At 43.7% G+C, this 125,995-nt stretch overlaps 2 protein-coding genes and 1 long non-coding RNA gene across 6 annotated transcripts; 2 read left to right on the plus strand and 1 right to left on the minus strand.

The window, feature by feature from the left end:
* Positions 1 to 232: 232 nt before the first annotated feature.
* RMND5A (required for meiotic nuclear division 5 homolog A) lies at positions 233 to 61,031 on the plus strand. Of its 4 annotated transcripts, XM_015094353.4 has the most exons (10): positions 233 to 868; positions 20,548 to 20,690; positions 34,353 to 34,487; positions 36,287 to 36,387; positions 49,070 to 49,236; positions 50,037 to 50,202; positions 52,930 to 53,032; positions 55,319 to 55,473; positions 56,310 to 56,397; positions 57,463 to 61,031. In XM_015094353.4, exons 1-9 carry the CDS (start codon positions 727 to 729, stop codon positions 56,371 to 56,373), a joined length of 1,176 nt encoding a protein of 391 aa, XP_014949839.1. In that variant the 5' UTR covers positions 233 to 726; the 3' UTR covers positions 56,374 to 56,397; positions 57,463 to 61,031. The 4 variants fall into 4 exon arrangements, with proteins under 4 accessions (XP_014949839.1, XP_042102002.1, XP_060268098.1 ...); XM_042246068.2 differs by having other exon boundaries at positions 56,310 to 61,031; XM_060412115.1 differs by lacking the exon at positions 20,548 to 20,690 and having other exon boundaries at positions 616 to 868.
* Positions 61,032 to 70,815: 9,784 nt separating this feature from the next.
* Positions 70,816 to 78,145, minus strand: CD8A (CD8 subunit alpha). The gene is made up of 6 exons (XM_027966754.3): positions 78,022 to 78,145; positions 77,546 to 77,911; positions 76,844 to 76,960; positions 76,530 to 76,640; positions 74,935 to 74,965; positions 70,816 to 72,161 (listed from the first exon to the last, which is right to left on the minus strand). The coding sequence occupies exons 1-6, from the start codon at positions 78,071 to 78,073 to the stop codon at positions 72,110 to 72,112; spliced, it is 729 nt and encodes a 242-aa protein (XP_027822555.1). The 5' UTR covers positions 78,074 to 78,145; the 3' UTR covers positions 70,816 to 72,109.
* A 53-nt stretch (positions 78,146 to 78,198) lies between these two features.
* LOC121819040 (uncharacterized) lies at positions 78,199 to 90,162 on the plus strand. The gene is made up of 2 exons (XR_006059172.2): positions 78,199 to 78,655; positions 80,960 to 90,162. It is a non-coding gene; the product is annotated as an uncharacterized LOC121819040 (long non-coding RNA).
* The last annotated feature ends 35,833 nt before the right edge of the window (positions 90,163 to 125,995 follow it).

The following is a 125,995-nucleotide window of genomic DNA, read 5'->3' on the forward strand; positions in this document are numbered from 1 at the left end:
ATTGGAGAACGTTGGGTCCTTACGTGTTCCCGGCGCCCATTGGCTCGTTTTCCCCGTTTCTGGGCGGAGTCGCTAGGGCCGGTTTCCACCCACTTGTTTACGGAGCGCGTAGTTGTAGCGCTCTCGGAGCTCTGGGGCTGTCTCTAAAGTTCCCAATTTAGCTCTTTGGACCAATTGGGCGCTGGCTCCCCCCTCTCCCGCTCCCTCGCACGCCTCCCGCGTGGTACGGCCCACACCTTTAGAGCGGCGGCGCGAGCGGCTGTGTTCCTCCGCCCGCGCTCGCCTGGTTGACCCCCCTCGACGGTGCGCTTGGTACGACCCGCGCCGCCTCCTTCTCTAGCTGGGGTGGTTGCCCCCCTCGGGTCGGCGGCGCTTGGTGCCGCCCGGGAGAACCAGGTCATCGGTCGGTTCCCTTGAAAACAAAAACAATCGGCGGCGCCGCGGCGGGCAGCCGAACGCGGCGAGCGGGGAAGCCGGGGCGCGGGGCCGAGTCTGACCAACTAGCGAGAGCAGCGGCTACGCGCCGGGGCCGGGGCGCCATGGGGCAGGCGGGCGCGGGCTTCGCGAGGCTCCCCTGGCGTCGGGGCTAGCGCCTCCGCCGCCTCGGCCTCTCGCGCCGCCCGCCTGGGGGACGAGGAGCAGGACGCGGCCTCGGCCGGGCCCGGGCCGAACGGCTGCGGACACTCGGGAGCCGAGGAGCAAAACACCGCCACCGCCGCCTCCGGGATGGATCAGTGCGTGACGGTGGAGCGCGAGCTGGAGAAGGTGCTGCACAAGTTCTCGGGCTATGGGCAACTGTGCGAGCGCGGCCTGGAGGAGCTCATCGACTACACGGGTGGCCTCAAGCACGAGATCCTGCAGAGCCACGGTAAGGCGGCCCGGATGGTCGCGTGGGACCGGGCCCACCCACCCCGACCCCTCGGGCCCAGGCGGGCCAGGAGGGTGCCTCCGAGAGGCCAAACCCGGCCTTCCCCGGGGCGCTGAGATCCCCAGGCCCCTGTGACTTTTCCTTCTCTTCTCCCCCCGATCTGTCTTGAACCTACCCCGACCTTGTTGTTAATTAAAAGAGAGCGGGAATCCATCCGGAAGCCAATTCTGGAGCCACGGGTTCCATCCAGGGTTAAACCCGGGCGCGGGGCCGGCTCGTCGCACCTGCAGATTTCCTCCCTCGCGGGGTGGGCGTCCCTAGTTAATTGCCTTGGGCCGGAGGATCCGGGCGAAGAGAGGGTCAGTGCAGAGAGCCCCACCCCTCCTCCTCCTCCTCGCCCCAAACATTTAGCCAGGGACTGACTTTGCTCGTCTTTCTTCATTTTTTTTTTAAAATTAGAAACTCGCATGTTATTCTTAGCTGTGGGTTAACAAAACAGCCGCTGCTTCACCTCCATAATTTGACTCTCTGTAGAAGAAGCCTTTCTTTCAACTCCGCAGCGGCACTAATGTGATTCCTAAGAAACTAGCTAAATCAAACTTAAGCTCTCCCAGATGCATTCTGCGATGAGACGGGAGGCAGCCTCCCCAGAAACACCTTGTGGAGCAAGTTGTTAGTTACATGCGTTACCTGGTCAAGTTTTTACTTGTTTTCCTTTCAGAAAGCAGGTTTTCAATGGAAGGTGTTTCTTCTCTATTATTATAGCCCTAGGCCCTGGGGGAAGATACTTGGCTGCAGTTAACTTGTGGAAGCTGGGTGGGATTCTTTGGGTTTGGGTTCTTTAAATAACATGAAAAGTCTGGTATTCTTTAGGTTAAAATGTCTGTAGTGATGATTCTTTCTGAGCAAGAAGTAATGGACTTCATGGAATGGATTTGTTGAGTTTGGGGCCCTGCTCAACTCAGAGGTTGAACAGAAATCTTTGATAAGGAAGGTTTGGTAGCTGGGGTCACATGTGGACACTGGAGCAAGTGTGGTTGAGGACAGTGGCACTGGCTGAACTTCTCTCCACCTCTGTTCCTTCCTGTACACTTTCCTTTCCCAGGCTGTTTTCAGTTGAGAGTTAGTGCTCATCCATGGTGCCTGTGTGCGTGGCTCAGTCCTGTCTGACTGCGTCTCCATGGACTGTAGCCCACCAGACTCCTTTGTCCATGCAGTTTTCCAGGCAAGAGTAATGGAGTTGGTTACCATTTCCTCCTCTAGGGAATCTTTCCGACCTAGGGATCGAACTCACGTCTCCTGCACTGGAAGGTGGATTCTTTACCACTGAACCACCTAGGAAGCCCCATCCATGGTGAAAGAGTCTTATAACAGCATCTCATCCTGGACATGGCAGTCACTTGTGAACTCCGAGAAAGAAGGAAACCCAGTGACCACAGTGGGGTTAGGACTTGAAGTATGAATATGGAAAAATGACCAGACCTAGACGGCTGCCTGCAAGGGGGAAGTAGATGTGGGGTAGGATGGGTCTCCTGGGAATGCTCTGGTGAACTTGGTTTGGGACAAGTGAGAAACTGACGGACTAATGAAGATAGTCAAGGGCATCATGCTTCCTAGTCAAGGGCATCATGTTTCCTATTGGCTGAAGATGCATAGATGGAGTGTGGGAGCAAAGAAAGGTTTAAGATGGTGTCCTGGTGTCCTTCTACAAAGGAGAGTGAAGATCATTACATTACACAGAGGAAAGACAGTAGGGTCTAACCACAGCCTTGAACTCCCCTTGAAGAGTGGAGGTCCTGGAGGTGCCAACAGAAACAGAACGGGCAGGCTTAGAGAGGTTGGTCAGCTGGTGTTTGGCTATTGGGAGTCATAGCCTCTTTGCAAGCAGTTTCATAGAATTGTTAAACTAGATCACTAGGAGTTAAGAAAAATAATAGATTGAGGTGAGAGAGGCTGCTTAAGTAAGGGAGCTGAAGGTGTGCCCCTTCCGCCCCTCATCTGGAGAGGCAATCTTTTTGTATCGTTAAAGACTGAAAAGGGACTTCCCAGGTGGTGCTAGTGGCTTCTGCCTGCCAATGCAGAAGACAGAAGAGCTGCAAGTTAGATCCCCGAGCCAGGAAGATCCCCTGGAGGAGGCTATGGCAACCCACTCCAGTATTCTTGACTGGAGAATCCAAGGAGCTTGGTGGGCTACAGTCCGTAGGGTCCCAAGGGTTGGGCCTGCTTCACATGCAAAGACTGAAAAAGGTAGGAGTAGGTGAAGGGTGTAGACTTGGAGAGGTGGAAGGAAGGATTTCATTTTTAAGGAACAGGTTGAATATTGAGGGCTTGTAGAGTTTGAGAGAGAGAGAAGACAGAAACTATTTAAAAATCCCTTTATTCCATGAGAGAGAAGATAGAAGCTATTTAAAAATCCCTTTCTTCCATGAGAGAGAGAGAGAATATTAATTGAAGGTGAATGATTTGAGTATCGTTTTAGGGGATTTGGGGCCCATCCCAGATGGATAAAATAATTTTGAGAACTTGCTGAAGCAGAAATGTGTTTTAGACCTCTTTCCTTGGGACTTTTCGAGGAACTTACGGTCAGAGGGATATTAGTCACAGAGTTTGCTGTGTTGTTCAAACAGTCTGATGTGAATTGTGGCGTTCTGCCTATTTTTTACCTTCCTATCTAACAAATTGCAGTTTTATATTGATAATCTCTTTGATTTTCTTTAATTCTTTAAGAATAGGATTAAGAGACTAAGGAATTCTCCAGGCAAGAATACTGGAGTGCATTGCCATACCCCTCTCCAGAGGATCTTCTCAACCCAGGGATCGAACCCTGGTCTCCTGCATTGCAGGCAGATTCTTTACTGTCTGAGCCACCAAGAAAGCCCCTAGAGACTAAAGGCAGCAATAAAACATGAAAGAAAATAAATACCACAAGCGCTAGGTCTAGTTTTCAAAATAAAATCTTCTTTCTTCTTATGATGTTCTGTTGTATGAAGACAACAGATATCATGCCTTGGTGTCTGGAAGATGGTATTTTTCAAAGCAGATGATTTCCAAAGTTCTCTGCAGACAATGTGGGTATTACATTGAGTCTTAAGTATACCCTTCTTAAAGCTGTATGCACTGAAATCTGATTTTGGAACTCCATTTTCAAGTCTAAAGGAAGTTTTCAAAGCTCTGAATATGCCTGTCTGGGCAAGTGATCTGGTGGTTTCTCATGACCTGATGGAGGGGCTCCAGTTGGCACCCTCTGTAATTAGGCTTATTATAATGAGCTCATTCTTTGGGTTCATTTGTGATGATATTCTTGTAAGAATGTGATATTAATAAAGTAGAATCATGGGGACTCTATAGATCCCCCAACATTGCATCACAGTGTTGGTGAGTGACTGCCTGATTCAGTAGTGTTCTTTAGTGAGGGCCAGGGGGTCAGGTTAGTTTTTGAGGTTGAATTATATTTTCTTTACATTTAAATTTCTCTTTTCTAAAGTTGTGAGCAGACAGCTATACTACGTGAGGATGGTTAGGATGGCTTGTGGTAGAAACTGATCAACCATCAAAGGAAACCCATTGACAACTGTGGTCCACTCACACCACCCTTGTTGCAGATCGTTACGTGACCTCTGCCCAAAGGGGGCTTGCCTGATCTCCCCTAAGATCCTCTCATCTGCTCTGAATTGCCCCACATGACATTTCCCTAACTCTGAGGGAAGAGGAGAGCACTCTTGTCATTTAGTGTATCCTCCTTTCAGTGAGAGTTTCCCTATGAGCGTGAAGTTTGCTGTAAGGTTTAATACAGTCGATGCTGTTGGTGATTGTTCTCACTCTGCCCTTGATCTCATTTGGATGATGCCCTGGTTCTTCTCAAACTTCACTTACACATGCACGCACACTCATTTTTCAGGTAGATTCACAGTTTCACTTCAGTAGATTTATCCTCATTCTGGGCAATAATTGTGAAGTCATAGATTTGGTATGTTAGGTATAATCAACCTTATATTACCTATGTTAAAATACTTCACATACAGCTAAAGTCACCATTTACATCATTGGTAGGGGAACCACACTTTGGACAGCCCTTGATTAACAGATAAGTGGTATTAGATACATTTTGGTGATTTGCCTTGTGGGTTTTTATTGTTAACTTTTGGGGGAGGGCAAGTGTATGTATATTTTGTTAATCATTAGCACTTCTGTGGTATGGAAAGGAGAACATAAAAGAACCATAAATGGTGTATTGCTAATATTCTAAATTCATGTTTGGTGATAGAATATTAGGCTGGAACAACTGGGTAACTGTTTTATTACGTGTATATAGTATACTTGAGAAAAAATTACAATGTTTATGAGTGTAAAGGATGTACAATATTTAATGAAATTGTTACTTTGGAGCTGTTATTAAAGGGAGTTCGAATATGGTTTCCGAAAGTGATTGTCAAGGAATTTTCTAAATTTAAAATTGTATTTCTTTTGAGTGGATAATACATTTAAATGGTATAAATTCACATGATAAGAAGGATGTCCAGTAAAAAAAAAAAAAAATCTCCCTCCCAGTCATTGTTATTCTTGGACCACCTAGTTGTCTATCTTGCAGCGAAAGATTTGGCTGTTTGCAGAAAAAATTTAAGAAGATTCAGGGAAATGATAATTTATCACTTTATTTTTTTTCTAAGGCATTGGATGTGTAGTTCTCCATACTGTGATTTAGGCTTAGTATTATCACAATTTGCAAGTTGGTAGAGATTGTTTCATTTGTGGGTGCAGCCAATATATATTATCAGCTAAAACTCCGTGTGTTTCTGTGTGGTCTAACACTTAGAGTATGATCTTCTACCTTTATCTCTTTGGTGAATCAAAGAGAATTTAATGACTAATTGCAGAATTTCTTCTTTTTTTGTTTTTTTAACTTGAGAGTGATGAGAAGTAAGCAATTAAACATGAAAGAAAAAGCAAAGTAGATGGTCACGTTTTAAACTAATTTTTGTGATATAGTATTGGGTCAGTAGACAGAAAAACCAGAGGTCCAGGGTTACATGTTAGGTATAACTAACTTTACATTCTAGAATTTGAATTGTATATATTACATATATATATTGGAAAATATGTTTATTTATATATGCAGATTCTCTGCTTTTCACCGTCTACCAGTGTTGAGTGTCTGTGTTGAACTAATTGTAAAAGGATCAGGGTTTGGTGGACTAGTGGTATGTCTTACTTCAGTTCAGTTCAGTCACTCAGTCATGTCCGACTCTTTGCGACCCCATGAATCGCAGCACGCCAGGCCTCCCTGTCCATCACCAACTCCTAGAGTTCACTCAGATTCACATCCATCGAGTCAGTGATGCCGTGCGGCCATCTCATCCTCTGTTGTCCCCTTCTCCTCCTGCCCCCAATCCCTCCCAGCATCAAAGTCTTAGTTATCCTTATTCTTTGGCATACTTTGAGTAGGCTGCATAGCTTGGTCCCTCATTTGTTAACTAAACATTTTGCTAAGTACAAGACACTCTTGAAAGAATTAATGCCGTTCAAGTTTTAAGTAAAATTTGGTATCTCCATTTAGCATTTAATCTGGAAAGTAGCAAGTAGGTCAAAAAAGTTTGTGTGAATTAGCCATTATTCAAAAACTCGAAGAAGAGAGTAGACCAGTCACCAATCTACTTGGGCTGTTTTATAGATGGTGAGAATCATAATAATAATAGGCTAGCGTTGGTGTTTCCAGTTGGGTTTAGAAGCAGATTTAACTTTGTCAGCTATTCCTTTCCAGGCTCATTTAGGAGGTAACTCTTGTCATCTGGCACCTTACTCATTCAGACTGCTGTATCACTCAGGATCCTTTTGGTTGCAGGTGGCAAAATGGTTTTAATTAAAATGGAATTTGTTGACTCATAACTAAAAAGGCTGAGGATAGGCCAGCGGCTCCTGGGGCACAGAGGGTGTCATGAGGACTGGTTTTGTTCTCTTCCTCTCTTGGCTGCGCTTTCCTCCATGGTTGGCTTCATCCTCAGCAGAGCTTTTTCCACATGGAAGCAAAGATGGCCCATGGACTCATGTCATTCTTGTGCTGCTTGTAATCCCAGAGACAGGGACATGCCTGTTTTCTGTATTTCCAACAGAATTACTGGGGAATATTTCATTGTCCTAGTTCAGATCAGTAGCAGGGGCTGCTGGGTGGAGTCCATCAGCCACCTTGGGCTGTGCTTCCCAAGTGCCAGATGATTCATGACCCTGTGGCGGGCTGTTGCTCAAATAAAGGAGAGAGTTCTAGAAGGAAAGCTTGCGCCAGACAGAAATGATAGATGCCCATTGTAGTTGAGCCAGCTGTAAGTTACATTGGTAACAGCATTCTTTGAGATGGTTTCTTGATTAGCCCAATCTTTACTTCTCAGCTTTCGCCTTGACTTCTAACTGTAGTGTTCAGATAGTTCAAGCCCTGAGTTGCTGGTATGACTTCATGTGTAGACTCTGAGACTACAGCTTGATTCATGTTACCTTTGGGAACTTACTTGAAATTACTTTAATGCTTGGTGTAATAAAATCATTTTCCTAAGGTTATCTTATCTCCTGAGTAGTTTCTAATTCTGGATAATAACTTCGGTAAGGGGGAAACTTGCCAACACTTCTGTGATACTGTCTTGCTAGAGTTAATAGAGAAATTTCTGTTGTTTTCATGTTGCGGTCACTTAGTAGCTAGCAGAGTGAAAGTGGTGTTTTAGGCAGACTGCTATTCACTTGGGATATTGAAACTTACTTGTTTTTATTTGGGGCCCTGCTTCTTACTGTAAAATCTTTGAAAATGACCCCAAGAGGCAGTTGTGGGGAGACCTGGGGAGTCCTGGCCAGAAGCTATGTACTTGGAGGCCTGTGGTACTCCTGTGTTACTCCTCAAAGTTGAATACTGGGGAGGTGATAACTCTCAACCAAGCATTTCTTCTGGCCTTCTTAGATTACATGCTAGTCTAACGGCTCAGAGAACAAGAGACTAGAATCTCTGGCAGCACTTGAGGCTTTTAGAAATAAGCTTCCATTCTGCCTTGGTTTAGTGATCGTATGGCTGAGCTCAAAGTGGTTCTTTGGGAATATTGTTTGGGAAATCCATATGTCTTCTTTTGCCGAGTCTTTCTCCACCTAAGAGGCCTGGGTGCAGTATGTGCTGTATCTGTACAATCCATATAGATTTAATGTCTTATTATTGGTCTGCGAAGACGTTTGGGAGGACATAAAGGGAGACTTTTAAAAAGAGAAGCATGGTGTGCATGGCCTCAGTCCTCCAGGAAGGTAGAGGCTAGTTGAGGAGACAAGATGTGGCTGTGTTTGTGGAGAAGAACATAAAGTTTTGCCCTTGAGCTCAAGAGATCTGGATTTGAGTCCTTGTTCTATCACTTCATTGCGTCTCCGTATGTGTGTGTGTGTGCTCACACACGTCTGTGCGCAGTTGCGTCCAACTCTTTGCCACCCCATGGACTGCAGCCCATCAGGCTCCTCTGTCCATGGGATTCTGTAGCCAAGAGTACTGAGTGAGTTGCTGTTTCTTCCTCCAGGGATCTTGCCAACCCAGGGATGGAACCCGCATCTCTTGTGTCTCCTGCGTTGGCCAGTGGATTCTTTACCACCAGCACCACTGGGGAAGCCCTCCCTGCTTCTACAGTCTCACTTAACCTCTTTGCTCCTCAGTAGACTGATAGCTTATGTCATGGGTTGTGGAAATTAGATGGTATGAACTGGCTTTGAACTCTGTAAAACAAGGTTTACTTGTTGTTTTTAAGGTCTGTACCTTTAAGCAGTGTCTTAATTGAGACCCTGGGTTTAGATATCTTTATTACTGGTGTATGTTAACTGCCATTGTGTCCAGTGGTCTGCTTAACACTCTTAGGAATATTCAAAAAGTATAACACAACAGTCTTCAAGGAACTTTATTTGGATAATGAGGCCAGAGTTTTACAATTGAGAGGGGAAAAACCATGGCTGTGGAACAGTACACAGCATAATACTAAGGGCTTCCCTGGTGGCTCAGACAGTAAAGAATCTTCCTGCAGTGCGGGAGACCTGGGTTTGATCCCTGAGTTTGGAAGATCCCCTGGAAGAGGGTATGGCAACCCACTCCAGTATTCTTGCCTGGAGAATCCTCACGGACAGGAGCCTGGGGTTGCAAAGAGTCGGACATGACTGAACGACTAAGCACACAGCACACTTACTGTTATGAGATAATAGTGCTTCTGGTTGGTGTAAATACTATCAGTTTAGAAAAATGGGAAGAGAAGGAGCCCTTAGAACGAACTGCTTAGAGGTGGGCTGTTTCAGTTGCACTGTAGAGCACTTGGTCAGTAGTTACTAATCCCCAGTTCTGTGTGAAACTGGGCTAAATCTCGTGGGAGTTACAGAGGATGAGCAGTCATCCTCATGCTCCAAGCACATTCTGAGTAGTTGGGGAGGTGAGCCCAGTATGTTTTTACAGTGCGAGGCCATGTGTATCTGGTAAATGCTGATTGAAGGATACCAACAGCAGGGTGGGATTTGAGACAGGGACAGGCTCCTCCAACCTGTGGGCAGTTTCAGGAACAGAGACTGAGTGAGGAGAGGAGAGAGATAGGATGAGGTGCTGGGAGAGGAGCTGGCAGGAACAAAGATGCAGAGGAGTGAGAGTACAGGAGGCATCCTGGGAACAGTGAAGCATCAGAGTGGGAAGGCAGGAGATAGAAGAACGAAAAGTAAGCTGGACTCAGGTTCTGTATAGTCAGGGCTGTCAGGGAAGGTGGTAAACTGAGAAGATACTGAGAGACTTGGGTTGGAGGCGGTGAACAGGGAAGGACAGGGACGTGATCTGAGACCAGTTAGCATTTTGGGTGGTTGGAGTGGAAGTGAAGTTTGACTAGAGGCAAGAAGATTAGTTAGGGTTCCTTGTCAACGTGCAACTGATGAAATAGGGGCCTGTTCTGGAGTAGTGGTAGAGATGTAGAGACCCAGGCATGGAGTCTCCTGCGGGAAGAAATTACCAGGACATGGTGCAGAATAGGAGAGAAGGCCCCCAAAAATCAAAGGTTCATCTAGGGTTCTGAGCATGAATGACACACAATTACAGAACCAGGAGGGATATGGGAAGTTCAGGAGAGGGGAAGGTAGAAATTTGGGTTTGATTTTTAAATAAGAAACCCACATTCAAATGCTATAAGAAGCCCTATCTGGTTCATCCATTCATTTCAGAGATAAGTAGATGTCTCGATTAATTCTCTGTATTTCGAATTTGAAGGGAGTGAACAGGCTCTCTCAAAATACCTTGTTGATTAGTCACTAAGTCTTGTCTGACTCTTGCAACCCCATGGACTGTAGTCCACCAGGCTCCTCTGTCCGTGGGATTCTCCAGGCAGGAATACTGCCATTTTCTTCTCCAGGGGATCTTTCCAACCCAGGGATCGAACCCGGGTCTCCTGCATTGGCAGGCAGGTTCTTTACCACTGAGCCACCTGGGAAGCCCCTGAAAATATCTAGCAGACATTTAAAAACTTGTTCCCACGTCTTCCTTCTCCTCTTCTTCTCTGGCCATTTCTTGCCTCACAGACTACTGTAGAGCCCTGCTTTCTTCCCCATGCCCGTCACACTGGTCTGGCTCTCTGCTCCAGGAGGACTGTTAGTCTGTGCCATGTCACTTAGCTCTTAAAGATAAACTGAGGTGATTTGTTTTCTCTTGTGTTTGGACTTGCACCCCCCTCGGCTGTGACTTGGTGCCGTGGATCTGAATACCCATCTGTGACTCTGCCATTGGGGTGGACGAACAAATGCTATACTTTCCTTTACTGTGTACATTTGCCAGCTGTTAATTTACCAAAAGTTTATTTTGTTTTCAGGTTGTACTGCCTCTAGGGGGGAAAAAAAGAGTGTTTTCTATTTGTGCCTTTTCCTGCTTCCTCTGAGTATATCTCAGTTGAGTGGTCACTGTGTCCTAAGTGCCAAGGTAGCTCATGAGAAGCCCAAAACCTCAGTAGGCCATAGTTTGGCTTGCTACTCGGGTTTCCCTGGTGGCTCAGACAGTAAAGAATCTGCCTGCAGTGCAGGAGACTCAGATTCGATCGCTGGGTTGTGAAGATCCCTTGGAGAAGGGAATGGCTACCTACTTCAGTATTCTTGCCTGGAGAATTCCATGGACAGAGGAGCCTGTTGGGCTGCAGTCCTTGAGGCTGCAAAGAGTCAGACACAACTGAGTGACTGACACTATGGTTTGCTACATACAGTGTGAAATAGCCCTTTATTATTATTTTTAATACCAACCTTTTCAGAGTTTCAAGTTTTTCTGTTTTAATATCTTGCAAGCATATCCATGTTCACCTTGTCAATGACTTTTAAAAAAATTTTTAATGGGAGGATAATTGCTTTACAGTGTTGTGTTGGTTTCTGCCATACCTTAACACGAACCAGCCATGAGTATACATATATCCCATCCCTCTTGAACCTACCTTCCAACCCTGCCCTCCATCCTGCTCTAGGTCATGACAGAGCCAGAGTACCAGGCTGAGCTCCCTGTATTATACAGCAGCTTCCAGTTAGCTACCTATTTTACACGTTGTCGATGACTTCTTTAGAGTCAGTCTTATCCTTGAAATTGAGACGGTGTAGTACACAATCTGTTATTTTTCTATTCATTCAGTAAATAGTTATTGAATGCCTAATATGTGCTGGTTTCCATGCTAAACATGGGAAATTAAATACTTATGTTTTCTACCTTCAAGTAATTTCATGGGAGTGATAAATAAAATATTTACAGTGTAGTGTGGAACCCTGGTAGAGAAGCTATGCAAGCAAATATTTTTCTAGTTTACTGTTTCCAGGTAACTAATGGACATAAGTCCTGAAATGGATAGGCAGTGAAGCTAAGAGCAGAGCTTGAAGTCTTAAGTGGTTTCTATAAAAACAGCTTAATGTTGTATGCTTAGTTGCTCAGTCGTGTCTGACTCTTTGTGACCCCATGGACTGTAGCCTGCCAGATTCCTCTGTCCATGGGATTCTCCAGGCAAGAATACTGGAGTGGGTTGTCATTTCCTTCTCCAAGTAATCTTCCTGACCCAGGGATCAAACCCGTGTCTTCTGCATTGCAGGCAGATTCTTTACCACTGTACCACCTGGGAAGCAAGGTAATATGAATTTAGGAGTTAGCTCACATATGTGTAATTTAGTTTGACAGATGTCTGATTTTGGAGGAGACTATGCCTATTCTAATTTCTGAGACTATCATGCTTAAATTTTTGTTTATAAAAGATACTATTCTATTGCACTAAAAGGAAAAGTATCTTTAACTTAGACCAACTGTGTATGTTGATTCTTTGCTTGGATTTAAGATTGATTATTGCCATACTAATTGTTTTGCTTGTTGACTCAAGTCAAATAGTAAAAGTGACCTTAAAAATAGTACTTTTGTGTTACAGCCACTTTGAAAGATGGTTTGGTGTTTTCTTACAAAACTAGACATTATTCTTACAATAAAAGGCAACAGTCAGTGTTCCTTGGTATTTACCCAAAGGAGTTGAAACTTAGCTCCACACAAAAACCTGCGCCTGGATGTTTATGGCAGGTTTATTCATAATTGCCAAAACTTGAAGACAGCCAAGATGTCCTTCAGTAGATGAATGGCTAAAGTGTGGTTATACCCAGACAATGGACTAAATAAAAAGAAAAGAACTTGCAGGCTGTACATGTGTGGAGGCGGGGTATACTGGGAAATCTCACTGCCTCCCTCTCAATTTTGTTGTAAGTATAAAACTGATCTTGAAAAATAATCTTTGGAAAAAAAGTATTTGTGGTGACAGTAAAAGGTGAGTGATTTCTTTTCATACTTGTGTACGGGTCCTGAGTCCAGGGAGGTTATTGCATTGCCAGACACACTCGGCACAGGACTTCATCCTGGGTAAAAAGTGACCACTCTCCTAGTGGCCAGCATGGCTCCCAGCGTTCACCTTCCGCTCTGGTTGTTATGGTAAAGGTGGCTGTCACAGGAACTGCCCAGTTTTACTTCTAGGAACTGAATCCGATGAGTTTTCTTTCATAGAGAAGCAGATTTCTGTTTCTCTTAGAAGCAGGTTTTGTTTTCAGACAAGTAAATGGAAAGAACATTAGGCCTCTCCCTTTAGGACTTAGAAGTTTGGTCTCAGTCCGTTTGGTGATTACAGTGATTTCCAAACCTGTTTTTACCTTTGGCTGCTTTCCACCAAATCCATTTGAAAATGCATTAGTGGAATCCTTTTCTCTGAACAGGGCTTTCCTGGGGTTCTCTTTCAGATTATGCCATTATACTTTTCTTGTGCTTCCAGATAGTTTGTAGAAATTATTCTCCTTGGGGCATACTGAAAACTGTGTTAATTAATTGACCTTATATTCCTCACATCTATGATTTATAAACATAGCAAACTGAGTCACTAAAATTCGAAAATGTCAATGGATTTTGAGGTTGGGGCATAGAGATTCAACTGGCAAATCCCAAATGACCTCTCTCCAGCTTGAGCTTTGCTTTTGTGTTCCTTAACCTTTTGTTTGTTGTCTCCTAATTGTAGAAATAAACATGTCCAGCTGTTAGGGTTTGCATTTTTAGGCTTTTTAAAAAATTAAGTTAAAGTTCACATACCACAAAATCACCCTTTGAAAGTGTCAAATTCACTAGCTTTTAGTACATTCAAAGTTGTGTAGCCATAACCATTATCTAATTTGAGAACATTTTCTTCACTCCAGGAAGAAACCTCCTCTTATTCACAGTCATTCTCCATTCCACACTTCTCCAGCTCTGGCAACTATGAATCTTCTTGCCTGTTCTGGACATTTCATATAAGTAGAGTCAAACAGTCTGTGGCCTTTTGTGTGGCATATTTCAGCTTAATGTTTCCAGGGTTCATCCATGTTGTAGCATAGATTAGTGCTTCCTTCCTTTTTACAGCTGAATAATACTATGTTGCATGGATTTGCCACATTTTGTTTATCCATTCATCATTTGGGTATTTGAATTGTTTCTATTTTGAGGCTATTAAAATGCTGCTATGAACATGTACAAGTTTGTGTATGGATGTATGTTTTCATTTCTCTTGGGCCTGGCGTGCGGCGATTCAGGGGCTCGCAAAGAGTCAGACAGGACTGAGCAACTAAACTGATGTACCTACATGTGGAATTGTTGGCTCATATGGTAACTTTGTTTAACTTTCTGAGGAATGTTTTCAACAGCTTTTGCACCATCCCTCAGCAATATATGTGGGTCTCAATTCTCCACATTCTTGCCAACACTTATTATTGTCGTCCATCTTTTTTCATTATAGCTATCCCAGTGGGTGTGAAGTAGTTTCTGACTGTAGTTTTGGTTTGCATTTCCCTATTGATTAATGATGCTGACTACCTTTTCCTGTGCTTATTGGTTACTTTTGTATCTTTTGTTTTGACCATGCCACACGACTTGTGGAATCTTAGTTCCATGATCAGGAATTGAGCCTGGCCGTGGCAGTGAAAGCACCAAGACCTAACCATTGGACCACCAAGGAATTCCCACTCTATCCTATTTGGAAAAAAGTCTATTCAAATTCTTTGCCTATTTTTAATTGGATTGTTCATCATAGAACAACAGACTGGTTCCAAATAGGAAAAGGAGTACATCAAGGCTGTGTATTGTCACCCTGCTTATTTAACTTATATGCAGAGTACATCATGAGAAACACTGGGCTGGAGGAAGCACAAGCAGGAATCAAGATTGCTGGGAGAAATATCAATAGCCTCAGATGACACCACCCTTATGGCAGAAAGTGAAGAAGAACTAAAGAGCCTCTTGATGAAAGTGAAAGAGGAGACCTGACCTGCCTCTAGAGAAACCTATATGCAGGTCAGGAAGCAATAGTTAGAACTGGACCTGGAACAACAGACTGGTTCCAAATAGGGAAAGGAGTACGTCAAGGCTGTATATTGTCACCCTGCTTGTTTAACTTATATGCAGAGTATATCATGAGAAACACTGGGCTGGAAGAAGCACAAGCTGGAATCAAGATCGTGGGAGAAATATCAATAACCTCAGATATGCAGATGACACCACCCTTATGGCAGAAAGTTAAGAGGAACTAAAAAGCCTCTTGATGAAAGTGAAAGAGGAGAGCGAAAAAGTTGGCTTAAAGTCCAACATTCAGAAAACGAAGATCATGGCATCTGGTCCCATCACTTCCTGGCAAATAGATGGGGAAACAGAAGAAACAGTGTCAGACTTTATTTTGGGGGGGCTCCAAAATCACTGCAGATGGTGATTGCAGCCATGAAATTAAAAGATGCTTACTCCTTGGAAGGAAAGTTATGACCAACCTAGATTGCATATTAAAAAGCAGAGACATTACTTTGCCAACAAAGGTCCATCTAGTCAAGGCTATGGTTTTTCCAGTAGTCATGTATGGATGTGAGAGTTGGACTATGAAGAAAGCTGAGCACTGAAGAACTGATGCTTTTGAACTGTGGTGTTGGAGAAGACTCTTGAGAGTCCCTTGGACTGCAAGGGGATCCAACCAGTCCATTCTGAAGGAGATCAACCCTGGGATTTCTTTGGAAGGAATGATGCTGAAGCTGAAACTCAAGTACCTTGGCCACCTGATGCAAAGAGCTGACTCACTGGAAAAGACTCTGATACTGGGAAAGATTGAGGGCAGGAGGAGAAGGGGACGACAGAGGATGAGATGGTTGGATGGCATCACTGACTCAGTCGACATGGGTTTGGGTGGACTCTGGGAATTGGTGATGGACAGGGAGCCTGGAGTGCTGCGGTTCATGGGATCACAAAGAGTCAGAAATGACTGAGTGACTGAATTGAACATCCTGGTATTGATGCATTCTTTTTGTATACTAGATACTAGATCCTTATCTGATGCATGATTTGCATATTTTTCTCCCATTCTGTGGGTTCTCTTTTCACTTTCTTGGTAGTGGTAGTGTTTGAAGCACAAAAGTTTTAAGTTTTGATGAAGCGAAAATCACTCCGTCGTGTCCAGCTCTTAACGACCCCATGGACTGTATAGTTCATGGAATTCTCCAGGCAAGAATACCAGAGTGGGTAGCCTTTCCCTTCTCCAGGGGATCTTCCCAACCCAGGGATTGAAGCCAGGTCTCCCACATTGCAGGCAGATTCTTTACCAGCTGAGCCACAAGGGAAGCCCTTGTTTTGATCAAGTCCAATTTAATTATGTTTTTGTCTGGTTGCTTTTGGTGTCATATCTAAGAAACCATCACCCAATCCAAGGTCATGAATAAACCCATTTTCTTCCAAGAGTTTGATAGTTTCAGCTTTTAATTTCTGTCTTCATTCCATTTTGAGTTAATTTCTATGATATGATTTTTTTTGCAAATGAGTAGCTAGTTATTCCAGCACCATTTTTTGAGTATGACTTTCTTTTTAACTGTTTTCTCCCCCTTACTTTATTTATCATCAATCTGTATACTTATATTAATAGCACCTGCAAATATGTAGGGTATATAAGACTGTGGAGGATACAGTTTAAGAACTTGTCTTCCCTTTGGTTCTTCCATCTAGTTGAGGCTGATGATGGTGTATATATCTGAAGTTGTTAACTGGTGTTTGATTCTGTGCCAGAGGAGTGGTAGAGAAAACAGAATTCATTAGGAATTGAGAAGACTGAGTAAGTCTGTGGGCATAGAAGTTCAAAGAGAAGATAAAGCCATTGAGGTTAGATAAGGGTTAGATACAGAAAGAGCAGAAATGGCCAGAACAGAGCTTACTGAAGCAATTAGGTTCTTTGGCCCAAAGTATGTATAGGACATGTTTTAGACAGATTTAAATTTTTTTCCTGGATTATCCGGTCTTTCCTTCGCCTAACCTGCATCAGTAGAAATTGGAAGCACCTGATACATACTTTGTGCAGTTGTATTTAGAAATAAGGGCAATTTCTGTTTTGGCCACCCCATATTGAATTGGGTACCTTATGGATACATTCTTCTGCTTACTTCTCAGTGGTTGTCATAAATGCTGGAATGCTTTCCTCTGTAGGGAAGGAAAAGTAATTTTACATCTACCCTTGCAAGTTCTTGGCTGAGAGACTCCTATAATAAAAAACAGACTGACTAGGGAAAAGCAGTTTGTTTACACGTATACCTCATGTGCATGTGGGAGGTGCACTCAGTATTCCAGGGAGTAGTGAGTAACTCAAAGAGGTGGCTTAGAACTCAGGCTTACAGACCAACTTCAGCTAAAGACAAAAGAAAGGTAGGTGTGTGTAGGCCAGTAATGGAGAGGTTAGCAGGAAAAGCACAGTAAACAGGGGTTAGGTTTTTTATGTAAATCTAAGTCTGAGCTTTCATAAAAATTTCTTGTGATTTACGAGAAGGTAATGGCAACCCAGGGGTGATCTTCTTTAGAATGGACTGGTTGGATCTCCTTGCAGTCCAAGGGACTCTCAAGAGTCTTCTCCAACACCACAGTTCAAAAGCATCAATTCTTTGGTGCTCAGCCTTCTTTATAGTCCAACTCTCGCGTCCATACATGACCACTAGAAAAACCATAGCCTTGACTAGACAGACCTTTGTTGGCAAAGTAATGTATCTGCTTTTGAATATGCTATCTAGGTTGGTCATAACTTTGCTTCCAAGGAGTAAGCGTCTTTTAATTTCATGGCTGCAGTCACCATCTACAGTGATTTTGGAGCCCAAAAAAATAAAGTCTGACATTGTTTCCACTGTTTCCCCATCTATTTGCCAGGAAGTGGTGGGACCAGATGCCATGATCTTCAGTTTCTGAATGTTGAGCTTTATGCCAACTTTTTCACTCTCCCCTTTCACTTTCATCAAGATCGGCCCTGGGTGTTCTTTGGAAGGACTGATGCTAAAGCTGAAACTCCTGTACTTTGGCCACCTCATGCGAAGAGTTGACTCATTGGAAAAGACTCTGATGCTGGGAGGGATTGGGGGCAGGAGGAAAAGGGGACGACAGAGGATGAGATGGCTGGATGGCATCATCAACTCGATGGACGTGAGTTTGAGTGAACTCCAGGAGTTGGTGATGGACTGGAAGGCCTGGTGTGCTGCAATTCATGGGGTTGCAAAGAGTCAGACACGACTGAGCGATTGAGCTGAATAGCAACCCACTCCAGTTTTCTTGCCTGGAGAATCCCAGGCTCCTAGAGGAGCCTGGTGGGTTGCCATCTGTGGGGTCGCACAGAGTCGGACGTGACTGAAGCAGCAGTCATTCTTCTCTCCCTCATATAGAGATGCCCTTAAAATGGAGGTTTATTTTATACATTTAAATTTCCTTTATAAAAGGGTCACTTCTACTCTGCTTTCAGAGCTTCTCTTGTGTTTGTTGTTTTTCAGAAATAATCAGCTCAAGATCATCCTTATGCCAAAAGGCTATTTGGGGGTGACATATTCTGCTACCCTTCTCCCCCTTCTTTCAAGTTTTTGCCCAGGTGTCACTTCCTCAGTGAGGCTTACCATGTCCACCTGTTTAAGATTACAGTGGCTCAACCCACAAACACTCTCCATTTGTTTTACTCTGGTCCCCCACCCCTGCCAGGAGCACGTATCCTCTTTTGCAGTATTGTGTAATTGACTGACTTTGTATTTATCTTGCTCACCAGAAGTTATGGTTTGCTGGGACTTTTGCCTGGACACAGCTGTACCTGTCACATAATTGAATGCTCAATAAATAGCTGTTTGATGAATGAAGCTCCTAAGACTGCTTTTACTTTGGGGCTATTCTCTTTCAAATTCTTGGGCCCTATCCCAGACCTCTTGAATCAGAAACTCTGGGGGTGTGGATCTATCTACTTTGTCTTAACTAGACCTCCAGATCACTCTGATGTAAATTTATCTTTTAAGAACCACTCAGTAAGATTTCAGGAGCTCGGTCTGTTGCTTACAGGTGTGGATGTGTAGGTCTATGCTTGAGGTAACTGACAAGTATTACTGAATACAAATTCAGAGATAAAGAATACAAATAAAGAGAGCAATCTCTTTTTTTTGAGGAGATGGCACAAGGAAAGGATATCAGCTGTAGTAACTTTCCGTTAATCTATCGAGGAAAAAGTGTCCCCACAACTACCTTGTTGTTTAGTCCCTAAGTCGTGTCCGACTCTTTGTGACCCCCATGGACTTCTGCACACCCCACTTCTCTGTCCTTCACCATCTCCCAGAGCTTGCTTAAACTCATGTCCATTGAGTCAGTGATGCCATCCAACCATCTCATCCTCTGTTGCCCCCTTCTCCCGGCCTCAGTCTTTCTCAGTATCAGGGTCTTTTCCAATGAGTTGGCTCTTTGCATCAGTTGGCCGAAGTATTGGAGCTTCAGCTTCAGCATCAGTCCTTCCAATGAATATTCAGGGTTGATTTCCTTTAGGATGGACTGGTTGGATCTCCTTGCAGTGCAAGACTACTGTAGATTCCACTAATACAGGAGGAGGCACTGGACTCAACAGGTAGTCACACTCATACTCATGGCTAACATTCGTTACAGCAAAAAGGTGCAAGACAAACAGCAAGGGAAAAAAGCACACAGGGCATTGTCTAGAGGAAACCAAGAGAAAGCTGCAAAGAGTCCTCTCCCAGTGGAGTCACACAGGGCAGCATACTTAATTCCTCTAGCATCAAACACTAACAAGTATGAAGTGTTACGGTATTCCCCTGGAGACTCAGTGGTACAGAATCCAGCTGCTAATACAGAAGACACAAGTTCGATCCCAGGGTCAGGAAGATCCCCTGGAGAAGGAAGTGGCAACCCACTCCAGTATTCTTGCCTGGGACATCCCACAGCCTGGCCAGATACAGCCCATGCAGTTGCAAAGAGTCGGATACAGTGACTAAACAACAACAACGTGAAGTGTTTATCTCCGAGGGAAGCTCATTTGGAGACACAGTCTTCTGGTGTTTACTGGGTACTGTCATGTAGGCAGGCACCCTCTGTCTAGCAGATACCAAAATTCCAGACTCCCAGAAGAAAAGCAGTTCAGCACAAACCACATTTTACAAACAGTTTAGGCACAACAAGCCATTCTTAACCTGTTAGAGTAGTAGGAACCCTCCTGAAATCCAAATTCCCAGATGCCCACCAGAGACCAACCTTGCAAGCCAGTCTGAGATTGCTAATCCTTACAAAGACCTGCTTGCAGGGTGGGCTCTTGGCCGGCACCTGGGAACTAGAAGTTCTAGAGAGTTCCTCCCACCCTAACTGGTAGGGATGGCTCACTTGAGGCTTACAGGTGGGGATATGTAAACTCTTTTCTGCTATATTCACTGTTTCTCCATGTTATCCAAAAAAGTTTGTTTTTTCTTCTTTATGTAGAACATAAAGCAATTAGACTTCTCTCTTCTTAGGAAACTTAGTAATAAAATGTTGCGAGAGTGACTTGGACAGTTTAAGTGGATTGAATAAGTGAGTTTATTCACTTAGACATATTTTCTTAAAAATGCCTTGGCAGTATTATGCAGTATTATTCAATTTAGTAATTACATAAGTGATTTATGTCATAGTAAAATTTTTAAATATTCCAAATGATGCAAAAATTAAAATAGCTTTCTTACTGTTCCTTTGAAAAATATCGCCTATGGCTGTTACCATCTGTTTCAAAGTGGACAGCTGATTTTTCTTCACATCTACCTTTTCATCTTCCGGAGGGCCAATGTGATAACTTGCCATCTTTGGGTTTACTTTTTTGAATAGCCAGTCGTCTTTCTTTCTTTTTTTATAGGTCAAGATGCTGAATTATCAGGGACACTTTCACTTGTCTTGACACAGTGCTGTAAGAGAATAAAGGATACTGTTCAGAAGTTGGCCTCTGACCACAAAGACATCCACAGCAGCGTTTCTCGGGTTGGAAAAGCCATTGATAAGGTATGGTGTTGTCGGGAGTGTTCGGTGTGTTCTAGCATCAGCCACCATTTTCCCATGACCGCTTTCGCCACAGTAGCCTTCTCATTATTTATACTATTTCTTTCATCCTTACTTTCAGTAATATGGTTTTACTATGGTACTCTTAAAGTCCCGTGTTGCTGTTATTTTAAAAAAAAAACAAGAATAAAAGCAAACCAAAAACCTCTTTTTATAGCCCTTTTTTTTTTAACCCATTTTCTTGTATGATGACCACTCCTAATGTCAAGGTGAGTCAGTTTCCAATTTCTAACTTCCTCTGAGGGAGTTTGTTTGTAGAAGGAACTTCTCCTACTTGCTGAGTAATTCCCGGGGTGTGACTCGGCCTCTGTTACAGGATGACTGGGGTAACGAAGCTTGCGTCTGTCTGCCCTGCATCATCCTAGTCTCCTTGTCCTCCTATGAGCTTGCTGGTCACTTTGTTGTTTGCTGTGTGAGCGGGTTGGTTGCTAGCCAGCAGAGCCGGTCACTTGAGTGATTTTCTTGTGACATCTCTTAAATCTTTGACTTGGAGGTTTGCTTATAAGCAGTTACTGTTTTTAGCACTGGGCCAGTTTTGCCCTTGGAGTTCTTGTTCTTAGTAGAGCCCAAGAGAAGTGGCTTAAGGTTACTGTGTGATGCCTCGGAATGTTACCTCTGTTAGGGAGTGTGTGGCTGGTTGTGGACATTATTGTTCACACATTGTAAACTTTTGGGAGAGTAGGAAGAAATTTTGGGGAGAGCTTTTTGTAGCAAAACATGTCTTATGAGCTGCTCCATCTGTGTGCATGAGGACAGTAGCTGTAACATGGAAACTCGTGGAATCCAGAGAACGGCTCTTAACTCATGTGCAAGCCTAACTGTCAGAAATAATCTGACAGAGTGGTAATGTTGGCCGTCTAGACTCAGGGCAGCCCGAGTGAGAACTGTAACACGGGTGCTTTTAAGGAGGTCTTGCCGTCGTGTAGGTACGGTATGACAGGACTGAACGGCTGGGGCCCTGCAGATCGTTTGGGTAGCTGGGCCTTCAGAAGTGTTAGTGACCTTTGGGAGAGCTCTCACCACTCCCAGTGTGCTGAGGGCTTTGACTTGGGGAGAGAGGCCAGAGAAGTGCTGGCTGCAGCGGCCCCACTTTTGGGTCTGTGATGGCAGTTGCCAGCAGAGGCTGGAAGTGTTCTCTGAAATAGCTCTGAGGGTGGGGCGGGGTGGGGGGCCTGTCTGTTAACTCTGAGGATGGAAACAGAGCTTTGGAAGTGGCTTTGGCCTCAGACTTTTTGGAGACTGTGGTGTCGTATGTCTTCAGTTGGTGCCTGAAGTGATTATTGGTGTGTACTGATTCAAGGACCTTCTGGAAGAGTGGGGTTGGGGGTGCTATAGAGATGATCTTAAATCACTGTGAGTGAGGAACCCTCTTTAGGGTTCTTTAGGGTGAAGTAACTACTGGTGATGTTTAGGAAGCTTCAGATATTGGCGGCTGCCAGTGACCAAGGTATTCTAGTGAAGGTTCAGACCCCAAGAGGTTCCTGGCAGTGGCCATTGGGCTACCCGCAGTTATGATGGTGTGGGAACAGGTGGGACCAGAAGATGCCAGGACAGCAAGAGTAGCTGAAGCCTCCGAAGCAGCCAGTCAGAGACAGATCCCAGATTCCAGAATAGGTGGGGGTGGTCTCGCAGTCATACCTCGTGGGTGTTCTCCTGGCTACCAAGATCTGGGATACAGGGCTTTGCATGGTGCCGCTGGTAGGGGGCCATGTGTCCTCATTTCCTAGCTTATGTCTTGTCTGATCCTAATTACCATCGGTGTTAGTCCCTCCATCTTGTCTGACTCTTTGCAACCCCATGGACTGTAGCCCGCCAGGCTCCTCTGTCTGTGGAATTCTCCAGGCAGGAATACTGGTGTGAGTTTCCATCCCCTTCTCCAGGGGATCTTCCTGACCCAGAGATTGAACCCAGGTCTCCTGCATTGCAGGTGGATTCTTTACCGTCTGAGCCACCAGAGAAGCCAGTTATCATCAGAGCCCTCTTTTACTCTTGTCCCCCAGCTACTGGTGACTTGCTAAACATGTCTTCTTCCAGATGTGGCAGGTCTTTATACATATTCGTAAGGGTTGTCATGTTTTGGCTATTTTTTGAGACAAAAGCATTTAAATGTGTTTGGCACTAGAAATGGAAGTATCTTTTTGAAAGTGGACGACAAGGGATCTACATAGTGAGTAACCTACATTCTGACCTTTTTAGTGGGGAGGGATTTGAGGTGAATATTGCTGATTAAATATTTTAATTTATTCATTTCCCTTTGGGTATATTTTTCATGTTCTTGGAAGTTATAAGGACTTTTACAGGTTTTTTGGGGGGAGGGCGTAGTTTTATGTGTTCCTGTGAAAGTAGTTTAGTTTCTAGGTGACCTGGCTTCTAGATTCTTCTGATCTATCATGAAATGACACCATTAAGTTGATGCTGGGGTAATTTGTTGAATTATAGTTCTGAGGCACAGCCGAAAGCTTGGATGTCTTAGCGGAGTTCTATAACATTTTTCAGTGTATTCTCTTCCCTTTTGTGGGGGTTAAGGGGCGGCATCTACTTAGCCTTAGCTGTAAAGGAAGCTGTTACCCCACTGGAACTACCTAGACCTGGTACATGAGCTGCTCGCGCACCTGAGGAATTCTGTGTTGACTGTTGTCCAAGATTCCATTGGTTTGTAAAGTCTTCCTGCCCTTCTAGCTTGCACCTCATAAATTTGTGCAAGCTTCCGGGGCCACCTGCCATAAAGGCTGGGTGGACTCGTGGGTTGGCGAACAAACAGGATGACGCTGAAGCCACTGTGGCTTAAGCCTTTAAGTATCACAGTAAACAGCCTTGAGTAATAAACTGGAATGTCGTCCGGCAGCCTGTGAGCACCATGTTATGGGGACGTGTTCCCACCCTGCTGAGAGGAGGGCAGTAAGGAAGCTGGTGACTCGTATATGAGCAGGCTGGTGGTTGAGTGAGGAACTTGAGTAAATTTTTGACATGCTTAAAAAATTTATTTTTTCCTTTAATGTTTCAGTGCTTCCTTTAAACTTTTTGGTCATCACTTCCCTGCAAACGTATGCAGAAAAGTTTATGATGTTAGGCAGGACACTTTCTGGCTTTTAATTATTGCCAGCATGAAAATTATTGAAGATTTTTGCTTTAATGTGTTGACAGTTTTCAGATGCCTGTAGTATAATCACAGTTTAAAATAAATATCAACCGCTGGGTTCTGTAGCCAAAAAAATGTTTTTTGTTTGTTTTTTTTTAGTAAAAACAAATATGTTTTTTATTTCCTTCTCTATTTTTAAGAAAATCTAGAATTCTCTCCTATTTAGGATATTTTATTTAGTGTTTTACTTAGTCTTTTGACTTTTTTTAAGTTTAATTCCTAGGTAAGAAAAGTCAGTAAAAATAGTTACTGCTTTAGGCTTCTGTGTGTGGGTGGATGAAACAATGCTAAGATTTAAGTATCTAACATTTGCTGTGGGACAATTGAAAGCGAAAAACATAGTACATGTGTTTTAGACAATTGTGGCGTAGTTTATTCGTTTAAAAGGGTGCTTTTTGTACATGTCAAAGAACTGGAAAGATTCTGAGACAACATAAAGTAAGTTTGCTTAGGACAGATTCTGCTTACTAATAAAAAGTAAAGAGATGATCACTGAGTTCTTGATTAAGGTTGTAGAGTTGATATTTTATTTATTCATTCATTTATTTTGGCTGCTCTGGGTCTTCGTTGCTGTGAGTGGCTTTCTGTAGTCGCAGCAAGTGGGGGCTGCTCTTCGTTGTGGTGTGAGGACGTCTCACTGTGGTGGGTTCTCTGGTTTCAGAGCACGGCCTCTCGGCACACGGGCTTCGGTGGGTGCAGCCTGCAGGCTCAGTAGTTGTGGCACGTGGGCTTAGTTGCTCTGAGGCATATGGAATCTTCCCAGACCAGGGATTGAACCTGTGTCTCCTGCATTGGCAAGGCAGATTCCCATCCACTGTGCCACCAGGAAAGTTCCATTTCGTTGCTTTTAATTTTTTTAAAATTTTTTATTTTTTTGGCCACCCCACAAGGCATATGGGATCTTAGTTCCCTGACCAAGGATTGAACCTTTGCCCCCCTGCATTGGAAGGCAGGGTCTTAACCACTGGACCACTGGGGAATTCCCTGGAGTGGATGTTTTTACATTTGACTTGTGAGAGTGGGTAAGATTTAGTGCAGCAGAGCAGTGAGTTGTGGTCTTCTGTGGGGTCAGGCAAGGAACTGAACAGTTGAGAAAATGCTTGACTCCTGTTAAAGACTGTCAGGGACTGACTTGACGGGAGTGGCTACCCCTGTCAGGCAAGGTCAGGCTGGGGAAAAGGCAGTGATGGAAGGCGTAAAGATTTGATCCAAGGAGATTAGGGGAAAAAGGGAGGGAATGATAAAAAACATTTGAGGATTTGCCTACCTCCTTAAATAGGATGAAATTAGACTGAGGAAAAGGGAGAAAATATAGCTGTCACTTACGGAGTATTGACCATGTTTCACATGCTGAGCTGAGAACGTTACATACATTTAGAGGGCTTCCCAGATGACGCTAGTGTTAAGAGAATCCACCTGCCAATGCAGAAGACAGAAGAAACTCCAGTTCCATCCCTGGATCGGGAAGATCCCCTGGAGGAAGGCATGGCAACCCACTCCAGTATTCTTGCCTGGGAAGTCTCATGGACAGGGGAGCCTGATGGGCTGTTGGCCACAGGGTCGCCAGGAGTCAGACATGGCTGAAGCGGCTTAGCAGCACATACACACATAGCCTGTGATGTGTGTTAGTCGCTCAGAGTGTCGGGCTCTTTCCAACCACGTGGACTAGTCTGCCAGGCTCCTCTGTCCATGGAATTCTCCAGGCAAGAATACTGGAGTGGGTTGCCATTTCCTTCTCCAATAGCCCATGATACAAGCCCATGATACTCCCTTTTCACATGTGAGGAAACTAAGATTCAGAAATATAAAGTAACATACCTTAAGGTATGCAAGTGGTAGATCAAGGTTTGGGAAAAGGTTTCACTCAAGAGTTTGTTCTTAAACATTGTGCTGTACTAGGAAATCAGGCCATTGCAGGACTGGTAATGTTTTAAGGGGGCAAATAATGGTTAAAAAAAACCCCTTTTTGTAAACCACTTTTCCTAAACTGATCTTCTGCCACTAGATGGAGCATATGCATTGGTGAGGCAAAATGATGACTGTGTTAAAATGGTATAAGGCTATAAAAAATGAAATAGAGAACATTGTAAAATAGTTCTGAGTGAGCCTTTTATTTAGGTCTTGCGGGGGTGTAAGAGGAGAAAAAAGTAATGGCAGGAGAAAATTTTTTGCATTTAGCCTTAAACAATAGTTAGAATGGGTGAGGTCAGCTAACTCTGAAGTACTACTATTATATAATGGATAAATCCTTATGTAGTAGAGAGATGTTACTGTTCATCAAGGAGGGAAATGAAAAAGGCTAGAAAACTTATTCTGAGCAAGGCGAAAAAGAACTGAGTTCTGAAATATAGGCAGATAATTTGATACATGTATTGGGTAGAATTTTCAGAATTACTGAAAAGAAATGGCTAACAAAGCTGTAAAAAGATCACAGTGATTGAAAGCTAGGAACGAATTCCCTAAAAATAAAACATCAGACTAACCATACCCCCTAAAAAAGTTACTAGTAAGACATTTAGTAAAAATCTCATATTTTCTCCCATTCTATGGGTTGTCCCTTTGTTTTTGGTTTCCTTTGCTCTGCAAAAGCTTTTGCGTTTAATTAAGTCCCATTTTCATTACTTTAGGCAGTAGATTGAAAAACATCTTTCTGTGATTTATGTCGAGTGTTTTGCCTATGTTTTCCTCTTTACTGTAAGTTTTATAGTATCTGGCCTTGTTGCATTCAGGTCTTCAATCCATTTTGAGTTTATTTTTATGTATGATGTTAGAGAGTGTTCTAATTTCATTCTTTCACTTGTCGCTGTCCAGTGTTTGCATAGTATCTTTTTTTTGTTGTGTATGAAGTAGTAGATAACTTTTCCCAGGCTGCATGGAGCCAGAGCCCAGGTCGTCGTCTTCTCAGTTAAATGTTCTCTGCAGTAACCCTTTCATTTCTGCTAAGTAAATCAGATTAACTAGGTGCTTGGATGGGAAATTGATTCCTGGTAGGTGCAACAAGAGCACATTGTTAGGGTCACATGCCAGTTTTTCTACCAAAGTCAATGGAGAAGTTTTTAAAAAATTAGCAGTATTTAAGAATTGGCAGGGACTTCCCTGGTGGTCTAGTGGGTAAGACTCCTTGCTCCTAATGCAAGGGGCCCAGGTTCCATCCCTGGTCAGGGAACTGGATCCCACATGCCACAACTTAATAGTTCTCATGCTGCAACTAAGATGCAGCCATATAAATAAATATTAAATGAAAAAAGAATTGACACTTAGGCGTTAAATCAAATACTGTGTTTTATCATGTACTTCTTTTGTCAGTACTTACTCAATAATTATAATTTCATAAAATGTATTTCAGAAAGGGATTGATTTTGGATGGTGAGCAGTGAAAGCCGGTCCTTAAGTCTAATCAGTTCATAAGCATGTTTAAGCAAACAGGTAGGGTGGTTTGTTTAGATTTCATAGTCTTGTAAGTAAGGATGTCTAAGTTATTTACTTCTCCTCTGCCTAGCCTCCAGGCTTTAAAACCTTTAATCCGTTAAAAATGTGAAGGATACTAAAAGTACATGAGATGGTATACAGATTTGTGTGTCCTGGATTTCTCTTTTTAAGCTGTAATATCTTCTCTAGACAGATACACCCTTGAATATGTGCTTTTTATCTTTTGAGAATGTGCCTTCACTTTTAAGAACATCCATCCATTCTTTTTCTTTTTTTTTCCTTTATAAAAGGAAAAATGGAGTAAAACAGAAGTGCTAATAAACAGGTGTTTATCTTCACTATCTACTTCTTGGCTGGTTTGCGATGCTGCTGATTGCCTGGGCAGCCATGCAGATGAGTTTGGTCACCTAGCAACAGGGCCTGGAACTGATCCTTGCTCTGATGCAATAGTAAGAACGTGCACTTATAACAAAAGGAGTTCTCATACTATATTGCATTTCCTCGACCTCTTTTTACAATTTAAGCTTTAATTTTTCCTACATGTGAGCAGAAAATAAGCTATGAAAAAAATTTACTCATCCACTTTAGTGGTTTAAGCTGTAAGATCTAAATGATAGAAGGGAGCTCAGAAGTTTTCATCTAATGCTTTGCTTAGTCATGCTTAGTTGTGTTTTCCAAGACTAGCAAATAAGTTCTAGAACTTGAATGTCGTACAGATGTCTTGAGTGTAAGGGTTTTTGATTTTTCTTACCACCAGTATAGTAGTGAAATAAAATTATATGAAGAGCATCCTTGTAAAAGAAAGTGTTTAGATTTGTTTCAATGTTAGACTGGTTTAAATTTTTCTAGATGATCAAAATTTACTTTTGGTTTAAGTATATGAAGGAAAGATTTGGAGGAATTGTTTTGTTTTGAGTTTTCATATGGTCTGTCCTTTGGAGTTGACCATGTGTCTTCTTTCCTGCTGAATAATAGACACCTAATTTGTTGGAGGTTGATGCGTGGGAATAATCAGTAAATGAATCATTAGAAATCTGAAGGTTGTGTTTGGATTGAATGAGGTTGATAGATCAGTGAGAAATCTTAGTCTCAATGATTCTTGCCTATAGAGTGCATGCAGACATTTAGAGAGTTATAGACAGATTCTTGAGTTGGTAATAAATTCTGTCATCCTCTGATACCATTCCTTTATTCATTTGATTAGCCTTTTATCTAGGGGAATACAATATGGGAGAAATCTGTGACATTGTTACTGAACCCAGCTCTGACTGTGTCCCAATAAAGAGGTTGATGAGAAGGAAAGTTTGGTTTATTTTAGATGCTGGCAGTGGGAGGTGGGGAATGCTTGTCCAAAGGCTGACTCCCCACCCCCAATCAGGGGCAAGAGCTTTTATAGACAGAGGTAGGGGCTCCATGCAGAAACAGCACAATCAGCTCTGACAGTCATCTTGGTCATCGGTGGTCTAATCAGCGTCATCTTCATTGTTTTAGGAAAAGTCAGTCTTCCATTCCAGGATTGGTTGGTTCCCGTCTTCTTGAGGCCAGTTCTTGGAATTGTGCAGCTGTGTCGTGGTTAGTCTGGTCATCATGTAGTTAACCTCTCTACCTGCTGGTGGTTTCAGTATCTACAAGGACAGCTCACAGGATGTGGCTCAGAATATTATCTATAGCCTTTGAGAAGAAACTAGCAGTCCCTGACTGTGCTTAATGACTGAACTATTACATTCGGTCTCCTTTGACTGTTTTCCTCCATTTCTGCATTTTCTCGCTTCTCTGATGAAACTTAATTCTTTGGCTAAAGTTTTTCCATGGGCAAAAGGCAGGCTGAGGACATGGGGGGCGAAGCCCTTGGGTCCTGCTCCGTTTCACCATCAGTCACCCTAGTAAGGCCTGTATCCCACCCAGTCCAGAGGAGGAACAAGGTAGCAGCATCTTTACTTCTGGTGTTCTGATTGTCATAGACAGCATAAAGATGTAATAATTAGCTTAAAGCTATTGATAAACTGCTATAAAGTCATCTCTCAACAGGCAGACTCTGGTAAGCAGATTGGATGAGGAAAGTAGAGAGTCACAACCAAGCAATCCTGATTTTTTTCAGGGCTAGATACAGTCTCTTCAGTATGGGCATGGACACTATTGCCTTAGCATCTAGGTACTCTGTATTATTTCATTCTTTAGATTAAGTACCAGGCCAAGAAAGAGGTCTATAAAAAGAAAAGGAATAAAAATTTTAAGATTCTGAGAGTAATTTTCCTTTTTTGTTTTTTGTGTTGAGTAATTCCAAATGTTAAATGTGTATATTTAGTTTTAGGCTACTGGCTTGACATCTAAGAATAGAGAGATCTTTAAAGAAAAGTGGGCTGAGTTTTGAAGAGGAGAGCTGTCCTGTGTTGTGATGATTGCAAATAGCATGTGGTTTGGAGTTCTGTTGCAGGATTGCTTACCACCTGTTCTTATGTGCGCTGTAAAATAACCCTGTGTTGCTTGTACCATGCTTAAGCAATGATTAAGGATTGAATTAATAATTTCAGTTTAATCTAAACATTAATTAAATTTATGTGCTTAAAAAACAATTCAAGACGCTTATCAGGTTAACATAGGTTAACACCTATGAAAGATAAGGGAGTGGAAGTGAAATTGGGCACAGAAAGCTTTCAGAGGTAGATTGGCCAATTTCTTTACTCTTGATGTTTCGAGTTGCCTTCTACTGGGGTGATTTCCCCTTTGTCAGAAGAACTTTAGCAGTTCTTTTAGAGCAGGTCTTCTTTCAACAAATTCAGCTTCCCTTCATCTGAGAATGTCTTTATTTCATCTTCATTCCTGAAGGGTATTTTCACTTGATATAAAATTCTGGGATGTCAGTTCTTTTCTTTTAGTACTTGAAAAATGTGTCACTTCTTTCTGGTCTCTGCATGGCTTCTGTTGAGAAATCTGTAGTCCTTTTTTCTTTTTTAAAAATATGAAAGTATGATAACACATTTACAGGAGACTTGGAAAATACAGAACAAAGTTGCATATGGTTCCTCTATATATTACAATTATTTTGAAAGTATGTAAATTAAGATTTTTAGTTGAGAAATCTGTAGTTATTTGAATTGTAGTTTCCCTATAAGCAATGTATCACTTTTTCCTAGTTACTTTCAAAATTTTTCTTAGTCTTTAATTTTTAGCAGTTTGATCCTGAGATGTCTGAGTTTGGATTTCTTTGAACTTATCCTTTTAGGAGTTTGCTGAGCTTCTTGAATCTGTAGATTTCTGTCTTTTGACAAAGTTGGGAAATGTTAAAAAAATTTTTTTTATCCTACACTACACTCTTGTCCCTCTAGCAATCCATTGACTTAATGTAAGATTTTCCTACAGGTCCCTGAGATCCTATTCTTTTTTTTTTTTTTTCAATTTTTATTTGGTTGATCAGATTAGATCATTTCTGTGGATCTCCACTGACTTTTGTGCTGTTCACCTCTATTCTGCTGTTAATTACATCCTGTGAGGTTTTTTTTTTGTTTTTTTGTTTTTTTTTTTAAATATTTATTTATTTGGCTGTGCTGTGTTTTAGTTGCAGCATGGGAGACCTTAGCTCCCTAGCCAGGGATTGTACCCGGGCCCCTTGCACTGGGAGCAAGGAGTCGTAGCCACTGGACCACCAGGGAAGTCCCCATCCACTGAGTTTGTTTTTTAAGTTTTGTTTTAGTGGTCGCTACCTTGTTGGACTCAGGCTACAAGTTCTGACCAGTCTTCTCTGAGTTGTAGTTTCAATGTCAGCTTATTTCCAAAGCCATTACAGAGTTGTTCAGATATGTCTTGTTAGTGTGCAAACCAGTGGCCATTCTAGGACCTGGAAGCTAGGTCTGACCCCTAGTTCCTCTTTCAAAGTCTGTGCTGTGCTGCCGAGGGTCAGACCCATGCCTGTGCCACTTGAGGGCAAGCCCGGGGTTCATAACCAATCTGAGTTTCTTCCCCTCTCTCTGATCTCCCTGCTACTTTAGAGTTCTCTGGAGCTTCCTGTTTAGTCATCCAGCCAGAGAACTGATCCACTCAGTCGTGTTCGACTCTTTGTGACCTCATGGACTGCAGCACGCCAGGCTTCCCTGTCCATCACCAGCTCCCGGATCTTAACTCAAACTCACGTCCATTGAGTTGGTGATGCCATCCAACCATCTCATCCTCTGTCGTCCCCTTCTCCTGCCTTCAATCTTTCCCGAAAGCATCAGGGTCTTTTCCAATGAGTCAGTTCTTTGCGTCAGGTGATGTATCCTCATCCCCTGTATTTTATCATAATTCTGCCTGTATCTGGGGCTACAAGGTAGAGGGACAGAGAGAAAAGATGCGAGAGGAGTTTTGGCCCCTCCTTCTTGGGACCATCGCTCCTCTGATTGGAGAGAAAAGATCCCTTCCCTCAGAGTTTTAACTTGCCTGCTGTGGTGGATTTCCCAGGTGGTGCTAGTGGTAAAGAATCCACCTGCAAGTGCAGAAGACGTGAGAGAAGTGTGTTCGATCCCTGCATCGGGAAGACCCACTGGAGGAGGGCATGGCAGCTCCAGTATCCTTGCCTGGAGAATCCCCATGGACAGAAAAGCCTGGTGGGCTACTGTCCATGGGATTGCAAAGAGTTGGACATGATTGACTTAACACGTGCAGAGTTCTGAAGATCTGCCGAGTCGTTTCCTGCTTATTCAGTCAAACATAATCTTGGTACTGCTGTGAAAATTACGACACCATTTCTTTTTTTAATGACACCATTTCTGTTGGGAAAAAAACAAAAGCTTACAAATGCTTCTTATTCACATCAGAAGCTTAACTGCAGACTGCCTTGTGCTAGGGGTGCAAGAAAATGGAGGGAAAAAAGCATGTGATTTCTTTCCACCCCCTTCTACATGATAGGAAAACCCACTCCTGTTCCTCATGCCAGCCCTGGAGGGCTTCTCCTGGAGGTGCCTGCCCTGTTGTGGGTTTTGGTTGTACTATCTCCAGACTGAGAGATAGATGTTGGAGGGAGGAAAGTAGTAAGCTCACCTTCGGTTCTTTGCCTTCCTCCCCAATCCACTTACTGCTGTTCAGAGTTGCCTCGAGTAGCCACTCCGTTCGGTCCTGATCTGGAACTGCATTCAGAGAGACAGGGTGGGGTGTACTTGCTTGATCTTACCCAGAACCAGAACCTTCAACACTCTCTCTTTTTGTAATAGATTTTGATGAAATCCTTTAGCTTGCTATAAAAGGAATGTTTGCTCTTTGTGTAAGAGTGGTTATCTCCAGTGATAATCTCTGCTAGTACTTTATATATTCTTTTCACATTTGTTCTGTGAGCATTTGTAAACTTTTTTTTAAACAGAAATGGTGTCATTAAAAAATAGAAACGGTGTCATAATTTTTGTAGAAGTTGCTTTTTTTTTTTTTCACTTAAGGATAAGAACATTTTTCCATGTTAGTAGATACAGAGCAATGAACCTTTACTTCTTAATTGTGAATAGTAATACTAACAGAGTAGTAACTACCATTTCATTGCACTAATAAGGGAGCATATTAATTTCCAAGAGCTGCTCTGACAAAGTTCCACAGACTGGGTGGCTTACACAGACATTCTTTTCCCCACTGTTTTGGAAACTGTAAGTTCCTGATCAAGGTGTGGCAGGCAGGGTTGGTTTCTTCTGGGGCCTTTTTCCCTGATTTGTAGATAGCCATCTTTTCTTCATGTCATCATGTGGTGTCTTTATCTGCTTGGGCTGCCAGGACAAAATTCCAAAATTCCATTTAAACAACAAAAGTTTATCTTCTGGTTGTAGAGACTGGGAAATCCAAGATCAAGGTGCTGGGCAATTCACTCCCTGTTGAGGGCAGGCAGCCTTCTTCCTGGCTGGCAGATGAGCACCTTCTCTCATGTGGTGGAGAGAGAACAAGCGAGCCCTGGTGTTTGTTCCTTGCCTCATAAGAACACTGGCCCTACTGGATGAGGGCCCCACCCTTATGACTTCATTTAACCTTTATTACCTTCTCCCAGACTCTGTCTCCAGACAGTCACACTGGTTTCTAGGGCTTTGATGTAGGAATTTGGGAGGGACACAGACATCCGGTCTAGAACAGGTGGTCTTCCTTCTGCACCTGTCTCTGTCCTGCGTGCATGCGTGCTCAGTCGCTTCAGTCATATTCGACTCTTTGCAGCCCTGTGAACTGTAGCCTGCCTGTCCATGGGATTCTCCAGGCAAAGATACTGGAGCGAGTTTTCCATTTTCTCCTCCGGGGGATCTTCCCAACCCAGGGATCAAACCTGTGTCTCTGAGTCTCTTGCATTGGCAGGCAGGTTCTTTACCCACTGGCGCCACCTGAGACGTCATTCGTATTGGATTAGGGCTCAAAATGGTCTATTTTAACTTTATAAGGTGCTGGGAGTTAGGACTTGAACACCGGAATTGTGAGAGGATACAGTTAAGTCCATAAAAGTATTTTCTCTACTTAAGCTGAGGCTCAAATATCTTGAGTGATTTGGCCAAGATTACACAGCTAGTTAGATGGAACGAGGATCCAGACCCTGGTGGATTGGCTCCAGAGCCTGCTCTCTGAGCCATCTGTCCAGTCTCTTTTTCCCCAACACCCACCTTGGCACTGCAGTTGTTGGGATGGGCCAAGGATTATTGAATAATCCTGTGTTGGATATAATGGCTCTTCTTTTTTTTCCTATTAGACGACTCTGCATTGAACATGCTTTTACAATTATCACTGCACACCTGTGAAAATATTGCTGTCATATAATGCCTAGAAATCAGTTTATTTACAGAATCATTATAAAGTTTATTTTTCCAAAATACCCTCAAAAATGAAAACATTTACCCTTGCAGCAATAATGAATGAGAGTGGGGGTTTCAGAAAAGAACAGTGGAAAAGACTGCTTCCTGTCATAGGCTGCAGACAAATTGGAATTGGGGACTTATTGGAGGTGTCACAGAGTTTAAACAAAGATGGTGGTTTCTGTTAAGATAGGCGGGGTGAAAATATATCAAGTGATGCATCCTGGTCAGTTCATGACTCGCTATCTTGCCTTTCAGAATTTTGATTCCGACATCAGCAGTGTGGGGATAGACGGCTGCTGGCAGGCAGACAGCCAGAGGCTTCTCAATGAGGTGATGGTGGAGCACTTCTTCAGACAAGGAATGCTAGATGTTGCTGAGGAGCTCTGCCAGGTGAGGATGAAATGAAAACAAGGGAGATCCTTGTGGTTTTTAAGTCTTCTAGCTGTAGGTAGGTTGTTACATTTTAATCACCAGTGCTGACCTCAGTTTACTAGGAAGTCTCTTTCTTTTTTTTTAAACTTGGTTCAAAATTATAGTCCTAGAACTTCCTATTCAAATTATTTCCTTATTCTTGCCCAGAATGTTGGTCCCAGGTCATCAGTCAAGGGTCAGAAGTGGTGCTACTTTTCCAAATATCTCCTCTTTTGTTTTTTGGGAGGGAGCCAGTGCATTTTACTTAATTTTTTAAATCAGTTTTTTTTTTTTGTACAGTTGATTTACAGTGTTGTGTTAGCTTCTGCTGTACAGCAAAGTAAATCAGCTATATGTATATCTCCACTGTTTTCTAGGCTCCATTTCCATATAGGTCATTACAGAGCACCAAATAGAGTTCCTTGTGGTGTGCAGTTACTTGTTACCTCTTACAGATAGTACTGTGTATGCTCAGTCATTTTAGTCACGTCTGACTCTTTCCGACCCTGTGGACTGTAGCCCACCAGGCTCCTCTGTCCATGGGGATTCTCCAGGCATACTGGAGTGGGTTACCATTTCTTCCTCCAGAGGATCTTCCCGACCCAGGGGACTGAATCCTTTTCTCTTATGTCTCCTGCATTGGTCGGGGGGGTTTTCACCACTAGAGCCACTTTGATAGGAAGGTTAGTATAGCAGAGAAGAGGACAAAGAGGATTATATTTGCTCTAATCTGGCCCAGCTTAAAGAACTTTATCAAATGAATTTCAAGCTAAAATTTAAGTGGGCAGCTTTTGTCTTTTATTCCTATTAGACATGAACTTAGAACAGTTTACCAATACCGCATAGTCATAATATCAGCAATACGTATTAAGTATTTACTGCCAGCCAAGCCCTTATTGCAACCCTGTGAAGAAGAAATTATTTCCCCCATTCTACAGATGAGGAATCTGAGGTCTAGAGAAATAACCTGCCCAAGGCCATACAGGTTCTTTGTGGAGGATCTTGGATTCAGTTCCAGTTCATGTGTCTTCAGACTCTCGTCTGTGGCTTACACTTTGTGCTGTTGTATTTTTCATTTAGAAGAATGAAGGACCATAAGGTTTAAATAATTCAAAGCTAGTCTGTAAACCAGACCTCTGATCTAAGACTTTGCTATTTTAAACAATTTAGATAAGTATTAACTCAAAAGTCTTTCTCTATACATTACAGGATTCTGTGTCCGTATAAATTTCCTAAAATAAATTGTGTCATTTAAGATTGTTTGTTTACAAGTATCAGAGACCCAAAATGCCAATGGCTTAAACAAAAATGAAGTTTATTTCTCTTACACAAGAATAGGAGATAGTAAGCCATCCGTGACATAGATGGTAGCCATACACCATGAAACTCTTAAGGGATCTCAGCTCCTTTTAGCTCTGCTGTTTCTAAGGTGACCCCTGTCCTCATGGTCCAGGGTAGCCAGAACCCCAGCTTGACCTCTTTGTATTCCAGGAAGGGACAAAGACATATGTTTGTGTTTCATTGGCCAGAACTTACATTTTGCAAAGCCCAGCTTTATTCCATATGCTTACGAGCCCAGCTAAAATATGGGGTTTACTACTATCATAGGAGGAGGAAGAGGGATACTGGGGCTTAGTCCTCAGTTTCTGCCAGAGAATTATATGTTAAAAAGAAACTATCTTTAATGATTTACCTCACATTTTATAATGTAGAATATGCTTTTACCATATCTCTTTACTCTGACTTTTGCTAACAAAAGTTCTTTTGATATTTTTCAGGAATCTGGTCTTTCTGTAGACCCAAGCCAGAAAGAACCATTTGTGGAGTTAAATCGAATACTAGAAGCGTTAAAAGTCCGAGTTCTGAGACCTGCTCTGGAGTGAGTTACTGAGTTTGTTTTCCTTTTAATACTTTGCAAGAACTCTGTAAGAAAACGGAATTAGCAAACACAGTGAAGGTTTTGAGATCTTTCTCTTAATCTCATGTGGGGTAGAATTCAGAGTAATCAAGGGAGAATTTTATTTCTTTTAGTCAAGTGAATTTGGGGGATATGCAATTTGAGAAAATGGTTAACACTCATTTCACTTATCAGTTGGTCTGAATTCCCATGAGAGAAGAGGGTTTCTTGTAGCCAGACTAGCTTTATAACTGAAGTACTGTTGTTCAGGGCATTTGAATTTGATATTTGAACTTGCGTAATGTGTGGGGTTTGGTGTACATGAAGAGAACAAATGTTGCGGAGTTTTACTCTAATTACCATCATAAAATAGTTCACTGTGAACTTGTCATTGATGTGAATTCTATGAAATTACTAGGTTAGCTCTCTTAAGTATTATCCTAGAACAGGGTCAAAGGAAGTTTTTCATAAAGAGCCAGAGAAATATTTTAGGCTTTGCAAGCCATGTGTGGTCTCTGTTGCATGTTTTTCTTTATTTCATTTTATAACCTTTTAAAAACATTAAAACAACAACAACAACAAAACCCACCTTGGCCATGTGGTATATGAAATAGACAGCAAGTCCTATTTGGCCTGTGGCCATGGTTTGCTGACCCCTGTCCTAGAATTTTTTAATGTGATGATAATCATGTTATTTGTTTTAAAAAGGAAGAAAGGAAAGTTACAAAGTAAAAGAAAAAAATCTGGGTAAAAGCAGTGATATTGTTGTGAGGGCACAGCCTTAGAATTGTAGTATTTTAAAACTGGAAATATGTGAGCGCATTGTTATCGGGGGGAGATGTAGTTGGGCAGATCCTTGATGAGTTTTATAAAATACACCTTTTTTCCTTCTACTAACCCATTTAAATCTTTATAGCTTAGTTTTTTCTGTTTCTCATCATTTCTCAGTTCTTAGGAAATTCAGAAAGTTCTAAAACCAGCCTAGATGAACAGGCAGAGATAGTAAAAGTCGCTCAGTTGTGTCTGACTCTTTGCGACCCCATGGACTATACAGTTCATGAAATTCTCCAGGCCAGAATACTGGAGTGGGTAGCCTTTCCCTTCTCCAGGGGATCTTCCCAACTCCCAGGGATGGAACCCAGGTCTCCTGCATTGCAGGCAGATTCTTTACCAGCTGAGCCGCAAGGAAAGCCCAAGAATACTGGAGTGGGTAGCGGATCCCTTCTCCAGCAGATCTTCCCGACCTAGGAATTGAACTGAGGTCTCCTGCATTGCAGGTGGATTCTTTATCAGCTTTCCCTGAGCTATCAGGGAAGCCCCGACAGAGATAGAGTCCTATGTAAATTTATAAGTTACAAATTTCTGTATAAATTATAAATATCAGGTAGCTCATTTATTTTAATTCTTTAAAGATATAAATGTCACGCAGCACCACTGTGTACTATGCATATTACTTTTCAGTTTATTTTTATAATTGATTTTTTAGCAGGTGTTATTGTGACACACCCTTATAGGATGAAATTTAATCAAATGCCTCAAACACCCTCTTAAATATGGCAGTCACTCTTGTCTGTACTTTCATATTCCACCTAAATGGTTAAAGTCTAAAGGAGAGTGAGGGAGCCTAAATATAAAAATATGATGGGTTTCTCAGTTGTTTTATAGTGATTTAGAAATGATATATAAGTTGTTAATTGAGGTAATATTCATTCATCCATTAATTTCTCAGATTTTTCATCAGACTTTTGTTGAGTGCTTATTACTATGTATCAGAGACTATACTAAGTATTTGGACTGCCTTAGCCCTCAAACTACCCAAGGTTTTTACCTTTTAGACGGAAGAAAATTCATAAGACTCTTTTAACTGTGTACTTTTTCTGTAAGATCTCAAGTTTCTTACTGATAACTATATTATATATATCAGTTATTTCTGTAAATGTCTTTCGTTATTTGTAGCCTTAAGCAGTGCCTCTCAGGCAAAGGAAGGACTCATTCCATCTGCTTGGCAGTAACAGTGGAAATTTCTCTGCAGTCGTCTCTTAGTATCCATGGGACATTGGTTCCAGAAGCCTCTGTGGATACCGAAACTCACAGATGCTCAAGTCTTTTATGTAAAATGGCTTGTTACTTTTGGCCCTTTGTATTTGAGGTTCTGCAGCAGTGGGTGCTGAGGGCCAACTGTACAATAAAAATGTTCCTGTTACATTTTTCTGGGAATAGTGCCACGTTAAATATCTGCACGTGGGATATAGTGATAATTACGGTTACCTCTCTTGGAGTGCTTATTATTAATATATGCCTCACGTTGTTCTAAGTGGTTTGTATGTATTAACTTATCAGTCCTCATAATAACCCTATGAAGTAAGTACTCAGTTTACAGAGGAGGAATTGAGCCTGGAAGATGCTCCATGGGAAAAAAAGGATGTGGAGTCAGAAGGTTAACTGAGGAAAGCTTCATGTGATAGTCTCTAGTACTCTCCTCTAAAAGATTCACTTTAGCATACTAGATGGGCCATCTGCAGTCCTACGATAAAGAAACGCATTTAACTCTGTGAAATCTGTGTTTCCCGTGCATATTTAACCAAGGAATCTTTCTCTCCTTTCACCCGCAATAACACCTACTACATAAAACTCACAAAATTGGAGATCTGTGGAACTATAGGGGTTTACTTAGTGGCTCAGATGGTAAAGAATCCACCTCCAAATGTGAGAGACCATAAATTTGGAAAGTGTTCATTTAACACAAATATCCGTTACAGAAACTCAAAATTTTCCAATTCTTGCCAGTTATTGGTGGATGCAAAGCAGACATTTACTCAGCATCTTTTATGGGCAGGGTTTGGACTTCCCAGGTGGCTCAGTGGTAAAGGATCAGCCTGCCAATGCAGGAGACGCATGAGATGCAGGTTCGATCCATGGGCCAAGAGGATCCCCTGGAGGAGGAAATGGCAACCCACTCCGGTATTCTTGCCTGGAAAACCTCATGGACAGAGGAGCCTGGTGGGTTACAGTCCATAGGACTGCAAAGAGTCAGACACAACTGAGCCTCTAAGCCCGTAGCACCCACGTGGGCAAGCACACATGTACTCAACTTGAATCAAAAATTTAAAAATGTGGGACATGAGTTTCCAGGATTCTGGTTCAGAAACACTGGAGAGAATCTTTCATATTTCACGTGTGGCATCTTCTCTTTGTACCTGGAAGCATCATGGAAGCACCCAGGAGAGGAAGAAGAAGGTGAGAGACTGCACCAGCTCCTTCAGGCAGCCTCGGCAGTTGAGGCAGAGGCCAGCCAGAAAGATTAACATGGCTGGAGTTGACTAGATGGGAGGACTAGATGAGGAGGAAGTCTGGTGAGCGTTGTTAGCTATTAATTGCAACCAGGAAAAGACAATGGAAAGAAGGTGGTACAGAAGGATGATACGGCAGAGAGAAGCGACAGAAGAACAGCCGGTTATACATACAGTCAGGATCCTGCGTACCCTTTTGTTCCTGCCCCTGTATTTCTGAGTTTGTGTGCAGATTTTTCTCCTCACTCAGATCACCCTATTTTTTGAGTTCCTCTTGGCACCTCGCAGAGTGCTTATTTCATTGTAGGCATTCAATAAATGATGGAATAATTTGAAGAAGAACTTTGAACACACATGCCCTCCTCCTTCATGTGGCAGATAGAAGCAAAGTCAAAAATAACTAGAGTGGATGGGAGAATAACAGTAACTTAATATGACGAGATGGAGAAAATTAGAAAAATAGAAACTGTCCTTGTAGACATGTACCAGTTGTTAACATTTTGAAAGTGCTATCTTAAGGGGAAGCCAGATGGTTGCCTTCCTAAAGAAGTTTCAGAAAGTAATACTGCCTTGGTAGATTTGCCATGGTCTAGAATATGACTTTCAACCTTGCATACTTGGAAACCCATTTTCTTTTTCCTCGAACACCCAGAGCAGGCCCAGGGGCCTCATAGCACTTGCTTAGAGGACTTTGAAGTTCTGTTTGCAAAGCTTCAGGGAATGCCATAAGGAAACAGAAAGTAACTGAATGATTATAATAGAGATGTTCTAGAATTTTTTTCACAGAAGAAAGAGTATTTCATTAGTCTAGACCACTGCAAAGTTTTAGATTGAACAGACCATGAACAGTACAGGCAAGCTTTGAAATATGAGAGGACTCCATCTCTAAGCCTAGCAATTAGGTGGAAACCACAGAGGGGTGTGAGGTGAGCTTGCCGTTGTGGTTTCTCGGCGGTGTGTGTGAACGGTGCTTTTGAAGTGAAGAAATTACTTTCTGGAATTAGGGAAATTGTGGTGTCAGTGACTAAAACACTGTTTATAAGCAGAGAAAAGTTTTAGAATATGGAGGTTTTAGAAAAGTTTTAGAAAAGCCAGCAAGGATGTCTGGTCATGGAGCCTTGACTACTAGAAAAGAGAGTGGCAGTGATTAAGCTGTTTCTGGTGTCAGTTCTGTTATTACTTTTGTCTTCCTGCAGGTGGCAGTCTTCCTGACTCAGGTACTTTTAATAGCCACATAGAACCGCAGATAAAGGCTCTGATAGGTGTTGCCTGTACCACTGGAGAAAAGGGATCAAGGTTTGAACAAGTTGGGTCTTTCTCCCCTCCGTTTGAGCGTTTTTGGTTTTGTTTTCTTCGTTTTTGGTTTTGTTCAGTAGTGTGTGCATGCTTAGTTGCTCAGTCACATCCGACTCTTTCCACTCTCATGGACTGCAGCCTGCCAGACTCCTCTGTCCATGGGTGTTCTCAGGCAGGAATACTAGAGTAGGTAGCCATTCCCTTCTCCAGGGGATCTTCTCAACCCAGAGACAGAACCCGGGCCTCCTGCATTGCAGGTGGATTCTTTATCGTCTGAGCGCTGGCTTTTTTTAATTCTGAATGGGCCAAAGAGGTAAGTTGAGGAATGGGATACAGTTTTAACTCACTGTGTCCATGCATTGAATCCAGTGGAAAAAGAGCAACTCTGTTAAAAAGAAGCTAATTGAAAGTGGAAAGAGGTACCCAGTGGAAAGAAGACGGAGAGAAGAAAGGTCAATGGAACGTAAAGGCCAAAAGGGGGAAAAAAATATCTGGTGTGAGGACATCATTTTCTGTTGTCTGGCCAAAGTTTGCATGAAGTTGTAAGGACAGTCAGTGCTTCTCAGGAGGAAGAGGAGACACAGCCATCTCTTATCTGGATCCATCGTCACCAAGGACTTGAGGATTATTGGAAACAAATGGGCAAACCATGACTACAGAGAGACTGAGAATCTTCTTTTTAAAAAAAGGGAAAATTGAAATAAATTATCCCAGAGAGGAAGTGTTTAAAAAGAACAAGGAGCTGAACTAGGCCAGGAGGGGAGCTAAGGGAGACTCTGGAATTTGTTCTTATAAAATGCTGATGTGTTATTAATTTAGGCTTATCAAACACTTGGTTTTGTGGTGGAAATTAGCATTAAATAAGGCAATGTCATATTTAAGTACTTTATTAAAAAATCACCAGTCTGTAGAACTGTACTGTCCAACATGCCGGCCACACATGACGTCTGTTAGGCGTGCCCGCCACACACTGCGTGACTAAGACCTCTTGTAAAAGTTAAGTGTGAACGTGGTGGTTTAAAGAGGTTCACATGTGAATCATTGCCCTTTGTGTGGTTTCTTAAATAGCATGTAAGAAGGACAGAGATTCACACCAGCTCTGAGATGAGTGAAATGTTAGTAGTTCCAGCGATGGATTCAGCTTATACCTGAGGAGCTACCATTTGCCAGTAACCTCAGAAATGAAATGTTTAGCTATCCTAAAGCAAAATGATAGGGTTCCTCACTGTTTGGGGCTGAACTTTGGTTTTTGCCAATCTCTGAATTTTTTAACCCCTTGATTTGGTCACCAATAACATTCACCCAAGTCTACCCCTGTGGAGTAAACGCCTGCCACTCATTTCCCTGACTTTCTGCTTTTACCCCCATGAAGATAGCCCCAAGATAGATAGAAAAAGAAGATATTTGTGAGCCTTTTAAAAAATGCTGTGAGACTTAGAGAATGAACTTATGGTTGCCGGAGGGGAGGGATAGTTAGGGAGTTGGGGATGGACGTGTACGCACTGCTATATTTAAAATGGATAACCAACAAGGACCTATTGTACGGCACATGGAGCTCTGCTCAATGTTATGTGGCAGTCTGGATGGGAGGAGATTTGGGGGAGAATGGATACATGTGTATGTACGGCTGAGACCCTTCACTGTTCACCTGAAACTATCACAGCATTGTTAATCAGCTCTCAGTTCAGTCGCTCAGTCGTGTCTGATTCTTTGTGACCCCATGAATCGCAGCACGCCAGGCCTCCCTGTCCATCACCATCTCCCGGAGTTCACTCAGACTCAAGTCCATTGAGTCCGTGATGCCATCCAGCCATCTCATCCTCGGTCGTCCCCTTCTCCTCCTGCCCCCAATCTCTCCCAGCATCAGAGTCTTTTCCAATGAGTCAGCTCTTCGCATGAGGTGGCCAGAGTACTGGAGCTTCAGCTTTAGCATCATTCCTTCCAAAGAAATCCCAGGGTTGACCTCCTTCAGAAGGGACTGGTTGGATCTCCTTGCAGTCCAAGGGACTCTCAAGAGTCTTCTCCAGCACCACAGTGCAAAAGCATCAGTTCTTTGACTTTCAGCCTTCTTCACAGTCCAACTCTCACATCCATACATGACCATAGGAAAAACCATAGCCTTGACTAGATGGACCTTAGTTGGCAAAGTAATGTCTCTGCTTTTGAATATACTATCTAGATTGGTCATAACTTTCCTTCCAAGGAGTAAGCGTCTTTTAATTTCATGGCTGCAGTCACCATCTGCAGTGATCCTGGAGCCCAAAAAAATAAAGTCTGACACTGTTTCCACTGTTTCCCTGTCTATTTCCCGTGAAGTGATGGGACCAGATGCCATGATCTTCGTTTTCTGAATGTTGAGCTTTAAGCCAACTTTTTCACTCTCCTCTTTCACTTTCATCAAGAGGCTTTTTAGCTCCTCTTCACTTTCTGCCATAAGGGTGGTATCATCTGCATATCTGAGATTACTGATATTTCTCCTGGCAATCTTAATTCCAGCTTGTGTTTCTTCCAACCCAGCGTTTCTCATGATGTACTCTGCATAGAAGTTAAATAAGCAGGGTGACAATATACAGCCTTGACGTACTCCTTTTCCTATTTGGAAGCAGTCTGTTGTTCCATGTCCAGTTCTAACTATTGCTTCCTGACCTGCATACAGATTTCTCAAGAGGCAGGTCAGGTGGTCTGGTATTCCCATCTCTTTCAGAATCTTCCACAGTTTATTGTGATCCACACAGTCAAAGGCTTTACCCCAGTACAAAATGAAAAGCTCAAAAGGAAAAAAAAATGCTGTGAAAGATCGTAGTGGAATGTGCCGTAGAAACTGGCAAGAGGCATTTTTCATTGGAAAAGACTCTGATGCTGGGAAAGATTGAGGGCAGGAGGATGAAGTAGTTGGGTGGCATCATTGGCTCAGTGGACATGAGTTTGAGCAAACTCAGGGAGATAGTGAAGGACAAGGAAGCCTGGCGTGCTGCAGTCCACGGAGTCCAAGAGTCAGACACGACTAAGCAGCTGAACAGCACCACCAGTCAGAAATAGAAACCAGCCCAGGCTGGCAGGATGGTGGGAGGAGAGAGGTAAGCAGACCAGTGCTGTCAGTTAGTCCTGGGAAAGAACAGCTAGCTTGAAGGTGGAATCTCGTTTTAATTATTTTGGATTAATAAGGAAATGCTAAACATGGAACGAGCAATGGGCCAACCCTTTGGAGGCCTGACAGTGAAGATAATGAATACTTCCCATTTCTGTGTGATAATTGTGTGGATGTGGGTTGCCTCTGACTCCATCGCCTGAGTGAGTGGTGGTGTTTTGGGGTCTTTTTATGCGCGAGGCCCAGAAGGTCTCCTTTGTAGCGCCACAGTGAACTGGAACTGTGACATGGGCGACCTTACTGGGTGTCATTGTGTTTGGTTTGCAGTGCTTCGCTAAACCCGGAACGGTTCCACAGCTGCCGGTGCTCTTGTGGTGAACACTGGGAGACTTGGGAGCAGACTTTTTTTTTTTTTAGAAACTGCAGTAAAGCTAATAATTTTCCTGAATGTTTACATTTAGCTTGCTGCTCACAGTGTGCGTGCGTGTGTGTGCTTGTGTGTTAATGTTAGTCGCTCAGTCGTGTCCGACTCTTTGTGACTCCATGAGCTGTAGCCTGCTGGCTCCTCTGTCCATAGAATTCTCCTGGAAAGAATACCGGAGTGGGTAGCCATTCCCTTTTCCCGGGGGTCTTCCTGACCCAGGGATCAAACCCCAGACTCCTGCGTTTCAGGCGGATTCTTTACCATCTGAGCCACCACGGAAGCCGGCTATAGTGGAGTGGGTGTTAGTGTTTTAAAAAATGAAAGATCAGAAATCTTCTGCCAGAAGTGCCATGAACCAGAATACAGCGCCCCGTTCCTTCATTAACTGTTCTGTTTTTTGTCTTCCGTCGTGTGTCTTCGGTGCTGTGTAGACAGGCAGTTTTTGGTGCCGATGTAGTTTTGTGCTTTTGTAGTTTCACGTGCTTCATTGTTTTTGGATTTGATGATTTTCAGGTTAATTAAGGTGGTAACTTTCTTCTACCCCTTACTCCTGCTCAATGAATCAAACACCCACATGTTCAGTGTGAGCTTCTAGCGAAGAAAACTTCAAAAATTTTTGAAGGGAGTTAGCTGGTACATGGAGAAGGCAATGGCAGCCCACTCCAGTACTCTTGCCTGGCAAATCCCATGGATGGAGGAGCCTGGTAGGCTGCAGTCCATGGGGTTGCTAGGAGTCGGACACGACTAAGCGACTTTACTTTTACTTTTCATGTTCATGCATTGGAGAAGGAAATGGCAACCCACTCCAGTGTTCTTGCCTGGAGAATCCCAAGGCTGGGGGAGCCTGGTGGGCTGCCGTCTCTGGGGTTGCACAGAGTTGGACACAACTGAAGCGACTTAGCAGGAGCAGCAGTAGCTGGTACATGCTGATTCCCAGAGAGTTGTTTTTAGAAAAATCAAAGTAACACTGAGTATTGTATGGAAGTGCCCAAGTAACTTTTAGATTGTCACTTTCTTATTAATGATTTTAGAGAATATTATGCTTATCTATTCAGTCAACACATATTAAGTAGCTGATTATTGTCGATTTGTGCCAGTCTCTGGGCTCACTGCTTTAACTGGCCCCCTCGTTTGATGCTCATAACACTATGAGTTGCCCCCATTTTATAGTAAGGAAACGGATGTGAGTGCATTAAGTAAAAGGTTGCCACGATTCACACCACAGAGCCAGCATTAAAATCCATGAATGTTTGGAGAAGGAAATGGCAACCCACTCCAATAGTCTTGCCTGGGAAATCCCATGGACAGAGGAGCCTGGCGGGCTGTAGTCCATGGGTCGCAAAGAGCCGGACATGACTTAGCGACTAACGACATTTGGCTCTACTGACCTGCTCTACCTTGTGCCCCTTGAAAGTAGGTGGGGTACCGAGCTGAGCAAGGCAGAACCCCCGCCTTAAGAGACCATCCTCCCAAGTGGACTGTGAGAGGTTCGAATAAAAAACATCTAGAGTTCAGTGGATGAAGAGATTATTAGGAAACTTACAGAAAATGTGGTAATTGAGCCTGGGCCTTGAATTTTTCAGTTCTGTTCTCAGCTACTCAGTTTTTCCATTGTACTTTTGTTAAAATACAACTGCCCCGTACACTGGGAGAAGGGACCATGGCTTCTCATTTCATGGAAGGAACAAGCATTCTCTCCACACCAGCTGTGTTTCACCTAGACGCATCGCTGTTGATGGGATGCGGGTTGCGAGTCAGGGTGTCTGAACATGTTTGCATGTTCTTCTTGGCGTGCACTTCTCTCTGCCTCCATTCTGTTCTCAGCAGCCCTCTTAATTTCCTCCTTTAATTCTTCACGCCACATCACACATGCCTCCAGCTCACCCTATTGGCCCGCCACTGGGTTCTCCTCCTTCCCTACGTTGCGTAACTTCCCCTCTGGGTTTTTCAGTCTCCCATCCTCTCAGAAAGAAGAATGGATGGGGCAGAGACCTCAGTGATGATAGACCCAGTTCCTCAAACTTCTTTCTTCATTGTACCACTCCGGGCCATCTTTGTCTTTATAAAGTAACCCCTTGCCTCTGAAATCCTTATCTTTTTTCTCTCCTGTTTCTTTTCTCTACCGAACCTATGGGCAGTTCTCACTGCACAACTCCCAGTATGCCCAAATTTCACCACAGTTTAGTGAGAGAACACCAATTCCCCAGCAACACAGTTCAGATTTCAGTCACCGAGGTATATTGCGAGTAGGTACATAAAGTACAGACTTCCCCGCCAGCTTTTCAGCCGTGGTCACAAAACAGATGAGAGCTGTGCAGCCCGGCCACCGCTCCTCAGTCTCGTGGTGCTGGGCCACAGCGTATCCGTTACTCAGTTCACCCTCAGACAGCAAGTGTGGGGCCCTGCTGCCTCCTCGCCTCCTGGTAATAAGCCCACGTGACATATTACAGAAAGGGATCACTGAGAGACAGGCTTGGACAATAAGGGTGAGTCACTAGACGTGAAATTGAATGCATTGAGGATGGTTTGAAATGATGACAGCAAGGGGAAGCTGGGACGAGAGCTGCTAGACTTACATGGAGCTGTGGTATGAGGCATATTGAAAAGTCCTATGGGGACTTCCCTGGTGGTGCAGTGGCTAAGATTCCATGCTTCCAGTGCCAGGAGCCTGGGTTCAATCCCTGGTCAGGGCACTTGATCCCACATCCAGCAACTAAAGATCCTGCATGCCACAACTAAGATCTGATACAGCCAAACAAATAAATAAATAAATAAATATTAAAAAAAAAAAAAAGTCCTATGAATGTAAAAACCAAGTTGAAGTTGCTTCAACACCTTTTAATGTAAATTGCACTAGGAACAGAAAGCTGCTTGTGGTTTAAATGATGGAGCATTTACTTCTACTTTGGGTTGAAGACTGTAAAAACAAACAAACAAAAACCCAGAAAACCTCGCCATTCTGGGGACTTCGCTGGTGGTCTAGTGGTTCAGAATCTCCTTGGTGTTACAATTGGACTGCATTAACCTTAGTGCCAGTTAAGGATCCAAGGCTTACTTAAATTTAAGTAAATATTTCCAAGATCCAAGTGATTTTTAAAAATCACTTTGATTTTGAGGTCAGAGGCACCTCATGATTAGACTCTGAGAAGCGGCTGCATCAGCAGATTGGTTAGAATATTGATATGTGGGTTTGCAGCCCTTTGGGGAAGGATGGGATCCAGTGAGGGCTTCCCTGGTGGCTCAGACGTAAAGAATCTGTCTGCGGTGCAGGAGACCTGGGTTCCATCCCTGGGTGGGGAGGATGCTCTGGAGAATGGGATGGCTACTCCCTCCCGTATTCTTACCTGGGAAATCCCATGGACAGAGGAGTCTGGAGGGCTACAGTCCAGTAGGTCGCAGAGAGTCGGACGTGACTGAGCAACAAGCACACATACAGGATCCAGTGAAAATGCCAGTCAACTGATTCATTACAAGTAACTTGAAACATTTTACTCTCGTATTAGGTTGACCCATAAGGTCATTTGAGACTTCCATAGCATCTTAATGGAAACACCCGAACAAACATATTGGCCAACTCAATAGTAGAGTAGCTCAGTTTAGATTCTGAGGGTCCTTAGTGAATTGGGTTAAATGGGGAATATTTAAATGGGGAATGTCTAACTGAAGATCAGATTAGAGAAGAATGTGATACTGGCATCTTCTACATATTAATATGTTTAGAGGAATAAAGCAGTGTTTCTTACCACTGGCTTGCAAATTTGATTTTAACAGCTGGCTGATAGACCTTTCTGCTTTAGTGCTCCCCTTTAACTGGTAGTCCCGGCTCAAGATAGTTATTCCAACTTTTGTACTACAGAGGCTGATGTCACTGAACTTTGGATCATTCAGACCTGCATATTGTTCTTTCTCTCGTTAGCACTGCTGGCACAGACCTTCCTGGCACTGTGACACACTACATGGTATTCTTATAGCTTTGTCTGCCTGATTAGATCAAAAGCATCTTGAGGGTGGATCCCTGTGTTTACTGTTTTCAATCTGAAAGCAAGTAGCACAAAATTTGGCAGCAGTGCAGTGCTGTGTTAGTTTCTGCTGTTCAGCAAAGTGACTCAGCTCTGTGTACACATATCCCCGCTTTCTTCATTGAAAATTTAAACATAGATGACTCTCTTTCAGAATCTTCTGATACATTTATAGACATAATAGTTGAACAGGACAAGTAGTGGATCTAGACAGCCAGTAGCGAATCTCATGAGTGACGTCGGCTTCAACGTGGGGCCTTGTACAGTTCCAAATTTGTCAAATCAATCTTGTCGTGATGTAAAGACCTTATTAAATAGTAATTGTCATCTAATTTAATGTTTTTCTTTATTTCACTGGCTGCAGAGCATCTTTTGGTATAGTTTGTTTATTTTCTTTACGAAGCCTCTGGTCCTAAGGGTTGATGTTACCACCAGCTTCCACAAGATGGCAGACTAAACCCATTTTTGTTGTTAGGTTTCAAACCACTTTTAACATACATGCCTGTGCTTTTTATTACTGTTAAATCTTTTTTTGCTTTTTCTTTAGATGGGCAGTATCAAACCGAGAAATGCTCATAGCCCAAAACAGCTCCTTGGAATTTAAGCTACACAGACTCTATTTTATTAGCTTGTTAATGGGTGGAACTACAAATCAGCGAGAGGCGTTGCAGTATGCTAAAAATTTTCAGCCATTTGCCCTAAATCATCAAAAAGGTGAGTTTAGAGTCTGAGGGCTTTAATAGTTGAAACAGGGCTAAAGCTGCCACTGGAATTTGTTTGTCTTAACTAGATGTAACATGTATTTGCTAAGAAACTGAAACAATTGTAGATGATGATTACTTAATTAAAAAGCTCTTGACTGGCTCTAAAGCCTCTTGATTGAGGGAATTCGCTGAAGGTCCAGTGGTTAGGACTCTGTGCTCTCACTGCCAAGGGCCCCAGGTTCAATCCTAGTTGGGAAACTAAGATTCTACAAGCCGTGCGGCAAGGCTTGAAAACAAAAAGACTCTTAATTGAAAAGCCAGAAAGAAACTTAACATTTTGGAGGATTCTGTTAAACTAAGAGGAAATAAAGTGTGTTCTTGCTCCCCCTCTCCCCCGCCACCCGCTGTGCCGCTGTTGTCACACAGCCAGACGTCTGAAGGCCCACCAGCGTGGCAGCACTTAGCCCCCGGGATCGGTGTAGGGGCTGGCTGGTTTCACAGCCAAAGATAGCAATGGCCCCAGTTTACGACACAGTGGTTACTCCTCCGGATGACGGTGATCACACTGTGCTGTAAGAATAAAATAATTATACGTTCAGTATTTAGTGCTTTCCTTTTCTTGTTTTCCTCTGTGCTGTTTCTTTAAAAGACAGCGAGCTTAAGGACCAGAATTTTAAAAAGACATTGTTAATCAGTTATTTTATGCCATGTCCACTGGGGAAATTCTTGCCTTTTTCAGTGTATAACTTGCAAACTCTTTGTTTCAAGTGTGAGCATTCATACCTCCAAATCGCTGCTGCTTCTGTTTAGACATTCAGGTCTTGATGGGGAGCCTCGTGTACCTGAGACAAGGGATTGAGAACTCACCGTATGTTCACCTGCTTGACGCAAACCAGTGGGCTGACATCTGTGACATCTTCACCCGAGATGCCTGTGCCCTCCTGGGGCTCTCCGTGGAGTCCCCGCTCAGTGTCAGGTATGGACACTGTCCTGTGTAGTTTTTTTGTTGTTGTTGTTGATTTTTGAGGGTTCCCTGTGCTCTATAGTTGGTTCCCATTTGTTGACTATTTTTACGTAGTAGCATGTATATGTTGATCCCGATCTCCCAGTCCATCCCATCCCCCATTCTCCCCTTGGTATCCGTAAGTTTGGTCTCTACACCTGTGACTCTTATTTCTACTTTGCAGATAAGCTCACCTCTACCATTTTTCTAGATTCCATATATATACATTATATACATAGTATATTTATATATAATTATGTATAATATATATTATGTTATATATAATATATATAAATTACATATAATGCATTATTTATATATATTATACAATATATATACCATATTTGTTTTTCTAACTTACTTAATTCACTCTGTGTGACAGTCTCTAGGTCCATCTGTGTCTCTGCAGATAGCACAAGTTTGTGCTTTTCAACAGCTGAGTAATACTCCATTGTGTATACATGTCCTGTCTGTTTTTGAAACATTCATCACATCAGTCAGTTCTGCTTAATTTGCGGTCTAGTTCCTGATGTTTAAAGCTGAGAGAACGTTTGTCTTTCTAAAGAAGAGTATAGTTGGTATTTCAGGAGATGGTCACACTTGGCAACAGTTTTAGAGGAGCAGTTAGCAGAGTGTGATCCTTTGGGGGTCTCCGGGAGCCTTTCCCACTGTGTTTACATGGTGGGTTAAATAAACTCCTCCAACCCTGGCACAGATGAGGGCAGTGGTCCCAAACGCCTCAAAGACTTGCTGTATTCCTCACCACTCACACTTGCAGATATTTTAGCTTTACTTAAGAATGTTCTTGACAAAACGTTAAAAATCATTCACTTTATTTGTGTGCCTGAATAGGAAGTTCAAATAAAGCTCTTCAGCTCATGCTGGGTCATGAGATAATATGATGATGTCTCAAGAAAAAGTATCTGTATGATGTTTGAGTTATGAGCTAAAGAACTAGTTGCTTTTTCCTAGAACACAGTTCTTACTCAAAAATCCACTGAAACACTACAGTTATTCACACTCAGGCTTTTGGCAGACATCTGTTCAGATGAATGAAGTGGGCCTCTCATGTCAGGGAAGGCGACTGATAGTGTCTTTTGCCACAGTGATGGAATTTTTAAGCTAAAATAGAAATTTGGGGAAACTTGAACCCACCACTGTGAGGTTGACAGCTTCCCAGTACTTAAAGACATTTCTGATGAAATTGGTGGTGAGGATAATTTTAATTTTTCCATATATAATAAAACATACTAGCTCTTAGAAGAGTAGTATGATCTTACAAAATCATGCATGAGTCAAGGATTCATTCAGAGTTCAAGACCATTGGGTTTTAGTAGAGCAGAGTAAAAAAAATACTCTCATAACAGCAAGGATTCAGATTCCACTTTGCAGCTAACCTTTTTAACAGACTGCTACTTTGTGGCATTTTAGTGAGGCATTAAAGAATATCCACAATTATATGAAAAGGCAGTTAAAGTGCTACATATCTGTGTGAGACTGGATTTTTTTTCCCACTTCAACAGAAAGAATACATTGCAACAGACAGTGCAGAGAGGGTGTAAGAATCCAGTTGTCTTCTGTTAAACCGGAGGTTAGAAAGATAGGTAAAAACAGAGAACAGTGCTGCTCTCGCAAGGTTATTTTTGGTTTGGAAAATATAGTTATTTTTTGTGAGAATCTTATCTATCTCATGTAATATATTTATTATTTTCAACATTTAAATTTTAAACATTTCTCAGTTTTACTTTCTAATACAATAAATAATGATGGAACTCACAAAACCAAACACCCTTTGAGATCCTTAATGTTTCAGCCTGTAAAGGGGCCCTGAGATCAAAAGGTTTAAGAACCTGTTTTAAGAACTGACTCTTGCAGCTCTTTGATTCCTTTGATTCCTCTAGTGTTTTGAATCCCTGCTCCATCCAGGCATCGTGTGGGACACAGAGATGAATCAGGTGCAGCCTGTGTTCACAGGGGTCAGAGTCCTACGTAGGAGACAGTGCAGCTCACTTTAATGTGCTGTGGGGCTGCAGGGTCAGGTTCCCTGGGACAGACTTGAAATGGGGGGAGACAGATGTGCAGGAGGTTTACTGGGATCACCCCCTGCAGGGAGCGAGAGCAGCAGGATCAGGCAGAGAGGAAGGCTGAACTCTGATGCAGTGTCACTAGAGGCCTCAGCCCATCCTTGTGGCACTCCGGAGCTGTGGTGGCTGGTGGGGTCATCCCAGTTGGGACAACTTTTGTGTCATCAGGTGGAGCTGTCTTAGAATGTGACCCTGGTCAGGTTGCTTCCTTCAGGTGAGGGCAGTCTTGAAGAGGGACTCAGCAGAAAGTTGACCGCGAGCACTTGCAGATCTGAGAAGTGTGTACTTCTGCCTTGGCTCTCCAGGGTGATCCAGGTCTGGAAGGGGCTGTGCAAGGAAACGTTTCAGAGTGTCATTAATGCTAAGAATTCTGTGGGGGGCCCACAGTTTCTGAGGCACTAACCTGCCGTTTCCCCTTTGCGTGGCAAAGAAATCTACTCTCCTTCTCCTACACTTGAAATGTGTACGCTACTTTAGCAAAACAGATGGCTTTATCGTACCTAGAATCCAGTGGGGCCCTCTGCACACAGCATGCAGGCTGGAGGAATTGGTGTTGCCCGGGACCAAGCTTTCTGCCACCTGGCCTGGCTTTAACATTTCCTCTTCTGCCCTCCAGTTTCTCAGCGGGTTGTGTGGCGCTGCCGGCTTTAATTAACATCAAAGCTGTGATCGAACAGAGGCAGTGCACTGGCGTTTGGAACCAGAAAGATGAATTACCTGTGAGTGCCATTTCCTGTTGGTTATTACCTCTCCCGTCAAGATAAGAACGTGGATGCGATGGATTTAAATGCTTATTTTGCCTTTTAATCAGGAAATACTACTGTAGCCATTTGACAGGGATTCTTTTATCTGTACGGAGACATGATTAAACAGTAAAAGCAGAGTAGGTGGTAGTGTTAGCCACTCAGTCGTGTCTGACTCTTTGTGACTCCACGGACTGTAGCCTGCCAAGCTCCTCTGTCTGGGGAATTCTCCAGGCAAGAATACTGGAGAGAGTTGTCATTCCCTTCTCTGAGGTATCTTCCCCACCCAGGGTTTGAACCCTAGTCTCCTGCATTGCAGGCAGATTCTTTACTATCTGAGCCATAGGTACATTTTGGAGGCACTGGAGTTTTCTTACCATTTTGACTTAGAGCAGCAGCGACAGCTAGTGAAGGAAAAGGTCAGAAGGGGGAAAGGTGGATATACTGAGGCACGAGCGGTGTTCTAAGTGCTGTCGACTTAAAAAAAAAAATGTATGAGAATTGTGAGTTAAGTTTTACTGGGGACAGAATGAGGACTGCAGCCTGGGAGACAGAACCTTAGATAGATATGAGAAGATGCAAGGACTGGGCTCATAAAATCAGTTTCTGAAAATATTTAACTATCTGAAGACCTGTTGCACCAGTTTTCCTGGAGCACAGAGTGCCTCACTCCTGTTCTCCACCCTGCACTACCCTTCAGAGTGTCTGGAAGGTCAGCATGTACTCTAGTCACTTGCTAGCTCTCTCTTCTCAGAGTGGTAGTTTGTTCATCTCTAAGATGGGGACCATCCTTCTCTTTATGTGGCTGTTAAAGGCTAGATAGAGATAACAGAGGAATGCTTAGAAAAATACGGGACACACAGTAGGTAGTCAGGTTTTGTTGCCATAGGAGTTATGACATGGAAGCATAACATAGGTCATCGTGTGTGTGGGTGTGTGTCTGTGGGGGTGTGTGTGTGTGTGTTTCTCCTAGGCCTCTGACAGTAGACACTGGATCTTTGACAGAAATTCTCATTCCTGCCTGACTCCTGCCACCTCTATGTGCAGGTTTATCTGCAGTTCCCTTGTAATTCCAGCTGATAACTGTCAGTTGGTTGCCCTAGCTTCTCAGAGATCAGTTCTAATGAAAGGCGCAGGTGCACACCCAGTCCTGAGTGTGGTCAGGACGCAAGCAGTGGCCCACGTGGCAGCTGCTCGTTGAAACAAGTGAGAAGAACTCGTGCCTTCCCTCTCTTTGCTGAGGCAGGTGCCTGCAAGAACTGGCAGTTTCCCAGCTGTGTTGTCAGTGTCTGACGCTTGCATCCTAGAACAGAGCACACTGAAGTCTGAATCCACCCAGCACCCGGGTGTCAGGGGAATAAAGCAGTTGGGGGTGGAGGGGAACGAGCTGGTTATTTTATCTCGGGATCATTGTTACACTCTGCCAACTTGTTTGGAAGAATCTGGGCAATACCGACTTTTCTGTTGATAGCCATTTGAGATTTAGGAGAAAAGAAAGCAGAAAGAACTGCTGTTTGTGAAGCCTGTCACATGCTAGCCACTACGCTACGGTGATTTCATAGCTTTTGTTTTGTTAACTGCAGAGAGAGAGAGCTGATAGAGTGCTGTGGGCGCAGATGGATGGGGTGTGAATTCTCCGGCTGAAATTTAGTTTGAAGCCCTTGTTTCAGGTGGTTTCTCTGGACAGTTGCATACAAAACACCGGAAACCCAGATCTAAAGCCCACACAGCAATAAAGAATATTTAGTCTGCCTTTAATGAATTAGCACCCTGAATTGTATCGGTGTGTTGTGAAAACCATCAGCATTTCTGGTGAGTTTATTTATTTGGCCATGCCATGCCGCATGTGGGATCTTAGTTCACTGACCAAGGATCGAACCCCTGCCCTAGCAGTGGAGGCACGAGCTCTAAGCACTGGACTGCCAGGGAAGTCCCTTGGTGGGTTTACTCTTTCATATATCTTGATGAGTCTTTAAGAGTGTTTGACTTCCAGAGTATTGCCTTGCCTTTGACCTTTGCTTTCAGGCATTAGAATTTGGTTTGCTATATCGTGTTATAAATAATTTTGAAGGTTGATTTAGAATGATGAGGTAATACTTTGAGTCCCTAAGACTGTCCATCTTTGAGTTAGTTTAGAAGAGTGCTGTAAAAAGTTACCTTTGTATGAGCAGGTTTGATAAATCTTCTTTGCTGCAGAGTACATACTGGCATGTGGATGGTTTCCTGAAATATAACGTGAGTCCTTTACCTTTTTAAAAACAGATTGAAGTGGACCTTGGTAAAAAGTGCTGGTATCACTCGATATTTGCCTGTCCTATTCTTCGTCAGCAAACAACAGATAACAATCCACCCATGAAATTGGTCTGTGGTCATATTATATCAAGAGATGCCCTGAATAAAATGTTTAATGGTAGCAAGTAAGTGTCTTAAATTTTTAAATGTTAGTAATATATATGTGGAACTTGTTGGGACAATAAATAATAAGGATAAATAAACATAGCTAGAGTTTAGAAATATATATATTTACTTATTTAGTGGGTGGTATGTGATCTTTTCTCAATCTCAAGACTGAGAAATTTGTTCAAGAATTTATTAATTAGATTTTGAAAAACAGTTTCAAAACCCTAGCATAGGCAGCTAAAGAATTTCTCATTGGAGCTCATTTCAGACCCATTACAGTGAAGTCTTTTCTTTGAAGAAAAGGCCCTGAAGCTGTGTGTGCCCTTCTCAGCAGCTGAATGCAGGTGGATGACAATTTGGTTCAGACCATGCTGGTTTCTGATGCCACCGCAGCATGTCGTGTGCCACCGTGGGCATGCAGGCCACTCTGGGTTGGCTGCGTGCTGTGTAGGCCTAGCAGCTGGCACCAGTTTTGCTGCACGTGTGTGGATTGTGACTCTAGTACATCTGAAAGTCATTCTGAGATGGTTGCAAGCTAAACCTTGGAGAAAAAAAAATTGAATTTGCTTCTGAAACCCCAGAAGCAGTTTTCAGAACAGTTGTCTTTGTTTTGTTTTCAAAATACTTTTCACTGATTGCCACTGGAAGAGCTGTGCAATTTAGGGTCTGGCTTGGACGGTGTTTATTTTTAACTCTTCATGGCTGTTCTATTAAGGGAAAGCACAGTTATAGATGTGCACAAGCAAGCATATCTGTGAGTGTAATTGTTACAAGATACTCTGTAACTAGACAAAAATTGAATGCTCAGTACTGATCCTGTTTCTTGATTCAATGTTTTCTTTCTTGTCTTTAGATTAAAGTGTCCATATTGTCCAATGGAACAAAGTCCAGGAGATGCCAAACAGATATTTTTCTGAAGAAATAACTTTAGTTTGCAATTTGTAAGTGAAACTGAATCGAGGGTGCATTTCAGAAGAGAACGTTCCATTTAATGCAGCTAACCAAGGACTCCCATGTTTCTATAAGCTAATGCTCCAGAAACTTTGCCAACATCTTAGTGTGTACGCACGGTGGGGAGTGCTCCAGTTGGATATTATCATAGGGCTTTATTATATTCTTGGTCTTCATTTCTGATCAAGTAAATACACCAGCAGTTGTCATTCAATGCAGGTTTTTGTACTTAATTATATGGTGATTTTTTTACTTTTTAAGAGCAGAAACAGAAATTTACCTTCCTGCCATGTGTTCAGTAGTGCTCCTGCTTTTACTTTTGCCATTCTCCCGATGACTGTAAGCCTTGAGAATGTTTGTGAAGAAGTTTTATTTCCTGTTATGTAACATAATTAAATGAAAATCCTTCAGAAAAAAAGTTTGATAAACTGAATTGTGGTTATGAAACTCATCTGCAGGGTTTTGTTTTTGTTTTGCTTAAGGAAGAAAGCTGTGATAAATTGCGAATTTGCTTTCTGATATTTTCCTCTGCTCCAGCTCTCACTGAGAAGTCAGCAGACCTGCGCCTGAGCTGTGCTGGTAGCCCCAGCAGGCTGCCTGTTGCAAAATTCCTTAATGAATTCACTAGCAGGTCGGCGTGACCAGTCTTCCACTAGAATAGAGTGGAAGCAGTACTTTTGTTTCTTTGCTTTTATTGCCAAGAGATGCTTGTTTTAAGAGTGTGTTCAATAAAACAACATTCTGATGTTAGAAGTGTTAAGTTGACATTCGCTCTCTTGGTCTTGGTAGCCCTCTTCTCTGAAATCTGCCTTCAGGACTTGGCTGTGTATATTGCATTTGTATATCATTGCAGACACAGTGTTGTGCATGTGTGTGTACATATATATATACATACATGTGCACCAGCATCAAACATTGTGTATCTGGAAGGGAAGAAGCATGTTCCAGTCCTCAGATGCAGTTGTCAGACTCATCACTTTCAGTCCTTAAAGTTAGAAGTTAGCAAATTTTCTGTAGCACAGAATGTTTATTGCTGTTTTTTTGTATTTGAATAGCATCCTGTTCAATGCCTCTCTTCTGCAAAACGTATCATCTCATTGACTGTGAATCTGTATATTATTCTGATGGATACAGATAATGATCGTTTCTCTTGTGAGGTATCGTCATTTAATGCACTGTCCGGAAATAGCCATGCGTGAGAATCTTTCTCTGTATGATGAACTGCAAGGAAAAGACGTCTGTGGACGCACTTCTGACTTAAACCCATGAAATTACTTCATTTTGAGGAGAATGTCATATGGAAATCACCAAATACTTTGCAACTCTATATCATCTGACTCAGAACTGACTATCAATATAGGAAAACTTCCATGAGAAAATGAAGAAAGGAGACGACACAGAAGCAAAGAGAAACGTGGCGCTTCACATTTTAAACTGCAGACTGACTTCGTTTGCACGGGCGGGGAGGAGGGTGATACCGGATTTGGTGCTCAGTTATTGGAAACTGGCAGCATTTGCTGTTATATACCAGCCGGATGGTTCGTCCTGAAATGTTTACCAGGGAGAGCTTGGATTTATTTGTAAATGAAGGGGATACTGCTTGGTTGCTGTGTGTGGTCAGGCTGACGGTGAGGGTTGTTACTGTATGCTGTGGGGCTGAGCCAGGATTTGATTGGCCGGCTCAGTGCTCGCTTTGCCTGACTTCCTGCTTTGGCCAACTTCCGGCTCAACTCCACAGCTCTCCTGTTGGAACCCACTGTCTGCTAAAGCAGTGAAGGAAGAGAGCAGAGAGTAGCTCCTCGGACTCCAGGAGAAGGTAGAGAACTCCAGGCAACACTTGGGCCGAGGATGTAAAAGTGATTTATCTTTTTTTCTTTCAGTTAAACCCAGAGTGTCTTTTTATTTTTATTTTTTTAATTTTTTTTACCTTTTGCTCACTAGGCCAGATTTAGTTTTAGTTACAACTTATTCTCACCTTTTCACCTCAAACACCCACACAATATTGAGGCTTTGTGTAAGGTTCCTACATTACTGACATTGCTCTGGAGGCTGGTGATAGGTGTTTTTGACAGCCAGACCCCACAGCAGCTGGCTTAGGCCCCTTTCAAGAAGAGAAGCCAGAAAAAGCTCCGCTTTGTCCCTCTCGCAGTGTTGGCAGCCCTGTTGACAGTTTTCTGTGCAGCTCGTGAAACTTTAGAAAGAATATGCTTTAATGGAAGCATCTGATTTTGCATTTGCCCATGCAGGGTCCTTGTGGTTCCCGCTGGGCAGGGTTAGGGCCAAAAATTTGAAACTGTTGATCTGATAATTTAACATGCAAATGATGTCTTGTGACCTTCTATAATGAAACATACAGACTTAAAATTCACTGGTGACTAAATGTGAAGGAAAGAGGTGGCTTTGAAGAGACCAGAGCTTAACCAAAGATACGGAAATGCAGCATGCTGCCCTTTCAGCTCCAGAAACCCCTTCCCCAGTGGTGTCAGGACCAGGTCGTCGCTGAGACTGTCAGTGCAGTCGTTGCACTCTGCTTTCTCTTGAAGAAGGTCGTGATAGAGCCAAGGTTTTTACAGTCAGATTAATGATAACAGTGCGCATTTAAAACAGAATCTGAGTGATTTCTTAAATCTCTTGGAATCTATTTCCATTTCCCAGGCTCCGACAGAGGCCATGGAACTATGCTAAACCAATAAAACCTTATCAGATCCTTACATTCTGATTTAGAGCCACTGCGCTTTCAAGTACACACTGAAGTGCAGCGGCAAAGGTTGTCTTTTGATCTTTTTTCTCCTTCGTGCAGTCATCACTGATGCCATTTCTGTCATTTTAGTGGTGATTTTATGATACTTCTAATACATAAATGAACGGGTATTGGTGCCTCTTGATTTTTAAAATTTTGAAGAGAAGAGCCACCTCATATTCATAGGGTGTATGAGTATCTTGTGAGTGTATGAGCATTTGATTGAACCTAAGAAAGTGATGAAGCAAATCTTACTGATTTTTCTGTAGCAGCTGATGTATACGGACACACTAAAACCCACGTCTCATTATGTGGGGAATGAAGATCCTTTTTTTTTCTCTCCCAAGTAGTCCCACAGGTTATGCAGTTTAAGTTCAGTATATTGTACGCTGTGAGTTATTTTCCACCTCTGTGATTTCACCCTCTGGGACAGTAGATTTTGCAAAAACCAAGAACTCTTGGTTTATCTGCACAAGACAAGCTGCTGGTAGACATTAACCCTCCAGTTTTCCAGCTCAATCTCTGATTAAGTGGATTGACAGGCTGGCCAGTCTGCTTAGTCAGCTGACTCAGGTTAATTTCAGGGAAGGCATGGAGGCATGTTTGGTTAACTTCATCGCTAGGGCTGTGTAAGGTGAAGACACAAACCAAATACCTTTCATTACTTATCTCTACTTGCATCATCTTTGGGAACACTAGAATGCTGTGGTCTTGAGGAAATGTTGTTGGCAAAGAACATGCAGAAGATTTGGTGCTTTGTAAGGCCGTCCAGCGATGGCAGGTGTTTTGTGGCACAGTGGTGTTTACCATAAACAGATACAAACTTCACAAACTGTGCTTATTGAAGGAGAATTGAATAGATACCAAAAATAGAATGACATGTATTTTAATTGCAGATGAGGCAGTTAGTTTTAGGGCAGGTTTTTCTGCTATTGATTTTACTTCAAGATGTAGGGAGAGAAAATGGTGTAGTTGTCAAGACATTTCCCCCTACAGTTTTAAACTGTAGTGAGCATATGCTTCATTTACTTCCAAAGAGGCAGAAACAGCTGGAATTGGCTTACAGCACATGCTTTGTTTGCTATTATGGGTGATGACCTACACTCTTATTTAGCAGTCACTTAATGTTCTCCAGCAAGGCAGATGTGGGGTTCACTAGGACTTAGTGCCTGATGTTTTTCTTTTGGGAAGGGGTGGGAGTGAATGTACCGGGGATGGGAGGGTAGCAGGAGAGGAAACGGGAGAATGAGTGAGTGTGCATGTGTCTGAAATTCACCATTTGCCCCCACCTGTGTCTCGCTGAACAGGTATTTAATGTATTTGGCTCCTGGCTGCAGTGTGCATGTATTTTTTTCCCCATCTCCATGTTTTCTAAACCTACACTTAAAAGGATTCATTGGATCATCTTTTTCAGATGGCTCAGGATTGCATTTCTTTTGCTTACCCTGTGCTCTTGGGTTCTATAGTATTTCTATAATTATGTAACAATAGTGTTGCACTGTAATCTATCATATAGAGCTATATGTATGGAAAATCTTGATCAGTTTTTTTTTTTTTTTTAAGAAATGTATTCTGTTTGCAAAGGCACAATAAAGTTGCATCTAATAGACTACAGGCAATAAAGCTAACAATAAACCTTATTTAACAAACCATATTCACATTCTCTGTTCATTTGATCTTGAGAAAAAGTCGAGCGTATCTGGTAGTTTCAGGGATCTCATTTTAACTTAAAAGGTTCTGATATATTTAATTTATAAAATTCAGACATATAATAGAGTTTTGGGAAAATATAAGAAATGCTTTGTTAATGTGTGTATTCCTATGTAAAACACATGGCTTCTCCTGTGTATATTTTTCAAAATTAAAGAAATGCACATTTGAAAAGTGTTTTGTGGAACCAGTCTGTATAAATGTGACAGGTGCCAGAGGCAGGCAGGAGGGAGGGAGGGAGCATGGAGATGAGAGAGCATTGCTTTCTGCCTCTGCTGAGGGTCTGCATGTAAAGAGTTTAAGAAAATATCTTTGTCACCATCTCATCCTTTTCCTGTTGCCACCAGCAGTGTGAGAGGAGGTGTTGGCTGGGCACCATCCCCAGCTTCTAAAGAAGGGGGATTGGGTTGATAATTACAGGTTCCTGCCCCTCATGCTTATCCTGTGGGTACCTGGGACCCCCTGACCAAGCAGACAGCTACTGGTGGAGGAGGGTGGCTACACCCAGCTTTGCCAAGGAGGAACAGAGGATGCATTGTCTTCTTCCATGACACCCTGAGGTGATAGAGACCCAGAATCTCTTTGTGCCGCTTCTGTATTTTCTGAGAGAGAAAGACTCATTCTCATCTGAGATTTTCTGTTGAATCCCACACCCAGTGGCATCTGGAGCTAGGATGTCCAGGAGGCACAGATGAAGCCTGGCATCGCCACCTATCCCTGCAGCATTTGGGGTTTCTCCAAATTCAAAGTGCAGCCTTCCCTGGTGGCTCAGCAGTAAAGAATGAGCCAGTGCAGGAGACGTGAGTTCAATCCCTGAGTCGGGAAGGTCCCCTGGAGGAGGAAGTGGCAACCACTCCCAGTTGTCTTGCCTGGGAAATCCCGTGGACAGAGGAGCCTGGCGGGCTACAGTCCATGGGGTGGCAAAGAGACACAATTTAGCAATTAAATAAGACTCAGCAGCAGCATCACCTGAGAGCGTTTAGAAATGCAGGATTTTAGGCCTCAGCCCAGACCTACTGAATCCGCATCTGTGTGCTCCTGAGAAAACTTTCTTCACGATGAGTTCCCTGGATGCTCCCTTATTTTGTCTCATTGACCTGGGGGCTTTTGCAGAAACTAACAAACTGGCCAGCAATTTGTTATGTAAGTGAATATTGAAATGTCTCCAGTGAATAACGTTTGGATAACAAAAGCAAGCCTAGGGAGATAATGATGGACAGAGAAGCCTGGTGTGCTGCAGTTCATGGGGTCACAAAGAGTCGGACATGACTGAGCAACTGAACAACCACCACCAAAGATGTATTACTGTGCCTCTGGTCACTAATGTGCTGTATGTGCGTGCATGCTAAGTTGTTTCAGTCATGCCCAGCTCTTTTTGACCCCAGAGACCAACCCGCCAGGCTTCTCTGTCCATGGGATTCTCCTGGCAAGATTACTTGACTGGGTTGCCGTGCCCTCATCCAGGGGATCTTCCGAACTCAGGGATCACAACTGTGTCTCTTACATCTCCTGCATTGGTAGGCGGGGTCTTTACTGCTAGTGCCACCTGGGAAGCCCGTTATAAAGTATTGATTGATTGTTAGTCGCTCAGTCTTCTGACTCTTCACAACCCCATAGATTGGGGCCCTCCAGGCTCCTTCGTCCATGGGGTTTTTCAGGCAAGAATACTGGCGTGGGTACCGGTTCCCTTCTCCAGGACATCTTCCCGACCCAGGGAGCAAACCTAGGTCTCCTGCGTTGCAGGCAGATTCTTCACCATCCGAGCCACCAGGGATATATATTACTAAATATCCTCCCTCTTAAATGTGGCAGATAAGGGTCACATGTACTGAACAAAATTTAGCCTTGATGACTAAGTTATGAGTCATGGAGAAAAGTGAAATTTAGTGTGCTTAGAACTCTCTTGGTACAGTTATCTTATAAATCAGTGTATTTCGTTAGGCATCCAGGTAACTGAGAGACTATTTGTTGTTTGTTGTTCAGTCACTAAGTTGTGTTGACTCTCTGTGACCCCATGCACTGCAGCACACTGGGCTTCCCTGTCCTTCACTATCTCCTGGAGCTTACTCAAACTCATGTCCGTTGAGTCAGTGATGCTATCTAACCATTTCATCTACCACCCCCTTCTCCTGCCTTCAGTCTTTCCCAACCTCAGGGTCTTTTCCAGTGAGTTGACTCTTCACATCAGGTGGCCAAAGTATTGGCGCTTCAGCTTCAGCATCAATCCTTCCAATGGATATTCAGGGTTGATTTCCTTTGGGATTGACTGGTTTGATCTTGCCGTCCAACAGACTCTTCAGGAGTCTTCTCCAGCACCACAGTTCCAAAGCATCAATTTTTTGGCACTCAGCCTTCTTTATGGTTTAACTCACATCTGTACATGACTACTGGAAATTTGCAGCATGGCGAAATGCATTTTCCACCCCTTTCCACCAAAACAGGGACGAAGGAGCACCAAAGATGTAAAATACTGGGGTTTTGTCATGGCAAAATAAAGACTGAAAAATGCACCCTCTAATGAACAGCTTGAAGCCCCTCACCCCCTACGCCCAGAGAAGCTTGAAGATAAACGGTATCCCAGCAAGCAAATGTCACTTCCCAGAGGACACTCTTTCGTACTTTTTTTCTGGCAACCAGTAAGAAATTAGTATAACGCTGTATACGTGTAAAATTTATAATTCTCAAAAGTCTTGCAAGAAACTACCTAGTGCTTATTATTTGGTTTATGCTTATCAAGACAAGTGATTTCATGACTCTAACGGGTCAGAATCCACTATTTTAAAAAGCCTTGCGTTGGGAATTCCTTGGCGGTTCAGTGGTTAGGAGTCTGCATTTTCATTGCCAAAGTCCCACAAGTCATGAGGCACAGCCAAGATAAAAAATGAAGCCTTGCACTAAGGGGTGATAATGCGATGATCCATTCACAAAGCTTTGTTGAAATTGCTGTTAATATGTGTGATAATATATTTTTCTTTTTCCTAAAACCTTTTTCTTGCAGTGGGATGTGCTGCTCCTGTGAGTCTAACATACTAGCAAATGTAAAATAGCTAAACATTAGAAGCACTGTCTTAAGCAAGGGCACTTGCATGTCAGGGAATTTCCTGTTTCCTTAGCTATGTTTTCCTCCAGCTCAGAAAAGCGCAAAGTGCTTCAGGCTAAATATCTGCTTGTGCAACAGAATCCATTAGTAACTTAGGCAGATGTGTGCCTGTGAAATGCAGAAAGTAACATAGTATGACAGCTTCAGTCATTCAACATAGAATTTTTTTTTCTTTTTCTTAAGTGCCAGGCATTAGGAAGAAGCAGAGTCCTGGGCCTCCAGGAGCTTATGGACTGCCAATAGGTGCAGAAAAGTAGAAGAGAACCAAGATCCTGTAGTGTGGTTAATGCCCACCAGTGACCTAACTATTGCAGGATGATGGGAGGGAAGAGAAAGGCGAGATGCAATGATGCGAGAGAGGGTGGCAGGGTGGGAATGAGTGCAAAATCGTAAGTTCCCCAACCAGGGATTGAATCAGTGACCTCAGCAGTGGGAGCTTGAAGTCCTAACCACCATCTGGAAATTTCCTGATTTGTGCTTTTTAACTTATTTTAATTGAAGTATACTTGCTTTACAATGTTGTGTTAGTTGCTGCTGTACAACAGTGTGAATCAGCTGTAGGTGTTCATATATCCTCTGCCTCTTGAGCCTCCTTCTCACCCCCTCCCCCATCCCACCCCTCTAGGTTGTCAGAGAGCGCCGAGCTGAGCTCCCCGTGCTCTATAGCAGATTCCCACTAGTTATTTATGTGTTTTTAAGGTCCACTCTGGCCGCAGTGGGATGAAAGGTGGCTGGGGAGAGGATGAGGTTAGACCCTGGGAGGGCCTGTTTGGTAGGTGATGAAGGCGAGTGTGAGTTTTTGTTGAGCACAGTAGGTCCTGGTGGGCAGCATGGTGGATAAGACAATCTTGGTGTCTCCCCTCAATGAGGGTAATCTGAGAGAAATTAAATGAAAATACAGCAAGATGATGTTTTTGTCACATACAATGCTCAGAAGTCTCTTTCAATATAGTGAAGCATTAAAGTGTTCTTGTCTTTCAAGTGCTGGGACTCCTTGCTCTGATTGTTCTAAAAATCATTCCCATTTCTTCCTATTGTCTTCACTTCTGGGTGGATTTCTAACTTCTCCGCACTCTCCTTACTTCATTGGTTCCTACACTATGTGACCTTAGTGACATTCTGCCAGTCTCCTGTAGGGACTCACCTTTTCACTCTGTTTGGAGACCACATTCAACCACCGAGCAAGTGCTGCTTTTCAAGTGAAGGACTTTGGTGTCATTTCCTGTCGGAAGCAAAGATGTACCTTAAAAAGAAGCGTGTTATTTGTTAGCATTCAAGACTGTTTTCGGAGCTTTCCCTTCTGAACAGATTAGAAATGACATACGTATACCACTGTGTAAAATAGATAACTAGTGGGAAGCTGCTATATAACACAGGGAGCTCAAATCAGAGCTCTGTGATGGGGGTGGAGGTGGAAGGCTCAAGAAGGAGGGGATATATATATATATATATATATATATATATATATCTGAATCATGTAGAGCAAAAACCAATACAAGATGATGAGATGGTTGGATGGCATCACTGACTCAATGGACATGAGTTTGAGCACATGCTGGGAGATAGTGAAGGTCAGGGAAGCCTGGCGTGCTGCAGTCCATGGAGTCACAGAGTCAGACATGACTTAGTGACTAAACAAAGCCCAATTAAAAAAAAATGCATTTCAGGTTTCCTGTCGTAGCACAAGACTGTGTTGCTTTTAGTTAATTTAGATCAGTGAGCACATCAGCCCCGCAGAGGAATTTCACAGGAAATTATTACATTGTCATGAAAGCTTTGAGAGGTGGTTCTGGAAATTTGGGCTGAGGGCCTGAGTCTGTGTTGGTGAGTATCAACAGCACACATGCAGTAGGCTGTCAGGTTTGTGTGGTGGCTTCATGCCACCAAGGGACCCACAGTCTTGCCGTGTGGCCTCAGTTTCACCTCTGATCATGTCTGTGTTCCAGGCAGCAAGGAGGAAGCAAGTGGGGAAAGAACAAGCTTCCACCTAGGTTAGCCCTTTTGAAGTCTTTCCTGGAAGCTCTACCCAGTGACTTACTAGCCACACTTGGCTGCAGGGAAGTCTGGGTAATGTAGTCTTTGAGCCGGGCACATTGCTGCCTATAATAAAAGGAAGGTTCTGTTAGGAAGGAAGAAGGGGTGAATGGTTGTTACAAAAGTAACTTGTGGTCTCTGCCACAAGATGCACTTAACTGTGCATCTCAGCCAGGTAACAGGTGAAATTTCATTCATAGAATGGAATTAAGTCATCAATTCAGCTCAGCTCAGTTGCTCAGTCGTGTCCGACTCTTTGCGACCCCATGTAGTCAATGCAACTTCTCACCTGTCCTGAGATGTGAGACAAATGAGTTTGCTATTACTAGAATATACATTTCTTGGCCTCTGGTGGTATTCATGGTAGAAGCAGGAACTTCACCCTAACTACAGACAGAAGCCCTATTCTGTACTTGTTCTAGAACATTCTTGCCATGTGTCAAATTTCAGAGCCAATGATGACCTTTGTTTTCTATCTTGGTATCTGCATAGGTAAAAAGTGTGCACCTTGGTTTTAAGATGCTTATAAAGCTTTAAAGCATTTTTAAATGCTTTATTGGAAGACCCTATTTTTTTTGTATTTTGCTTTATTGTGCTTCACAGATACAGTGCTTTTTTTAAAAAACAAAACAAAACAAATTGAATGTTTCTGGCAACCCTGCATCTAGCAAATTTACAGGTGCCATTTTTTCACGAGCATTTGCTCACCTTGTGTCTCTGTCACATTTTGGTAATTCTAGCAATATTTTAAACTTTTTCATTATTATATGTTATGTGATCTGTGATCAGTAGTCTTGGATGTTACTGCTGTGACTTGCTGAAGGTTCAGATGATGGTTAACATTTTTTAGCCACAGAGTTTTAAAAATTAAAGTATGTGCCTTTTTTTAGACATATAGTATACATTTAATAGACTATGGTATAGTATAAACATAACTTTTATATGTACTAGGAAATCAGAAAATTCTTGTGATTCTCTTTATTGTGGTATTCACTTTATTGCAGTGGTCTGGAACCAGATCTACAATATCTCAAGCATGCCTGTATTTGCCTAATTTAAAAATTAAAGACAGACTATAAAATAATCAATACAGCAGGATATTTAAGAGTTTGGCGTATGGAATTAGATCTGAGTTCAAATCCTGATTCCACCAAATTCCAGTTGTGTGGTCTTGGGCAAGTGATAGAAACTTCCATCCAACTTCCCTGGTGATCCAATGGTTAAGAATCTGCCTCCCATTGCAAAGGACACAGGTTCGATCCCTGGTCCAGAAAGATTCCACATGGCATGAGGCAACTAAGCCCATGAGTCACTGCTACTGAGCCCACACTCTAAAGTCCACTCACTACCAGTAGAGAAAGGCCTGCACAGCACCAAAGACCCAGCACAAACATAAATAAATAAAGTCTACGCCTTAAAAAAAAGAAAGAAAGAAACTTCCTATCTATGCCTTAGTTGACCCATCTGTAAAGAGGAATGATAGTTTCCACCTCATGGTTTTGCATGCGTGCTAAGTTGCTTCAGTCGTGTCCTACTGTTTGTGACCCTATGGACTGTAACCTGCCAGGCTCCTCTGTCCATGGGATTCTCCAGGCCAGAATCTTGGGCTGGGTTGCCATGCTCTCCCTCCTCCAGGGCATCTTCCCAGTCCAGGGATGGAACCTGCATCTCTTAGGTCTCCTGCATTTGCAGGCAGGTTCTTTGCCATTAACACCACCTGGGAAGCCCCACCTCATGGTTTTGAGGAGGCCTAAATGAGATACCTGGCCCATGGTGAATGCTGAATAGCCGGTAGGTAGGTTTTATTTCATTAAGCCAATAAAGCGTGGGACCCATGACATATGCAAATCATAGCCAGCTCAGAGAGAGCAGAAAAGGAGAACTGGTAGCTGGCGTCTCAGAGGTGAACTGGGCCCACTGGGACGGGGCCTTCAGTAGGTGCTGAGATGACCAACAGTAGAGCACAAGCTTTCCATACTGTTTCTGCTGTACAAGTTCACATCTGCCTTGCTGGAGAATATTAAGTGACTGCTAAAATGAGTGTAGGTCATCACATGAAACAAAGCATGTGCTATAAGCCAGCTGTATCTGCTTCTTTGGAAGTAAGTGAAGCATATGCTCACTACGGTTTATAACTAGAGGGAAATGTCTTGAAAACTATACTGTTTCAAGGATGGTAAGACTCACCACACAGACGGGGTGTGGTGCTCAGGATGCCAGGCTGAAGGGGGCTTCTCATCACGCAGTGCAGAGGCCGTGAGCATCTGAGACTGAGCTCTTGTGAGATGTGTATGACAGAGATCCCTGCGTATACATAGTACATGGACCCCTCAGGAATGACTGTTGTGTACCCCTTTTATGGATATAAGAGAAGTTAGAAGAATCAGACACGAGTGGCTGTGTTCAGAGTGTAACTGGTACAACAGTAATTTTGACAAGTTTAGTACATGTTCATTTTTTTCAGGATCCGTTTGTTCCTGGATTCCAGAAGCTGTTCTAGGCACTGAAAAAAATACATATATTCTTGCAAACAACGTTTTGAGATAGGGATTATTGTTACCCCCATTTTACAAGTGAGGAAACTGAGGTATCGAGGCATTGTCATTTGCTGGAGAATGCACAGTTAATTTCTAGCACAGCCAAGAAGCTGCTTTCAGTGCCTCTGCATTTAACCTGATCTCTGGTAACTGAGGCCTCCTGCAGTTCCCTGGAGAAGAAAGACTCAAGTCTGCTTTTAGGAATAGCTTGTAAAATCATTGTTATGCCCAGTGTCCAAGTCCCCAAAACTGAGAGAATAAGATGTCCACAGCAATGCAAAAGCATAAAGGGGTTTATTGCTAGCTCGAGCTAGGGCCCAAGTCTCATCCAGCACAGTGGAATCTTGACGAGAGCCCCAAGCTCTGAATCACAGCTGCTTATATACAGGTGGTCTTTTGTCTCAGCAATAGTGTAGTTGGCGTGTGGTGATTGACTCAACCTTGGGTCATCGTGGTGATTGATTTAACCTTGGCATCATCAGGGAGGACGTTCGTGTCATCGGGGACCTTGGTGGGGGTTCCTAGAATTATGACTCATGCTTACAAGAACCTGAGGCCTAGGCCCAGTGTGGCCTGTCGAGCCTGTCATGGCTCAGGTCAGGTCCCAACAATCATGGCTGTCGTAAAATTGGCTATTGCAAAATCATGTGCAGGAAAGATTTGCACACAGGCCCAGTGCAGAAGGGAGGGGCAGCTTCTTGCTGGTTAAAAAAAAAAGAGAGAGAGAGAGTTCTCTTTGACCCACTTGCTGAAGTGTCACAGGGGATTTCCGTAGGGTGGGCTCTCTTAAGGCAGTTTAAAAGCTGGGAAAAAGAAACAACCAATTTCTCTTTTTCTTCAACAATTAGGCTATGGTCTTGATAGAAGAATGCATCCTTACTAAATGTTGAAACTGGATTCTGGCCAGCTGAACCAAGCTTACTGCATAGTACAGTGATTTCTCTTAGTTCCTGTATTTTAGGATCCAAAAATGAGTTGTGGGCATCTTTCACACAAGAAAGTTGGTAAAAACCAGTGCTTTAGGCTACAGATTGGCAAGTTAAAAAAAAAAAAAAGACTGTTGGGACTGAGGCCTCCGGCTCTGAACTGTGGGTCCTCCTTCTGCACGGGTAGAACAAGCAGGCTGGAAGTCTGCGGTCTCCAGTGAGCCCTGAGCCTAGATTCACAGCCCACCCCTGGCGTGGCTTAGGCCTCCTGCTCCGTACACGGCTGCTCTATTTTCTTTCTCGAGGGCCAGTTCTAATGATTGCTTTTTCCTGTGTTAATATTTTTAATCTCCAAATTGTTGTCTTACCATTTTATTTGTGGTGAGTGAAGAAATCCTTTCATGTGTGTGTTAGTTGCTCAGTCGTGCTGACCTTTGCAATCCCAAGCACTGTAGCCTACCAGGCACAGATTCTTTACTGTCTGAGTCATCAGGGAAGCCCACCCCTTTCATGGGGGATATGAAAAAAAAATCAGGGAGTATTTAATCCTTTCTGGAGCCTCATGGCTCCTGGTTGCTCACACCTGAGCTGCAAGTTGGAGAAAAAACGTAGCAGAATGTAGCCCAGAAAGAATGTGGCCCTTTTACTGTCCCTCCCTTTGAGGAATGCTCCTCTTCACCTCTTTCAGGAAACACAGAGAAAGCCCAGAGCCTGCAACCCACTCCAAGCTAGGCCTCTATCCCTGGGTTGTGCCTCCTCCATCCCCATTCTGGTTAGCTTGATAGGTTTGGGAGGAGGGGTCAGAGCCAGATTTTGTCTTGAAGAAACCTTCCCAGTTTCTCTTCTGCTTTCCCACACTGATGATAGTTTTTCCTTTAGATTTTTGTTCTCTAAAAGTAGACTGCTTTTTAAAATTAAGGTGGTGGAAGTCCATTTCTAGAGGGCAGGGAAAGTTCTGTTTCTGATGTGGTGCCGGCTATGTGAGAGTTCACTGCATAATGACTTGGAATTGTACGCTTACAGTTGGTGCACTTTTCTGTATGTCTATTTCACCTGAAGGACAGAATGAAGATTTTGTTATTTATTATGAGAGGAGTAGCAATTTGTCTGTTACCAAGGAAGAACAAAATGAAGGAAGATGATACAAGAAGAGATGAATTGATTTTGATTGATGTGAAAATGGGGAGTCTGAGGTGAAAGTGGGCAGTGACCCAAGAATTTTAGGTATTTGTCCTCAAGATGTCTGCAACTTTAAGTAGTATTTGTTATTACAGTAGTGGAAGATTGGAAACAATGAAATATCAAGTCATGGTTAAATAATGGCACAACCAAAAATGAAATATGACTTTGCTATTAAGAAGTAAGCCATAAATGTTTGTTTATTAAAGCCACTTATAAAAACATAGTGCAATCCCATTTTAAAAAATTATATATTTTATATTGTAGGCACAGAAAATAATCAGGAAGAATATAGCCCATAATATTAACAATGGATTATCCCTGAGGTAAAGAATTACAGATGATTCTTACTGCCTTAGCTACATTTCTTCTTCCAGTGAGCATGCATTTTTTGCAGAACACAGTAAGAAAGGAAATGCCTTGTAGGGCTGCAGCTGGGCTCGTAGCCTCCTCACCAGAGTTTGTCTGCACATCCCCTCAGCTGCTAGCCTGGGGTGGCCAGGGCCTGTGCCAGCTGCTCAGTCACAATTCTCCCCTTACAAACTATAAAAATTCACCGATGACCCAGGAGCATGTTTGAATATGGAATCTCAATGTTTAGAGAAAGTTGAACTCCATTCAACTTTCGAAACATTCAAATCATGCTTGCAGAGGGTGGCCTCTCCTCTTTCATGGGTCCTTCTGCAACACAAGGGCTGGGAGAACCATCTTGGATCCAGGCTGGGATTTCCCAGAGATTTTCTTCAGAGGTCAGATTGCTCATTTTCCAGGGTTCAGTTCACTCCTTCCACTTCATTGGAAGAACTCCTATTATCTGTATAATTTCACGCTTGATTATAAAAATATAATCTGATCCTGTTCAGCAGTATCACAGAACTCTGTCAAGTTTTCTTGTCCTATTTCATTACCTCATAGAGGCTCTAGGTACAGTCATGGGTCTATCACAGGTGCTTCAGAAATAACTAGTTCTCTTGAGGCTTGAGATCCAGCTCTCCACGCTGAGACAGAGGCCTCTGGAAGAAAGACCTCAGTTGTGTGGAGCCCCGCTAGGACTCTGATCCAGCTGTTCCCCATCTCTGGGCCTCAGTGTCCTCCTTTGTAAACTGGGTGGAGGAGAGGTTGGGGCTGAGCGGGTGCCGAGGCCCCCACCAGTTCTCACAGCCAGGTTCTGAGAACAGAGCTTGCGGTAGCTCTGGCCTGCCCGCCCTCTACCTCAGTATGGGAGCACAACAGCATGATAACCCTTGTGGTATGCCTTAGACACGAGAGTCTTGTTTTGTAGGAGAGTCTTGTTTTGTATCAAAGTAAATAATAAAGAAAAAGTAACTCTTCCCACCCCACCCCCATGAAAAAGAATAATAATGAGAAGGAAGGAAGCATGGGAGAAATCGAAAGGGAAGGATTCTTGCTCCCCCTGTCAGGAGAGTTCTCAGGATGAAGTCTTGTAGTGGCTGTCACACGGGGCCCGTCGCCATGTCAGACATATTTATCTGAAAGGTTGGGCTTGCCTCCTTGTCGGACCACGGGCCTGAAAGAGAGGTGGGTGACTGTCAGTGCAGCGGGAGCCCCTGCAATTCGATGCAGCATCCACTCAAGTCTACCCACACACACCCCCACCAGCTTCCCAGCCTTCAGGGCGCTCTGAGGACTTGTCCCCAGGCCACCAGCATGGGACTAGGTGAAGGACCTCAGCAACCCTGCCAAGAAGTTTCCTTGTGCCATCCTGAAATGAGAGGCTGGAGAATGTGCCCAAGGTCACGTGGCTAGGACGGGCTAGAGCCAGCATCTGAAGCCAGTTAGTCTAGCTTCTTGGAGACTTTGTCAAGGTCCCCATGGAGGTGTGAGAAGCAAGCTGATAACCAAGCCATCATCTGAGTTGATTCTCGGCCCTTGAGAGGATCACAGCGATAGAGGAGGATGTGAATGAACCACCGTCTGTCAGTCAAGTAGAGCTATTTTACCTAAAAGTCCCTTTGATGACCCAAATTTGATGTGTTAATTCACTACTGGGCTAGCACCTTCTAAATGGGCTGATTCATCGTGAGTGCCATGTCTACACACACCATCCTCCAAAACCTCGGGGTTGAAGCTGAGCTGCCCTTGGTCATCACTGAGCTTATTAACTCAGGTGTGTGAATTGCTCATAGTTTTAATCTGCATGGTTTTGTATTTTGGGACAGAGTTTTATTCTCAGTTACTCATTTCAAAATTTCAGAAAAGATAGAGATAATGGATGGTTCTCCTCCAAAATCTTTCCAATACTGAAACTGCTAAAAAATCCTTCTCTGCTCTTAAAGGGTATCCATTGGTATATCACCTTTAGTATATGCATTGGAAATTCATTACATTTCCATTGTTAAAAAATAACAATGTATAAGACACTGAACTTGGGTTTCTGAAGAGAACCCATATCTAGGGTGAAATGCAAACCTCAGGTATAAAACTTGAAACATTTTCATCTACTGAAAGGAATCGGTGAATAGAGTTGGTTATCGTTAACCCCCTCTGCCCTGGCTCCCAACCACAGAGAGGAGCCTGGGCTTTGAACAGAAGTTGCAGCTCTCCTGCTTGCTAGCAGTATGGCCTCAAACAAGTCACTAAAGGTCCTAAGCCTCAGTTTCCTCATCTATAAAATGGTAACCACACTGACTACTTTAAAGGTTGTTATGAAACTTGAAACTTAAAAACTTTATATATATTCATATATATAAAGCACTGGTAAACTTTAAGGTTGTTATGATTGAGTTGGCCAGAAAGTTCATTTGGGTTTTGGGAAAAACTTAAATGAACTTTTTGGCCAACCCAATACTGTTGATGGGTGGCTCAGTGGTAAAGAATCCACCAGCCAAACAGCAGATGTGGGTTCAATTCCTGGATTGCGAAGATCCTTCAGAGAAGGAAAAGGCAACCCACTCCAGTATTCTTGCCTGGGAAATCCCATGGACAAAGGAGTCTGGTGGGCTATAGTCCATGGGGTCACAAAGAGTTGGACACGACTGAGCAACTAAATAACAGCATTATTGATAGCTAACGTGTAGGCGTGACTCTGCCACCTTGGCTAGATTTCCTGATCTCTGAGCCAGTGACCTGTGAGATGGCACTGTGGTGATCCCCTATTGGGTTGCTGTGAGCATAAGGAATTCCCTGGGTGTAACCCCCATCACTGTGCTGGGCTAGAGAGGGCACTTGCTAGATGTTAGGGCAGTGCTGCCTCAGACTAAGCTGGAAGGAGAAAGGAGACTGAGGCCTCTCTTTCAGACACCGTTTTTCACTTATGTCTTTTCCTGATCATTTCAGAATGATCATGGGCTGGAATTGGATGAGGGGGTCACTTGAACTGCCAGATAGTTCTTTGCCTCTCTCCCTGACTTCCCCTTCTTCCCCCTCCAGTCCTTGGCAGTAAATCAAGGCCCTGAGTTGCCACAGGGAAATGAGCAACTGAGGCCATTTTTTTTTTTTAATCGAGTGATATTTGGTTCAGGTGATAAAACTGACTCTCCCCTCCCACCACCCAAAAGCTAGACCAAACCAATGGGAAAATAAAAAGTTTTCGTAAGAAAACAACAAGACTCGGACTTCCTTAGTAGTCCAGTGGCTAAGACTCTGTGCTCCCAATGCAAGGAGCCCAGGTTTGATCCCTGGTCAGGGAACTAGATCCCACATGCTTGCAGCAAAGAGTTTCCATGCGCTGCTAAAGATCCTGTGTGCCACAAGGAAGACCCAGTGCAGCCAAATAAATAAAAACTTTAAAAGAAAGAAACCAATATTTATGAAAGAAAGAAAGAAAACAAGACTCAGACAGAATCGTCCAGATAAAAGAACCTCGGGTCTTTGGGGGCTTCCCAGGTGGCGCAGTAGTAAAGAATCCGCCTGCCAGCGCAAAAGACAAAAGAGAAGTGTGTTCGAGCCCTGGGTTGGGAAGATACCCTGGAGGAGAAAATGGCAACCCACTCCAGTGTTCTTGCCTGGAGAATCCTAGGGACAGAGGAGTCCAGTGGGTATCCACGGGGTTGCAAAGAGTCAGACATGACTGAGCACCGTGTGGATATAGGATTAAGTGAGTGGGGGAATACTTCAGGTTAGGCCAAATAAGATGGACATTTCCTGAAACCACACTGCTCTTTCCATTAGTCCAACTTCACCTCTATCTCCTCCCCTGTGTCAGCCTTCTGCCTGCATCTGTTCAGACACTATAGTAACTCCCTGGACCTCAGGACTCTGCTGCCATGACCTCTGTCTGGAAAAGATCCCCACCATCTGCTGCCTGGGATGAGCAGGTCCAGAGATTATAAGAGACTCACCTGGGACATTTGCAGACACGTCTTCGGTTCCCTGGTTAAGGAAAAAGAAGGGGTAAGATGATTATCTCACCATAGCCAACAATTCCAAACATGGTTTCTGCTTCACTTTTCCTGTTTATTTAGGATTATAAGTTTTTTCTAGTGTGGCTATGACTATTTTTTTCAAAGCAAACAAGAACTACATCAACGTTTTAAAAAATACATCATAGGTGTTTGGTGGTCCAGTGTATAGGACTGCACACTGCCAATGCAGAGGGCCAGGGTTTGATCCTTGATCAGGGAACTAGATCCTACATGCTAAAACTATTAATAAAAGATCCCATGTGCTGCAACTAAAACCCAGCGCAGCCAAATAAATAAATATTTGGAAAAAATACATCATAATAAAGTAAACTTGTAAAATGACAGTGCATAATAATGACTGACACTGAAAAGAAGATTAATTTACTAAAACACAAGCTATAAAGCATATTTACATTTTATAGTTTTAATAATTATTATTAAAAGTTAAAAATTAAAGTATAGTTGATTTACAATATTGTGTTAGATTCAGATGTATAGTAAAGTGATTCAGTTTTTATACATGTAAATATATATATATGTAAATATATGGGGCTTCCCTGGTGGCTCAGATAAAGAATCTGCTTGCAATGCAGGAGATCCAGGTTTGATTCCTGGGTCAGGAAGATCCGCTAGAGGGGGAAATGACAACCCACTCTAGTATTCTTGCCTAGGAAATTCCATGGACAGAGGAGCCTGGTGGGCTACAGTCCATGGGGTCCCAAAGAGTCGGATGTGACTGATGGAATAACACATATACATATATATGTAAATGTATATATACATGTATATGTAAATAAATATTTCAGATTCTTTTCCTTTATAGATAATTACAAGATATTGAATATAGTGCTATGCAATAAGTAGCATTTAACTCTTGAGAACTGAGGTGAGGTCTTCTTTCCCACCCTTCTTCACATCACTTTAAAAAGCATTGCAAATACAGACGTGGGTGAACGTGGGTTAGTACGGCCACCTGCAGTAGGATCCAAATGGGTGGGGGCTCACAAGGAGGGGGCCAAGGATAAACCACTGCCTGTAGTGATTTTGACCCGGGCTTCCTGGGCTCTGGTGCCAGGGCCACAGCCGGGCCCCGCCCTGCTCCCATCCCCATCCTGCTGCTGCTGCTGCTGCTAAGTGGCTTCAGTCGTGTCCAACTCTGTGCGACTCCACAGACGGCAGCTCCTGGGATTCTCCAGGCAAGAACACTGGAGTGGGTTGCGATTTCCTTCCCCATCCTAGGCGTTTGTAATAAGCCCAGACCTGCGGGCTTTGCGGGTGGAACACCCCACCCCTGCCGCTGCCGCTCTGGGGATGGGGCTATGCCTTCCTAAAAACTTCCCGGGATGTGGAAAGAGAAGGGGTTTTCCCTGCGTTCTCTCTCCAGGAAAGACATAGGCAGTGCCTGGCCCTGCGGTGCAGCTCAAAGTTCCAGAAATCCGAACCCAACTAACTGAACTGCCCTCAAGGGCTGCCTAAAGCAAAGCGCTGCAAAAATCGGGCTGCGTCTTCCCGCGCGATTCCCCAGGACTTACGGCGGTAGCAGATGCATGTGACGACCAATGAGAGGAGAAGGACGGCGCAGGTCCCGGCCAGGGGAGCCCAGATGTAGATATCGCAGGCGAAGTCCAGCCCGCCCTTGTCCACTGACGACACAGAAGACGCGGACATTTAGGAGAGGGCCCGGGATCCCCCACCCCACCCTGGGGACCCCCCCACCAACCCTATCCCACCCCGTTGGTGCGGGCACGTCCCTTTTCCCGTTCCGGCTTTCGTTTCCCCACCGCTTGGGCTGCTAGGAAGATCAGCGTGGCCCCGGCGGCGAGGGCCTTTGCCGCGCCCGCCTCACCTGTGCTGCCCGCCGAGGGCCGGCACACCTCTGAGCCCGGAGAGACAGACCTAGTCTGCGGCGCGATGGTGGGCGCGCGCGTGGATGGCCGCATCGCCGGCGTGGTGGTGGGCTTCGCTGCGGGAACAACGGAGAGTGGTTAGGGGCCGCGCTGGAGCTGTGCCCGCGAACCCTTCCCACCTCTCCGCCAGCCTTTGCTAAGGGGGCACTCCCTCCGGATTAGCCACTGGAGGAGCCGTAGAGGCTCAGCGGAGCTCGGCGCTCAGCGCGGGGAGATGCTGAAAGACCACCTGGTCGTCTGAGTACACTGGGTGCCTTGGACATGAACACAGAGGCCCGTGCCCCTCCGCCCAGCCTCTCTCCAGGGCCCCACCAGAAACGTCGAGGGCTTGGAGGAGGCAGGGGTGGGACGGTGGGACACCGGCCTTCTCCTGACCAGCAGTGGGAAGCTCAGATAACTGAAGTGCAGTAACTTGCCCAGGATCATACTAGCTCGGAACTCGAGCCCAGATCAACCAGACCTAAAAAGTCACCTTGAATTACTACCCAGTCGCACCCTAGCCTCAGTTTTCTCCTCTGTGAATTGGGAACAGTATATAAGTAGCCCCCAGAGGCTCGAACCCCAAGAGAGTCGAAAGTAGCGGTGTCCCTGTGAAAAACGGACTCAGACGCGAACCCCAAAGCCGACCCGGGGCGCCGAACCTGGCAAGAAGACAGGCACGAAGTTACTGAAGTACAGGACCGAGTTGCTCAAGACTGAGCAAAAATAGTAGCCTTGGTCCTCCTGGCGGAAGTTTCTCAGGGTGAGCTGGAATTTGGAGCCGGTGACCCTGGCGCCGGAAATGTGGTCGGGGTCCAGTCCCTGGGCTAGCTTGACCCGTTGGGACGAGAGATACATTAGGAAGGTGGGTCTGGGGTCGTCCCCGGGTATCTGGCGGAGCCAGGAGCACCCTGACGCCATGCCGGACTGCACCACCTCGCATTGCAGCTCCACCGTCTCGCCCAGTCTGGTCTCCTTCTGCGTCGGCGACATCCGGAACGAGAGCGACCCTAGGACCTTGGGGGCATCTGCAGGACACGGGTAGCGAGACTGAGCTGGGAGCCCGGCGCCGACTCCCCCACCTCCCCCAGTCCCATGCCAGCCCCGCCCCCGCCTCCCCCAGGGGTCGCCAGCTCACCGAGCAGCTGCAGGGCCAGCGGCAGGATCAGGGAGGTCAAGAGTGAGGCCATGGCGCGCTCCCTGCCGCGGAAACTCCGAGGCGCGCAGCAGCCGGTGGATCACCGACGGGAGGGCGAAGTTTCGCCCTTCGACCGGCCTCCGAGCCCGATTTCGAATTCAGAGGATGTGATGTCACTTGAAGCCCCGCGGAGAAGAGAGTCGCCCTCCTTTTCGCGGTTGTCACCCTCCAGCCCAGAGAGGGGTGGGGGTGTGGGGGTCCGTGAATGGGGGCCGTCGAGGCAATCTGGCCAGGTGGAGAACAAGGACAAGGATGGTTGGACGTGGCCCTTGGAAGGGCTAGCTTGTGGGTGTGACGGAGGCAGATAAGAGATTTCTAGAAGGGAGGGTGAGCGAGCAGGAAGGAGAGAGAAATGTCCACTTCCTCTGACCTCATTCAGAGTGGCCCTGGCACTGACAACTTGGGGCTTTAGGTCCCGGGGAAGTGGGCCCTGAGGGCTGAGGCTAAGAGGAGTTAGTGACTGGCCCACATCTGCGGGACTCGGACAGGGGCGTCCGGGTGCCCACAGAGGAAAAAACCTTCTTCCTTCCATTGAGGAGACTTCCACCAGTCAGCCGGTCAAGCAGTGTGTGAGGTTTGTGATTTTCTGCTTCTCATCCTCTTTCCTCAGTAGTTAAACCTGGCCACCACAGCCTCATTCCTTCGAGGCCACTGCAGCAGCCTCCACAGTAGCTCCTGTTCCGGCCAGTCCCCCAGCCACACTGCTGTGAACAGTATTCTCCAAAAGGGAATGTGATAGTGTCACTCTTGAAGCCTCCTGGTGAGGTGCAGGTCTGAGTGGAAGCTCTGCGTGGAAGCTCAGCCCTGCCTTGGCTTGGAGCCTGAGTGCTGGTTCTGCCCAGCCTCCTTCCCAGGCCCCTGTCCTGGTCTTTCCTATTCACCCCCACTACATGCCCATAGGGTAATCTTATGGTGCGCTCAGTCATGTCTGACTCTCTGCGACCCCATGGACTGTAGCCTGCCAGGCTCCTCTGTCCGTGGCATTTTCAGGCAAGAATACTGCCAGTGGGGTTGCCATTTCCTCCTGCAGGGGAATCTTCCCAAGCCAGGGATCAAACCCGTGTCTCTAGTGTCTCCTGTGCTGGCAGGCAGATTCTTTACCGCTAGCGCCACTGATGATCTGAACTGTGCGCTCCCCATGCTGGAATGCACTTCTGTTTCAGCCCCTGGCCAGCTCCCAAGCCTTGGTATCTGAATCTCATTCTTCTGGCTCTGGGTGCTTGGCGGGCACATGTGTCAGCCTGGGTTTCTTCCTGTCTGAACCTGATACACACTTGGCCCCTTCCTTTTTTGTCTGCTGCTGTCCTGAAACCTTCCACCCCATAGTGGGTCCCCTCTCTCATTTCTTCCCACTTTGCATCCCATAGTGAGTGCAGCGATGCCCAAACTTTTTGACATCAGGGACCAGTTTAGTGGAAGACAACTTTTCCACCGACTGGAGGCAGGGGATGGTTTGGTGATGATTCAAGCACATTTTATTTATTGTGCACTTTATTATTATTATTACATCAGCTCCACTTCCGATCATCAGGCGTTAGAACCCAGGGGTTGGGGACCCCTGCCACAGTGCCTGCCCCTCATGCTGCTGCCCCTTGTTTCTAGAGACAAACCACCTGGTGTTATCTGTTCCATGTGCCTGCCCCATCCATGAGTTCTGCCAGGTGGTGAGGCCTATGTCCCCGACACCCTCCCAGATGTCGCATGTCATATCACGGCAGGCTGAGCTGTGTTTGCAAAACTGCAAAACTCCCTTCATGGAGTCTGAGCTTGAGTCTTGGATGGGATTTTTTTTTTTTTTTAAACTTTGATGTCAACACTCTCCCTCACCCCTCTACCCAAGGCGTCCGAGATACTTACTCTAACACACACCATTTAACGTTATATATTTAGAGATATTTTTTAAGTCTTTTAAATTGCAAAAGTTATATATTATTGAAAAACTTCAGACAATACAAAAAAAGAGTATGGGGAAGTTTCCCTGTCTCAACTCTCCTCCCATCGTCCATTCTCTAGAGAAAACCACTTATGTGTGCCCCTCATATATAGTCTATGCACAAACAGATGCTTATACATCATCTTAGACACATGGCTGTACTATACACATATTTTTTCGCAACCTGCATTTTTTATCTAACAGTAGAAGAGGGAAGCTTTTCACGTCAGCACCTGTAGATGCACCCATACTTGTAAAGAGCGTATTTTATATGCTCAGTTGTGTTTGACTCTTTTTTTTGACCCCAAGGGCTGTAGCCCACCAGGTTCCTCTGTCCATGGGATTTCCCAGGCAGGAATACTGGAGTGGGTTGCCATTTCCTTCTCCAGCATTTTATATGAGTGTTCCATAATTTAGTTTCCCTATTAACAGACATTTAAGGAGTTTCTCAATTTTTAAAAAAGCACTTCTTTACTTATTTGGTTGTGCTGGGTCTTAGTCGCAGCATGTGGGATCTAATTCCCTGACCAGGGATGGAACCCCAGGCTCCCTGGATTGGGAGTGTGGAATCAGCCACTGGACCACCAGGGAAGTCCCAGCAGTTTCTCAATTTTTGCAGTTACTAGTAAAGCTGTAGTAGATCCAGTGCATCTATATCAGTGAGCAATCACTCATGTTCATGGAACATTTTCAAATGGAGGACTAGGGAAGTTGAGGAAGGAAAACCCTTTGTAATGATGGCTATGACTGTGGCACAAGCAGTGGTTCCCCTGGCATACCAATACGTGTGTGTGTTTGTGTCCCTGGCTGCGTAGACACAGAGCTGTGCCTTAACTCACACGAGTGAGGGTCACAAGGAAACAGCCAAGTCCAGATACGCCCCTGACAAGGCAGTCCTCATTTTAAATAATTTCCCATTTTGCTTCATCTCTGTTCCCACTGCAGGAGTGTTAAATGGCCCTTTTGGCCAAAGGATGCCATCAGGAGGGAGGTGAAGAGGATGACCGGCCACGAAGGTACACCTTGCTGGTGGAGGAAGCATTGGAGGGAAGCCAGAGTCAACCTGCAGGCATTTGGATCTTGGGGACCAGGTTCCTGAGGATGACGATGCCCAGGTTCTGGGGTATAAAGCTTGAAAATAGAATCGTCCTATCCCACTCTCCCGGAAGTGAGCTGTAACTAGCGTGGAGGTCTTCTAGCCTTGCTACTTAGAAAAGTGTCAACCAGGGGGCTGGCAGCCCCCTTGTGCAGAGCATGACAGAGGATGGGGGGATGTCAGGGCAACATGTCAAACCCACCGAGGAGGCTCTGTGACCCCAATGTTATTTTTCAGAGAGCTGGTAGATTTTCGGCATAACCACAATGACATCCGCTCTGTCACAGACAGAACAGATGCAACTGTGCACGTTCTGGCGATGCTTGTTTGCTGCAGGGCCAGGTGTGCAGAGGGCTGGGTGAGGACTGCCAGGTGAGCTCCGCATCCCACACTAGCACTCACATGGGGTAGATGAAGAAATGGGAGCAGCCTCACTCTCAAACTCCTTATTTTTAAACACACTCAGGGAGTGACAGGGTAACAGAGTCACCAGTTTCTGTGACAGCGAGGCCGGCACTCTTCCAGCGCTTCTGGTCCCTTTCAGTGAAGACCTTGTCCTGCTCACCTCGTCTGTGCTCCATCCTGCCAGGGCTTTCCATGGTCCCTTAGAAAACACCAGTTTTTATGCTGGTTTAAATAAGTCACCAGTTTCTAGGCCGAATTTAAGCAGGTCTTTGCTTTCCTCAAGGTATATGTTATTTTTTTTAAGACTTTTTAAAATGTGGCCCATTGTAAGTCTTTATTGAATTTGTTACAATATTGCCTCTGTTTTGTGATTTTTTTTTTTTTTTTTGGCTGATGGGGTATGTAGAATCTTAACTCCCTCACCAGGAATCGAACCCACATGCCCTGCATTGAAAGGCAAAATGATAACCAGTGAACCACCAGGGAAGTCCGAAGGTATATGTTCTTAAACCACAGAACTACTCAGTGGTAAAGTAGACAAGGAGGAGACACAGGTTCAGTCCCTGGGTCAGGAAGATCCCTTGGAGAAGGAAATGGCAACCCACTCCAGTATTTTTGCCTGGGAAATCCTATGGTAGAGGAGACTAGTGAGCTACAGTCCATGGGATCACAAAAGAGTTGGACACGATAGAGCATGCACACACATACACACATTAATTAAAGACCTATTCAGAATGTATAACTGGGTGGGGTAGTGGTAGGAAATTAGTCAGGGCTCTGGGCCCCAGCTCCTAAGATGCTGACCCAGGGCCAACCTGGAATCATGGTGTTGGAAGTTAGCTGTTGTCTCCCCTTGCTGGTCCAGGAGATATTACCATCTCCTGGAAAAGAGTTAGCTTACTTGGGCCTAGAAAGGTCTTTGAACTCTAGAATTATAAGGGCCTTGCTTTATCTCAATCACAAACACCTGTTAATTCTATCTCACTTCTGCCATTGCCACTTTTCTCTACCCTCAACCCCCCAAGTTCAACTAGGCAACTGTCGTCTCTTATCTTGACATTTTGCAGTGGTCTTCTAACTGACCACCCCATTTCTACTCCAGTCTCTTCCAGTGCTCCTGGTCCCGTTCAGTGAAAATCTTGTGCTGCTAATCCTGGGCTCCATCCTACAAGGGCTTCCTATGGTCCCAGGGGGAACACTGGGTGATCCTGAATGTTGTTGGAGGCCCTGCACACTTGGGTCTGCAGCTCCATCTTCATCTTCTCCTGTTTGCCTTCTTCATACCTCCTACGCTTGGTGTCTCTTGGCTTCTCAAAGAGACCTTGCTCCTTTCCACCTCAGTGTCATTAAACATGCTATTCCCTTAGCCTGGATTGTTCTCAGCTCTGCTGTCTGCTTAGTAATCTTCTCTTCCTCAAGTCCCAGCCCAAGCACCTCCTCCTTCTGGGGCTCAGTACCTTACCCACCCCTCCCCCTGCTCCTAGAAAGTATGGACCATAGGCTTCTTGGTGTCACCTGGACCTTGGGCATTCCTAGACTGAAGCACTTACTCTGCCCAGCAGTGGTTTATTTGTTCATCCAGCTTGATGACCAGAACCTTGGTCCCTTGAGGAAGAGACCTCATCTTGTTCATGGTTTTTATCATGGTGCCTAACAGGACTTGCTACACATTTGGTCTTCAAAAACCCTGTTTGGTAAAAGCTAAATGCAGGTAAAAGCAGAGTAGAGCAGACAAGAAGATGTGGAGATAGTTCATTTCAGATAAGAGTGCTCAGGTAAGGCTTCACGAAGTGGCTGGCTATACATAAAGTAAGAATAGGGAGAGAGGTTATTTTTAATGAGGCATTTAACACATTTCCCTGGTGGCACAGGGAACAAGAATCTGCTGGCCAATGCAGGGGACACAGGTTTGGTCCCTGGTCTGGGAAGATTCCTCATGCTTCAGAAAAACTAAGTCTAAAGCTGCAACTGCTAAAGCCCGCGTGTCTAGAACCTGTGCTCTGCAATAAGGGAAGCCATCACAATGAGAAGCCCACGCGCTGCAACCAAGATAGACCCCCCCTTGCCACAGCTAGAGAAAGCCCGCACGCAGCAATGGAGAGCCAGCACAAGCAAAAATTGAATAAATGAATATTAAAAAAAGAAGAATGAGGCACTTGACTCCTAATCAAGATGCTGCTGACAGCATGTTTTAATACGTAGTAATGGTATGGTTGAAGGGAGAAGGGGGAGAAGGAGGAAGGGGAGAAGATGGACTCATTCAAAAGCAAGGTGAACGTGTCCGCAGTGTAGGGGTGAAGCGGGGCTGAAATCAGGAGCCAGGGGCTCTGTTCTTGAGCCTGTGTCTTGAGGGTCCGTCTTGAAGCAGTGGCACTGAGGGTTTGACTTCTTCAGCTAACAGGGTCCCAAAGTGCTTCATGGATGGAGAGAGGCTGAAGCCAGGCTCTCTATTTGAAGCAGGGGGTTGGGTCAGGATTCCTCAGTGAAAGGCTGGAGAAAGCTGTGCATTTTTCCATAGTCATGGCTCATATGGGGCTGTGTCCCTACAGTGATGGCAGGGCGGGCCAGAGACTGCAGTCACCTGATCTCCAGCGTCACCACCGAACAGAGCCCAGAGCCACCAGAATAAGGCCTGGTTCTGACTGTTGCCCGGAAAAAACTAGGAGGATGGAGTATAAAGAGAGAGAGAGTTTTGCTTTTTGTTTTTTTAAACTTTCATTGTGTCACTGAGCTTTATTACCAGTGTCACCATTTCTGCCTACATCTGCTGAGAAAAGGAGAAACTGACATTTACTGAGCACCCTCAGTGGTCTAGAACTTGGCAGGACTTATTCTAAATCTCATGGGCCCTCTGAAGTGGGTTTAGTTCTCCCTTTTTTCAGAGAAAGAAATTGAGGTTCAGAGATGTGAGAATAACTTACCCACGGTTGCACAACTAGTAAGTGGTAGAGATGAGATGGAAACCCAGCCTGGCTCCTAACTGATCCTTTAGTCCCACATTTCCTCTCTCTCTCCCTCTCCAAAAAGAGAGATTTTTAAAGTCCCCATTCAAGGTGAGATTATATACACACTGAAAATTCAAAATACATGTAAAGATAACTTACTAAAATTGGGATGGGAGTTCACTTCAGAAGAGATACAAATTACAGAGCAATCTGAAAAGAGTTTAAAACAGAGAAAAAGAAGGTATAGAAAACGCAGAAATTAAACAAGAGCAACTGAATATGATAAATACTGAGAATACTAGAAATAAAATCTATATATAGTTTAGATATAAACTAGGATACACCCTACACTGGACATAGTTGAAGGAATAATTAGTAAAATGGAAACTAGCACTGCGGAACTAACAGATTGCAATGCGAGAAGATACAGAAACAGTTTGAAAAGCTGCTCAGATGTGGACGAGCACTGAGAAATATTTAATAGAATTTCAGAAAGAAGAGAATAAAGAGAGTGTGGAGAAGGAACACTGGAAGAGATCTTGGCTGAAGATTTTCCACAATTAAAAGACACAAGCGCTCGGATCAAAAGGGCTCCCAGAATGCCAAACAGAATAAGTAAAAAGATGTTCATCTCTGAACATACCAAGTTGAACCACGAGACTTCAGAAGCACAGAGAGGAAGGCAGCCCAGGAGGTCAGAAGAAGTTGAGATAATATTTAAAATACCCTTGGGAGAACCTTCAGTCACAGCTTGGATGGGGTGAAGAGAGTAAGAACCTGATCTGTGACGGGAAAAACCCACACGTCTGCTGACAACTTATAATGATGCTGTGTCATTCTCTTGGTGCAGACACACGCTTGCTGTAAAGTTGGGGGCCAGCTTGCTACAGATCTTTAATGTCAAGAACATTCAAACGGAAGCATCCTGAATGCAACTGGAGAGGCAGGATTTGAGTCTGAGAGAGGGACCAGGGCTGGGAACCCAGCCTGGGCAAGGCTGTCTTCATCTAAGTTCTGAGAGTGGGTCTGATTGCAAAGGCAGGCAGAGCGGAAAGGAGAAGCAAAGGAGCATATTGAACCTTTAGGGAAGGCTCATTTTTAAGGAGAGGGAAGAAAACACTGGCAGTAATTCAGGTTGTGTAGGGACTTCAGGATGGGGCTTGAGAGGTGGCAATCCTTTATGGAGAGGTGGCTGCTATGGATTTGGGCTATAAAGGAGCTTTGGGAGGACATGGAAGCTCGGGACGACTTGAATGCAGCCTGTGGCAGGAAGAGCTTGTAAGCCTGTGTTCAACACCTGGCCCACTAAGGATATCGACTCCCACGTGTTTGTCAGAGGAAGACTCCCAGGTAAAGAGGGAGGTGGGGACAGGAGGGTAGGCTGGAGAGGGTAGGGAGCTAGAGGAATATTAGATGAGGTGATGTTGATGTCTGGATTTCATTTATTGTTCATTCACTTAAATGTTTCTTCCATTCACCCTTTAATTTTAAAGAAAGCATTTGAACACAGAAAAATAGAGCAAATAATATAAAAACACCCATAGGCTCCCCAGAAAGCACCCCTCAAAACTAATGTGTTAGCATTTTGTCACATTTGCTTCAGATGAACATTACAGATAAAATTGCACATCCCCAAATACCTTGCCTCCTGTCCAGAAGCAGCATCTGGGGTCTATCAATTATGAAATTTGGATGTTACATTTCCAGTTATGTTCCTGGATTTGTCTGTTTCTCCCTTTAACTCTGTCCATTTTTTGCTTCTCATATTTTGAAGCTTTGTTGTTGGGTACAAAAATTAAAAGACGCTTACTCCTTGGAAGGAAAGTTATGACCAACCTAGATAGCATATTGAAAAGCAGAGACATTACTTTGCCAACAAAGGTCTGTCTAGTCAAGGCTATGGTTTTTCCAGTGGTCATGTATGGATGTGAGAGTTGGACTATGAAGGAATCTGAGCACTGAAGAATTGATGCTTTTGAACTGTGGTGTTGGAGAAGAGTCTTGAGAGTCCCTTGGACTGCAAGGAGATCCAACCAGTCCATTCTGAAGGAGATCAGCGCTGGGATTTCTTTGGAAGGAATGATGCTAAAGCTGAAACTCCAGTACTTTGGCCACCTCATGTGAAGAGTTGACTCACTGGAAAAGACTCTGATGCTGGGAGGGATTGGGGGCAGGAGGAGAAGGGGACGACAGAGGATGAGGATGGGATGAGATGGCTGGATGGCATCACCGACTTGATGGATGTGAGTTTGAGTGAACTCTGGGTGTTGGTGATGGACAGGGAGACCTGGCGTGCTGCGATTCATGGGGTTGCAAAGAGCGACTGAATGAACTGAACTGACACACACATTTAGGATTGTTCTGTTTTCTTGGCAGATTGACCCTTTTATCATTACAAAATGTCCCTCTTTATCTTTGGTGATACCTTGTTTTGAAATCTAGTCTCATAATCACACGGCCATCCCTGCGCTCTTATGTTTTCTGTTTTGTTTTATTTTGTCTTTAGTTTTTAATTGGAGGATAATTGATTTACAGTGTTGTGTTGGTTTCTGCTGTACAATGTGAACCAACCATAAGTATATGTATCCCCCTGTCTGTTTTCTGTTGATTTTTTTAGTTTTTGAGGAACCTCCTGACTGTTTCCATAGTGGCTGCACCAGTTTTCATTCTCACCCACAGAGCATACACATAATTTTAAGGGGGTTGTTTTCCAGATCCTCAAAGCCTATTTATCCTTTTTCCTGAGATGGATCTGCCCAAGAACAAATGGCTTTGTCTAGTTTTCAGATTCTCTTTCTCCACTCCACCTTTCACGATTGCTCTTTTTTCCTGCTTTAAAACAAAACAGCAGACCTCCCAACCTCCTGTATCTTACTGTGGTGCAAAGGAAAGAGATACATGCACCCATATGCCAACAAATATTTTTCATTTAATGTCTGTTTGCTTAGGAATTGACAAAGAATGCATTTCTTTTGAGAAGAGTCTCTGAGATGCTGGAAAACAGGACATTGGGCAGAAATGCTGGAGGCTGAGCTCCTTTATGGCCATCTCCTGAGCTTCATCACTCTACCAACCTCTCTACTGTAGAGCTGGAGTTCAGAGGGAGACGGTATTATGGGATGTGCATTAACATGTTCATTGGAGAACTTCCCTGGTGATGCTGAGGGTAAGAATCTGCCTGCCAATGCGGGGGACACAGGTTCGATCCCTGATCTGGGAGGATTCCACATGCCACAGAGCAACTAAGCCAGGGACCACAACAGCTGAGCCCATGCTATACAGCCTGAGAACCACCACTACTGAAACCCGTGCATCTAGAGCCTCTGCTCCACAACAGGAGAAGCCATCGCAATGCGAAGCCCGAGCACGGCCGTGAAGTGTAGCCTCTGCTCAGCGCAACTAGAGAGAGCCCACGCAGCAGTGAAGATACAGCGCAACCAAAAATACACAAATTAATTAATTAATTATAAAAACATGTTCCTTGGAATTGCAAAAGGAATCAAACTTCTATTTTAACAGAAGGTTAGCTTGATTTGCTAGTTGGTTTGACATTGAAGCCTGTGCCAATGAGGATAGTTGGCAGTTTTGTTTTTTTTCCCATGAATCAAATGAGAGAAACCTTTAGATCCAAAGTTTTGGTGAAAATAAAGTGGAAAGCCTTTGATAAGATAAAAATATTTTTTTGGTAAATTTGCATGGTAATTAAAAATATTTATATTTCCCCAACTGTTTCTAAGTTCATCAGGGTAGGCAACTGCTTTTCAGTGAAAGAAGGACAGTAGCTTAGCTACTTGAGAGGCTATAGTATAAAGCCTATTTCAGTGACTCCAGAAACTGAGAAGTGAATAAGTCTAAAGATCATGATCAACTTACATGTAGGTCAGTGCTTCCTGAGTCTTTGATTCCAAAACAATTGAAAGAGGACCTGCTAGAATTGGTAAGTGTTATAGATTGACTTATGTTCCCTGTTCCCTCCCCACCACCCACAAAAAATTTACATATGAGTGAAGTCCTAACCCCCAGTACCTCTGAAGTTGGCCTTTTTTGGAGATAAGGTTTTAACAGAGGTAATCAAGTTAATGGGTTTCCCTGGTGGCTCAGACAGTAAAGAATCCACCTGCAATGTGGGAGACCTGGGTTGGGAAGATCCCCTGGAGGAGGGCATGGCAACCCACTGCAGTTTTCTTGCTTAGAGAATCCCATGGACAGAGGAACCTAAGTGGGCTACGGTCCATGGGGTTGCAGAGTTGGGCACAACTGAGTGAATAAGCACTAATCAAGTTAATGGGCTTCCAAGGAGGCACTAGTGGTAAGGACTCTGCCTGCCACTGCAGGAGATACAAGATTGGGTTTGATCCCTGTGTTGGGAAGATTCCCTGGAGTAGGAAATGGCAACCTGCTACAGTATTCTTACCTGGAAAATTCCATGGGCAGAGGAGCCTGGTGAGCTACAGTCCCTGGGGCCGCAAAGAGTTGGGCATGACTGAGTGACTGAGCACATACACAATTAAGTTAATATGAGGTCACTAGGAGGGGTCTTTGGAGAAGGCAATGGCACCCCACTCCAGTACTCTTGCTTGGAAAATCCCATGAACGGAGGAGCCTGGTGGGCTGCAGTCCATGGGGCCGCTGAGAGTCGGACTGGACTGAGCGACTTCACTTTCACTTTTCAATTTCATGCATTGGAGAAGGAAATGGCAACCCACTCCAGTGTTCTTGCCTGGAGAATCCCAAGGACGGGGAAGCCTGGTGGGCTGCCGTCTATGGGGTCGCACAGAGTCGGAAACGACTGAAGTGACTTAGCAGCAGCAGCAGCAGCAGCAACAGGAAGGGTCTTAATCCAATTTAACTGGTGTCCTTAAAAACGGGGAAATTTGGATACAGGCACACAGCCAGGGAGACCATCAAGTGGAAATAAAGACATAGATGGGATGGCTCTTCTACATGTTAAGGAACCCCGAAGACAGCCGGCAACCCACTAGAAACTAGGAAAGAGTCATGGAACAGATCTTCCTTTCAACGATCAGAAGGAACTAATGTAGCCAGCCTCTCAAATCCTGCGTTTCTAGCTTCCAGAACTGTGAGATAACACATTTCTGTTGTTTAAGCTACTTAGTTTGTGGTACTTTGTTAGTTGCAAACTTATGAAGCAACTAATAGCTCATTAAAACTACATTTTGATGATATATCACTATTACGGGGTTATTGTTGGTTTTCTTTGGCCAAAATTTTTTGGAAAAAGTGAAAAAACTTAATGACTCTGTTGTAACAAAGTGTTAGTCAGTCAGTCATGTCCGACTGCAACCCCATGGACTGTAGCCTGCCAAGCTCCTCTGTCCATGGAATTCTCCAGGCAAGAATACTGGGGTGGGTTGCCATTCCCTTCTCTAGGGGATCTTTCCAACCCAAGGATCAAACCTGGGTCTCCTGCATGGTAGGTGGACTCTTTACCATCTGAGCCACCAGGGAAGCCTGTTGTAACAAAACCAACTGTTTATTTGTGGGAACAAAATTTCTCAGTGCTTACACTGTGCGAAAAAACAAAACAAACAGAAAACTAATTGATGCTGAATCCTGTCTCATTCTAACAATAGGTCATGTTGTCCCATGGGTTCATAAACTAATTGGACCCTATTCGTCTCATTAAGAGCTGAATTTCCCCTCCAATTTACTTTTAAATAAAGCTTATTATTTTGAGATGATTATAGATTGACATTGTAATTGTAACAAATAATATAGACAGATCTTATGTATCCTCCACCTATTGGTAACATTTTGTATAACTTTATAGTACTTTATCACCATAGGTTACTTTTTATGTTTAATAATTATTCTTTAATAATTTAAACTTTTATAATTTATAAGTATAATTAATAATTTATAACAAATTATTTGTAATTTTTTATTTTTGAGTAATTGTGTACTATGTTGCAATGGCGGCATAATCTAAATTCTTAGTACTTAGGAATTTATGGCTCTAGAAATTTAAAACTTCAATTCGTTTGCTTTTGTGGGGCAGACAAGTATGATCAATAAAAGTTCTTCAAGCATAAGAACATATCAGAATAAATGTCTATGGAAGAAGTGGGATAGAATTTGTAAGTTTGAGGGGGAAAAAAAAATGATGGAAAATTTCCAAAATTTAAAGAACTTGTTCTTATATTTTCAAAATGGGTGATTACTGAAATAAAATTGATATATAATTTGTTCTATTAGGAACAAAAAGGGTGATGTAAAGTTTATTTTAAAGTATTTATCGGGAATTCCCTGGCAGTTCAGTGGGTAGGACTCCTGGCTTTCACTGTCAAGGGTGAGAGTTCAATCCCTGGTTGAGGAACTAAGATTCCAAAGCCTGCGTGGCCAAAAAAAAAAAAAAATCAATATTTATTTACAACACATTGGAAATTATGTACTTTACAAGTATTTATGATGGAAAGTGTTTGATATCAAGTTAAAACTGAGTGAAGAAGTATACCATATTCACAGCAGTATTATTCTCAATAGCTAAAATGTGGAAGTGACCTAGATGTCCACTGATGGGTGGATGGATAAGCAAAATGTAGCATATACATACAATGGAATATTATGCAACCTTACACTGGAAGGAAATTTGACATATACTACAGCATGGATAAACCTTGAGGATGTTATGCTAAGTGAAATAAGGCCATCACAAAAAGACAAATACTGCATGCTTTACTTAGGGCTACCCTGGTGGCTTAGATGGTAAAGAGTCTGCCTGCAGTGCAGGAGACCACAAAGTACCTGGAGCAGTCACAATCAGAGACAGAAAGTAGAATGGTGGTTGTTAGGGGCTGGGGGGAAGGGGAAAGGGGAGTTATTGTTTAAAGGGTACAGAGTTTCAGTTTTGCAAAATGAAAACTTCTGAAGGTGGATGGTGGTGATGGCTGCACAAGAATGTACTTCACACTGCACATTGAACTGTACACTTAAAAATGGTTAGGAGGGTAGATATTATGTTCCGTGTATTTTACTACAAATTTTTTTTTTTTCATGAGTGGAGCACATAGTCTTTCATATTTGGGGGGATACAAGAGAAGTAGTCAATCTGATTTTGGTATTGAACATTTGGTGATGTCCATGTGTAGAGTCTTCTCTTGTGTTGTTGGAAGAGGGTGTTTGCTATGACCAGTGCCTTCTCTTGGCAAAACTCTATTACCCTTTGCCCTGCTTCATTCTGTACTCCAAGGCCAAATTTGCCTGTTAGTCCAGGCTTTTGCATTCCAGTCTGCTCTAATGAAAAGGATATCTTTTGGGGGTGTTAGTTTTAGAAGGTCTTATAAGTCTTCATAGAATCGTTCAACTTCACCGTTCAACTTCAGCTTCTTCAGCTTTACTGGTTGGGGCATAGACTTGGATTACTGTGATACTGAATGGTTTGCCTTGGAAACGAACAGAGATCATCTGTCGTTTTTGAGACTGCATCCAAGTACTGCATTTCGGATTCTTTTGTTGACGATGAGGGATACTCCATTTGTTCTAAGGGATTCTTGCTCACAATAATAAATGGTCATCTGAGTTAAATTCACCCATTCCAATCCATTTTAGTTTGCTGGTTCCTAAAATGTTAATGTTCACTCTTGCCATCTCCTGTTTGACCACTTCCAATTTGCCTTGATTTGTGGACCTAATAGTCCAGGTTCTTATGTAATATTGCTCTTTACAGCACTGGACTTTACTTCCATCACCAGTCACATCCACAACTGGGTTTTGCTTTGGCTCTGTCTCTTCATTCTTTCTGCAGTTATTTCTCCACTGATCTCCAGTAGCATATTGGGCCCCTACCAACCTGGAAAGTTCATCTTTCAGAGTCATATCTTTTTTTGCCTTTTCATACTGTTCATGGGGTTCTCAAGGCAAGAATACTGAAGTGGTTTGCCATTCCCTTCTCCAGTGGGCCACGTTTCGTCAGAACTCTCCACCATGACCTGTCCATCTTGGCTGGCTGTACACAGCATGGCTCATAGTTTCATTGAGTTAGACAAGACTATGGTCCATGTGATCAGACTGGTTACTTTTCTGTGACTGTGGTTTTCATTCTGTCTGCCCTCTGATGGAGAAGGATAAGAGGCTTACGGAAGATTCCTGGTGGGAAAGACTGACTGATGGGGAAACTGGGTCTTATTCTGATAGGTGGGGCCATGCTCAGTGAATCTTTAATCCACTAGAATCTTAAATTGAATCTTAAACTTTAAATTAAAGGTTAACAGAATCTTTAATTCTGTTGACGGGCAGGGCTGTGTTCCCTCTGTTATTTGACCTGAGGCCAAACTATCGTTGGAGGCAATGAAGATAATGGTGACCTCGTTCAAAAGGTCCCACGCATGCACTGCTGCACTCAGGGCCCCCAGCCCTGCAGTAGGCCACTGCAGACCCACGCCTCCTCCGGAGGCTCCTGGACAGTCATGGGCAAGTCTGGGTCAGTCTCTTGTGGGGTCACTGCTCCTTTCTCTTGGGTCCTGGTGCACACAGGTTTTTGTTTGTGCCCTCCAAGAGTCTGTTTCCCCAATCCTGTGTAAGTTCTGGTGGCTCTGTGGTGGTGTTAATGGCGACCTACTCTAAGAAGGCTATGCCATACCCAGGTCTACTGCACCCAGAGTCCTTGCCCCTGTAGTGGTCCACTGCTGACCCGTATCTCTGCAGGAGACACTCAAACACCATTCTGTCTCAGTCTCTGTGGGGTCTCTGGGTCCTGGTGCACACAAGGTTTGTTTCAGCCCTCTGAGCATCTCAAGTGGGTATGGGGTTTGATTCTAAACATGATTTCACCCCTCCTACCGCCTTTCTGGGGCTTCTTTGCCCTTGGACATGGGGTATCTCCTCAAAGTCACTCCAGCACTGCACAGCTGCCACTCCAGTTGGTGATAGATATCCCCAAGAAAAAGACTCTACGCATGGACATCACCAGATGGTCAATTCTGAAATCAGATTGATTATATTTGTTGCAGCCAAAGATGGAGAAGCTCTATACAGTCAGCAAAAACAAGACTGGGAGCTGACTGTGGCTCAGATCATGAACTCCTTATTGCCAAATTCAGACTTAAATTGAAGAAAGGGAAAAGCACTAGACCATTCAGGTATGACCTAAATAAAATCCCTTATGATTATACAGTGGAAGTGACAAATAGTTTCAAGGGATTAGATCTGATAGACAGAGTGCCTGAAGAACTATGGATGGAGGTTTGTGACTTTGTACAGGAGGGAGTGATCAAGACCATCCCCCCAAAAAAGAAATTCCAAAAGGCAAAATGGTTGTCTGAGGAGGCTTACAGATAGCTGTGAGAAGAAGAGAAGTGAAAGGCAAAGGAGAAAAGGAAAGATATACCTGTTTGAAGGCAGAATTACAAATAATAGCAAGGAGAGATAAGAAAGCCTTCTTCAGTGATCAATGCAAAGAAATAGAGGAAAACATCAGAATGGGAAAGACTAGAGCTCTCTTCAAGAAAATTAGAGACACCAAGGGAATATTTCATGCAAAGATGAACACAATAAAGGACAGAAATGGTATGGACTTAACAGAAGCAGAAGATATTAAGAGGTGGTAAGAATACACAGAAGAGCTATACAAAAAAGATCTTCATGACCCAGATAACCATGATGGTGCGATGACTCACATAGAGCCAGACATTCTGGGATGTGAAGTCAAGTGGCCTTAGGAAGCATCATTACGAACAAAGCTAGTGGAGGTGATGGAATTCCAGTTGAGCTATTTCAAATCCTAAAAGATGATGCTGTGAAAGTGCTGCACTCAATATGCCAGCAAATTTGGAAAACTCAGCAGTGGCCACAGGACTGGAAAAGGGCAGTTTTCATTCCAATCCCAAAGAAAGGCAATGCCAAAGAATGCTCAAACTACCGCACAATTGCACTCATCTCACACGCTAGTAAAGTAATGCTCAAAATTCTCCAAGCCAGGCTTCAACAGTAGGTGAACTGTGAATTTCCAGATATTCAAGCTGGATTTAGAAAAGGCAGAGGAACCAGAGATCAAATTGCCAACATCCACTGGATCATGGAAAAATCAAGAGAGTTCCAGAAAAACATCTACTTCTGCTTTATGGACTATGCCAAAGCCTTTGACTGTGTGGATCACAACAAACTGTGGAAAATTCTTAAAGAGATGGGAATACCAGACCACCTGACCTGCCTCCTGAGAAATCTGTATGCAGGTCAAGAAGCAACAGTTAGAACTGGACATGGAACAACAGACTGGTTCCAAATCAGGAAAGGAATATGTCACGGCTGTATATTGTCACCCTGCTTATTTAAGTTCTATGCAGAGTACATCATGAGAAATGCTGGACTGGATGAAGCAAAAGCTAGAATCAAGATTGCTGGGAGAAATATCAATAACCTCAGATATGCAGATGATACCACCCTTATGGCATAAAGCAAAGAACTAAAGAGCCTCTTGATGAAAGTGAAAGAGGAGAGTGAAAACGTTGGCTTAAAACTCAACATTCAGAAAACTAAGATCATGGCATCCGGTCCCATCACTTCATGGCAAATAGATGGGGAAATGGTGGAAACAGTGACAGACTTTATTTTGGGGGGCTCCAAAATCACGGCAGATGGTGAGTGCAGCCATGAAATTAAAAGACACTTGCTCCTTGGAAGGAAAGTTATATCCAACCTAGATAGAATATTAAAAAGCAGAGACATTACTTTGCCAACAAAAGTCTGTCTAGTCAAAGCTATGGTTTTTCTAGTAGTCATATATGGATGTGAGAATTGGACTGTGAAGAAAGCTGAGTGCCAGAAAATTGATGCATTTGAACTGTGGTGTTGGAGAAGACTCTTGAGAGTCCCTTGGACTGCAAGGATATCCAACCAGTCCATCTTAAAGGAAATCAGTCCTGAATATTCATTGGAAGGACTGCTGCTGAAGCTGAAACTCGAATACTTTAGCCACCTCACGTGAAGAACTGACTCATTTGAAAAGATCCTGATGCTGGGAAAGATTGAAGGCGGGAGGTGAAGGGGACGACTAGGATGAGATGGCTGGATGGCATCACCGACTCAATGGACATGAGTTGAGTAGGCTCTGGGAGTTGGTGATGGACAGGGAAGGCTGGCGTGCTGCAGTCCGTGGGATCACAAAGAGCCGGACACGACTGAGAGACTGAATTGACCTGAAGAGAAGATCTGATGACCAATGCCGCTGTTTATTTCTCTAGTCTCTGTGCATGACCCTTTTGCTTGTTTATAGGTTTGGCCATTGTAAACAACATTGCAGGGAACATCCTTCTACATATACTCCCTAGAGGCCATATACAAGGTTTTCTCTAGTGTATCAACCTGGAACAGGAATGACTTAAAGAAGACACTGGCCTTGAGAGGAATGATGACTTGAAGCGTCTCCTTCTGTTACCCCTGTGTGTGTGCTCAGTTGCTCAGTCGTGTCCAACTCTTTGCAGTCCTATGGGCTTGTAGCCTGTGAGGCTCCTCTGTCCAGGCAAGAATACTGGAGTAGGGTGCCATTTCCTACTCCATCTTACCCCCATCGCTATTCACAAAGTTCTTTCCAAAGTAATGGTACCTGCTTATACTCACACCAAGCTATGGATGAATTTCTGTTTGCCCACATGCTAATTCTTGTTTTTGCCAGTCTTTTCAATTCAGCCAATCTGATAAGGGTGAGTTGGTATCTTATTGTTGTTTAAATCTGTATCTCCTTAAACATGGTTGAGATTGAATCTTTTGTCAGATGTTGGCCATTTAACCTCTTTCCCAAATGGCCCATTTGCTTTCCTTGTCTTTGAGTGCCAACAATGTTTAAGTAACTCCCTCACATCAGGTGCTGTCCCTGCCTTCCAGAAATCACATCACTTAAAATGCTCATATCATTGGTGCTTAAAGAACCTGCTTTCTTTTCAATCAGTTGTTTACTACTAATTTCAACAGTCAAATGAGACTTCAGCTCTTCTGTCTGTTCACAGAATCCAGAGTCCTGCTGTATTCACAGTTCAGGCTCTGTGAAAAAAACTTGGTGTGGCAAAATAAACTATTAAAAGGCTCCTTTCTTTCTATCCTCTCCCCCACTTCCTCCCCCCACCTCCTCCTTTTTCACCTCCTCTTCCTCCTTCTTTTTTTTTTTGGTGAGATGATTTGTTGCCTGGAAACAGTTTACCCAAAATAGAAACTTTAAAAAGGCAGTGGAAATTTTTCTTTTTACACAAGAGGGTTAATTCTTTTATTTGGCACATCCGTGAAGTAAGCTCAGCTCAACCAGTAAGTTTTACATGGTCACATTTTACAAAATATTACTTTGCGGGTGGTCAGTGTCCTGGCAGCTTTCAGGGGGCGGGGTCCGAGTTGTGTTCTTGAGTCACCCGTGTGGTGAGCTGTGGAAGCTGGAGGGCAAAGCAGTGGAAACACTGCAGGAGGGGGAACAACTGTTTCCAGAGCTAACCACCAGAACCAGAAGGCAGGCCCTCTAAAGGCCCCCAGCAGCGCCTGCAGCATGGAGACCCATTTATCAGAGCCTTCCCACGGATGAAGAGGAGGGAGGTGTGGACCTGGAAAGAAGGGGAAAAGGCAGAAAGGGGGGAGCTGGGAAAGGAAAGAAAAGGTGAGGGAACTTAAAGGCATTCCCCTCCATTCGATACTGGTCCTCCAGCTTCCCCCGCCTCCGCCCCCAAGTCCCCTGCCTTTGCTGGGCTTCAAATGATGGGGTTTAGAGGATTTCTCAGGGTGGTTTGCCCTTCTCGGTTTAGCAGGAAGGAGAGAGATGAGCTGCTCCCTCCACACCTCAGACACTGAGGTAAGGTGCCCTTCAGGAATGTCCCTGCTTATGTCCAGAGGACGACGTATGAACTAGGATCTCCCCTGAGCTCCAGTCAAGTTCTTACTGGGAAGGCAGAGCCGGCGCCCCCCGCCCCCCCTCCCCCACGGTTGTGCGGTGGAGAAAAGTACAGGGAGCTGGGGTGTGGGTGGGGTTTGCCGTGGGTGTGCGGACAGACAAGGGAACACGTGATGATACCACGATGAGGGTGCCAGGATGTGGTGGGTGCAGCCCCCGGACAGGAGCACTGGGAGCCCAGCCGCCTGCCGCCCCCAGCCAGGTGGGGTGGGGACTGGGGAGGGCGATCAGGGCGACTAGAGCCAGCTGTGCCTGAACTCAGTCTTCCTGGAGGCGAAGAAGCAGGCGTGATGGGATTGGAGGGGTGGGTGGGGAGCCAAGCTGCAGGCAGGCAGTGTTGCCAAGGCACTAGGCCGAAACAGCTCTGTGTGTCTGGGGAAGCCAGCACCTCGGAGGGCTGTTGAGGCATAGCTGATGCTCGAGAGGAGGCGGGGTCGGTTCACACTCCCTTCTTTTCTTGGTCATTCTGTTCTATACAGTTCTCTGGGCCAGACTCGGCAGAGGTCTAAAAGAGCCACACCGATGGATCCAAGGTCAATCGGTGATCTCCCGCCACCGTTTCTCCTAAGAACCCCTTTTCTTTTTTTCTGGAGACGGACAACCCTAATCAGAGGCAGGCAGCACATTTATGTTCCTACTCCAGGAAAACAGTGGCCCCAAACGGAGGTCAAGTCCTGACCTTCTGCGGCTGCACGCATAGAGCACAGAGCCCAGCGTGCAGCACTGGGGTAGAAACTGGGGCTCTGTGGTGGGTGGGCAGGACCATGCGGTCGGAAAGATGAAGACTCGCCTGAGGGGCCCTGGGTGGGCCCGAGGTGGGGGCAGGAGAAAGGAAAGATCTAGAATCTGGACCTGGAAGTGAGCTCAGAGAAGAGACCATCCAACACGTTTTTATGTTATAGAGGAAGAAAATCGGAGGCTCAGGGAGGGTGAGCAATTTAATTCAGGAGGCAGTGACTGAGCCGGAACCAAGTAATCCATGACGCTGCCTACCAAGCCGCAGCGTTGCTCTCTCAAGATAAAGTCTAATGCCCCGCTCTGTCCTGCAGGGGGCGGCGTTGCTCTAGTTTGGTCCCGGTTGAGAGTTGGGGAGGGGAAAGGAGGAAGCTTACTCCTTGGAAGAAGAGCTATGACAAACATCAGTTCAGTTCAGTAGCTCAGGTGTGTCCGACTCTTTGCGACCCCATGAATTGCAGCACGCCAGGCCTCCCTGTCCATCACCAACTCCCAGAGTTCACCCAAACTCACGTCCATCGAGTCAGTGATGCCATCCGGCCATCTCATCCTCTGTAGACAGTGTATTAAAAAGCAGATACATTACTTTGCCTATGAAGGTCCGTTTAGTAAAAGCTATGGTTATTCCAGTCGTCATTTACGGATGTGAGAGTTGGACCATAAACAAGGCTGAATGCCAAAGAATTGATGCTTTTGAACTATGGTGTTGGAGAAGACTCTTGAAAGTCCTTTGGACTGCAAGATCAAAACAGTCAATTCTAAAAGAAATCAACCCTGAATATTCACTGGAAGGACTGATGCTGAAGCTGGAACTCCAGTACTTTGGCCACTTGATGTGAAGAGCTGACTCATTGGAAAAGACCCTGATGCTGGGAAAGATTGAAGGCAGGAGGAGAAGGGGGCAACAGTGGATGAGATGGTTGGATGGCATCACCGACTCATTGGACATGAGTCTGAGCAAACTCTGGGAGATGTTGAAGAACAGGAGAGGCTGGCATGCTGCAGTCCATGAGGTCAGAGAGTCGGACATGACTGAGCAACTGAACAACAGCAAAGGAGGGAAGAATTTTGAATTTAGTTCATGCTTGCCCACCTGCAAAACTGAAGCTGGTTCATGTTCCCTCCCAGCCAGCTGGGGACCAGCCATCTTCAACGCCGCCACCCAGCTGTCCCGCATCAGTGATTTTGGACCTCGCCTTTCTCAGGAGTCCCACCCCAACTCCCAGGAGTCCTATTATTGCTGCTGCTGCTGCTGCTAAGTTGCTTCAGTCGTGTCTGACTCTGTGCGACCCCATAGATGGCAGCCCACCAGGCTCCCCCGTCCTTGGGATTCTCCAGGCAAGAACACTGGAGTGGCTTGCCATGTCCTTCTCCAATGCATGAAAGTGAAAAGTGAAAGTGAAGTCGCTCAGTCGTGTCCAACTCTTAGCGACCCCATGGACTGTAGCCTACCAGGCTCCTCCACCCAGGGGATTTTCCAGGCAAGAGCACTGGAGTAGGGTGCCATTGCCTTCTATTACGGGCCCCTAGAATTCCTCTTTTCTTCCTCCCTTGAGGGATGGGGTGGAGTGGGATGGAGGGTAAGACTTGCATTTAACTGGGGATCAAAAGACTGGTTAAAGATGGAATTTCTGGCTCCAGATAGAGGGGGGCCAGGATATGCTTCCTGTAGACTCCTAACCTCCCCATTCCCTCAATATCTACCAGTAAGTCCCTGTCCTTAGAAATAAAATGTTGATGCTTTAAGGGTGGAATGAATGCATGCATGCATGCTAAGTCGCTTCAGTTGTATCCTACTCTTTGTGAACCTCTGGAGTGTAGCCCGCCAGGCTCCCCTGTCCATGGGATTCTCCAGGCAAGAACACTGGACTGGGCTGCCATGCCCTTTTCCATTAAGGATGGAAGTTCAGTTCAGTTCAGTTCAGTTCAGTTGCTCAGTCATGTTCGATTCTTTGTGACCCCATGAATCGCAGCCCGCCAGGCCTCCCTGTCCATCACCAACTCCCGGAGTTTACTCAGACTCATGTCCATCGAGTCGGTGATGCCATCCACCCATCTCGTCCTCTGTTGTCCGCTTCTCCTCCCGCCCCCAATCCCTCCCAGCATCAGTCTTTTCCAATGAGTCAACTCTTCGCATTAGGTGGCCAAAGTATTGGAAGGAGTCCTCAAATTGAGAACCTCTTTCTTCTCTGTGCTAGGCTGCAAGTTCTGCCAACTCTCCTTCCCCCACTTGTCAAAAATGAAAACGGACCTGACCAGAGATCCTAGGTCATGCCCAGCTCCGGGAGCCCCGCCCGGGACTGACCCGACCTCTCTCTGCTGGACCTCTGGCGCAGACAGTGGGACCAAGGATCAGAGGGGACGCGAATGGGGTACTCTCAACTGCTCATCCAGACCTGCATCCCCGAGTGGGGGATCGGGCTGAGGGGAAGGAAGGAGGGAGGCACCGGGCAGGAAGCCAATGGGGCAGGGGGCTCGGGATGTCCTGGGGACAGGTGGAGTGCCGGTCCCTGGTCGCTGGCGCCCGCGGGACGCTGAGGTCGCCATGCAAGGAAAGGTCTAGGCAGCGCTGGGCTCGGGCTGGTCCGGGAGAAGGGAAAGGCTCAGAGCGCTAGGTGGGAGGTTACAGGGGCCAGGGCTTCTCTGAGTTTCCTTGGCCTGGTTCACCGATTTCGTTCGGCTTTTGGCTTTAGTTTGCATGGAAGGCCCAGCCCCGCGCTGGTCTGGGCGGAGGTCGGAACCAGAGCCCCTCGGTCAAATCATGTCCGGCTGTCAGGAACTAGCAAGTACCTAGGCCCGGCCTGTTTCTTCTGGTGATGTCAGTCTCCTTTTCTGGTTCCTTACATGAACCCTGAGCTGATTAGATACAGAAATGAGTAGGGGTCGGGGTCGGGGCCGGGTGGGTGCAGCGGGTGCCTCCCCACCCCGCCCCCGCCCCCCTGCACTGACCTTGTGGCTCTAGCACACCCCTAAGTACTCTCTGCCTCAGATGGATGCCATCAATATTTAACCCCAGAAAGGTCTGCCTGTTTTACTAGGTTAAAACATCTTTTGGGGAGGGGGAGGAATACAAAAGAAAAAGTAATCGCTCATAGTGCCAGTATGGAACTATGTGTTTGTTGAGTCGCTCAGTCCCATCGAACTCTTTGCGGCCCCGTGGGCTGTAGCCCACCAGACTTCTCTGTCCATGGAATGCTCCAGGCAAGAATACTGGAGTGGGTTGCCATTCTCTTCTCCAGGAGATCTTCCCGAGCTAGGAATCAAACCTTGGTCTCCTTCATTGCAGGTAGATTCTTTACCGTCCAAGCCACCAGACAAGCAATCTGTCTTAACATTTTGGTGTATTTATTTGTGGTCTTTCGTTTGAATCCTATATTTATACATTAAAATTTTTTTCCCATTATTGTCATAGTTTCTATTTTATTGTAAAAAGGATGCTGTTTACAATTCTTTTACCATACACAGTTCTCTTCTAACATGTTCCTTGTGAGTCTCACCTGATCTCTGCATAATATTCTGCTCATGTTTTGCCCAATCAGTCCCCCCAGTTAGTAGGCCATTTAGGTTGGGTTCATTATGATACAGTGGTTTCCAAACAGTGTGTAATTAAAATTTTTGTTTTTTAATCATCCTGAATGTTTGTTGAAAATGTTATAGTTTTTTTAAGTTTGTAGATTTTTTTCCCATTTGCTTTTCATTTTATTGTCTGGTGATCTGAAGATGTGGCTTGTATTTACACTTTTGGAATTTATTGTGCTTTTGATTGATGGTTAATTTAAAAAATAACTTTAGGCATAGTTCTGACTGACTGAATACAAAACTATATTAGATCAAGGTTAGTAAATATATATTATCCATATTTGCTATGTTTTTGATTTTAATCTACTTGATTTGTTAATTTCTGAAAGAACTGTAAATTTTCAAAATATGTTTATGAATTTACCATTTCCTATTTATGTGTCTAACAGATTCTGCCTTATATATTAATTAATTAATTTAAATTTTTTCTGTTCAAGCTTTGTTGAGATATGATTGACATATAACATTGTGTAAATTTAAGATGTAAACAATATGATGGTTTGATATATATATATATTTCAAAATCAGCACAATAAAGTTAATTAACACATTTATCACTTCATATAGTTACATTTCTTTCTGTGTGTGTGTTGAGAACATTTAAGATTTACTCTCTTAGCTGCTTTCAAACATCCAAGATAGTACTGTGAAGTATAGTCACCAGGCTGTACAGTATTTCCCCAGAACTTATTCATCTTATAGCTAGAAGTTTATACCCTTTGACCATTTTATTTTTTTATTTTAAAGTAATATTCTTGGTGTAAAAACCACATGGCTCTTGAGCGGATAAAGAAATACAGTAGTGGTATATGTATCTTTTTATACATTTTGAGTTATTTTTCTTGGTCTGAATTTTCAGAAGGAAATGGCCTTGAAAGCCAAACTGGCCTCTTAAGGATTTGACAAATGCACACTCTTGGCTGCACATGGTCAGCAAAAGTTATAAAAAGAACACAAACAAGTAAGACAGTAAGAATCGCAGATGCTTTAAAAATTTTGCTTTGATTTTTATTGAGGTTGACCTTTTTTTTTTTTTCCTGTAGGTCTAATCAGTTCAGTTTTCTTTTTTTGTGACTGGATTGTCTCTTCTTGCCCTTTTATGCTTCTTTTTTCCCTAACTTTTCATTTGTGGAGGTTAGTCTCTTTCAGCTCTTGTGTGTGTGTGTGAAGTTGCTCAGTTGTGTCCGACTCTGAGGCTTCATGGACTGTAGCCTGCCAAGCTCCTCTGCCCATAGGATTTCCCAGGCAAGAATACTGTAGTGAGTTACCATTTTTTCTCCAGGAGATTTTTCTAACCCAGAGATCTAATACCTGAGTCTCCTGCATTGGTGGGTGGTTCTTTGCCACTATTACCACCTGAGAAGCCCAGAAATTATGTTTATTCTGCCATAAAACACCTTTTTGAAAAATAAAAATCCATCCCTTCAAACCTGATACCCTGAATCCACCCTGACTGCCTCTCTCCTTGCTGCCCTCGCACCTGAGCAAGTATTTCAGGGTGGCACACAAAGCGGGTAGCGGTTCTGTGGGGCCCAGAGCTTATACAATTGTGGGAGAGATTTCTTTAATTCATACTTAGAACACTGAGGGGACTTCCCCAGTGGCTCAGTGGTAAAGAATCCACTTGCAGTTCAGGAACCACAGGAGACCTGGGTTCGATCCCTGGATTGGTAAGATCCCCTGGAGGAGGGCATGGTAACCCACTGCAGTATTCTTGCCTGGAGAATCCCAGGGACAGAGGAGCCTGGCAGGCTACAGCCCAGTAGATCACAAAGAGTCGGGCACTACTGAAGCAACTTAGTATGCACACAGGACAGTGAGATTTTAGGATTGGTTGAGCTGAAATACAGGGAAAAGTGAAGTCCAATGAGATTACATGATTTTCCTGGAATTGATAGATTCCTGTTCTAATGGCCCTCAAATAAGGGAGTGTTGTTGGGGAAGTGGGGTAAGGTGTGAGCAACTGAAGTCCTTTTTTTTTTTTTTCAGGACTAAGAAAGAGGAGGAATGGCCCGGGTTTTCAGACACAAGTAATTCCATCGATTTACAGTATCTCTTCAGCATCCCTTTAATGTCCATGTGCTCAGTAGAGATGACCCTGCTTTCATTTCTCTATTAGTAATTTGTGTCTGCTCTTCTTTTTTCTTGGTTAGCCTGGTTAGAGATTTATCAATTTTATTGATCTTTTCTAAGAACCGGCTTTTAGTTTCCTTGATTTTCTCTATTATTTCTGTTTTTAATTTCATTGATTTGTACTCTAATTTTATTTCTTTTCTTCTGCTTGCTTTAGGCTTAAATTGTTCTTCTTTCTCTTATTTCCTAAGGTGAAAGCTTAGACTTTTTATTTTAGATCTTTCTTCCTTTTTAATATATGCATTTAATGTTATAAATTTGCCTGTAAGCACTGCCTTTGCTGCATCTCACACATTTTGATAAATTGTGTTTTCATTTTCATTTAGTTCAAAATATTCTTAAATTTCTGGGGACTTCCCTAGTGGTCCAGTGGTTAAGAATTCGCCTTCAGTCAGAGGACATGAATTCGATCCCTGGTCAGGGAGCTAAGATCCCACATGTCACAGGGCAATTAAGCCCAAGCCCCCAAACTAGAGAAGCTTGCTTGCTGCAAGGAAGAGCTGGTACCCAGCAATGAAGACCCAGTGCAGCCAGGGGAAAAAAAAAGAAGCAGAATATTCTTAATTTCTATTGAGACTTATTCTTTGACCCATGTGATATTTAGATGTATGTTGTTTAATCACCAAATAGAATATATTATTCAGGTATCTTTCTGTTATTGATGCTAGTTTAATTTCACTGTCTTCTAAGAACATACTTTGTATGGTTTCTAGTCTTTTAATTTTGTAAAGTATGTGTTATGGCCCAGAGTCAGGTCTGCTTTGGTGTATATTCCATATGAGCTTGGGAAGAATGTGTATTCTGCTGTTTGATGGAGTATACTATAAATGTCAATTAAATCAATTTCTTTGATAGTGCTGTGCAAGTCAGTTAATTTATGATGGTTTTCTGCCTGCTAGCTCTACCAGGTACTTAGAGAAGGGCATTGAAATATCCAACTATAGGGACTTCCTTGGTGGTCCAGTGGTTAAGATTCCAAGCTTCCAAGGCTGGGGATATGGATTGGATCCTTGGTCTGGGATCTAAGATCCCACATGCTAAGTGGCTGTCAAGTCACTTTAACGACTCTGTGTGACCCCATAGATGGGAGCCCACCAGGCTCCCCCGTCCCTGGGATTCTCCAGGCAAGAACACTGGAGTGGGTTGCCATTTCCTTCTCCAATGCATGAAAGTGAAAAGTGAAATTGAAGCTGCTCAGTCATGTCTGACTCTTAGCGACCCCATGGACTGCAGCCTACCAGGCTCCTCCACCGTGGGATTTCCCAGGCAAGAGTACTGGAGTGGGGTGCCATTGCTAAATGGAGAGGTCAATTAAAAAAAAATCCAACTGTAATTGTGGATTTGTCAGTTCCTCCTTGTGCCCGCTCAGTTTTTAATCTCAAATATTTTGATGCTCTGTTGTTAGGTACATTCGTGTTAAGGACTGTTGAGTCTTCCTGGAGAATTGACCCCTTTAATAATATGTAATGACCCTTTTCAACCCTGTTAGTTTACTTTGTTCTGAGGTCTGTTGTGTCTGACTGCAGCTTTCTTTCGATTAGTGTTAGCATGCTAAAGCTTTTCCATCCCTTTACAACTCATCTGAGTCTTTTCATTTAAAGTAGGTTTCTTGTAGACAACATATGGTTGAGTCTTGTATTTTTATGCTCCGATGCTCTCTAGGCAGTTTTAGAGGAGGGAATGGGGATGAAGTCAATCCTAATATTTATCTCTTGAAATAAAAAAACTGAAACAAACTGGAAAAATGTTAAACTTTCTAAATCTAACAGTGGTCTCTGTGTATTTATTACATGACTTTCAGTACTTTTATTTGACATGTTATACAATTTAAGACAACATTTTAAAAACTCCATCCCCTTTAGATATTTAATAGAATAATTACATGTAATAAGTACCTTCTGTGTCCTATGAACTGCTTGAAGTACTGGAAATTCCAAGGTTAATGAAGCAGCTGTTTCCTGGCCTTGAGTGGGCGTGGGATTTAGGGTATTCAAAAACAGCCAGGGAAATCATATATCTGATAAGAGGTTAATATCCAACATATATGGGCTTCCCAGGTGGCTCAGTGGGTAAAGAATCTGCCTTCATTGAAGAGATACAGTAGATGAGAGTTTGATCCCTGGGTCAGGAAGATCCCCTGGAGGAGGACAAGGCAACCCACTCCAGTATTCTTGCCTGGGAAATCCCATGGACAGAGGAGCCTGGTGGGCTACTGTCCATAGGGTTGTAAAGAGTTGGACACAGCTGAAGCGACTGAGCATGCATACATCCAACGTATTTAAAGCATGCATACAACTCAATAGCAAAAAAATCGAACAACCCTATTAAAAAATATGCAGAGGAGCACTGAACAGACAGTTTTCCAAAGAAGACATACAAACGGCTCATAGGTATATGAAAAGGTGCTCAGTGTTACTCTATCAGGGAAACACAAGTCAAAACTGCTCTGAGATTTCACCTTGCTTCTGTCAGAATGCTATTATCAAAAAGACAGGAAAAAAAAAAAAAGACAGGAGATAGCAAGTGTTGCTGAGGACGTTTAGAGAAAAAGGAACCCTTGTACACTGTTGGTGGGACTGTAAATTGGTACAGCTACTATGGAAAATAGTATGATGGTTCCTTAAAGAATTAAAAATAGAACTACAATAAGATCCAGCAATTCCACTTCCGAGTATTTATCCAAAGAAAACGAAACCACTATCTTGAAAAGTTATTGGTAACAAGTGGTGCTGGGAAAACTGGTCAACCACTTGTAAAAGAATGAAACTAGATCACTTTCTAACACCGCACACAAAAATAAACTCAAAATGGATTAAAGATCTAAATGTAAGACCAGAAACTACAAAACTCCTAGAGGAGAACATAGGCAAAACACTCTCAGACATAAATCACAGCAGGATCCTCTATGATCCACCTCCCAGAATTCTGGAAATAAAAGCAAAAATAAACAAATGGGATCTAATTAGAATTAAAAGCTTTTGCACAACAAAGGAAAATATAAGCAAGGTGAAAAGACAGCCTTCTGAATGGGGGAAAATAATAGCAAATGAAGCAACTGACAAACAACTAATCTCAAAAATATACAAGCAACTTATGCAGCTCAATTCCAGAAAAATAAACGACCCAATCAAAAAATGGGCCAAAGAACTAAATAGACATTTCTCCAAAGAAGACATACGGATGGCTAACAAACACATGAAAAGATGCTCAACATCACTCATTATTAGAGAAATGCAAATCAAAACCACAATGAGGTACCACTTCACACCAGTCAGAATGGCTGCGATCCAAAAATCTGCAAGCAATAAATGCTGGAGAGGGTGTGGAGAAAAGGGAACCCTCCTACACTGTTGGTGGGAATGCAAACTAGTACAGCCACTATGGAGAACAGTGTGGAGATTCCTTAAAAAATTGCAAATAGAACTACTTATGACCCAGCAATCCCACTGCTGGGCATACACACCAAGGAAACCAGAATTGAAAGAGACACATGTACCCCAATGTTCATCGCAGCACTGTTTATAATAGCCAGGACATGGAAACAACCTAGATGTCCATCAGCAGATGAATGGATAAGAAAGCTGTGGTACATATACACAATGGAGTATTACTCAGCCATTAAAAAGAATTCATTTGAATCAGTTCTGATGAGATGGATGAAACTGGAGCCTATTATACAGAGTGAAGTAAGCCAGAAAGAAAAACACCAATACAGTATACTGGCACATATATATGGAATTTAGAAAGATGGCAATGACGACCCTGTATGCAGGACAGCAGAAGGGACACAGATGTGTATAATGGACTTTTGGACTCTGTGGGAGAGGGAGAGGGTGGGATGATTTGGGGGAATGGCATTGTAACATGTATACTATCATGTGGGAATCGAATCCCCAGTCTATGTCTGATGCAGGATACAGCATGCTTGGGGCTGGTGCACGGTGATGACCCAGAGAGATGTTATGGGGAGGGAGGTGGGAGGGGGTTCATGTTTGGGAGCGCATGTACACCCGTGGTGGATTCATGTCAAGGTATGGCAAAACCAATACAGTATTATAAAGTAAAATAAAGTAAAAATAAAAATTTTAAAAATAAATAAATAAAAGTTATTGGTATCCCCATGTTCATTAAGCATTATTAAAGTAGTCAAGATATGGAAACAACTGAAGTATCCTTAAATGAATGGATGGATAAAGAAAATGTGGTATATATAAACAATGGAATAGTATTCAGCCACAGAAAACAAAGAAATCCTGCCATTTGCAACAACATGGATGGGCCTTGAGAGCATTAACAAAATGCAGTAAGTCAGAGAAAGCTAAATACTGTATGATCTCACTTATTTGTAGAATCTAAAAACACTGAACAAAGCAAAGATTAGCAATTACGAGAGATGGGTAGTGAGGAAAATGGATGAAGGAGATCAAAAAGTCTGAACGTTCTGATGGAAGGATAAACAAATTCCAAGCATGTAGTGTACAGCATGGTGACTGTAGTTAACAACACTGTACTGTGTATTTGAAAGCTGTTGCGAAAGTACACCTTAATTCTTATCATATAACCCTGTATGCAAGACAGCAAAAGAGACACAGATGTTTAGAACGGACTTTTGGACTCTGTGGGAGAGGGAGAGGGTGGGATGATTTGGAAGAATGGCATTGAAACATGTATACTATCATGTAAGAAATGAGTCGCCAGTCTATGTTCAATACAGGATACAGGATGCTTGGGGCTGGTGCACGGGGATGATCCAGAGAGACGATATGGGGTGGGAGGTGGGAGGGCGGTTCAGGATGGGGAACTCATGTACATCCGTGGCTGATTTATGTCAATGTATGGCAAAACCAATATAGTATTGTAAAGCAAAATAAAGTAAAAATAAAAATTAAAAAAAAATCAAACAAACAAACAAAGAAGTTCTTATAGAAAAACTTGTAACTGAGATGAGGAACCTTAACTAGACTTATTCATCATTTCACTATGTGCGTATATCAAAGCATTATATTGTATACTTTAAATGAATACAATAATTTATGTCAATCTTATTTCAATAAAACTAAAGAAAAGATAGCCAGGATCACTTGCCCAGCATCACATGGCAGCCCAGGTCTGCCAGATACCAGCCTCTGTCTTAACTACTGAGCAGTTCTGTCTGCCCCCAGGGCTCCCACCACTTCCCTTCCAGTCTCACCTCTTTTCCTGAACCAGTCTGTGTAGCTGGACTTCATTAATTTGAAATCTGAGAAGTTGAAGATTCATTAATTTGAGAATTTCTTCTCAAATAATTCAATTAGTCAGACTTTGATCAGGTTACACAGGCTTCTCCCAAGTTTTTCCACCAAACTTACAGCTTTGCATCTCCTCAACGTCTTAAAGAGCAGCTGGGTTATTTCTGGCACGTGTGTGTAGTAGGTAAAGCATTGGAGTTTAGATCCCTGGGGGTTGAATCCTAGCACTTCAATTCATTAAACGCTGTGTGATTTCGACCATGTTGGGGAGCCTCTCTGAGCCTCAGTCTCCTCACATGTTAAAGGGCTCACTAAAAGTGCTGGCACCTGGGGGGACCCAGTGGATGGGAGCTTTATTACCCATCTTCATCTTGTGGTGATGAAGCAGCTGGGGTCTAGGCCCGCCAGGTCTCACTTGAGCTGAAGCACTCCAGGGTTCCTTCACCCCCGGCCCACTCTGGGACACAGGGTGAGTTGGGGCTCACTGCCTTCGGGCTTGGTAACTGAAAGCTGGAGGACTGTTTTCAAGCCAGTGTGGACCCCCTAAGTGGAACATCTTCCCTCCCAGGGCAAACCACTTCAGAACCCTTGGAAAATCACAGTTTCACTTTTAGCAAGACTGCGATGCAGTAGGGGAAAGCCCCCACAATAACGAGCCCTCCGAAGTCAGAGTCCACATAAGGGGTAGAGTTGCACTTGTTCTCTGCCCCTTGCTTCCGGCACCCTTCCCTTCCCACTGCTAACCCCATCTTGCCTTCATTATTCTTTTGCCTTTTCCAGCTCTGCTTCTCTCTTATTTTGGAGAACTACTGACTTCTCTTAGGTTCTGGGTTGTCCCTCTGCCCTCTGCTTGCATGGGGGTGGGTGGGGTTCTGACCAACAACTTTGGGAAGACTCCCTTGCTATCACCTCGAGCAACTCAGTGTAACCTACTTAGATTACTGCTAGTAAATAATCCTGCCCTAAGGGTTTGCTAATTTTGTTTACAGGCACCAGATACCCTCCTTGGTATGCAGGCAATGCAGCAAACAGGAAAAAGAAAAAACCTCAGGGTGGGTATCTGGTGCCTGGAAACAAAATTAGCAGATCCTTGGGGCAGGATTACTTTCAAGTGGTAATTTAAGTACAGGTTTCCCTGGTGGCTCAGACAGTAGAAAATCTGACTGCAGTGCAAGAGACCAGGGTTCAATCCCTGGGTAGGGAAGATCCCCTGGAGAAGGAAATGGCAACCCACTCTAGTATTCTTGCCTGGAGAATTCCATGGACAGAGGGGTCTGGAGAGCTACAGTCCATGGAGTTACAAAGAGTTGGCCACAACTGGGTGACTAACACACACACACTGCTGCTGCTAAGTCACTTCAGTCGTGTCCAACTCTGTGTGACCCCATAGAAGGCAGCAAATATATATACTGGAGGGTAATTGCTTTACAATATTGTGCTGGTCTCTGCTGTACATCACCGTGAATCAGTCATAATTATATGTGAGTTCCTGCAGTGTTTCTAGCATAAGTTCCATGCTTTAGGTCTATAAATAGAAAAGCAGGAAGGTCTGTATACTACAAGGAAAGCTGTTCCATCTGGGAAACAGAGTTTTAAAATGCTGCATTCTAAGTCACGATCCTTGAAAGAAATAAATGATAAGATAGACTTCATTGAAATAAAACTTCAGCTCTGCTAAGACAATGTCGACAGAGTGCTAAGACAAGCCACAGACCGGAAGAAGTATTTGCAAAAGATGCATCTGATAAAGGACTGTGATTCAAATTATACAAAGAACTTAAAAAACTGAACAATATGAAAATAAACAACCTGATTAAAATAAGGGCCACAATCTTAACAGATACCTCACCAAAGAATATATGAAGATGGCAATTTAGCCTGAGAAAAGATGCTCCACATTATACATCATCAAGAAAATGCAAATAAAAACAATGAGATACGACCACACACTTATTAAAAAGGCCGAAGTCCAAAATATTAATACTGACAACATCAAATACTGGTGAGGATGTGGAGCAACTAGTGCGAATGCAACATGGTACAACCACTTTGGAAAGCAGTCTATCAGTTTCTTTCAGAACTAAACATATTTTAATCCTATGACCCAGTAATCATATTCCTTGGGTTTACCCAAAGGAGTTGAGAGCTCATGTCCATACAAAAACCTCACAGAGATGTTTATAGCAGCTTTATTTGTAATTGCCTGATTGGAAGCAATCAAGATACCCTTCCAACTTCCCTGGTGGCTCAGATGATAAAGAATCTGCCTGTAATTCAGGGGACTCAGGTTCAATCTCTGGATCAGGAAGATCCCCTGGAGAAGGGAATGGCAACCCACTCCAGTATTCTGGCCTGGAGAATTCCATGGACAGAGGAGTCTGGTGGGCTACAGTTCATGGGGTTGCAAAGAGTAGGACATGACGGAGCGACTAACACAGACAAGATACCCTTCAGTTCAGTCAGGTCAGTTCAGTTGCTTAGTTGAGTCTGACTCTGTGATCCCATAGACAGCAGCACACCAGGCTTCCCTGTCTATCACCAACTCCTGGAGCTTCCTCAGACTCGTGTGCATTGAGTCAGTGATGCCATCCAACCATCTCATCCTCTGTCGTCCCCTTCTTATCCTGCCTTCAAACTTTCCTAGCATCAGGGTCTTTTCAAATGTGTCAGCTCTTCGAATTAGGTGGCCAAAGTACTGGAGTTTCAGCTTCAATATCAGTCCTTCCAATGAATATTCAGGACTGATTTTCTTTAGGATGGACTGGTTGGATCTCCTTGCAGTCCAAGGGACTCTCAAGAGTCTTCTCCAACACCACAGTTCAAAAGCATCAGTTCTTCGGCATTCAGCTTTCTTTATAGTCCAGCTATCACATCCATACCCTTTAGTAGGTGAATGGATAAATAAATTGTACATCTATAAAATGGAATAGTATTGAGCACTACAAAGAAAAAAATAGCGCTAATAGGAAATGAATTCTCAAGACATAGGAAACAAATGCATATTACTAAGTAAAAGAGTCAATATGAGAAGGTTGCAACTATATAACATTTTGGAAAAGACAGAACTATAGAGACAGTAGAAAGACTAGTGGTTGGCAGGGATTAAGGGAAGGGAGAAAATTAAGGGAAGGGAGAGATAAACAGGAGCACAGAGGATTTCTAGTGTAATGAAGTTACTCTACATAACATTATAATGATGGATATATGCCATTACACATTTGTCCAAACCTATAGAATGTACAACACCAAGAGTGAATCCTAATGTAAACTATGGACTTTGGATGATAATGTTGTGTCCCTGTAGGTTCATTAATTGTAACAAATGCACCACTCTGGTGGGGGATGTTGATAAGAGGAGAGGCTAGTCTTGTGTCCGGGCAGCGAGTATGTGGGAAATCCCTATACCTTTTCAATTTTGCTGTGAACCTAAAGTTACTCTAAAAATATAAAGGCTTTGAAAAAATGTGGCAGTCTTCTAATACCAAATCATATCGATACTGAAAAAATATTTCCCACCCATAACTTAGCAGGGGGAGAAATGATACCTATTGTGGATGAAAGTGGTGTAGAATTGTTGACGGTCTGAAAAGCAATTGATACCAAGTATTAAAAACTATAAAAAATATTTATACCCATATGCCTAGTAATTCCAATCTGGAAAAATTCTCCAGATTATATATAATCTTAGACTTGGTACAGTAGGATATGAACAGAAATGTTAAAGGTTGAAAACAACGGGAATGTTCAAAAATAGAGGGTCATTAAGTAAACTGTGATAATCTGTAGATACAATTTTAAGCATTAAAATTATGAATCATAATTATAAAATTGTATAAGAATAAGAAACTGCTTATAGTATAAAGACATATATAATAAATAAAATATAAAACATAAAATATGTATGTATGTACATATGTATAAATATACACATATACATATGTATAAAATATGTACATATGTATAAAAATATACGTATGTATAAAATATATATATAAGTATATGTCAAATGAAAGCATACTCAGTATAGAACACAAACTCGTGCATGCTCAGTTGTGCCTGACTTTTTGCCACCCCATGGACAAGGGTTCCCCCGGCTCCTCTATCCACGGGATTTTCCAGGCAAGAATACTAGAGTGGGTTGCCATTTCCTTCTCCAGGGGATCTTCCTGACTCAGGCATTGAGCCCATGTCTCTTGCGTCTCCTGCATTAGCAGGCAGATTCTTTACCATTGGGAAGCCCACACTCAGCATGATTAAAACTAAAACGTTTTAAAAGCATTGGATGAAAATACATCAAGATGCTTCTTCCTCACTCTTTTTTTCTAGTTTCTAGTCTCTGCCATGTATAGTACCATGATTGCATTACTTTTACAAATGGAGGACTTAAAAATAACTCATTTCCCTTCTTGGGAAGAGATGCTCAACACAAAGCCACACTCCGCCCTGAAACAGCCTTCAGAACTGGGCTCTGCCTTTTGGGGGCTTAATCACGTAGTACATGTGTGGCTTTTGCTCCATGTTGTCTGTGTCATTTATTCATATGTTGTTTCAGAATTTTCCAGCTTAGTATATTTATGTCTTTCCCACAACTATTATAAATTTTTAAAATTGTGGCAAAATGTATATAACAAAATCTACCATGCTAACTGTTCAGTGTGCAGTTCAGCGGCGGTGAGTACATTCACATTGCAACATTGGCAGCACCGATCTTCAGAACTGTCTCATGTTCCTGTTGAGCACTAACCTCCCTGAGCTTCTCCAGTGGCTCAAGGGTAAAGAATCCACCTGCTAATGCAGGAACCTCAGGTTTGATCCCTGGGTCAGGAAGATCCCCTGGAGAAGAAAATGGCAAGCCACTCCAGCATTCTTGCCTGGGAAATCCCACGGACAGAGGAGCCTGGTGGGCTACAGCTCATAGAGTCACAAAGGAGCTGGACAAGACTTAGCAACTCAGCAACAACTAGCCTCCCTCCCCTCACCATTCTACTTTCTGTCTCCATGAATTTGACTACTCTAGGAATCTCATATATGTGAACCATGTAATATTTATCATATTCCACAATCATATTTTAAAAATCCCCAATCGTTTTCAAAGCCAGACCAAGTCTCTGATTTATTTTCATTTTAAACATATTTGATCTTTGCTCATTTATGTAAATACTGTAGTGCTAGGCAGAGCACTGAGCAACGGCTCAAGAAACACATGTGGTCTTTGAGGCTGACGGTGTAGTGGGGCAGAGAGAACAGGAAAAACGCAGAGAAAGATAGAATGTGAGAAGTACGCTGAGTGTTTGTATTTGGTCACTCAGTTGTGTCGATTCTTTGACCCCATGGACTGTAGCCCTCCAGGCTCCTCTGTCCATGGGATTTCCCAGGCAAGAATACTGGTGTGGGTTGCCATGCCTTCCTCCAGGATCTTCCTGACCCAAGGAGCGAATGTGCAGCTCCATTTCCTATGTCTCCTGCATTGCAGGCAGATTGTTTATGCGCTGAGCCATGTGAGACAGTGAATTTTGCGGGGGGAGCTTTATGGAAAACCTAAGTGTCATAGGATGAGTGGGGGAGGCGTCCCCTAGGATGAGGGGGGGAAAAGAGGAGCCCTGGGGTGTCCAGGCAGAGGGAGGGGAGCACCGAGTGTGAGGAGGAAGCGGCCTTTGTGCAGTGTGTGTATATACGTGCGTGTGCGTGTGTGTAGGGGTCCTGGGTGTGATGACCTGGGGTATTGGGGGAACAGCGGTATATTCCAGCTGCAGTGGGAGTTTTGAGGAAGAGGCCCAGATGAGAAGTGCCTTGGGCTTGGCCAAGTGCACAGCCAAGACTAGGAACAATGCCACTACTTCGTGTGGGGAGTTCACGCTGCCACACGATGAACCTGCACGACCTCTGGGTCCAGGTACCCGGGAGCCCCTTCTCTCAGACACCAAGGCTGAGGCACAGATGAGTGCAGTCTCTCACCCGGCACGGCCTTGAGCCCGGAATCACCACTTTGTTCCATACCTTCATTTACTGCTGAGTGGTTGCAGGTACAGTAACTGATGTAGGGCAAGGAGGCGGTTGTTCTAATTTGTAGGAGTGAAAACAGGCTTAGGGACCAAAAGCCACCTTGCCCAAGGTCGAGCAGCAAGTGAGTGCAGACTGAATGAGTGATCAGATGAAGGATCGAATGAAAAGAGAAAAAAAAAATTGTATCCCCTCACCCCTCATTCCCTTATTCCCTCACTCCCCCATTCCCTTCCAGGGTCATGGGGGGTGCTGTTCCTCACTCCACTGTGGGGTGGAGTCGACAGAGGGAGGCCTGTGGGGAGAGGGGGGGAGAGGAAGGGAGAGCAGGGTCCACCACAGAGGGTGAAAAGAAGATTCTAGATTCTCTTGCTTCTTACCTACAGTCTCATCTAGACCTTACTTACTGTAAATGCAACGTTATGTTCTGTTTTTCCATTGTGAAAGAAAGTGAAAATGTTAATCACTCAGTTATGTCCTACTCTTTGTGGCCCTAAGGGCTCTAGCCCACCAGGCTCCTCTCTCCATGGGATTGTTCAGGCAAGAATACTGGAGTGGGTTGCCATTCCCTTCTCCGGGGTATCTTCCCAACCCAGGGATGGAACCCTGGTCTCCTGCATTGCATGCAGATTCTTTATTGTCTGAGTCACCAGGGAAGCCCATTAGTTATTTGCATGAACACTCTGAGTCTCTTTAAAAAGAATCTTTATGACAGTTATTGAGTGTTGAATAATTGTCCACCAAGTAAATGGACCACAATGTATTAAAATGTCCTCTTAGCATCAATTATTTGTGTTGTTTTGATATTTCTGAAACATGTGAACCATGTTATTAATATTAAGTAAAGCTAATAATACCAAGAATAGTCTTTCCTGAGGATTGAGCTCCAGTCTGGGTTTCAAAGGTCTGAGTGGTTTCTTTGGGCGCTGTCGGTTTGGACCTTCCAAGGTGCCTAAGGCAGCTGTGGGCCTGCCACAGAGGATGGAGCCAGGACAGGGCATCTGCGCTTGTAAGTGAACTTGTTCCTGTTACCAAGCAGCTGCTGGAGGGGAAGGGGCCGCCCTACATAACGTCCCCACATAAAAGAGACGGGTGTGCAGGTGGGACCTGAGTGGCAGCAACTCCACCTGACTCCCCTCGCTTGTGCATGGGCGGCAATGGCCTGCCTTGAGCATCCCCCGCCCCCCACCGAAGCACTCCCTGGGTCATTCCTTTTAACTCCCCTTGGGAAAAAGTCCAGGGTACAGGGACCTTTGCACATTTTAATCTGACCTCATCTGAAGTATAGCCACAGGGTCCCTAACTGTCACAGCAAACCCCAGGCATGCAAAGACAGAGGCTTGTGGCTGGCTTGCGATCGCTGTGATCAGCCGTGATCACGCAGCAGTCAGAACGTGGTGGGTGCTCTGTCCTAGTGGATGATGCCCTGAGACTCTGGGGGAGACCCTGACCTGGGAGCCTGGGCTCCAGCCTGCTCAGCCTCCTATTTACTGGCTGATGTCCATGGGCCAGACCCCTCTGGGAAGAAACCAACAGAAAATATACAGAAGAAGAAAAGTACTATGACCGATCTTGGTGCTGCCTCTAAGCCTGAGTACTCAGCAGACCATAACTGAGGCGTGGGAGCTTTCCAGAAAGGACCACCTCTGTTAGGGTCAGCTCACCTCCTGCCCATCCACTGTCACCCTCTACTGCCCTTACTGTCAGGCCGAGTGACTCAGCATGTGTCTGTCAGCTACCCGCAAAGTTACACCGAGAATACCCACGACCCTGTCCTCAGGGAGGGGACGCTGCTTGGTCATGAACAGGAGCACGTACCTGCATGGGTGGACATCGCTGGCTGGAGCTCTTGGAGGAAACATCCAAGACAGCTCGCCCAAACTCTGATAACTCTGTAGACCCAGCAGGCGGAGGCACTCATGTTTTTAGGTAGATTTTTAGGAAGTCTCATTTATCTTATACTGATGTGCCCTTGAAACCCCAGGAGGAAATGTGGTCTTGTGGGGAGCGGCGGTGCTAGTAGCCTGCATTGTCTTCTGAGCTCTGCCACTAGCTGTCGGAAGAGTCCATCTGGGCCATAGGAGTGAAGAGGGGGTCACACCTGCCCCCCTGCTTAGTCAGCTCACCACCCTGGTGGTGTGGCAGGGTGATGGAGATATCTCCTCCCAATCAACAAGACAAAGAATGATTCTAAACTGGTGATTTTCTTGCAAACAATGAAATATTCAGAGAATCTGACATGTGTGGGCTTGTCAGTGAAGAGGAAACAAGGGCCACAGATCAACTCATAGTGATACCATTGAAAGTGCTGGGCGAGGGGAACACCAACAGATGTATTGGGAAAGCAAATGACCCAGGAAGGGTGGCTATACTTCCTTAAGTACAGGTGGGTGCATTGCTTAAGCCCTACCACATGGAAAGAACCCCAACTCTCCGTCTCAAACTTCTCTATATGGGTAGCTTGCTGGGTCACTGCTGGGTGTGAAGTGTGGCAATTAAAAATACCCACTTCCTGAAATGGAGAGCAGGCTCAAGATTATTCTTTGATATAATACAGTATCACTTGCACTGCTGTTGGCTTCCTTGTGTGGGCTAGAAAGCAATGGAGTGACAGCTGGCACACTGGGAATCAGCCATGGAGATGGTAACATGTGGATATAGCTGTGAATTTTGAGGGGTTCTTGAAGCATGAAGGGTCTCCCTTTGAGAAAAAAGGAGTTCCACCAGTGGAACTGTTGCAGAAAGGGGGACCCCTTCCAGGGCCCAAAAGGAGGCTCATGTCTAACACTTGGAAATGAATTGTCCGAGGAGACACATGTGCAGGCAAAGCAAGAGACTTCATTGGGAAGGGGCACTCCCAGGTGGAGAGCAGCAGGGTAAAGGACCCAGGAGAACTGCTCTGCCACATGGCTCACAGTCTCGGGTTTTACGGTGATGGGATTGGTTTCCTGGTTGTCTCTGGCCAATCATTCTGACTCAGGGTCCTTCCTGGGGGCATGCATATCACTCAGCCAAGATGGATTCCAGTGAGAAGGATTCTGGGAGGTGGTAGGACATGTGGCATCTCCTTTGACCTTTCTCAAATTCTTCCTGTTCATGGTGGCTTATTACTTCTGTGTTCCTTACCAGGATCTCCTGTCATAAAATAACTCACAGAAATGGTTACTATGGTGCCTGGTCAGGATGGGCAGTTTCAGTCAGTGTGTTTACCCAGCAGAATTAGTTAAATGTGAGTTGGGTTGCCCAGAGAATGTGAGATCAATGTCACAGAAGATATTTAAATGGGAGGTGGATGAACTCTTGGCAAGGTTGTTGTAAAGGGTATTCAAGTATTGGGTTGCTGAAAAGATCCATTTGGGTTTTTCTGTAACACCTTATGGCCAACCCAATATTATTTTGGAAGCTGAATTCTATGGGCTTTCAGTTCCTTTCTCAACATAGAGATCTATACCCGAAGGATCAGACTTTACCAGTTGCAAAGATTTTTGAATTTTAGTTGCAGTTTTCTGCTGCTTTAGCCACAAGTAAAGTAGGGAAGGAGCCCACAGCACACCTTCTATGTAGGGATCATGCATGAACTCTGGGACTTTGTATAGTGAGAAGATTGGGTAAGTTTATGCAGGAGCCAAGTTTAACCACTCTTGTACTAGTCTCTATAGGTTGGGGTGGGGGACAGGACATCACACCAGGTGTCACTGGGTGGTGGTATTTGAGTAAAGTCCTTTCTCTGCCATTTACTTTCTAGCCTGGGGACTGGATGGAGCTTGGGCTTAGCGTCCTGCTTATAAAATAGCAAGACTACGTCTGTGCGTAAGGGGTTAGTTGAGACAGTGCAGATAAAACAGTACAGTACCAAGCACATGTGTGTGTGTGTGTGTGTGTGTTTGCACACAGCTGTGTCAGACTCTTTGTGACCCCATGGACTGTAGCCTGCCAGTGTCCTCTGTCCATGGGATTTCCCAGGCAAGAATACTGAAGTGGGTTGCCATTTCTTCCTCCAGGGAATCTTCCCAACCCAGGGATTGAACCCACGTCTCCTGTGTCTTCTGTACTAGCGGTCACATTCTTTACCACTGAGCCACCTGGGAAGCCCCACCAAGCACATAAGTGCTTAATAAGTGGAGATAGTGACTGGCAGTTGAGGTTGAATCGAACGTCAGTAAACGATGTGTGAAGACGTGGGTCATCTGGTAACTTTAAACTCTAAGTGAGATTGGAGACAGGCAACCCTCCTCTGAAAACAAGTAGAAATGTGTATATGAGTGTGGTCAGACCCACAGACAACTTTTAAAAATCGGTCCATAAAGTCCATAACCTTATAGATATGTGGGAAATTTTACATTTCTTTTGATGATTTTTTTTTTCCTCTCAAAGGAGATTTTTGCAGCTGTGGAGGATGCTGTTTTTGAGCTCAGTTTAAAGGGCTGCCTTTCTGACAGCCCTGGACTGAGACATGAAATCTTCAGGGTGGCTGGAGATGGTGAGTCTGTGATGTTTGCAGCCAACATATAAGTGTGAAATTCTGTATGTTTTAAAAGTATGTTTTAAATAGGTACAGCCTGAAAAAACATTATTTTCTTATTTTTCAAAGTCATGTATCTTTTAAGAGAAAATTTAGGATATAGCAAAGCAAAGAGAAGAGGAAAATTAAAATATTCATACAATTCTATGCCCAGAGACATAACCGGCAACCTCTGCTATGGCACTTTCAAGATTCTCTGTCTTAAAAATGGGACCATGTTCTGGATAATTCTTCATAGCTTTTTAAAAATTTTTCAAAGCAGTAATTTTTGTCATTAAACATTCTCCTCATATATATTTAAAAAATTAAAATTGCTTACTGTTTTGTCTGGCTATAAATGTAATACATAGATGGAAGCAATTCACATGCATAAACAAGAAGGTAAAAACCACCTGTAATCTGCCCCCTCCCCCAACCCCCATAACAATCCGACTGAGCATTTTGGCACATAGTCTTTCTGACTCTCTTTAATATGTCTTTTTTTATACACAGATAATTCCCCTCTCCTCCAAGACTGGGTTCCTATAACATTTGATGTTCCATGAACTTCTTTTTAAATTTGAAAATACATTGGGTACAGACATAGAAAACAAACTTTTGGTTACCAAGGGGAAAAGGGAAGAGAGGGATAGATGTGAAATTTGAGATTAACAGATACAGACTACTATATATAAAATAGATAAACAACAGGACCTACTGTAGAGCACAGGGAACTATATTCAGTATCTTGTAATAACCGATAATGGCAAAGAATCTGAAAAATAATATGTACATACATATAACTGAATCACTTTGCTGTCCATGTGAAACATTGTAAATCAACTCTACTTCAATAAAAAATAAAAAAAAGCAAATATATTGTGAATATCTTTCCAGTTATTAAGCATTCTTGCATAGCATTGTTTTAGGGGCTCTCTTTACAGTGTATGGATGTATTCTTTTATTCCACTGGTGGATATTTAGGTTTTTTTGCATGTTTACAATATGCTTACAATAGCAGGATGCATATCTTCACTGTTACTAATCCCTATGTATAGCCATAATCACCTTTTCATGATATAATTCACAGAAGTGGAATTGTTGGCTCAAAAAATATAAACAGCTTTTGTCTCCTGATACATGTTAACAAATTGCCCTTCACAGTGGTGGCACCAGTCTGCATGCTGAGCCATGGAATACAACTGGGCTCATGTATCAGCATTCTCATCTATCTAGAATACTATTTTCTGCTATGATCAGGTGAAATGCATTTTAAAAATGAATTTCTATTTTTTGTTTACTTGTTTAAACAACTTCAGTCTATATTAGAAACAAATTTGTCTTTAATTCTTGAAACAGTCACTTATTGAAAACACCTGAAATTTCTCTTGGTGCAAGATGTAAAAGGCTAAAACTTCTTTTTCCCTAATAGTTACCAATTGTCTCAATACCCTTTATTATAGAATATTATAGAATCCATTCTCTCCCTGTATATGTGAAGGCCACTCGTAGCATGTAATCCATGTATTCTACTGGGGTCTGTTCTTTGAATCGCTGTATTTTAATTATTGGGATTAGTAATTGTAAATTGACCAGTATGTGTCCAGTAGCTGTCCCTTCCTTCAGGAGGGAGAGGCTCTCACTTTTGAGAAAGAAAACTTTCTGACTCTAAAAAGATGATTGAGTCACATTCTTCTATCTCTGCAAAATTTTCCCTCTGTTGGGACATAAGGATGCAAAAAACAGGCCACCACAGTGAGGAAGCAGGAATTCAGAACGTGACCAACCAGTAACAAAGCTTCTGTGAAAGCTTAAGCTCCCCCAGTCCCCAGGAGTGGAGGGTCATCACACACACAAAAAAACTAAAGATCAGCCTCTGGGATTCTGACACTTTGAGAAGTCAGCTAGATTCGGGGACCCTGATGAGAAATTAAAAACTGAGAGTTTTTAAGTTTTTAAAGAGTTTTTAAGGGTTTTAAGATCATGGACAGGGAAGCTTGGTGTGCTGCAGTCCTTGGGGTCGTAAAGTGTCAGACATCACTTAGTGACTGAACAACAAGAGTTCAGGGAGATGAGGGAAATTTTATTCTCCAGCTTTTAGGAAAAATAAATAACTTTTTAAAAAGAATCAAAGAACCTCGTCTCAGTAAGTCAACAACTTCATTGAACCAATATGCTCAAAAGGCATCTTTCTGAATGCAGAAACTCTTGTTCAGCTACTGCTCAAAAAGAATCTTTTTGAATGCAGAAACTTGTTCAGCTACTGCAGTAACAAATTCTTTCTGTGGAAAAAAGTACAGATGAGTCGAAATTGTGCTCTATCATCTCACCGTGCTTCTGAGCGACCTGAGTGTTCACACCATGAACCCACAGCCGGAGCATCACAGCCCATGGGGGGAGGCAAACTGTAATTATAGACAAATTTAGAAGAGAAAACTAGTTTCCTGGAGTGACTGGAAAACTAAAGCTGCAAAGTAAGAGGTGATATCATTTGAGGATGAAGGACACAGAAACATCGCGTTTTACCAGCACAGATAAGCCGGCTTAGAGACGCTGAAGGCCAGCTGGGGCTGTGTGATGTTGCCACGGCTCCGTCCCATTGCTAGCTCATCCTTGCTTATGGCTCCCTCCCTGCATATAGCTTTGTAAACTGCCCCAGATCCTTTCGGAAGTTGAGTAGTGCCCAAATAAATAAAAATATTGATTTTAGGTGCTTTCTGATGTATTGTGAAATTGAATTTTAACAGTCAAGGTAATTAAAATAAAAGAAGGGTTACTTTTGTTTTAATCTTTCATTATTGAAATGAAACTAGTTCTTCAGTGTGTTTAAGCACTTGTGCCTCATGTTGGTGATCAGGCAGGTGTCCTTCTATAGCAGTATTTATTGATAGCTCCTCATGCAATCATATATGCTCAGCTATACGTCTGTAGAAGGTTTTCTACAGGCGATTATTTGCTTCATAGAAATAGGATCCTTTGGGGTTTTTTGGCCATGCGGCATATGGGATGCTAGTTCCCTGACCAAGGATGGAACCCGTGCCCCCTGCATTGGAGGAGCAGAGTCCTAACCACTGGACCACCTGGGAAGTCCCAGCATCATATTTTAAATACACTTTGTTTTTGTTTTCTGAGGATCCCTGGTGGTCTTGCCAGATCACTCTTGTAAGTCATTCTTTTGATGAATGTGTGATATTCTAGGGTGTGGATAGATCACAATTTATTTAGTGATTCCCCACTCATTAGCTTGGGGTTATCTCCACTTTTTATTTTGCCCAAAGAAAGGAAACTGCAATAATCATCTTTATATACTTATTCTAAGGTAATGTGCTTTTACTTTATAGAAGTACTGAGTTAGAGTACGTAATTTATATTAGACGTTACTAGGTTGTTGTTGTTTTTGTTCAGTCACTAAATTGTGTCCTACTCTTTGCAGCCCTGTGAACTGCAGTATGCCAAGCTTCTCTGTCCTTCACTATCTCTTGGAATTTGCTCAAATTTATGTCCATTGGGTTGGTGATGCCATCCAACCATCTCATCCTCTGTTGCCCTCTTCTCCTCCTGCCCTCAGTCTTTCCCAGCATCAGGGTCTTTTCCAATGAGTTAGCTGTTTGCATCAGGTGGCCAAAGTACTGGAGCTTCAGCTTCAGCATCAGTCCTTCCAATAAATATTCAGGGTTGATTCCTTTGGGAATGACTGGTTTGATCTCCTTGCAGTCCAAGGGACTCTCAAGTCTTCTCCAGCACCACAATTCAGAAGCATCAATTCTTTGGTACTCAGCATTCTTTCTGGTCCAACTCTCATGTCTGTGAGTAACTACTAGATGTTACTAGATACCGCTAAACTGTTTTCTTGAAGTTTCCAGTGTTTCATGATACTACGGGCAACGCCTCTGAGGTTGTCCACATCCTCTCCAGCAGTGAGTGGTATCCTGCATTTACATTTTCACCCAGTGACTGTTTGTATGTAAATGACGGGTTTCCATTTTCTGGAAAATGTATTCTTAACCATGATGGAGTCACAACTCATTCTCTGAAGATGAAATTTTTCTGTAGAGGTGATGGCAGGAGATGGAGAACAGTTTGAGTTAACCCTCCTCTCTTAAACACACAGATACACGCAAAGGTCTTAGTTTAGTTGGGTTGGATACTAAAGGCAGGGTAGGGAGGCAGTGGGGAGATTTTGTGTTAACATCAGCAGAGTCTGACCAGGTTCAAGTATGAGGACAGCTGTCTATTGAAAGGCCTTGTCTGTCAATAATCAGGAATATGTTCCATGGCAAATACACTGACCCACTTTACTTGCCACATACACACAGGAGCACACTCAGTTGGAAATTACATAGATGAAACCCCAATGGAATCATTCTCTTTTCCACAGGTTAGCTCCTTATGCTCTGGCTGAGCTAACAGAGTCCTGGCACAGGAAGATGAGAACAGCCGTTGGAGGAAAGACTGGCTCTTGTTCGAGCTCCAGTGCACTTTTCTTCTTGCTTTCTTCAACCCTCCACGCGTCTGGGTGGGCCACCAGAGATGGGGTTCTGAGTTTCTGAGTTTGAGTGTGGTCCAGAGAAGGTCTTCCACAAAGGCCTGCTTCTCTTGTGGGAGTCATTTTTCTCCTATCTCCCAATCTCCCTGGGACCCCCAGGCTTGGCTGAGGCCTGGAGTGTGGTGAGGGGGCAGAGACAAGTATCACAGCACCCCTTTGGCCTGGCCTGTCCCTCCCCTGACAGCAGATCTAACCAAGCCGCCAGCTTTCTGCCCACAGGATGCTGGGGGGCTGCTTGGGGAGGGGATGATCTGGGGAAGGGGGGCCTCTGCCACCTGCCAACACTTCAAATCTTCCCCTTTTCATTTTGCCCCCACCCAACCGCAGAGACCTCCACAAATCTACTGTGAGCAGCTGCAAACCCTTCTGTCAGTGGAACACAACTCTTTTATTTTATTTTATTTATTTTAAATGTTTATTTATTTACATATTTGGCTGACCCAGGTCTTTAGTTGCAACACATAGAATCTTTTTTAAATTAATTTATTATAATTAGAGGCTAATTACTTTACAATATTGTGGTGGTTTTTGCCATACATCGATATGAATCAGCCACGGGTATATGTGTGTTCTCCCCATTCTGAACCCCCTTCCTACCTCCCTCCCCATTCCATCCCTCTGGGTGTCCCAGTGCCCTGGCTTTGAGTGCCGTTTCATGCATTGAACTTGGACTGATGATCTATTTCACATATGGTAATATACATGTTTCAATGCTATTTTCTCAAATCATCTCACCCTCACCTTCTCCCACAGAGTCCAAAAGTCTGTCTTTATATTTGTGTCTCTTTTTCTGCCTCACATATAGGGTCATCATTATCATCTTTCTAAATTCCATATATATGCATTAATATACTGTATCGGTGTTTTTCTTTCTGATTTACTTCACTCTGTATAATAGGCTCCAGTTTCATTCACCTTATTAGAACTGACTCAAATGCTTTCTTTTTAATAGCTGAGTAATATTCCGTTGTGTACATGTACCACAGCTTTCTTATCCATTCATCTGCCAACGGACATCTAGGTTGCTTCCATGTCCTAGTTGTTGAAAACAGTGCTGCGATGAACATTGGGGTTACACATGTCTCTTTAAATTCTGGTTTCCTTGGTGTGGATGCCCAGAAGTGGGATTGCTGAGTCATATGGCAGTTCTATTTCCAGTTTTTAAAGGAATCTCCACACTGTTTTCCATAGTGGCTGTACTAGTTTGCATTCCCACCAACAGTGTAAGAGGGCTTCCTTTCCTCCTCATCCTCTCCATCATTTATTGTTTGTAGACTTTTTGATAGCAGCCATTCTGACTGGCATGAGATGGTACCTCAGAGATTTGCATTTCTCTGACAATGAGTGATGTTGAACATCTTTTCATGCATTTGTTAGCCATCTGTATGTCTTCTTTGGAGAAATGTCTGTTTAGTTCTTTGGCCCATTTTTTGATTGGGTCATTTATTTTTCTGGTATTGAGCTTCATGAGTTGCTTGTATGTTTTTGAGATTAATTCTTTGTCAGTTGTTTTGTTTGCTGTTATTTTCTCCCATTCTGAGGCTGTCTTTTCACATTGCTTATAGTTTCCTTCATTGTGCAAAAGCTTTTAAGTTTAATTAGGTCCTATTATTTATTTTTGCTTTTATTTCCATTACTCTGGGAGGTGGGTCATAGAGGATCTTGCTGTGATTTATGCCAGAGAGTGTTCTGCCTATGTTTTCCCCTAGGAGTTTTATAGTTTCTGGTTTTACATTTAGATCTTTAATCCATTTTGAGTTTATTTTTGTATATGGTGCTAGAAAGTGTTCTAGTTTCATTCTCTTACAGGTGGCAGATGGACCTATTTGCAAAGCAGAGATAGAGACACAGATGCAGAGAACAAATGTAAGGCTACCATGGGGAAAGGGGTGAGATAAATTGGGAGATTGGAACTGACAAGTATATACTA

This window comes from Ovis aries, chromosome 3 (assembly GCF_016772045.2).
Source record: "Ovis aries strain OAR_USU_Benz2616 breed Rambouillet chromosome 3, ARS-UI_Ramb_v3.0, whole genome shotgun sequence".
NCBI lineage: Eukaryota > Metazoa > Chordata > Mammalia > Artiodactyla > Bovidae > Ovis > Ovis aries.

What these genes read in the sequence shown, in the direction of transcription:
- RMND5A (XM_042246068.2), top strand. Translation starts at nt 727, where the DNA reads ATGGATCAGTGCGTGACGGTGGAGCGCGAGCTGGAGAAGGTGCTGCAC. An exon ending in CGAGATCCTGCAGAGCCACG is followed by an intron (nt 869 to 20,547) that starts GTAAGGCGGCCC and finishes CTTTTTTTATAG; the next exon opens with GTCAAGATGCTGAATTATCA. An exon ending in TGCCCTAAATCATCAAAAAG is followed by an intron (nt 49,237 to 50,036) that starts GTGAGTTTAGAG and finishes GCTTCTGTTTAG; the next exon opens with ACATTCAGGTCTTGATGGGG.
- CD8A (XM_027966754.3), bottom strand. Translation starts at nt 78,073, where the DNA reads ATGGCCTCACTCTTGACCTCCCTGATCCTGCCGCTGGCCCTGCAGCTG. An exon ending in CGTGCCTGTCTTCTTGCCAG is followed by an intron (nt 76,961 to 77,545) that starts GTTCGGCGCCCC and finishes TTGTTCCCGCAG; the next exon opens with CGAAGCCCACCACCACGCCG. An exon ending in CACATGCATCTGCTACCGCC is followed by an intron (nt 74,966 to 76,529) that starts GTAAGTCCTGGG and finishes TTCCTTAACCAG; the next exon opens with GGAACCGAAGACGTGTCTGC.